The sequence below is a fragment of the Lipomyces doorenjongii genome, assembly GCF_038497915.1.
Source record: "Lipomyces doorenjongii strain NRRL Y-27504 unplaced genomic scaffold V1508scaffold_51, whole genome shotgun sequence".
In the NCBI taxonomy this organism is placed as follows: Eukaryota; Fungi; Ascomycota; class Lipomycetes; order Lipomycetales; family Lipomycetaceae; genus Lipomyces; species Lipomyces doorenjongii.
In genome coordinates, this window is record NW_027118118.1 from 1 (window position 1) to 115,995 (window position 115,995).

Below are 115,995 nucleotides of genomic sequence, written 5' to 3' on the forward strand. Positions count from 1 at the left end.
CGCTCTGGAAGAGCGCCCTTGAGTATTTTGCAAATCAGAATTGGAATCCATCGTATTCGTACCTTAGTAGTGTAACGATGACGGACGGAATCGGCTAGGCTGGACAGCTGGAAGGAAGCAACACTTGTTATTGTAAGAAAAGATCTCCTAGCAACCTTAACCGGCCGGATCTCTCTCTCCGGTAAGATCCGGTTAAGTTGTGGACAGACCGCTCAATTTATGTGCTGCCGGCCAGATCCACTACACGAATACGAAAGCAAAACATGCAACAAAAATTCGACAATTACGGGCAAATGCAAAACCCGAGAAGAACCCGAAAAAAAGGAAATGAACGAAATGAAATTAGCATGACCGGATTTGGTTGAGCAAAACCAGATCAGGCATTTCCTCAGGGGTAGGATGGTACAGCACCTCGGATACGATGCGAAAGCCACCACCTGATGCCCAGCTGGCGTTACAAAATGACCGGATTTGGTTGAGCAGAACAGATTAGGCATATTCTCCGTAGTAGGACGGGCCGCTCGGGCATGGTGCGAATGCCAGGACACCTCAGTGCCTCCCGTGTGTCATTACAATATGACCGGATTTTGTTGGTTGAGCAAAAGTGCAAATGTGAAAAACCCCACTAGTCCTATACTCCGAACAGGAAAGATCTGAGTCGCCTCGGATAAAGTGCGATAGTTACCACCTCGGTGCCCAGTCAGGGTCCATTGCAAAAGCTCATGAATTAATGGATACTATAGATAGTCGTCAGGATTGTGGCCAATCTTCAATAATAACTATTTCTTCACTTGTCACATCTCATGTGGAGATAGTCTGCTCGATATTGTACCGTCCTACAGACTATTCGTCTTACGAGAAGATAATCCACTCAATCTGGACGGTTGGCATTACGAATTATTATTCTTACGTAGCCGACGCGGCGAAGACAACGGTGGAGCATTAATACTGGTACGAGGCCCTCAGGAGCCGGGGTGATTGCTATTAGGCACTAGTATCCGTGGATATCCGTGGATATCCGTGGATATATCCGTGGATATGACTAATCAGAATTGGCTTATCCATATCCATATCCATATCCACATATCTCTATCCATATCCATATCCACGACGGATATCCATGGATATATCCATATCCGTGTATCCGTGCCGATCTCTATATTGACTGTCTTTCGTCCTCGCTCGCCGTCAGATAAGAAGATTCTATTTTGCTCGCCCTCAACTCCTTTAGTGGTCGCACCGGACACATTCTTTGCCTCACGAGGGCGCCAATAGTAAGTTGAAAGCTATGGTGGATATCCATCCACGCGTTCAATGGAAGTCTGTGCATCCAACTACCAAAATCTTGCCTGTGTTTTTCCTTACTCGTCCTTCCAAAAGTCAATTGATAATTTGATGTTCATCGATTAACTCAGTGATTACCCACTGGTCATCAAGCTGTGTCTTGAAGCGTACTCTCCAAGGACAATGAGAAAGAATACTTCGGGCCTCTTGGTGACGCGTCATACCATTATCTCCGCGTGTCCCTACAACCGCTGGAATTACGTGTGTTGCGTATCTTATTGCTGCATTTGAACAAGTAAAAATGTATTTTCGTTGTTTTTACCCAACCATTTTTCAATGCGAACTTATTGGATATAGCATATTGCTGCACATAACTTCTGGCTTTACAATCGTTTTGTAAAACACCGGCCGATGGCTAACACGTTGACATTGGATTCTGCAACTCTCAATTGCTCCATAATGATAGTGTCGTTTGTGTGGTAGAATTCACTAGTAGTTATTTATCACAAAGGGCTTGGTTCTTGACGCGTAAATAACGAGTTGTAGCGCGTCATCCTCGCGTTTATCGCAACGGGAGGCATAGCTGGGTACCGCCCACAAAAAATGGTACCGACGAATACTTAAGCTAGTCCCAAAGAGGAATAGCGGTTAGAGTTCCAATGTTTCTCACTTATTGTTAATTTCATAAGGGTTAGGGTAGCCATTAGGCCGGATCTTTCGTTATGAAATGCAACAACTCAGGATGCTAAATCCCTCCAGCCACTGATAGCTGAAGAGCACTGAGGCACTTATGCACAGCAACATTAGAATCCTGCCTGACGTGCGAGCTGCAGGAGTGCTCTTGAAAGCATTAGAAAACATCACCTTTTTATACCCAAACACCAATACTCTATCTAGAAAATTCAAGCTAGTAACGCTACTCTATGTGAACAACTCAACGTGGAACTCCTCCAGCAATTAAACTTCGACACCCGAGAAACAACTACATCACTGAAAAAGCTAACACCACCATGTCTAACATGTATAATAACCACTAATCAATGCTGTACATCAGGACTCTAATCTCTAATCCGAACGTAACGGGCGACAAAAGTGTGACAATTTTGTTACCATGCGCTTGACCCCAAGCATCGATTCTCAAGCGACTTGCGTGATTTGCGTATCAAGAGAATCCGCTTTCTCATTCAAAGCGTCATCTCGGCTGTCGATGCTGACCTTGTCCAGATCGTTCAATCGAATGCGAAGTTCGTGGTTCTCCTCTTCCAAATGCTTGAGGCGCGTCAGACAAGTATTGATAAAAAACCGACAATAAAAGAAAACTGAAGCTTACCTCAATCTTTTCCTTGGTCTCACTATAAGACTCCTCCGCAACCTTGCCTATCCGCCAGAACCGCAGGACTACAATCAGTTCTACAGCTTCCGCCAAGGGTCCATGCGCCATAATCTCAACAATGAAACTTCCAAGGATGACAACCGCATCCAGGATACGCAGCCAGCGCCCTTTACCCGTGAAGTAGGCAAACCCATACACATACAAAGCAGACGACAACTCAACCACAAAAAGAGTGGCTATCGCCAGAGACATGCCGCCAATGACGGGTAACGCATCTCGCAGTTTCTCCAATGTCTCGTGGTGTTCGCAGGCATACAGCTCAAGGTAAAGCTCTGTTAGAGTGAGCAGCGCTTCAGCAATGACAAGGCCGATGACGAAGACGTGCGACATCCGGGACTCATGGAAGTAGCGGATACTCTTATTAAGCCATCGTCCAAACCGAACAATAACGTTCCCTGACCGCGATTCCGCGCGCTTACTTTCCAGTAACGGCGACAACGAATTAACCATAGTGACAATTGTGTGAGTGGCGAGATATTCTTTGCAAATGGAACTGCTGCAGCAGGGGGTGGAATGGAAGACTTTCGATGTGTGCACTTTTGCCATGCAAGCGCAAATGATAGGGTAAGCCGGAAGTTACCCTGCTGATTGATAAGACAAGTTCTGGACGCGACATTTCCATTTTAAGTTCAAGATACGAGCATCCTCGAAGCGTATTAGGTAAGACTAACCAGTCTAGCTCATCAGCCATTGGCGTTTACGCTAAAGTTAAGCAACCCACTGTGGTTTCCAAATGCTACGGTTCTGGCCACAAATCCAGGCATTTCCGGAATGCATATTTAGCCTTTTTGTCCAATACATACATCCAATAATGAAGAAACATCCGTGACAAAATAAGGACTGATTGCATTTACATATTATGGGGAATAAAAAGTGATGCGCAATACAGAGAAATAAAAGAACTCCCAAATCTACTGTTACAGAAATAAGTTTCTAGTATAAATTCTGGTCCTACCAACATTAACCGTGTGTCCCAACAAATATCGCATTGAGAAACAAGTGTGGATTAAATACTTCGCTAAACAAATCACTGCTAGTGGATATGACGACGTATTCCGTGCCCAGTATAATGGTTTGCTTGAGCTGGGAATCTAGGCTGCACAAATTAGACAAATAGACGAGTTGCTAATGCATTAATGATCAAATACGAAATATTTTGTTGGTATATGATCCGCACATTACTATTGGCTGGATAAAGTTACACGCAATGGAGACAGAGGGATAACCGGTCATTTGCGCCGTACAATCCCATAGGTGGTTAGGGTTCTAACACTGCTTAACTGCTTAATAATGAGACGTGGGTGACTTTTTATCACCGCTATCCGTAGGTATACCCAAGGAAAGCTAGGCCGACTTTACCGACGAGTCTCCTCGCGGACCCTACAATTTTGACTTATCAAGAATAAGCATCGGAGGCAGAACTAATGCCAATTCCAAGTATTTCGATAAACGAGAATTTGGCAGCCGCAGGGAAGACTGGAAGCTTAAGACTAGGTCTGCCACTTCGCCGCATGAGAATTTTCTAGCTCCGTGGCTTACCTTCATAACCTTTGAATAGGGTCCCAATCACAAATTCGGTGATAAAATGAATTCAAGTCAGTCTTTGCCTGTTGGAAATGGCGATGATCTTGAGCAGCGAGTTGGCAGGAGATCCGTACCATTCGCACGCCGGTGGAAAGAGGTAGTCGTCATTAATCACGCAGACCTTGTATTCATCACATGCTATTTCATAACTGGACTCGTTGATAGCAGCGCATTTAACGCATGGAGTTGTTTTGCCATCATGCAAACCGGTAAGCATGACTGATTGATCACATTCTTTTTATGACTATCTGTTTTATAACGGATGTAATTTATCATCAGATATATGATGCCCACTTACTTATAATAAGTGCATAGGTAATACTATTTTTCTTGGTTTGGGCGCATCAAACCAACCTGAAGGAAATCCTTATGGCTGGCTCAAATCGCTTATCACAGTTTGTTTCTTTCTAGCCGGAAGCTTCATTTTCTCCCAAATGTCGCTCCGTGTTGGGAGCCGCCAGCGCCGTGTTCTCAGCATTTCATTCTTTGTTCAAGGTATCTGTATCTTGATCTCTGCAGCTTTAATCCAAAGGGACATTGTCCCGCACCCTTCGACGACCGGACCAAAGTCTGATCTTGGCGGTCGGCTTTTCCTTGAATTAATTCCACTCTTCTTACTTGCCTTTCAAGGCGGTGGCCAGATGGCTGCGAGTCGGGGGATGGGATTTAACGAGCTTCCAACCACGGTTTTGACAAGTGTCTACTATGACTTGGCTTCAGATCCAAACTTAGCGGTCCGGCCTTCAGAAAATGTCAAGAGGAATCGAAGAATCGGGGGCGCTGTGGCATTATTGATTGGAGCTATTGCGGGAGGGTGGATCTTCAAGAGTAATGACGGATTGGGAATCGCACTTTGGATTGCAGCAGGTCTAAAGCTAGCTATTGCAGTTGGTTGGTGCTTTTGGAAGGCGGAAAAAGGCGAGAAGAATAATTTGAACTAGAACAAACAATTGGCAATTAGAGTAGAAGTAATTATACGATTTTCTGCATGGCAAGCAACGTCTTTGTAGGATTGGTGAACACATACTTACTATGAGTTCATCAGGTCATCCGTCTATTTGTAACTAGCAAACCCCCGTGTTCAGCAGTGGACATACATAGTTTGTATCCCGCCTGACAGGCCAACTAAACAAGTGATAATTTGCCAAAAATTGGATATTTTCGCATTCTACCTATTCCGTACAGCAGGACACGAACGACCAATTGAAATACTGAAGATTCTCTGCTTGCTACTGCAAATGCAAGTATTTTTTTGCAGCATGTCGTAAATATTGTAATGAGCGTTGTCTAGGTTATCTCTTGATTGATTGAATATTCGTAGGGAAGGCGTCGCCCCATACTCGTTCTTATTCGCTTGTTTATTGGTCTCCCCGTTTCTTCTTGACGACAAATTCCGTTAATACAAGAAGTCCCGAAAGCATGCTTATCTGATCATCGCTGACCCCCAGCTACTGCAAACCCTCACAGATATTCTTAAATATTTTATGATCCAATTCAGAATTTTAGCATCCTTATCCAGGAGAACTATTCCTCTATTAAATAGGCACCACAGAACTGGAATTGCCAACTCTTTGCTGTGGCCGCCTCTGTGTGCAGGAAGGTATGTCAATCTCCACCATTCCAGCGTCACGTTAATATGAATCAAATCAGCATTTAGGTGCTACGTAGACACGCGATTTAATTCGGGTAAGAACTCTAAGTCCTATGTTAGTCAAGTTGTCGTATCGCTGGTTCTTTTATTCACACTCTATTCGGACTTCCATTCTCGTGGGCAAACTGCTTTCGAGTCTAATTCTGCCAATTTGCGTATTTAATGAATCTAATATAGAAACCGGTAACAAGCTGAAAATGTCTCCCTGTCGAGTAATGTCAAATTAGCAGCATGTGGTTCCATTATGGATGAATTCCGGTGGGAGCAGCGATTGACAGCGATTGGTAGTGCATGCACTCCCGGCCAATTGCGCCCCAAACCCTAAGTGCAACCCATATTAATTATATAAAAGCTGCGCCGAGACTTGACGTCTGCTATATATAACGTGCTATATATAACGGCTACCATTTTACGGCAAACAAGCTGCAACCCTTCCGGGTTTCAATATATTGCTCACAAATCCAAATTCATCATGTCGTCATCTCTCTACGGAAATGTTGCGCGCGTCACAAGCAGAGCAAAGGTAGTGTGGTAGACCATGTCTCGGGTCCTCGCCGGTGAAGGAGCCAATGTGATAAACTACTCATCCGATACGTCTGCTTGGAGTGACTTGTCCAAGAAGAATGACGAAATTTGGAAGATATATATACCTTGTGCCGGGTATTGAAGGATTGGAAATAATACGGAGCAAGATTTGTGATGGCATTGAATGTCAAAGGACCATGTTTTACGTAAGTTGATGGTCTATTGTCCTGTTGTGGAAGTTGTTTCTGGTAGACACAACAGAAAGCGTCACCTCACGTGGCTCCTGGTTCTCACCTTGTCTTTTTCTCGACTACATTATGTGCAGCCTCAACAGTCACTCCTAACTGTCTTCTCTATGATACGACGACAGGTGCAGTGGAACAGATGCCTTGAGTCATGCCTTAGGGTCTCGCGCCAAAGGGCGTCATCAATATTTGTACTTGTTGTCTGCGCACCAGACTTGCGTTGGAATACCGGGATCCCGCCGGACTGCGTGTGCTTCAAAGGCTGTATGATATATCGCCATCAGCAACAACCCTTGAGGGGCAAAGGTGAATGATGCTGGGCTGACTTTGGCTATCCGTTATATGATTGGCTATCATCACCGTACGGGAAACCTCACAAGAATGAAGAACGCAACAAGCAATGCAATTTTGCCATATCAAAAATCCGAATAGTGAGCGAGCACTGCAACGCTTATTAAAGAGGCGTTTTCAGAGTCTCAAAGAATTTTGGCTTCAAATCTGCAACTGAAGGCAATTACAGTTTGCGTCGTGCTGGTCTGAAGCACGCGCTTTCTTCATAACTTCGCTCTACTCCACGAAAAGTCTAATGGTATCAACACTTCCCAGGAGTATATTGATGAATGGGCCACCATCAATGGTGAGGTCTATCCGTTGAGCCTCTACCTATAACCCGTCGCTTTCCTTAGGAGGGCAGTTGCCTATAAACGACCTTCCTTCTCCATCGAAGTCACTTAGAATCGTACGACAGGCATGCTGTTCTTATCTCAATCGGGATATATTCGGAACATGCTCGAAGGCTATGGCATGGCGACAGCAAATCCTATAGCAGACCGCTTGACCCTACGCACAAGCTTAGCATGGATCAGAATCCTAAAGACGAAGCCGAAATCGGTATAATGAAAAAGATTCCTTACAGCCACGCCGTCGGTAGCTTAATATATGCTGCCACACATACCCTCCCTGACATCGCCACGGCGGTAAGTCTTGTCAACAGATATATGCAGAACTCGGGTTGGGCACACTGGGTTGCTGTTAAAAGGACCCTTGGGTAGCTATGACTCACGTCAGGCCATGGCTTGGTATATCAGCGTGATAGCTCTTTATTAGGCTCTAACATGCGGCTCTGCGGTTACAGTGATTCCGCCTGGGCAGGCTGTGCGGATGCCAAAAGATCAACGCTCGGATATGCCTTCTTACTTCCCACTGGACTCATTAGCTGGAATGCCGGCTCGCCAAAGGTCTGTCTCGCATTTTACCGCGGAAGCAGAATATGTCACTTTAAGCCATGCAGCTCAGGAGGGAATATATATCACGAACAAGTCAAAACATTGAACTTCGTGTTTTAAAGGGCTAATCCCCCCTTGTAGAAGATGGGAGGAAATTAACCAAGAATACTGGCTCATAACTAATTAATGCCAAAAAATTCAAACCCTTTTCGATATGCCCTTGTACGTCGCCGGAGAAAGCCGGAAAACCACGAGAGCTACGGGATATGTGACAATGCAGCAGAGCTGATACTATTAATCTTATACGGACTACTGTGGGTCTGCTCTACGCGCGTCAGATCGTACCGCCGATGTGGCATATCCAACGTTTACGACAGTGAGCTTGCAGTTTTTTGGCGCAAACCATAAGTGTAGGGGGTACCACACCCTCACTAACCCTGTCAATTAGTATACGCTGCGTATATTCATTGTGCTTCAGGGTGCGGTTACGCGCATGCTTGCACTCTCTAGCTTTGCCAAGTCAAGTTATTACATCACCCTAACGTCATTTCGCTGCTGAAACAATGGCCATGCAGGTTCTAAAACCGTCCATACGGTTCTGATGGATCTGATGGGACTCGGGCTCCTGCCAGCGTCCCACAATGTCTGTGGCTAAGTTAATTCTTGAACGATAATGACGTAATAGAAGCGGAGAAGGAGGAGGAGAAGTCACTTCTCTTTACCATTGACGTACACTCGAACGCGACATAAGATCATGAGATCAATATACAATACAGAAAAGAATTGTGTCTAGGAAATAGAGAAAATATATGCAAATTCATGTCTATACTACATTCGACAACTACTTACTGCACAGAATTGGTGATACGGCGATCTTATTAATGACCGTTTATTCATTCAATGTCACCAAACAAAAGCTTTCAAGACTGCTAGTATTGCCTGGATTGACGAAGCTTAATTCCAAGAACGAAACTCTGGTTGAGCTCGCTAACAAACTGCTGCAGAAGAGAAAGACTAAAGTACCAAACTCAGGGTTCAAACTCTAAACTTGCACGTTAAGACTATACGCCGCGGAGATGAAAGACGGAAAATTTATTTCTAATTTCCCGATCTGAGTAACCACAGACAAAAGTATCTGCTTCAGTTAATTGCTCAGTTGCTTGATTTAAACATCATAAGCGAGACAATGTTGATATTGAAAGTTGCGGTCAAGCCCTGGACTCAGCCATGCTATCCGCGCCACTAAAGGCTTGTTCATCGAAGCTGTTAGCTGGAAGTGGAAAGTCATTAAAAGACGGAACTCTGTTGGCGAAGATTTGGCTCAGGAACAGGTGCATTAATACAACCAATTTTTTCATTTGTTAGCGTGAAAGCTTCGACGGGTGCGTTCGTATGAAACAATGCGTACTGATTCTTCCGGCGGTAGGCAGTGGGAAAGCCTTCGAGCTTGGAGTTAGTCCGGTAACTCGATTAAATGCCTCATACACAGAAATGTGGGACGCTTGTCCATTCAATTAGTAAATGTTGAAGACAAGCAAGCCGGCTGAACACAACGTAGTAAGCCTCCAGCGTGATGTATTAGCCGATTGATTAGTCCAGCGGCTTGGTTGCCCAGCAAGCCATCTGGACTGTTTCGACTAAAACTTTCGGGTAGCCTAAGGATTGTAGTCATCTTTCTCTTCACGGTATAATAGCAACACCTCGGCGGGTTGGCGAACTGGCCCACATATATTGCTGCTGTACTCGGATCATTTGCCGCTTTACTCGGTCAGATATATGTTTCTTTAGCAAGTGGATTGGTATGAGACATATAAACGAGATCGATGTTTTATACTCGTTTCAGTTGCGTTAAATGAATTGATTAGGTTCCTCGACCTTGTGACTTGGCGTTACTACGTTGGTCTGCCAAGGATTGAAGTGAAGACCTCTGGCTTCAGTTACGGGTATTTAAAGCAGTGGGAAACAGCTACCGCAGGTTTTCAGGGCCAATTATAGAACGTAGAAAGTGACGTCAGACATGGTTCGTGAGGACGGAACGTGTTACTACATTGAACAAGGAATTAGCCAAACACTAACAAACAGCAGATGAACGTCGACGAATACGCCAATGACCAGTATTCAGTCGCCTGTTGTACGGCAATAAGGCAAATAGGCCGATAAAATTGGAGATGCTGAAGTGGTGAGGCTTTGTTTGTGATGTCAAGATCTGGCGAGGTACGGAGGTCACTCACTATACAGCATCGACGGCATCGTGTCCGTGCGGCTCGTGATGGAGCCCAGTGACCCCGTCTAACTTTAACAGTCAGCCCCAGCTCCAATAAGCGAGCGACACCTTCAACGGTGATCTGCCCGCTGAGATGATTACGTCTCTATCAAACACAATATGGTGCCCTTTCGAACTTGCAGTTTTAATATATCAGTTGGTACACTCATTATCGACTGCGAAATGAACAATTGAGCTATCCGCTGTCGGAATGGAAAGTCGATGATTAAACCACCCTGATGGCGATGGCGTGTTCTTGTAGGAGAACCAACATTCTTAGAGTTCAGGATGCTAAGCAAGACAATAAATTGTCTCTCGCAATTAAATCTGACAAGAATTCCGAGGAACCAGAATAATATTCGTGGAGTTGCATCCTTTGGTCAGGTGGCAACCAAGCTTGAGTCCTCTCTAATACTATCACCGGATAAAATTTTTTTTGTTTGACGTCATGAGTCATGAGCATAGCATCCTGAAAGACGTATGCACTCTCGTCATCTGCTTTTGAAAACCTGGCAGGCGCCGGCGTGCAGCAATCCACCTAAGCGGTTCTCTGAATTACGGAATCGTCATCGTCACAGACCCGCGTATGACTCCACCTTCCGCAGAATTATTCAACAAAAGTTCCAATTAACTGGATATGTTTGAGTTTTGAAGAACGTATTTTGATGACAATGACTTATTGGGACAAGATCGGCAACGACCGTACCACAACTATAGGTCACCAGACTTACGAAAGAGCTCGTTGAGCATTTCATACGCTGTCATTCAATGATATAAATCCTGGGCGAACTGCTCATGGAAGCCGGGATTTGTTTCTGTGTAATAAGGATAGCAATCCGACTGCCATCTGCTTCATCCTCTTTTTCGGACCATCAACTATACGTGGAATATTTTATTACGGTTAGCATACTATGTATAACAAATGAATTAGCAGCAAATATGCTAACCTCATTTTAGAGTCGCTCCAATGAAGACAGTATTCTGGTTCATTCTGACTATCGTCCTCGCGACGGCCAGCGCATATGATATTCTTTATTACTCAGATGATTTCTGCCAAGTTCCGCTATATGATTGCTGGGCCATCGATCCAAACTCATGCTGCGGACCTGCAGAAGCCGGCTCAGTATATTTTAACTGCAATCCCGATGACGAGTGGTGGGTCTATTATGGAGGAAGTTGTGCCTATGATTATGGATACGGAATAGGACCAGCATGCTTTTCCGGCTCAGCTGGCGTGACTGGAGCCAAGTATTCTCTATCGCCGTACAAGTTGCGCACCCGGGATTCCGCAACAGTTAATGGTACGACATCCCCAATCCCCAGGAAGAAGGGTGTGATCACTGAGGCTGACCTTCAAAAATCCAAATCTGCGCACTGAGGAATAGGAGAGCTGGGAAAGTGTAGGAGCTGAGTTTCTAATTGAAGATAAAACCTTCGTATATGAAGTAAAATTTGTTTCAGGCTTGTGATCCTTAAGATAAAATGAAACATAAGTATAGGAAGTGAATTGTATGGGCCTTTAGGTAGTCAACGCAACATTGATATATGACGAGACCAGGATATAATGTGCACAACGGCCAGTACCATAGTAATACAGCAGTATTATTCGTAATAGGTGGCTCTTTTTAAAAAAGAATTTCCAATATACCAACTTTTAAGTTAGCCGTAATTAACACTTCATTGCCTTATCGATGTAGAGGGAACTTTCAAACTTCCTATGGGTCGCCTATCGCTATCCAATCTCGTAACACTCGCTTCAAGCTATCGGCTTGTCCGGGAATGAACGCATGCTCTTGCGTGGGAACAACGGGCCAGAGATCGAGCGGTAGTAGATTAAACTATCTATACATTAAACACAAAAACCTTGACCTAAACAAATTTGATACAAATACAGAAGGACGTCTAAAACTTCTCGCCTTCGACGTCGACTCGCTTCTTCTCGAGGCTAGTGTCCACACTTCCATCCCCGCTAACATCGTCTATAAGTTCACTCTCAGCATCGACAGTCCCAACACAGACATCGCCAGAGATCAGTTCTGCCACGAAAGTCTCCTTGGGTGGGAAAAGCAGGCTGAGCGACACGTACACAAAGACTGCGACGAAGAGACCGTACAGGTAGTTGACGTCCCAGAGGTGCACGATACCACCAGTCAGTCCCACCGAGCGATGGTTGACACTGTTTGCAAGACCGGGCAGATTCGGCCCGAGCGAGACCGCGAATGTGACGACCGCGCGCCAGTTCACACCGTGCCAGTACTTGTACCTGCCGTGTGGATCGTAGAGACCGGGCACGTCGATCTTGCGGCGCTTGACCAGCCAGTAGTCTGACGCGAGTACGGCAGCAACGGGCGCGAGGAAGATGGCGAGGCCGGACATGAACGTCAGCAACGAGGAAGCAGATCTGATAATCTTCCACGGCTGCATGACCCAGCCGCCGATGATGGTGACTATAATGGCACCGCGGCGGATGTTGAAGTATTTCGGGCAGAGTGAGGTTAAATCGTTAGCAGCGGTGACAACATTCGCACCGACGTTTCTGTGAGGGACTTTAGTCACAAGTCAACGTTTGACTTTTGATATTGACGACTTACGTTCCAATCTGGGCGACTGCCCACGAGAAGCCTACAAAGAAGCGAGCAGTACGGCCCTTAGGACCAGTCCACTTCGACGCGAGAACAGTTGGATCCCAGATATATTGGCCGTAGACGACCTTGCCCGCGGACGTGGCAATGATAGACATGACGGCGAGGAAAGTGCAGATGACAGGAAGGAAGAGTGCCTGCCAATACTGACCCTTGGTTCCTTTCATGTATCGTGTGAAATCAGGAATGTTCGTAGCCATGGTAGCCCAGCCGCCGGCCGACGACATCATAGCCGTCATGATCAGCCACGCTCGCTGGGAACCGTGAACAGTCGGCTCCTGGTCCCAGATGTCGCCGCTCGAGGATGCGTACTTGACCATGCCAGCCGCGACACCAATGGAACTCGCAATGACGATAATTGCCTTGAAGACGAATAACCAGCGGAGCTTGTGAGGCGGGATCATAAGTATGGGGAATTGGATGCTCCAAAACAGCAAGTGAGACACCATCTGTTGGGTAGTAATGCCGATACCTTTGGGAATGTGGTTCGGAATGTCAAGGTACGACGGCCAGATTGCGGAGATGCAGTTTGTGAGCGCGAATGAGCCCGAGTAACTCTGGATCGAATGCCAGAAGAGCGCAGTCACTAAGCGGACAATGACGGCGAACTTTGCAAAATGGAAGCCAAAGCTTGAGCGTGCGGCCACTGGGTACGGCACGTGGAGGTTGGCGCCAATGGCGCCGTTGAAGACCATTGGGATGGAAACAATTATCATCCCTAGAGTCTGGGAGAGAATAGCCTCCCGCCACGTCAGACCCAAAATGATGACAGAGGCAGGGGCTTCCCATCGCTGCATATTGAGTGCGTCCGAGAACCAGTAGCCTAGGATGGTGAATGCGGTCCAAGTTCGTCGCTCGGGAGGCGTAACGTCATTGTCTTTGTTAGTCCAAGTGTCAGGCGGAGCGAAGGACGAGGACTCTTTGGGGAGAACCCAGGCGGCGCGGGAAGTCGCTTTTGCCTTGATGTCGGCGCCCATGCGGTCGAACCTGTTGCGCAGTGTCATTTTGTCGAGAGGAGGACACCAAAACAGAAGCCAAGGCGAGCGCGTGATTTATAACGGTAACCACAGACGAGGGTGTTTACGGCGCTCCGTCGGCGGAAATTAAGCATATCAGCAGTGGATAGCGCGCTCTGTCACAAGGCACTAGTTACCATGCTTAGCGCGACTCGCAGCCGATAAGACGGACAGCAGATAGCGGGCATGACTCAGAAATCGGAGATGGTGCTCGGGGTTTAGTTCCGCGGATAGACCTTGTTAACGCCGCCTGCATAGGCAAATTATCACCACTCGCAGTATAAGGCAAATAATAGCGGCCGCATATGATGCACGGTTTGTATAAAGTAAATATTCTGATACTCACGAATATAACCTCCAGTCGGAGATAGCAAGTACGGCTGATTTGGTTACGGTGGCGAACAATTCAGTTGCTTGTTTCTTGTGTCACTAAAGCCTAAATGCTGATGGCGCCGGCAGGCCCGCAGGCTGCACAACGACTGAAAGCTTATTAAGGTGGCGCTTCGTTTGTTTAATGTGCGCCTAAGTCGTGTAATTTGTACTGTACTTGCGTTCAATATCATCACTCTAACTTCACTGCTGCCGGATATGAACTGTTGCAGGGTTCCTCATTGGAATTGGGTTGCCCCTGCATAGCGGCTATGATAAGAAGTATCCGATGTCTCACCGTGACAAGAAGAATAAGGTTTATATATGGCGGTGCAAATGTGGCGAATGATCAATAAGTGGGCCACTAGCGCCGGCGGATTTCCTAATCAGAACAGTCGTTCCCTAGTTGCGGCTGCCGTGTTCTTGGCTCCGGTCAGTTCGCGTTTGCCGCCGAGTGAACTGGTCTGGCTGGATCTGTAGTTACTGAAACGATATTAGAGATTGGTCCCTGTTGGACTATTCCTGTAGGGTTCAGTTTCACTGTCGAACATGCTCAAATTTATATCTAAGCAATGATGTGGAAAGAATCGGCTAATGCGAGACTGTTGTCCTGCATTATCGAACTGCAACGTTCTAGAACAGCGTGTCTTGTTAGTCTTCCGCCAATTGTTCGCCAATGATACTTCGAACGATCATAAGCACGGGCCAGCATAGTCATATTTCATGTGCTGTTAGCGGCGCCACGGCTGGGCGATGGCGCGCGCCGGGGCGCCGCCAATCTGCCATCTGTCTCTAAACAGTCCAAGATTACATTACTAAAAAGCATTATTACTGGTTGACTTGACTTGCCGTCCACATGTCAACCGACGCCTTGAAACCCTTAAGAGCCTGCAACAACCCAGAATCATCCTGTTTCCGACAATATCTGTAGTCTGACCGGAAATTCGTCTCTCTGTCTGCTGGAAATAAGAGGTACAGGGAACTCGAATTTGTAATCCTTCTTGTGTAGATCGACTGCTCTTGGGCAAATAGAGGAGGGGTAGTCGAGAGTCGCGGATATAGCGTAGGCGAGCGTTCAGATGGTAGAAATTTATGGCTTTCAAATGTTGCAATACTTGATCGAGATGGGAAGTCGGGGAGGGGCGACCAACCGGCTTTTTCATCTCTGCAACAAAAAAATCCGTCTTGCTTCTTCTGGACTTCATACGCATGGTCAGGTGCAGAAATTGATTTCCTGATGTGTGATCGCAGTTCGCTACGGTCAGCATCTGATCCTATGGACCTTGCAGAATTCAAGGATATCCATCGACGCGTACGCGCCTCTGTGCAACGGCTTCCTTTCGAAATATGCGGGTGCAGAAGAATTTGTGGTTGCAACACACTGCAGCAGAGTGGTCAATTGGCTAGGGAAGGACTTCGAATGCGAGGCTCGGAGTAGGATGACGTCGGAGCGTATTGTTGTTGCGTGGGACTCTCAGGGTCCGACGGTGTTTAGCGTTTGTCTTTGTAGACGAGTCAACGCCACCTTGGCCCGTGCCCCTACGAACAGGGTTCAGGGTTTGTGTTTTCTGGTGGTTGGAGGGAGTCAGTCGGTGAAGCCTTGGTGACGTGCAGTGGGCTGACACAGTGAATCAGATCCGCTCCCAGTGCTGTTAGACAGCTTGCTGGCGGCATTGCAATCAGATTGTGTCATAGTTAGGACTACTCTTCTGAGATTTGCTCCGTAATGCAACTTAACGCCTCTGGCTACGGTAAGAATTCCAACGGCCCACTCTAATACAGAATTGCGGGCAAGTAAGCACAAAAAATCCCCTCTAAGTTAAATTTGTATTCAGTTTATTTCGTCATTTTTGTCATGTCGTTCGGCGCAATCGTCGTCGGCGGGTTAAAAAGTTGTAGCCAAAAATAGGGTGCAGATTGGACTGAACTTTGGGAACGAAGAAAAGACTTAGGCTACGAAGACAATCTATCACATTGCTAACTAATGCCTTAAATTCAACAAATCGGCAATACCTCTCACATTCGACTGAGATTAGAGATTAAGGCACAACCCTACCAAATCTTAAGCAAGATCACGGCGCTAGTTTTAAGGTCGCTGCCACCCATCTTTCGGCATCATTTCATAGCCGACGCCAGTGTCCATTGCTTCTTCGCGGGACTTTTCTACCAACAACCTCGTTATCTCACCCGGATGCGCTAGAAGAAACAGAATCATCACGCTCCACATCAGAACTGCATCGAAAACATAGAGAAAATATTCATGCTGCAATAGAAATCCATCATTCCCCTGGGCGTACTCTATCACCCGGAAGACGGATCTGACGAGAACAAAAATGCTGGCGGCATATAGTGTGTACTGATGTTTGCGCCACGGTACAGAGACGGATCGCTGCGTGGGATGCCGGTGGATGCGTCCGTGGAAGACGAGAGAGGTAAGGATGAAGAAACCGAAAAAGAGGACTTGGATGACTAGGCCACCGATGATGATGTTTTCGCCAGTCTTCATTGATGAACTATTAGAGGCCATGATGCCGCCACCTGACAAAGTAATTAGAAGTCGCAAAAAAACAGTAGTACCTTCGACGGCCGTTATACTTACCGGTGGACTGCATAAGGAACGAAAGAACATCTCCGACCACAAATATCTTAGTCAACCATCTTCGCTGTATCAGGGAACAAGACTCGCCGTCAACCACCAAGATAATCCGACCAAGTTCCATGTAAATACTCGCGGCGAATAAGGCCGGGGCAACAAGGAGGAAGAGCGTCTGGATCAGATACGGCCCCAAAGTCCAATTGGGCGTCTGTCGGCTACTCAATATTCTGCCAATATACCCAATTGTTTCGACTGTGGAATTTGTATCAGCGCCAGAGAAGAGGCCACGAGAAAGTCAAGGGCTGCAACATACAACTTCCTCCAACTAGTAGGGGGATAAAGTACCATGTCTTCGTTCGTACGAGCCGGTAGGTATGAATGACTGTTGCTAACGAGAAAAGTGCAACAAATATAATTGCCGCAACAAGGGATGGATTATAACGATAGTATTCCCATGATGTGGATTGTCTGTTTTCTAAGACCATTGCAGTCGATCTTACAATGAGCGCGATAGTTAATTCGAAGGACTAAATCGGCTTGTAAATTATTCCCTGTGGAAGAATCCAAAGAATAGTCGTAATGTAGAAAAGAGTTGACGAGCAGATTTCTCGGTCGATTGGAACAGCTCCTACGAGGTGATCAGGCATCCTTTATACTTAGTCACTGTTGACGTACCTGCTGCTCACCAGCAGTTTTACGCGTAAGCCTTCATTCTAATTATGGGCTTGAAGCATCATTTCATTAAGCTATGTAGGAGATTGTGTGGTGCTTGCGTACAAATCTGCTAATAAGAGATCTATAGAACTTAAAATTAGCGCGCGGTGATTGTCATCAATCGTATTGCTCGTACACTAATCCAATTTCGCAATAGCTTTAAACGTTAATTAAAGTTATTTTGTCGTACATAAATGTTGCGCAACCACCAACATTCCGCGTTTTAGAAAGCGGAGAAAATTGTTTTACCTGTCCGGACTGCCCAAGTAACTAGGAAAGGTTCGATTGGTATGTGAGATGATTTCGACGCGTATACCCCAGCCATCCATTGAAATTACTTGACCAAGGTGTCTTCGTATTTATGGGATCACGGGAATTGAAAGCGCCATTTTCGAACAATAACAAACTTTGGAGAATCTTTTCTGAAAGCTGCCAATGAAATGTTGAATTTTCTTAAATCTGCGACAATAGGCCCACCGTCGGGAAAATAGAAAACGTTGTCACGCCTTCCCCGTGGGTGAAACAGGGTGCATATCTGAGGTTTTGACTATTTAAATCAAATCGATACAGATGTAGTCTCCCATCAACATCACGTCTAATGCACAGCACAAGCTGAAACGGACTCTGTACTGAACTGCTTCTTGCTGTGTGTTCTTGCTGCGCTTTGACTTTGTTATTGTGGAGCTTTTTGTCCGTGTCTTTCGTTTGCGGCTTGTTCGAGCCTGTGGATAGTTCCGCAGGTACATCATGATGGCGCCTGCCGAGAGCATATAATGGGGCATAGATCCCCAAGTTGTAAATCATGAAAAAAGGTTTTGAAACATATTCAGAGTAAATACGACTATGTCCGGTACGGTTCGGTTACTGCTAGCCCGCCATCGGCTGGCAGAAGACTACAGCATCATGCACAATATTTACGGGGCCTCATCCCCTAAAATAATATAAATGAACGCTGTTTTGGAATAGCTACCTGGCGCAATGTCCGACACGCAATATCTTCTAAGAAGAGCTACTCGACTATTCGGACCGCTGCAAGTATGGGCGAGGAGGACCACAATGACGAGGAAATGGAGCAGCAGCAAGAAGAGGAGGCGGGGGAGGACATAGTCTATCCGGGCAATCGATCCGTACTAAGCAAGAATCCCAAAAATATACACTCGATCACATCCTCGGATGGTGGATGGCAAATAGGATGTAAAAGTCTGAATTTGCCGTGTTTGATGAGACCTCTAGGCCGGGCTCACTTATCACTGATGTGGTAAGTAACATGGCCGACTGCAACCTTGACCTAACCCTGAAAATCAGATATATTGTCGGCGGTACTGCACAATCTGAACTAGACGGCAATGGGTTTTTCCCCTTGTGGTTTCCGGCTTCGACGTTCCATTTTCCGAATCTCAGGGTTAGGACTATTAGTGCAACACTCGTGCGGCTTCGACGTAAGGCCATCCTCCTCTCCTCCTGTACAGCGAGCAATATCCGCTTCGAAAGGACAGACAGAGAATCGAATCTAAGTAGCGAAATTATGCCCAGGAGCACGACGATATGAACAAAAGAGAATGGTCTTATTTACGGCGGGACGATGGAGTCTTTGGATAATATAGTAAAGGGCCGTGTTTTACCCCATTACTCATGGATGTAATCTAAGAACAGTGATTCGCGTTACGGTATCTATTTTGTTCACTCGTTTATTGTGGCCGGAAGAAAGCAATTGTGAATGTTATTATTGGTCATGTGTTCGTAGAACGAGGAGATTTGTCCTCGCCGTCCGTTTTATTGAAATTATTCTAGAATCTTTACAGTAAATTTTCAAGCACCTGTGGAAGAGTGTTGACATTTGATATTACCTTGACTTTGCGTGATGGCCACGTCTGTCCATTGCAGCATATATAACATGTAACGAGAGAAATAAGCGAACGCAAACCAGCGAATTTAGCAGTAAAAATATGTTTCACATACTCTTTTGATGTCTTCTCAACTCTATGCGATATAGCTACACCAGCTTACGGAATGTTATTCCCTCCACGAGAGCCCATGGGACTCAAAGGCTTTCGTGCTGAGACTGCGACATATCTGCCGAGATGTCTTCCTCGATAACTCTCGACCGCAGCTACAGCGTTCACGAACCAAGCCTCAAGTCCGAAAAGCCTAATAAAAAAATAAGGAATAATTGCCATAACAAAAAAGAGCCGCAACATAGGTATGACATTGATCGACAGATCGTTTATCACGACTTCTTCAAACCCAGCCTCCTCCATTATGCGCTGTAAAACCCCTGGGCCAAACCCATTGAGCGCTGGCATAGCTGCAATTAAGTTGACTTCCTCCATAGAAACCTTAATGTTGGGTGTGGCTGTAAGGTCCGCGTGGTCGTACTCGTGTAGAACAATTGACCCTCCCGGCTTTAGGACACGAAAGAATTCTTTTGCTACACCTTCAGGATCCGTGGCATGGACGAAAGTTTCCATTGTGTATACGCCGTCGAACGATTCGTCGGCGAGGCCATCCAGGTGGTGGTAATCCATTTTGCGGACTGTGACCCTGTCTTCGAGACCTTGCGCCTTGATATTGCGCTGTGCCTGGTGAAGGTGGCGGTTGACAACATCAATGCCTTGAACGCGGAGGCCTTTACGCGCCATATAAATGGCAACATGACCTACACCACATCCAGCGTCAAGCACTTTGGCGCCACTTTCTAGTCGGAGCGAGTCGAAGAGGCGCTCTTCCATCGCTCTGAGCGCTCGCGTGATAGGAAACGGCCAATAAGTATCCTTGTCGTAATAGCCAAAGTGCCGTGTACCTCCTAACACAAACCTGTAGCCAATCCTAGATTCGAGAGAACCATAGTAATCCTGTAGGAATCGGTTGGAGTTGATGCGAGGTTCTTGATCAAACGAAGACATCATGCTATAGATGGAAAAGAATTCGTTTTCAGGTTCGCGTTGCAAGAACCGGCCACGGTGGCCGTATATGAAGGCTGCCTGTCATTACGATCTTATGTGTACGCGCGCGTGTTTTGTGCGACCGTCGGCCAGAGGTAAACACACCCGCAACTGAGCCAATGATTCTTCGTCATTGCAATTTAGGGCTGACTCAAACAGTTCGAAATAGTGCACGCCAAGTTGATTGAGTCAAGCTAAGTACCTCTTCTAACCTTTGTCGGACAAATTACGCGCGAAACTTGGACTAAATCCCGTTTGGAGACGAAGTAAACATCATTTGTGCTTTGCATGCTGCACACTCCTCAGGGGACGGGACTCAATTGTTGGCGTTGAGCACGGGCTCGTATATTAACTCTGAGTCAAACTCGGTTAGGTAGGTACACGACGTAGTTCACATCACGATTCTACAAGCCCTATGTCGCCTCCGATTTAATTTACTCTGGACAGCGTACAGTTTCAACTCCGCCTCCGCCTATTGAAATTGCTGGTAAATTGTGAATATGACATGGGTGTGGGCGCGACCGAAATGGCAAGGTCGTATACTTAAGCTCAGGGCCTGTAGTGGGTGGATGGGGAATGAAAAGAACTTCGAAGCAACTGAAGAACGGTTCTTTTTGTCCATATTTTGCGGCTGTGTAGGTGTCCGTCCTCATTTGCGATTTAGGCCGCTAATTTTCGGGCCTCGCACCTCGTCGCTTAACGTCGACCGACTACGTGAACTTACATGCATAGCTTGTTATCGTAGCTAGCGCGGAAGTGCTTAAAGCAAACCCTGAACCCACCTAGGATCGAGATGTACAGACGCTTAATTTGTATATGACGAAAGCTTCGCATCCTTTCGGATCGAGACCTTTCTACATTCTGGGCCAAGGACACGATACAAAAAGCAATACATGAGCTGAAAACAAACAATGCACAACGTCGTATCCATCGCTCAGACTCAGTGCATGTCGTATATTTCAAACTCTTCTCAACTTCTGGATAAAAGTTCAAATGCTTTAAAGTAATGTTGATTGCGGACTGGCTTAGATGCATTTCGACCAATTAAAGAAGCTCCTCCTCATCTAGAATATGACGTTGATCTTCACCGGCACACGCCTCGGAGCGGAATCGAGCAGCCTGATAGATTATGCCGAGCCTCTTCATAATTCTAACATTAAGAGATTGCATATGGATTTCTAACTTGGATGCACTCTACGGCCTACGGTGATCGATATATGTTCGTTTACGCGTTGTATTGCGCGTAAGGCAGGCACCATGCCGCACGAGGACTGCATTTACACACTCTTCCGGTTTAGGTAAGTCGACTTCCTAATGTGGAATTTATGACTGCAATTGCGGAGATGCTGTTTTGCAGTTGTGTTGTAAGGTACACTTGTCGGCATTCACCTGCATGCACCATATATAAGGTTTGCTTACGGTAAAAACGGTCACGAATACTATTACGTTGCCCGATTTCTTTGCCATCGTCATTAGTTGTGTTATTCTGCAACATCTTTTCTATCGGCGACGAAGGATCAGCCAACCTTCTGTCAAAGGCCCACTCCATCTTTGGGGCTAGGCGCTCCTACTATAAGGAACCGTCGAGCTATATTACACTGTCTGTCGGACAATTTGGTTGAGTTTTCTATTTATATTGGCGGGTGACTTAATCTTCGGCATCGCACAAGAATTCAACAAGGATGTCTCGGCTTCTTCCGTTTTCAAATGAAGTCCTGCCAAACACTTAAGTTCGTTCAATGAAACACAGTTCAGCCCGCTGGACATCCGCTGCTGACTTTCACTTCTATTGAGCGTTCATCACGTCTACGCCTTCTAGACCCGTTTCCCCGGCAACTGTAGGACTTTTGGAATTCAAAACACATTGGTAACACTGCGGGCGCAATGTCGGTTAGATTACCGTGAACTGGAGTGAATCTCAACATGCAATCTCCAAATGTACAACAATGGTTAAGAAAGAACATGCAACATATAACCAAATAGAACATACGATATGTACACAGTTCATATTTCCCCTGATATGGGGTCCACATCGGCATTGCCTGTGTCAGGAATCTCATAAACTGACATATTTGCGCCAATCATGATCTTGTTCGAATCCAAGCACCTCTCTAATCTTTCTGTTCGACAATGGCGCCTCCCATTCACCCATCTCCCTAGTAATTGGCACATTGGGACATTGTGTTCTCAGAAGCTCCACTGTTGGAACTTTCGTAGTAATCGTATCGTTCGTCGCATTGAATACTTGAAATCCTAGCCCATCTTTCTTGACGCACAAGTCGCAGATCTTGCCTAGGTCCCTGGCATCAATGTACGACCATGCATTTCGCTTCCTCGAGGCCGGATTGTTGACAAAATTCGGGAATTTGGAAGCATATTCATGGGGTTCAATCACGTTCCCAATTCTTAGGGCATAGATATCCACCTGAAACCTCCTCGCGAAGGCTCTGGCAGTCTGCTCGCCGCAAATCTTCGATAGCGCATATGAATCCATTGGATCAACATCATAATCCTCTTCAAGAGGAAAAGAATGAAAATCAGTGTCTCCCTGAGCGCAACAGACTCCGTAGGTCGTTTCCGAGCTCGCAATGATAATTTTCTTCACACCCAGCTTGCATGCAGCCTCGATGACATTGTACGTGCTTAATACGTTTGTCCTAAACGTCTCGTTGTCCGGCACGATCATGTTGCGCGGGTACGCTGCAAAGTGGATGACAGCGTCTGGAGGTCCTGGAATAGAGGGTCCATCGTACCCATTCGCGGTAAAATGCGTAGTTAGGGCATTCAAGACTTGGCCGGCGTCGGTGACATCCGTCTTGAGGGTGTAGACAGATGGATTTTCCAGGGGAAGGAGGTCGACGTTCAACACTGAATGTCCAGCGGAGAGTAGGTACTGGATTGCATGACGACCAGCTTTACCAGAACCTCCGGTGAACACGATACGTTTTCCCATCGCGCCTGCAGTTGTGTTCTGAATGAATGATTACCAAGTTAGAAGACTGACAACGGACAAAGGGGCCGGATTTTATTTTGGCCAAGCCATACGCCTGCGGCTCCGGGTGATTGGTAATCTCACTAGGTGCAAGGTATTGATTTTAGTAGACAAAGACGGAAGATGGCAGCACCGGAGGCGATCGACAATTTCAAGACCACTCAAAACTTATCCCTGCCACCTTCGGTCTGGTCTTTTCTCCATCGAGTGCCGCTAATTTATCCGACAAAGCTCTACTTGAAATATTTCTGTGACTCATTGCTAGCGTCGTCGCACACATCTGCTGCTGAAAGATTTACGGAACTCCATTCAAGGGAGTGGCTTGCATTGGTGGCTCCCTGCGTGAATTTGTGCTCGGTGCTGCCGAACTTAAAGGCTTAGTTGCTATTAGGTCCGCGCTAAGCGCGGGCTCCCCATCAAGCGCAAACCGGAGATAACTGCCCTCAGTCTGGCTTGGCAACGTCTCGACTTCGTGAAGTATTGTCCTGCACTGCATGGCGGTCATTGATTTTCTCAACCCTAGCGCAGAGTAATAATCAATAATCAGCAAAATGATTTTGTCATTGAAAACAATCTTGAAACCCAAACGAGAGATCCCATGACTGCCTCGCTAGATCATTCGCCGGGTCTAAATTTAACGTGTCGTCTCGGTGTATCTACAGACGTTGGTCCCAAGTCCAAACCACCTGAACGCAAGGCAAAACAGCGGCTGCCAAGCCAGTTCCTATCTGTTGTTTGTAATAGAGTTTCTCGGAATCGGGAAATATTGGGGAGTTATAGGAAACAATGGAAACAAGAAATATATATCGGAATTAAGGGAAAGAGAAGGTGAAGAACTACAATGATAGGAGATAATCGGAGATAACGGATTACGGATATAGTTATAATCTAAAAATGGCCACCATTGACAAGGGTCGTTGGGCGGTGCACACAATCATTTAGTCCTCTCGTTTACTGCCAATTATAACATTCCAGTTTTCGTCGATGACATTATTAACTCAGGTACAGGTTTAAGACACAATCGGGTAAAACTCAAATAATAAGTGATTGACTCTTAATGCCTCTTAGAACTTAAACAAATGTGTATCTGCGGAGCAAAAGAGCGAAGCGATCTGCCACGTCTTGTGGACGAATATATAGGGATTACATTTGGCAGGCACTCCATGGGAACACTTGAGTTTGCTCAAATTGAACTTCAAGTCAAGTCGAGTGAAATTGACCAACACAAACTCCACAAACTCGAAGTCACTTGCTCTTGCTCCTGAAGTCCAATCTCAGGAGCGAAGTCCACTTTACACTCACTGTAGGGATCGGCACAGATAGATGGATCACGTATATAGCCGTGGATATCTGTCGCGTTCGGATTGATAATCGGCGGATATGGAATACAGATACGGATAAGGCAATATTGATAAGTCATGTCCATGGATATATCCACGGATAGAAATAACCAATGTAAATACGTAAAGCAATAATACTGAGATTGTTTATATTAGGGCTTTTGCCGTTTTGCCGATATTGGCGATATTGTCGACGATACGATATCGCAATCCTAATGTTTGACAAATACGGTCGAACGGCGCAGATCTAACAGCATCTAGCGCGATATATTCGGCTTCGGCGGTGGACAGAATCATTGACGCTTGTCTTTTTGATTTCCAGGCCACTGCTCCATCACCTATAATGAACAAGTACCCGCTTGTAGATCGGTGAGTTTGTTTATCCGCCGCCCAGTCGGCGTCGCAATATTCGAAGCAATGGTCTACAGTTCCTTTCAAATATCGCTTTCGTGTGGCACTAATAAGTTTGAGCGCGGGCTTGTACCGGGGCACCGTCAGCCCCGTAAATCATAGCTTATATGTTTAGGCAGTTCTTAAATTCGAAGACCTTAGATGTATTATCCCAGTTGAGGTTGCCATAATTCGCGTGAAGTCGGCCTAATAATCCGTGCAGGGTCGATTGTCTTGGGAGAAGCGACTAAGATCGCGTTCAGCGGCAAGACGCAGGGTTCTTAGAGATTGCCGACGTTAGTTACTGTCCCTAAGCCCTCTCCTCTACAAACAGTTTGGTAGTGTGCGGCACACTAAGAACAATCTGGGTATAGACTAGAAAATGCCTCAACGATTCTGTCCTCCATCTCCGCTCAGATCAACCATCTAATTTTCGGTGTCGAGCTTTCAAAGCATTGTGCCCAAGAAAAGAGTCCTCCAAGTTATCCTCCTCGTCGTTAGTGGTAAAGACTGATTCCTCAGAATACGCTGAGAGAGTTTTGGTAAATTTTTGTCAAGGACGACTACGTCGCGAGCCAACGTCAGCTGCGTCGACCATTCGTGGAAGGCTTTCTTCAACGGAAGCTGCATTAATGTACAGCACATTTTAAAGGGCTGAAAGGTAGAGTTCTTGTACTCCCTTTCGACTATCACTTTCACAACCTTCAACCGCTGCACCGTAGCCTCATCATTGTCATAGATGAAAGAACTTTGTTTTCTAAACCGAAACTGACTACAGTGTCCATGATGAGCTCCCGATGACGCTGCGCTGTGTGAGGGGAAAGTATCTCAAATTCAACAGATGACCATTTAGTTCCAATCTGAGTCGATACGATGAAGCGTGATGCTCGCGTACGGCAAATTCGCTTTCGAAGTCCACACGTCATAGGTAGAGCTGACTTTGGCATCAAGTGAGTTCAATCGGCATGTCATGTCATCCGAGAGCAACGAATAGGTAGAAATTTTCTTCGAGTAATGGTCTCACCTACCCTCTCGGAGCCATCGGGAGAGTCAGACTTAAAAGTTGGCTCGCATTCCCTTTAGAACTGCCTGTCGAAAGTGCCATTATAAAACCTGATCCGTAACCCCATCCTCGTTCCCTGGGTCTCTGGAAATAGGGTCCAGCGTCCCTCTTTGCAACCCGTCAATGTCTTCGTAGAATTTCGTTATCTTTTACAATCGTCAGGATCGGTAGCAATATTATAGCAGTCGAATTTGCTTATTGCTTGTGACCCCCACTAGACCGCATGAGAATCCCATTTGGACAAGAGATTTATTCCTGTACCTGTATTTTCGTGTCCGTTTGTACGATGGTGAAAATAGGTGAAACATACGAAGTACTCTGCTTGAGAGAAGCAAAAATCAGCAACTTCGAAGTTATTCACACATGCCTGCAGGCAGCAGGATTCACAATTCTTGTATATCACAAAGTTTCGATCCTTATTTCGCATCTTGACTCGAAGAATGGATCGCTTTTGCTAATTGTACCTGAAAATGATCCTATAATGTATTGCTCAGCAGTCATCCTTATCATACCTAACGCGACATTAATCGATTTATCGCAATCGTCGAAAATAAAATGTCTCCGTACATACTATATCATAATGGCCTGATTGAAGAGACTGGTCAGTGGCTGTGGGCGTACGTCAGGTCCCCGAATCGAGCCACTGTTTGGGACCGTTCGCAAGACCACAGGCAGCATATGAAGAAATATTTTCCTTCTCACAGATGGATTTAAATACAATTCCCCAAGAGACTCATTTGATCGTGAAGGATTGTAAAAGTGTGCATTGCGAATGAAAGACCTGCTCGCTTGCTTTATGATGGTAAGTGAATAAATAAATATAACTTGCTTGTGAAACTAATTATTACGTACACGTGGATTATGTAGACGCTTAGTGGTTATTTTAGTAGAAGTTTATTTTGGTTCTTTTGATGCGTTGTGCGTTCAGGGGCAGACCCCCATTTATATAAATGGTTCTTCTCTCCTCTCTGTTTTAGGGGGGATATAGGCAATAATATATATGTCCGTTGTTGATACTAATACCAGTAAACGTCACCCTGAAACTCACCCAACCCAGTGCGGCTTCGCTCTTGGAGACAGCATTAAAATACTATTGTATTTTCTCCGCGTGAGTCTGATCCCTGCACGCGTATTTCGCAGCCTCGTCGGCAGTTGAATCAACATTAATCGACATATTGCTCCAATGCTGACGCACACTTTATCGTGTTGCATCCTACCCGTTTCCTACTATAAGTGTACACAAGCGGCATCGAACAGCTAAATAGAGAAGTTCTTGTTCAATTCATGGAGACAATCTGTTGACGTCTCTGGAAGCAGTAAATGCTTCCTTCTGCGGTTAATGTCGTGTCCAGAAACAGTCTTCCCCAATGGTGATAATGACGCTGAGAAAACCAAATCATGCCGCGCTACATTTATTCGAAAACGCAACGAGCAATATGTTCTGCTAGAAAGTCGGAAATTTCAAAACAGTCTTCTCATGAGTGTTGCCCTGCTCGAGCTGGGGAATGCAAGCGATTTCGCAGCAAATGTGTGGAATCGTATACCAGTCCCTATCTATGCAAAGGTCCTTATGGCTATTGGCGGTACTGTCGCGCTTTCCATGACATGTTTTGCAATTTGGGATGCCAGATTGAGCTGGCGCAACATACAACTTCTGCATGAGGAACGACGGTACCTTTGTGGCAAGCGCGCAGACTGTGATGCGAGCGTCCAGGTGTTATTTGACTCCTTGCTGGAAGTCAATCGCTGGGAACTTGGTACGGAGATTATAGAACGCATATCAATGGATGTTTTAATGGGATCGGGATGTGTGATAGTCGGAATTGGGACATTAATGGCAATAGGTGGAGCAAATCCGGTTGTGTTCCACGCAAGCAATCTGCTGTCCGGATACATAGGAAACTCGCCTGCTGCCTTTTCCGGAGTTCTTATTGCGGTTTGGTGCGCTTACATGTGGGTGCGGTCCTACAAGCATGGCATTGCGCAAGCCGACGCAGTTTCGAAGCCCCTGTTGAAACGGCGCATGTACTTAGTGCAGATGCAATCCTCTATTAGCGCTACGACCGGTATTGTGGCAGGCGTAGGATCGATGCTTACTGCTGTAAGATGGTATGGCTACGTTATTTTGATCCCATGCATCTTATCATTTATCTTTTGCAACTACGCCTGGCGGAAGTGGATCGCATATAGCCGCAGATCGATTATGGAGTTTGATCTAATTGATCAATCCTATCTGGTTGGAGAACTGAAGTTTGTAACTCATATGCAGCGACTGTTGACGAGCCACTCTCCTGTGCATAACTTGATCCCGGAGACGTCAGCAGTTGAGGCGCTGGACCTTATCTCGAGGAGCAGACTATTCGAAGAATTTTGCTCGCGATTGTTGCAGAAGGCTGGTGCAGCAGCTGTACTTGGTCGGTCAAATGAAGAAACTCAAGATGTGGTCACCGTCGAACTGTCAGATATAAGTGCTTTAGCAGGCCAAGGTCTTTCAGCCACTATACTAGAAACTGCACATGAGTGCATTGTGAAGGATGGACTGGCTCATTTTCAGGATCGACAGCGACATATTTTAGAAGTACTTGGCTCGTATTATGAACTTCTGATGACACCAAAGAAGCAATAGAATCCAAGGGACAGTAGCATATTTCGCAGTAATTGAATTGAAATTCGAACCAGTCATAACTTTGGCGGTATTTTTCTCCCAATCGACATGGTCGCGTGGAATGGAAGATGCTCCTGTATGGCAGAAAATGCGACTTTTGCCCACCATATACATCGCATACAGCCTCGCTCACCTCGGCGAGCTACTGCAAGGCGCCATACCTCTCCACCTACGGACTCGGCTGCAGTTCAAGCGTGACATATTACCTAATGTTGGTTGACGTATAGAGGCTACAGGATGTCGTAACAGCGCTGCGAGGGTCCGTTCCAGATCGGCTCAGGCTCGTCGGCAACAGCATGTTGGGTTATGAGATACGCGATCTTGTTCAACCCGGACCTGAGTGGGCTCGAAATCGAAGGTCGAGGACAATAATGCTCACTTTCAGATCCTCATGTCGATGAGCTCTATGGTATCGTACCCTGTCAAGAGTTACCGCGACTTGAATTCCAGGGAACTTTTGGAAAGGAATGATGGAAGTCTTTGAACGTAAATAGTCGAAATTAGAGTCTTTGTATCAACTAAGTGCAAAATGTTACTTTATTAATTATTGTATATAAATCGCTCATGAAGCGTCTGTCCTTACTTCTGTATCTATAAATTTTCAGTCTATCCTGTTACAATCTTCAACATCTGCCACCACCACCACGCATAGGTTAAGTCATGATCGCGTCCTTGGGTGGAATTGAACCCTTACTAAAAACCCTACTCTCATGGCTCGCGTCTACCGAAGTGTGCTCAGAACACACTCTTTCCAGTACCTTGCAAGCGATGTCGATATTAATGTTAGTAGCTGAAGCACCTCAGATTGCTCTACATTTCCTTGCAGTTGAAATCTTAGCTGAACCAACAAGTTCTTTCAGAGGGAGTGGGAGAAACATTTCTGAGAAACGCTGCATCAGCTGACACGACATTTGAAGATTCTCTTGGGTTAGGGTCAATATTCTAATCTGTACGTAAATAGCTCCTGTAACTTACATTGCTCCGGAATTGAGTTTAGCAATAAAAATGAGCTCGAGCATTTATTCAGTTGCCGACAAGGCTCGGCAATCTCGCCCAATCGACCCGTCTGAACCTTTCGATATATCGTGGGTCAAAGGCAAGACCATCCTCATCACTGGCGGTGCATCGGGTTTCGGTGCGTCGTTCTTCCGGCAGTGGGCTGCTGCTGGAGCAAATGTCGTTATCGGCGATGTCGACGACAACAAAGGTGAATCTATCGTCCGCGCTGTCCGTATAGCCACAGATAACCACAATCTTCACTTCATACATTGTGACGTTACAAATTGGCAGTCCCAGGTCAACTTTTTCAAGGAGGCCGCCAAGCTCAGTCCACACGGCGGAATCGACGCCATTGTTGCCAATGCCGGTGTCGCGGAATTGAACCCCACATTCAACAAACCAGGACAACTTGATGTGGGAGACCCCCCCAAACCCGATATCAGGGTGATTGACGTGAACCTTGTGGGTGTCCTCTATACTACCCATCTGGCACTGTTCTATCTCCCTCGCAACCCGGGCTCGCAGCCTCCAGACCCGAACAAAAACCAACGCAAGATGCATGAATCACCGCGAGACAGACACCTTTTGCTGATTGGTTCTATGGCGTCATTATACCCTATTCCGCAACAGACGTTGTATGGAACGTCGAAACACGGAGTGCTGGGGCTGTTCCGTTCGCTGCGAAGTACGGCGTTTACGAATGGAGTACGGGTCAACTTGATCTGTCCATATTTTGTCGATACAGCGATTATCACCCCTCTTGGGCGGGCAGTATTAGCAGGAGCGAGTCTAGCCAAGATAGAGGATGTGGTGGAGGCGGCCTCGAGACTGATGGCGGACTCTAGGATCAATGGAAGGAATTTGGTGGTGGGGCCTCGCATTAAAATAGTCCAAACAGAAGAAGGAGAATGGCAGTATTCCGGACAAGAGGGGAATGAAAAAAGTACAGAGGTTAGCCTATGGGAGGCCAATACTGATGACCTTGAGAATACCGATGTCTTTATGAGACGCATTGTTGGTATTATGAACGCGGCGCATGAAATGAATGGATGGATCAAGTGGGCTAAAGACATGGTTAGAGCATTGCTGCTCATGGTTAAGGAAGGTCCGATGATAACATCTATTTGGAGGCGGCAGAATTGAGCAGAGTGGCGAGAATAAACCCCAGTATTTCCACGGCGATGGACCTGGTATGTTGAAAACACGATTGAATACTCGGTGATTAGACGGCTAAGCAAAATACATGTACTTGAGGCTTTTATTTTGTACAATTCAGCTAATGTTGACAAACTATAAATGGAGAATTTGCCGCAACCGGCACGAAGAGGCACACACTAAATGCATTAATTTTGGGCAGCGATGGGTAAGCGGGGTACGAATAAACGCGATCTATGGGCGCAGGACATGTACAATGTCTTCTTAGTTGTGATGATGATATCACGACATTAAAGCAGTACACCATGCTGATGATTCGTAGGATCCATGAATGCCTTCGTTTGTGAGAAATTAGCCTTAGAAAGTTTTATGTAGTCTCCAGACAGCAGGTGGGAAAATGACTTAAGATGACTTGACAGGCATCAACCACCGAGCCAACTATAAGCGCGCGATTTATTTGAATTTTACCTCTAAATCAAATTCTTACTGACTGGTTATAAATGCGGGGAAGACTGCTGCCAGCGCATAAATTCATTACCGAGCATATATTGCCATTACCGAGCATGAATTCCCATTCTTTTCTCTCCAGCTTCGCTGATATCTTCTCCTGCTGAACGTCATCGCAGACAAGTTGACCTTGTATACGATTGGCATGCCGAACGGCTATAAGACTTCCATTACGCTTGAGGGACTTGACCTCGCCCACAGAACCGAAGAAATCCCGACAAAAATTCAGTTCTCCAAGTTTAACGCCATTGGAAGGATCTCAGCCATAAAGGATGGCAACCTCAAGACAGAGAAGTTGTTTGTGTGAATTGTTTCCTCCGCGCCGGTAGGAATTACATTGTTGGTGCGTTGCGAACTCGCAGTCAGTGGCACCAATACAACGCTAGTTGCATCTCCATTTATAGCAGTAAACCCGCCGGACTTATATAGGCTTCGATGAGAGCGGAATATAAGGTACCGCAAGTGACTAGATATTACCTCCATTTCCCTGGTGCAGGAGGAAATGTTACGGTCAGCACTGGCGTGTTTGCCGATTTGTTGGGCTAAGGAAGGTACAAAAAGGTGCTCATTGACATACGTTGGATATCTCATGCTGGTGACGACAGCTCTCAGCTTGGTTATTACGTATGCGTTCAGTCCAGGCGGATTTGCTCTTTGGTATGAAATGCCATTCTGGATCGATACAGTGGCAATTTTGTCAAGGGGTCTAAAGGCTCTTGTGAAACGTTTTTGGCCACGAATTTGCTGGGTGTAATTGCCGTATTCTCGAGACGTTTTAGCACAATAAGTATCATGACACTAACATGCTTAACATCTGTAGCACTTAAACAACGCAATAACAAGCAGGGCAAAACTCTTGATCGTGTGGCATCCTTCTACCCCCTACGTTGCCGGTAACGGTGATTGCTCACCCATGGATGTAAGCATATGTATACTGTATTATTCTATATTTTCCCTGCAAAACGCCGATAACCGTGTACAATAATATATTGCCGAACGATCAAATCTCGTCAGTCCCTTGGTTCTAATGTCGTCTAGCGGCTTAACAAACGCGACCTACTGCTCAACTCCACGCCTTCACTCGCTTGCCGCACCCAGAACATCTGTCAAGCGAATCAAATAATTTCCACTCATCCTCCATCAAGTCCACATTCTGTGTCGTGTCGCCCATGCTGATGCGCACGCCCATATCGTGCATCATCCTAAGCTTTTTATACCCACCCAACGCTCGAATTTGTCAAAGACGGCGATCTGCGCAATCTTGAGCGGGAATACCAATTGAACATGGCAGCGCTGGTAGGGTTTATGAAGACGTATGGCGCAGAGCGACATATGAGAGCAGACGAGGACGCAAGAAACGCGATTTTCTGGTCGTGGAAGGCCACGACTTCAGGATGCTGGATTACTGTAGCGAGGTAAGCTGGGTAGTCGACCTTGTCGAAGACGATTGTGAGTTTGAGGAGGCAGGTGAGCATCATGCGTGTAGCGTAGTAGACTGTCACAAGTTATGCGTCGTGGAGAGTTACGAATTTGACATCTGGCTTCAAAAAATGCGTCGCCTGCCATTCGATATCAGACTTAGTAGTAGCACATCGATGTGCCGGTACATAGGCGTCCCTGTCGCCGGGTCGAACGACAATGTGGCCGGGTCCTGGATGACGACGAGGACGAGTGTATTCTCTAGCGTTGCGGCTGTATTCATTAAACCATCTGTCGAATCGGCTGTCAAGGTCAATAAGAACAGCGTGCATGGCCCGTAACTCCGCGCAGATTTCTGGTGTTCGGTATTCGTCGTCTAGGAGAGGTAAACTCCCCATCGCGAGTTCGTCGCGCCTGAGATTGTCGGAGGATGTGAATCTAATCCAACGAAATAGTTGCTCGAGACGATGCTCGAACGAAGGGTCTCCAGCACGAGGTCGAATAGGTAGTTGTAAATCCGCTTTCCTGTGCGTGATAGCTCCCATGGTATGGTCTTCCATTCATGGCTGTTGAGTAATGTCTCGCGTCTAGTGACAAGGACCTGGATAGCGCGCCGCGCATGGTCAGAAAACAAGTGTTGTTGAAACCCTCGCGATAGATTTTGGACCACGGACTTGCATCAGATATATACTTCCAGAGAGCGTGTCAATCCAGGACGCCTCAGTTTCTGAGTTGAGGTCCTCGTATGTTGAAATGAGCATGCCTGAAATGACGCTGTCATCTTCGAGAGATATAATGTTATCGCGCATCATCCTTACAGACGTCCCAGGTAAATTAAGGTGCTGAGTGGTATCGAAGAGTTCTCAGGTAGCATCACAGAGTACCGACGGGGTTTCTGAGCCGATGTGGTTGCGCTTGCAGACCATTCGAGTATCACGTGCCGAAGATGCCTTCGACCGTGTCTTTGATACTTCAGCTGCATTTGCTACTTCTTCTGGTCCCATCCGAGTCACATCTAATGACATGGATGTAGGCTCGGACTCAAAGAAACTAGAGTCGCTCGCCATAAGCCCGACAACTTCCTTCTGGTATCTCAAGGCCATGACATACCAGTTGGCTGCGATGAGTGATACATCACTGTCGTGGCATATTGACGCGTAGTACGCGATTACCAATGATCGCGCAGCGAAAATTGTCGACGACGGGGCATTTGCAAGCACAAACTGAGGAATCGCCTACGCCGAGTTCGTTGCTTGATAGTCTCCAAACCGATTTGCTGGGCTAGTGATGAAGAACTTCTCAAGAAATCGTCACAAATAGTTGTAGAGGTCGTGTGCAAGGTCGCGCGGGATGTTCTGCAACCGTCGGAATAAGTTGACGTGGTATTGGATGGTGTCATTATAGGGCCGATGCAGCGCTGTTAGTGGCTCATTCGACGCAGGATATGGCGACTCTACCGTGACAATGTTATCGACCCGCTCTTCCCTGCTTGGGGACAAATGTTCACCCTTTTTGTCGGTACTGGTGTTTCCCGTCCCGCACAATCCTCGTCGTTGCTTCCTGACCACAGGCCCCACTTTTGGCCTTCACAGTTGAGATTTGATCTGACGCATCGCAAACATTTCGGGAAGGTCTCGTCACACTGAAACCCGTTAGCATTGGCAATGGCAGGTTTTAGATCTGAGCACCTTTATCTTCCTCCGCTGGCAATTTGTGCATGCTCTGCTTCCGCCAGCAAGGCCGACCATAATAGCGTAAGATTATATCCACCACACCAAGGTGAATACGATAGCGATAGATATCCTAAGTCGAAATGTTTCTGAAAGAAAAATGGTTGTGTACATAACCCTTTCCTGTTACTTTCAAGGTCGCGTTGGACGTCACGGACTTCTGTTTCGAGGTTTCGAAGGTTCAGTTAGTCTCGAGGGACTAGCTTCGACTGATCAACCTCGTGACACTTTTTCTCAAGGCCAAGACTAATGCTGTAGCCTAAAGCCAAGGTGTCGCCGAGATCGAGGACATTAACTTCAGGAAGCTTTTATGCAAGAAAGATATATCTGGCAATGAAGGCACTATTGTCTCTGAGCTGTTCACATCTGTGGCTGTACATCGTCTGAGGGTCAACAAGCATACTCACCCTAACCGCATAACTACTGTTTGTCGAGGCACAGCCGCAGTGTCATCAAGTATGGTACAAACACCTTAGATTACCTGAGTATAAGCACAAACCTGGGCCGTTGAGACCATTGGGACATTACTTTCGGTCCTTTCAGATAATACTACAGTATCTCGAGAACCTATATGGAAAGTCTTGCCGCTGTATACTAATATAACTACTTCGCATGGCGTGCATGCCCCAATTTATCGTATCCTGTGTTTGGCACCACAGTTGTACGTGCTTGGCTAGTCTGTGGCTACTCAGTCTATATCATCCATCTAGGTAACATCTAGGGCACCTAAGTAAGTGTTAACCCCCGCTATCTATCTCTGGGCGCTGTCACATACTACTACACGATCAATGCAATGAAAATGCGACTGTTAAGGCGCAGCCTATCATGTTTACAAGGTCGAAAAAAATAGCACGATTAACGATATTTCCAACTTGCATGGATTTATTCCTTCGACAAGCGTTCGAGAAAGCTATTCATAACCTTTTTTATTTCTCACATGCGCCGGCTCATGCGCGTAAGGAGGCTCCATATCAGTCGTCTCTTTCTTAGCTGAATATATATGCAGTAAGTATCATGTCGCGGAGAGCACAGTTACAACGACGAACTCCATAATAACGTCCATAGCCAAGTATATTATCCAACTACCAGTCAAACTATTGAAATTATTCGCAGTTGAAGACGCGAACGCATTGAGAAGGGAGTACATAATTCTGACCAGCAAGAAAGGTAGGGCAACCGTGATCCCTAGTGTAGAATGCGACTATGACTGCGTAGTTGAGCAAAGCCGAGGAAATACAATGCGAATAACGTCAAGATGGCAAATACGACGATGATGAGGACGATAGAGACACGCCGGAGTGTAGATGCCGTCTGCGGGGGATTATTCTGCGAGAGCTCAACACCTCCGACGATTCCAAGCACGATTGCCGAAAGCAATGCGAGTCGGCAAAAATGGAGGGGTTTGGTGAGAATATTGGGCAAATTGTTGCCTAGAGCGAGTCGTGCACTAGTTGTGATAAATTCCAGTAGGCTGAGATGGAGGGGAGTAAGCGCAATATTGCTCACAATCATTGCTGTGACAGAAAATGGACAGATAGATCCATCCTGCTTGCCGCTTGAAGCCATAACGCAGACAGCTCACAGTGGAAGTCACCAGTGCTATAGTGCAGATGATAAGCTCAACGATTGCAATATATCCGTGAGCAGTTAATCTAGGCATATTTGACTTTAGTACGCCAATCGTAAGTTTCGTTGCCGCTGGAATAAATTTAGGTTAGGTCTTGACGGGCCAAGTCTATGTCCGCTTAGACGAAAGTGAAGGGGGGGATTAAGCGTCTGCATGGCAGTATTTATATTGATTTCCTGCGAAGGGAGATTCGGTCCGGTACCAGAGTTCTTCTTTCTAATCACGTTTATGGCCGCAAAATCTCAGCATTTCCGAGGGCGTCGGCTGCGCGGCGCTTTCAAGCCAATACGTTGGATTTATGCTAAACATTGCCCACTTGTGATACCGACGCCTTCGCAACACCATAAACGCAAGCCCGTACCGTGGCGATATTGCAATCCAGCAGGACTAATCTGTGTGGCTGGAGCAGTTCGGCCGTGTAGTGAAGGATTCGAGCAATCTTAAAATTAGGGTCCGTGGCTTTAATGGCGAAAATGCCCTAAACCGCAGATGCGAAAGAACTCACGCAGCTGCAGTTTAAACTTCAACGAATGCCTCACAATTATGCTGCATGCACCCAAGAACCGAAGAAATTGCTAGCGTAATTATGTGCATGCGTCATAGTATGGCGGCGCGAAGGCAAGAAATTAAAATTCTCTAGTTTAGATTCTCCCATCTCGTCCAAAGTAGGACTCGAGGCCATAAATCACGAGAAATCTTTGGAAAATGAGTCATTATAATTATTTTGTCGTGGGAAGGAGAGGAAATCAATAATACAGATCCAGAGGTACCAGTACGACATTAAGATCACTGTCCCACATGAGCCCTAAGGCGGCACAGATTACATGGCCCTTTTCATGGCGCAAATGCGCAAGCTACTCTGACTTACCTGGTCTTACCTGGTCAAAACCAAGAAAAAGAATTGCAATGACAGACAAAACATTAATCAGCCAGAATAGCCCTGAAACCTTTGTCGGCGATGGTCCCCGACACAGTTTTTCTCCGCGACCAGAAATCTTTCCACCGCGAGTCACATGCGTCCTCCACCCTATAATCATTTGGTAAACACAACAGAAATTAATTCAGTTCAAATTTAACTTACCAGCAGCCTGCAAAATGGACGACCAAATCTCCTGTTTTCCAGCCCATGTGCTCGCCTCCTACGGAAAATGCGTTGATAACTCTCTGCGCAACAATAGCAATATGCTGCCTTATCTCTTCGTTATTCACTATCATGTGATTCTGATGACGTTAGTACTTCTCGGGTAATCCGCAATGAAGACTCACCAAAGCATCTTGCTCGTTAGCATGCTTCCTGACATTGTAGGGATCGACCCACTTTTGCAACAACGACATGGTCCAATCGCTCCTTCGGAATAGAACAGACCCCGCATTGACCCCGATTTCATCCTGGGCAATAATAATGTCAACTTTGTTGACATCTATACCCCGGGACACTGTCAGTCCTGACGGTTTTCCGTCAGTCAGAGTGATAGGTGCGTCATAGGCAATCCTGGTCTCCAGTGCTTGAGGGTCCAAGAGATGGTTGGCCAAGTCGATTTGTGGTGTCATGATTATTGAGTCCGTGTCGAGTAACCAGACCCATTCTGCACCTACGTTATTTTCGAAGGCCTCCTGGATTGCGGGAATCTTGGCCCACACCGGAGCCCGTCCTTCAATATGATATTTAGATATGTTGATGAACTGATACGTATAGTCTAGACGGAAATGCGCGTCAGTTACTCGGATCTATATGTCGTACGAAATTAGCAACATACCATGATATGCGCAATACTCCTCCCGATTTTCAGTGACCATCTCTATGAGATTTTGGATAGCACCATTATTTCCCTTCCCATCCGTCGCAGTAAGCAGCACTATCTTTTTTCCCTTCGGTTCAAGTGAGTCATCGGCCATATTTCGGATCTCGTCCAACGTGAGATGCAAGGGCGGTACTGCCTGGCCGGATGGTTGGGCTGTCGACTGTTCCTTCGGGTCGTCGACCTGATTTGAGCTGTCTGTCGTGAGAGAACTCACCTGGCCAGAGAAATCTAATACAAACTTAGGAGACTTTGATGCTGACTGTTGTAGTTCTCGAACATCCTGCGATAGTAACGCGCCCCTACCGTATAAGGTCAGCGAGATATATATCATTGCCATACTGGCGATGATGGCCAGCACGACCATGGACCGTGTTCTTCTCAGCATGCGGCCCGGTCGTCAGTGAAATAAACTCGAGTACTAAATGTAAATCGTGCCAGCTATAGAAGCAATATCAGGCGAGGAACGAAGGTAACAGCTCAGTTTACTGACACGTACACTCGTAGCGACAGTAAGAAACAAGCATCCGCGCGAGATTTTAGTACCCCTTCGATGCTGAATTCTGAGGAGGATCCGGTTACTCTTATAGATCTGGTACAGGTACTCGTTATACACAAAGGAAAGAACAAGGAAATAGGCATATACATATGCACAAGGAAAATCAAAACAACGATTCTAGTCAAAACAAAGAAATGATAGTACGCCGAGCACCTTGCAGGACCCTAACCCATTGCCGAAGTCGCTGGGGCCACCCCTCCACGAGGTGAGGTGCGGCGTACTATCTATATATAGAGCTCGCAGCATGAGTTCTGCTCTGATTTGAGCAGTCCAAGGGTGGTCTATTACGTCATATCATAATCGAGTGCACTAGCACGGCATAAGAGTTGATTTTTGGATGGCCCTTAACCGCGGTGTTTTAGTAGGAGAAGGGAATCGGAGGAGATAAAAGACAATTATCTGTCAGGTGCCATTAATGCTAAGCCTTGCAAAATTGTTATGGTGGCGTTTCAAAAAACCCTAAGTTATATGAATCCTTTATTAGGTGTAGTGTTCATGAATGATTTCAGTTAGTGCATAATCGTCCCAAAGGCAGCTTGGCGAGAAATATCCCGCACGTGTTCCGCGTTATCATAAAGGAATATGATACACAGGGTAGCAGGTTTCGTAGCCGCTTTCGCAACCAACCGAGATGCGCGTTCATTCGCACCCACTTATGTGTCAGGGAAGGGGTTGTGTGCAGTACGCTGCTCTCAAATTAGGCGCTAAGCCATTTTCGTTATCGGTACAGGCGCAACAGTTTAATTTTGCATGGTCGTTACTGAAGATATAAGCCGGGGCGGGATATCAAGCTGGGTCATGGGGCTTCAGACCCAGCTCCCAGGATATACAGCATATTACAAGCTTCACACTCCAATTGTGTTGCTAAGGGCTCATAGCTCCTGACAAGCTAATAGACATTCGCAGCATCTATACAACCCTGATCCGAAACTTATTCGAACTGTGTCAACCCAGCATGGCTACATGCGGACGAGCAGTCCGACCACGACGACGAACAGCCCGTTCGGTCCTCTCGTCGACGACCACTCTCACTAAAGTTACGGCGTATATATGGTGCGGACAGCGCAATCTAATTTTCGGAACTCGTGGGCAAGGGTTTCAGTCACGTAATTTGACGGGTAAAATTTATTCCGGAACCTCCCTAATGACCCATGAGCAACGCCTCAATTCCTTGCTAGCCCCGCTTGCATATTCTAAATTGCGTACAACCACCGTGGAGATTCAATTACCTTACTAGTAACTGGTCATTTCTCGTCCCAATTTCATTGTGAGTCTCTTTGTCTCTGTTACTTCCTTTTATTTTGTTTGCTGAAAACACGCGTTTTTCATTTAGCTGCGAAATACGTATATGCTGAGGTTTTGTCCTTCTTTGCGGCCCAAAATACAAATAGATAAAGGAGTAGTGTGGTGTCGTTGTCGAAATTATTCTTGACAAACCAACAATTACCCTCCGCGCGCAGAGTCATGGTCCAATCTTGTTTCAATGAGGAGTATCGTCCACAGTTCCACTTTACACCTCAGAATAATTGGATGAATGATCCCAACGGTCTTGTATACCACGACGGAGTCTATCATATATTCTACCAGTATAATCCCAATGGTAACACGTGGGGCTACATGTCGTGGGGGCATGCAATCTCGACCGACCTTGTACACTGGCAACACTTACAGATTGCGCTCGAGTGCGAGGTAGATTCGAACGGAAATGTCATAGAAATGTTCTTCTCTGGTTCTGCCGTGGTTGACGTTAACAACACATCTGGCTTTGCCGTTTCAATTGGCAAGGACGGGACAGGCAAGGACGTTTTTTCCCAACCTATGGTGGCCATTTATACAAGTTGCTATCCTACTGCCCACACAACCTCCAACGGTCAGGTCATTCGACAAGGGCAGCAGTCACAATCGATTGCATTCTCAAACGACAACGGATTAACTTGGATTAAATACAATGGTAATCCTATCATTCCATCGCCACCAGCCGAGTACGCCGACCAGTACAAGCAGTTCCGCGACCCCTTCGTGTTCTGGCACACGCCATCGCTGAAGTGGATCATGGTCGCATCCTTGGCAATTAAGCAAATCCTTCTTATATATTCATCGAACAATTTGAAGGATTGGACATTGGAGTCCCAGTTCGGACCACACAATGCAAGGTTCGGTGAATGGGAGTGTCCGTCGTTGTTTCCGCTCTATCTGGACGATAACACTGCCGCCGAAAAGTGGGTCATATTGATCGGAATTAATCCAGGTGGCGTCATTGTTGGATCTGGCACTCAGTCGATCATCGGATCTTTCGACGGAAAATCTTTTGTTGCCGATCCTTCAGATGTGTACGACCCCGCGGAACTCCCGTTCGGCTCTACGGTATTCCAGGACTTTGAGTCCACATCTTCGACGTTTGAAGAGCTGGGTTGGACCGCTACCGGTGACTTTGCCGGTACTGGGCCACAGAAGGGGTCTATCGTTAATGCCGGAAAGGTCCAGGGCTATCTCGGGAACGGCATCATGACAACCTGTCTCTTTGGCAATGGCGGGACGGGCACGATTATGTCTCCAAAGTTCATTATCAGGAAAGATTATATCAGTTTTCTAATTGCAGGAGGCTATTATCCGTACAATCCTGCCACTGCTGGAACTTCTGAAGATAATCAGGTCTCCATCAACCTCGTTGTGGAGGGGGAGATCGTACATTCGCAGACCGGCACCAACACTGAGAGCCTGGTGTGGCGAAGTTGGAATGTAGCAGGATGGGTCGGCCAAGAAGCGTACCTCGCTATCAATGATTTCAACACTGGCCAATCTGCCCATCTTCATATCGACGAAATTGTGTTTTCAGACTGCCCCAAGGACGAGGCTAACTGGAATGATTTTGGCCCTGACTACTATGCTGCCGCAACGTACAACGGGCTGCCTACATCTGAACGAACCGTGATTGGATGGATGAACAACTGGGCGTATGCCAATAATATCCCGACCAGTACGTGGCGCAGTGCGATGAGCATCCCACGTACCTTGGCGCTTAAGACTATCAACAACAAAATCCGACTTGTGCAGCAGCCTGTGTCGTCTTTGTCAACTCTCTATACCTCGACATTGTACAGTCACAATTTCTCATCCCTAGAGTGTGGCGAGACGAAAGTCAGTGTGCCAGCCCCGTTTAATTCGAGCATGAAAGTTGCGCTCAAATTCACGCGAGGAGGCGGTACCAAGTTCGGTGTCATCCTGTGCTCGAACGAGACCAACACGCAGAAGACCGTGATCGGCTACGATTTCCTAGGTCAGAACATATTCGTCGACAGGTTCAAGTCTGGTAACAGCTCGTTCGTAGAATCGGAACGCAATACCTTTCCGGGTTACTTCATTGCAACCATGCCAACCAAGCCAACCGACGTGATCGAGATCAATATCCTACTGGACTGGTCATCAGTCGAGGTCTTTGGTGGTCAGGGGCAGGTCGCGCTTACTTCCCAGATCTTCCCACTGGAACACAGCGCCACCCAAGTCAAGTTGTTTTCTGAAGGTGGATCAACGAGATCTGTATCTGTGTCCATCAATGGCATCAAGTCGGTCTGGAAGTAAGTAACGGGGCGGCAGATTGCTCAAAAGATTGACTACGAAGAGAATAGCAAGTAGTTCGTTTTCTTTTCGAGAACGAGAAGCATATTATAGATGAAGATTGACGTTTTGGACGTTGTGGATTTAGTGATGAAGTTGTTACGTTACTATCGAAAAACCGTTTAGAGCTCAAGAGTAGTTTGGGACAGTATCTGGCAAACTGTAGGATTTTATATACTGAGTCGTATCATAGACGCTGCAACGTTGTGTTCGGCCACCTTTTGGTGCAATATGGTACAGAAATGCGGCCACTTCAGCCTGGTGTAATGATTTAGTAACTAAAGGAGGCACTCGTACTTGTTGCCAGGCTAACAAAGGATCCCGTATTCAGTTGAATTCCCTGTTTTTGTGTCGGATCTGAGCCCATGGAAGGAACGTCTTCCACTTGATGGGTAGTTTGAGATAGGGCTCCCTGGTTCAGTGCATGGACTTATCCATCATCCAGCCCATTTTCCAGCCGCTACTTGGAAATGCATCTGCTTGAAGGAGAGGACCGCGAAGCTAAGAAAGCTTACGGGAAAACTACAACCGCACATCGGCCGATAGTTACTACACTCAGACTCTCTTTCCTCACGAGACCGTTCTCTTGGATACAGCTTTTCTGCCAACTATTTACCCATGAGGAGTGGGAAGGGTTCGGGTATATCAATGACATCGGACGGGTCCTTTCCTCAGTCCAGCTGGGTACGGGATGTCCTGGGTTGAAGAATAGAGAGTCATCTGCTCAACGTCCCTCCGAATACAACAGGGCGAATATGACGTTGAATACGGACCCTGCACCTTCCCTGTCAAAGTGTCAATCAGTTTGTATCTGGAGTTCGGTCACGATGCGGATATTAAGTTCAGTGGAATAGACAAACTTGGTGACTTCTATCACGCAACACTGCCTTGATCTGGTTGCGAACAGCTAGAGTCGATTAAGTTACTTTCAGGGTGGCGGCTCTTGATGCCTTGACGTTTGATGAGACAAAGTATGCGCCAAAATAGCCCAATATTATATGATTTATTAAGTAGTTCAATTTACTGACGAATGTCCAGAGTTGCGTGAATCAATAGATCAGCCACTGGACAGTCAGTTAGAGATGACCGGTCTCCTGGTACAAAATATGGTCACCGGAAGGACTGCCGTGCTGTAATAATGCGTCTGGCAGTCCATATTATTTATATTCTCTGCGTTCTGTGCGTTGTGGTTTGTGTATTGCTTTGCCTTGCTTTGTGGAGTGCGTTGTCTTTGCCTGTGTATATTTTTGTTTTACTTCGTAGAATGCCAAAATTAGCAGTCTCGTAATGCATGCTGCAAGGTCGCATTCGATCAAATACGAATAGCCATTCACCTTCTCCTTGACCTACTTCTGCAATGCACGATACATGTACAACAGCAAAAGAGAGCCTTCGTCACTGGCCGTACATACTCAATGCCATGTGCGACGACCGATATCAGTTTTCTAAATGCAGGATGTTATTATCCATACAGTCCTGCCACTGCTGGAACTCCTGAAAATGATCAGCTCTCCATCAATCTTGTTGTGGTAAGGAAGATAGTACCGCACAGATTCGTATCGTGTCCAGCCCTAGACCGGCAGAAAACATTGAGAATCTGGTGTGGCTACGTTGGAATATGGTAGGCTCGGCCGGAGGCGTACCTCATAAATTTCAACACTGGCCAATCGCCCATCTTCATATCGACGAACTCGTGTTTTCAGACTGCCCCAAGTACCAGGCTAACTGGAACGACATCATCGAGTCCTAGGCTTGCACGCATGGAGAATAACTTGGAGGTTTGATATACTTGTCGACCCCAGTGCAGTTAACAGCAGTTTTATATGCCTTGAATTTTAGAAATCATTTACCCAAACAGTGCCTATTCAAAATTTCCGTGCACATTCACCTGGGGCCGATCTCCTTGTTCCTACCTATAACATCAACACCAACTTCATCATGGGCAGACATGATAATTCCAATATACGTCTCCTTAGTCATACTTTCCGCAACTTTGTGGCATGCGATTGCAAACGCCGATGGACGTGCCTACACTGTGGTAGCGCACTGGCAACCAGATGTTTAAGGGTCGGACTATTTAAGTCCGTTGAATGCAGATCATAGTGCATGATACTAACAAATCGTCCCACCAAACAGGCTTCAGCCTATCCCTCTGCTTCGATTGGGCTCTGCGCCGGTTTGCACAACTGCAGCATGGCCCAACTGGGTCGGCAAACAGTCACCGATTACCCACAGAGCCTTGCGTGTGGCTCTGCGCTGAACTCGTCGCCGCCCGCTTATATGCCGGTCCGTCAAAGGCTCTGACGTGACGCGAGATGCATCCACGACTCGCTGCCGGAGAAAAGTGCATTGGAATCGCGAAGACACTCGCAGAATAGTTAAAAGGATGATCTTGCTCTCGTTGTTGATCTGTATCAACCCTAAAAACATTCCTTGACGACTCTAGTCCTCGTCGACCACCAACAGTTACAATTGGCGTCATACGACAGATAGCATGGTGCCGAAGGCTTGGTTTAGAAAGTATAAATGAGCGGTACTTGCTTAAGTTATTTGCTCCAGTTATGAAATTGCCGGGAAAAGTTCGACGCCATCGAAAAGATGAAACTGTTTATTTTGGCCGGAAAGCTCCATCGATCTGCCCAACGCCTTATAATTCCAGCCAGTTTCCGCTTCCGTCATCGAACATTATTTGGTGCGGTGCTAGAGCAGCAATTGTACTCAGATTCTCACTGTGGAGGGTTGTCAACGTGGTCATCGGTTAGCATACTTTGGATTACTGTGAGGAACTGCTTAACGATGTTGGCAGAAAAACATCTCAAAACTTGCACAAAGTAGTGGCGGTCACGATTCTTGTCAATGCACATTGCCGTTATGTTTTGCTGCGCGATACAGCCAAAGGTGCGGTAGTTGTCAAATCCGATCAACAAATGCGAAACAAGAATGGTCAGGAGAGTTTTTTGCAATGTTTACATCTAATTGTCGAATTTCGGATACAAAGAGATCGACGAACATACAGGTGCGTCTTGTTACAGGGCCGCGCTTTCAAAATATTCATTCCGGTCAAGATCTGATAGAAGTGATGGCTGTACTGGTTGCCAACCCAAGAGCTCGCGCGTCAAAGCACTAGAAGTTGGATTGTCGAGTGGAATAAACATTGCCATCCAACCAAAATGATCACCTGCCTCCTCAAGAGATTTAGAGACCAACGGCACATTCAGTTGCCTGCTAATGACGGTTGCGATGTCCCGAATAGTGACGGCCTCGTCGGCAACCCCGTGAAGAAATGACCCTGATGGCGCCCGTTCGAGCGCCAGCCGATAAAGGAGTGCAGCATCGAGTCTATGCACTGCCGCCCAGCGATTAGTGCCATCGCCTATATAAGCTGAAATGCCTTTGGTCCGGGCGATGTTGATCAGAGCAGGAACGAATCCATGATCGCCGTCTCCATGGACGGACGGCGGAAGCCGCACGACTGATACGCGTACTCCACGCGAACTAAATGACATGGCTACCTCTTCTGACGCCGCACGGGGCGAAAGCGATCCGGGATCATGTGGGCTATCCTGTGTCGCAAGGCGACCTAATGGGAGCATAAACGTCCCGCAAGTGACGACAAATGGCCGGTTGGGACGGTCGGACTCTGCGATTGCTTCGCCTATCGTCTCGAGAGCCCGGCGGTCTGTCTCGCATGCGGCGACATATTGGTCAAAGTCGTGAATAAAAGCAGCGTGAATTACGCCCGTCTGATGCCGCTACTCCAAGCCGCAGGCTACCAAGATCACTCAGAGAACCGCGATGCACCGAAGCTCCCGCGGCAATGAGCGCCTCAGCTCCCGCATCCGAGCGCGCGAGCCCGAGAACCTCGTGTCCCGCACCAATTCGACGGCGGCGGAGGAATGCAAGAAGTACATTCAACAGTTCAACACTCGCGCAGCCGTTTCATTCATAGAGGCAGCTTTGCCCGAACACGGCGCTTGTCAGCCTGATCTCGGATCTCGGACTCTAAGGCTACGTTCCTTCCGGTCGGATGCTCGGATGTTTGCACACTAAGCAGAACGTCGAATCCGATCCGATTGTGAGCCGGTGCATAAATTTATATGTATTATCATTGCTGAATCTACACAGCTTGACTTGTACTGTACACAAAAAAATTATGCTATAATAAGGGTAAAAACTCCACGAAAAGGTACAATCTCCGCGAAAAATACGCGCAAGATTTGATAGTAAATGACTCGTTTGGAGAGAGTTAGGTATTACGTGAAACTGTGCAAATGCGCAAGGGACATACGCTAGGTCGGCAATGCTTCACCCAATCCTTCTACAATAAACAGTGTGCTACGACAAGTCTTGACGCTACAGATGGCAACAGTAGGTCGGAACAAAAGAAGTGACGTATGTTCGCGAAGGCTTGCCTGAAAGGCTGTACTTAGACACCAGAAGAGCAGCAGACCAGCAATAAGATCCTAGATATGAGGAGGTACTATGGTGCGTCACCATTTAATGGTCCTCCCGACTGCTAGTAGGACAGTTGGACACTCAGTAACCATGGTACCAATATCCTACTGATAATATAATGTAGGGGCATAAAGGCAAAGATGCGATCCTCTGCCACCTCCAGTCTGCGCCTTTTCACAGGTCAACAGCAAAATGTGTGGGAAGATCTTCCAGAGATGCAGCTCGCGGCTGGCCAAGCTAAGGTGCGAAGAAGAACGCAAAACGTCAAGAACTCCGAGATCCGAGTCACTGCGGACAGAGGAACCCCGATTACGCGCAAATCAAAACTGAAATTGGACACTTAAATCTTATTTCCCATTATTTATCACATATGTTCCCGTCTCTTTCGATCTTGCTAAACGCACTAGCAAAATACCAACCGCCTCCTCCTAACAATGCCACCATGCTCAAGTGTGCAAGCCCTGTCTAATTATAGTATACGGTTGAGCCTGGTTTCCAGAACAGACTCGTCTCATTACAATTGAATTAAGGCCGGTGAGCAGGTGGAATGTAGTCGGTGCTATAACCGCCGCATTCAGTTGGCCGTGATGGTGGGTCTCGCCAACAGCATTGTTGTGACTTAGTCCGTTATTTGGATCTTTTTCGCTAGCCACAGTCGCAGACTTTCTATGCTGACATATGGCGTGTATCAAGATTGAAAAACACATTTCCACGGATTAAGGTCAGTCAAACACGTTAATCAACGAGCGAACTCGTAATTGCGCCAATGCCACCTGTACAAGCGATTCCTACACTCGCTCTCCTCTTGCAAAAAACATCTTCAGAGCTATCTTCATCCCTCGCGGTCGGATCACGATCGGCTCCTCCAGCAGAACGTGGTCAAAGTTACCATCCACTCCCGCTGCCGCAAACATCTGATTCACGGTCTCTTTCGTAAACCCGGCATGCCTAACTGTCTTCATTGCATCCGCTCCCGCAAGTTTATGATAGTCCTCATCATAACCCGAATGGCCAGAGTCTTCGTCGTGGGGATGGTGACGCGACTGATTATCGATCACAAAGAGGACACCACGGTTTTTTAATCTCGCGCCCAATCGTGTGAGCGCGTAGGTAGGGTCATCCATATGATGCAACGCCATGCCTACAACGATCAGATCGAAGTTGAAATACCGGGGGTCGGCGAATTGGTCCGCGGGAGGGTTATCCCTGTCAGTCAAGTTTCCTAGTAGCGCGGACATTTTTGCGCCGCCGGGACCCAGAGCGTCAGCGTTGGCATTGTATTTGGCAACCATCTCCTCGGAGATGTCGACGCCTATTAGCTCTGTTACGTGAGGGGCCAGAGCCTGAGTCGTCAGCTCTGTAAGAGAGAAAGATAGGACGATTGAAGAGCAGAGCATAATTACCCGTGATATCACTCCCGTGCCACATGCATAGTCCAGAACTTTGACAGGGCGGTTCCAATCAACTCCGATCCAGTCGATCCGGGCTTGGACAGCTTCTGTGAGTGACTTTAGACCCTCGTCCAGGTCTTTGTCGTATGTGGCGGCGATTTGGCTGAGACGGAGAGTCAGCGCAGTTCAATAATTTGGCCATAAATAACGTGAAATTGATGCGAGGACTTACTTGAAATGTGCCCTGTTTTGAGCTGCGAGATCTGATGCCATTGTTGCAGAGTTGTCCAGTACTATGTCAATAGATCATGCAGGGCATAGGAGATCGAGACCTATCTTTCACTTACGCCCGCAAGGGTTATGACGCGCGGACAAATGACGAGAGTAAAGTTTTATTAGTAACTTACTTTATGCGTACCCCCGCTTCGTATGACGAAGATAATAGAATTATCAACTAGCTGACATTATTATAGATTTTATATGATAATCGGTCTAAATTTTTAATTAGTTAACGTGTAGTTCACGTACAACCACTTGCGGTGGATCGACTCTGCGTGATCTTACAGAATGCATCAAGTACTACAAGGTTTTTGGATTTGACAATGACGCAAAGGCGCTGCCGTCACTCAGTACTGAGCCGCAAGCTAGCGAAATCTTAATTGGCTCCTACGCAAGATATCAGGTTTTTGGTTATTGGTATCTAAAGCGATTGCCGCTGTATATGGTCGATAGTGATGTCGCCCTCACGACGCGTCTACAACTCGGGACTAGAACGCATCGTGCGGGGCTGCTATATTTTATAATGCAATAAAATTACGTTGATATTCGTTGTTCGTTCGAATTCGAATAACTAATATATTCATGCGGTACCCTAACCCTACAGCTCCTTTCAGGGAACGACAGACAGCAGCGAGGAACAAAGTTATCGACTATCGGAAGAGTACTCAGTATTTTTTTATATACTCGGCATGCTGTGGGATCAATCGGCAGCGTGAAGGTGTAAAGGGAGTGTTCCCGGGTTACTCATCCGCAAAGCTGCCGGATCCGAAGCGTTATGCGATTGCATCTCCTAATCCGCCATTCTTCATATGATGTTAGAATTTAATACCGTCCGGCATATTTGAATTGGTTAAGAATTATCATATTCTGAAACTTTCAAGGAAATTCAACGTACGCCCTTGCTGAGCGTGAATGGCCATGGGGGTTGTTGTGACGTGTTGCACTGTTGCATAATGACGCCAATGATAATGATAGAGACTTAGAGGCACTTTCAAGCTTAACAATGGCCGGATGATTCCAGCACTCGGGACGGGAACATGGCAATCGCCAGACAAAAAAGTCTATGAAGCTAATTTAATATAATTTGCATTGCATTAAGTTTAGCCTAACTGCTCCTCGACTGCAAAACAGGATACAAGCAGCATCCATCTGTGGAATAATCAGGAGAATCCATGCGACCACTTTAGGTAAATTACAGCGACGTGTGCAGACGTTCAAGGAGCAATCAATTGGAGGCAGCAAACACTTTGCCATATTCTTCGATGCTTACACACGATGTGCCAAAAACTAAATTATTTGAAAAAATTCAAGAGGTAGGTAGCTGCAAGACCATTAAAGCTATGCACGGCCAAGCTCTGGAAGAACTTCAAGAAGAATTTATTTACCGTGCGTCTTAGGCAACCGCAGCATTGCTTAGACAGCCTAAACCTGCATGCTGCCAAGTGCCAAGTGCAGCCGCGACAAACAATCGAACGTGCGGCATTATGCCAAACCCCTTACCCATTTGCCGTTTATTAGGTAGTCTTAGCTATTTTCGTTACGGTCTTGGATCATCATCTCAATATGCTCTTTTGCGCAGCTCAATGGAAGCTTTATGTTAGAAAATGTCCTCTTTCGGTTCTGGTCTACACCTATCCTGTGCTGAGCCTCGGGTCGAATGAGTGAGACCAATGTGACAAGCCACTGCCAGCATTTGCTCCCGTTTAGCAACTGCCCGACTCCTTCACAAAGACTAATAGTGATGATGAGACCCTCTGTCAATTGATCGTACTTGCAAGTGCATTGTAACCTGACACTGAGAGATCCTCAATAAATACCAGGCATCTCCACTCAACGACTTGGCTGGCTTACCTTACGACCACGATCTATTATGATGCTCAGCAGTCTCGAACTCATTGCGACTTGCATAGTCATCCCATTCAGCTTCGTTATCTTACCTCACCTTCTGTTGTCCGCGACCAAGGATGAGCCACCTTTTGTCAAAGGCCCAGTTCCATTTCTCGGCTCCGCTCTCGCATATTTACGGAACCCACAACAATTCTTACACGGTCTACAAAAGAAATATGGACCGATCTTCATCACCGTTTACATCGCGGGTGAGCGAATGACTTTTATCACGGACCCCAAGATTGGGAACCGACAAGTCCTCAACAACAGAAACTCCCTCTCATTCTTGCATTTTCAGCAAAAGTATTCGCAGTCGTTCTTTGGATATACCAAAGCCGTAGCTATGGATTTGGACTTTCACCTAATTGAAACAAGCCATAAGCGCATCGGATAATCTGAAGATATGTGTTCAGGGTTTCATGGCTAAACACCAACGCTCTCGTCCACTTCGGGCAGCAGCTATGGCCAATTAGAGACCATTCTAAAGCTAAAATTTGTCCGATATACTCAACAAGCAAGTAGCTCCATATAGTATCATATAGATTATTTAGACCAGAAGAGTCCATACTGTATTTGAAATTACCAATGGCAACTGGAAAAGTACAGGACTGACACGGTCACGTTGCTGCCTTAGGGGAGATGTTGAGGAAGCGCAAGCGCAAGCGGAAGCGGGGATTCTGACGTAGGTGGCTTGCTACCGTGCAATTCTTAGGAAGGCGGGTATTAAGGTGCGGCTCAGGGTCCATTGAAATAGCAGCATTTCTTGGGATTTAATTTCTATGTTGCTGAATATAAACTATCCACAGTTGCGCATGCCCCGCTTCCCCCACTTGCCCCCGCCGGCTCATGCAGATTGACGGTTAGTGCAGAGGCATCTAATAGCACCAACTAGATAGATCAAGTGCCGGGAAAGAGTGCTCAAATGCGCTTAATTGATTTCTCTCATCTTGGTGCGCGAGTGGGACCCCGCAATTTCACATAACGGCTGGTCCTAACCTCGCATGGATCAAAGCTGAGAATTTCTACGCATGCGGAGAAATAAAGTGTCCGGGCGTTGCCCTTTATCGACAGCACTCACGTGTTGGCCTGTGCGCGTCTAGAACGGAACCATGGGAAGCCATTGCAATTACACTAAGTAGATGATTGCTATTAGATACTCCGCTATATTAAAATATAAGCGTGTGCTGGCCTACAAGAGCTGGTTCGATATTCTGGAGATCTAGGCAACCTGCGTGCTGTTTCTGACCAGAGTAGGACAGCGCTAATCTCGTGCTAATCTTTGATCGCCTTTCTGGCTCTCGGGACTACTTCGGAAGCAAATCAGTGGGGAGTGGGTGGCGATGGACGCGCATTTTTACCGGCATCTCGATTATCCCACGGGGGAGATGCCACGAGGAACTTCGCAGCTCGCGAGCCGCAGACTATCATCGGGCGATCGTCTAGTCTAGCCGCACTCGAGACTCGACGACTGCGCTCTTGCCACTCTCCCTACCCTAATCAATTCTCCACCCGTACTGTAACGAACGCAGATCATAATGCGGAGTAGATCTCACGAGTCAGATAACCCCTTTCTAATACCTTTGGTACCATATCAGTAAGACGATGTCCAAAGAGTGACGCGAGGATATATTTCGGGCCACCTGCCCGCCCGTCAAGTCTCTGTTTCGCTACGTATCTACATGCTCGCGCACAATGGCAATCAAAGCCCATATCGCTGACACTGAGTTTGGCTCTAACCCAACCGTCCTCGTGCCTACAGTCACTGATGGCCTCAGTGGAGACTTTCACAACGAACGGTTGACTAAGAATGCAAAAACTGGGGCCGAGGTAGAACAGAGTCTGCCCCCTCTCCAAGCTATCAAGGCTTATCCTAAAGCAATATTCTGGTCCTTGCTCGTTTCCATGTGCGTTGTCATGGAAGGCTACGACACTATTCTGATCGGAAACTTCTATGCTTACCCTAGCTTTGCTAAAAAGTACGGCACATACTTCCCAGGCGTTGGCTACCAGTTGACGGCTGCTTGGCAAGCTGGCCTGGGAAATGCATCTGGCGTCGGCGCCTTCTTCGGTGTCCTTGCGAACGGCTATCTAGTCGACTCCTTCGGACACAAGCACGTGCTACTCGGTTCGCTCCTCACGTTGACGTGCTTCATCTTCATGACATTCTTTGCGCCGAACGTCGAGGTCTTATGCGCCGGCGAGATCTTATGCGGTCTCCCATGGGGCGTGTTCGCATCCACTGCGCCGGCTTATGCATCGGAGGTCTTATCACTTTCCCTTCGTGTCTATCTCACAAGCTACACTAACATGTGCTTTATCATCGGTCAACTGATTGCCGCTGGCGTACTTGAGGGCCTGGTACATCTCAGTTCAGAGTGGTCTTATCGCATACCATTTGCATTACAATGGCTCTGGCCGGCATTCTTGTTCCCTGTTCTACTGTTCGCGCCTGAATCTCCATGGCACTTGGTCCGCAAAGGCAGATTAGAAGAAGCGGCAAAATCTCTGGCCAGACTCCAAAGCAAAACGGCCAACATTAACCCTAAGCAGACTCTCGCGACGATTGTGCACACGAACAAGCTCGAAGAAGAGTTCGCAATCGGAACCTCCTATTGGGATTGTTTCCAAGGCTTCGAACTACGTCGCACAGAAATCGCCTGCATCACATTCGCAGGACAAGTCCTCTGCGGGCTGAATTTCGCGTACAACTCGACCTACTTCTTCCAGCAAGTTGGCATCTCGACTGCTCAAACCTACAAGCTCAACGTCGGCGGTACTGGTCTTGCCCTCTTTGCCACTCTCATCTCGTGGTTCCTGCTGATGCCTAACTTCGGACGCCGGACCATCTATGTCTGGGGTATGGCCACCATGGCCGCGATCCTCTTCGTTATCGGTATTCTCAATGTTCGTACGTCATCCAGCCACGTCGCCATGACCCAAGCCGTGATGACTCTCGTCTGGACATTTGTCTTTCAGCTCTCAGCCGGACAGCTTGGCTGGGCACTCCCCGCTGAGATGGGCTCAACCCGCTTGCGACAAAAGACCGTCTGTCTGGCCCGCAACGCATACTACATTGTCAGCGTCGTGGCCGGCGTGCTCGAAGCGTACTTGTTAAATCCAACCCAGTGGAATCTCAAGGGTTACACGGCCCTCGTGTGGGGTGGAACAGCCCTGCTGACGTTCATATGGGCATACTTCCGGCTGCCGGAAACCAGGGGACGTTCATACGAAGAGATCGACATGCTTTTCGCTAAGAATGTTCCGGCCCGGAAATTTAGCATGTATCAAGTCGACGCTTACGACGTGCAGCAGACAGCGCAGTTGTCGGGACGTCACCCGGTCATGATGACGGTCAGTGTTGAGGAGAAAGAAATGGCGGATTATGTTGAAAACATTTAGCAACAGCTTGGTGCGCGAAGATGCTGTCATCGCTCTATTGGCGGTCGGCGGTTTTGTGAATATGACCCTCTTGTCCATTCATTGTCAGTCGATAAGACATTGAACTAAAACAAGGCAAATTGCGAACTCTCTTTAGTCCACGCACACTAGTCGTAGAGCCGTTTCCTTCGTAACGCTCGGAAAAGTTAACCGAATTGAGCTGAGGTGCGGCTCAGTTGGAGGAGCAAACGTTGAGTGGTTCGATTCTCAATAGGCTGCTGCTGTAATTTTTACTTGGCGGTTAGTCGTATTTCATGTCGGGCGATACTTGAACTCGTGTATCAGACGCAAGACGCGCGGGGTGGCGATCCGGAAATTGTCCGAACTGATCCATACTAATCCATAGAAATTCTAATATGCACAAGCCATCTTTTATTCACTATTGGAGTCCAGAGCCTGGTATCCGCGCTAGACTAGTATTTGGGAGTGCAAGGAATATTTGCCGCGCCTAATATTACGGCGGTACAGACTTGTGATAGACTGATTCCCAAGGTATCTGTAATTTCGTGAAGGTATGATTACATCTGCCCCTAACCCGAAATGCTCGGTTGAACCACGTGTTGTGCGGTTCGGGCCTCGGCAATTAATGGAGCGAGGTGGCTGCCAAACATGGACGATTTGATTTCATGAGAAACGGTGCAGTCCGAATTCAATAACCAAACGTCTACCCATCGTCGTATTTTCAGCATTGTCGTCCTTATAAATCCGTAGCGATTCTGAAGTAGACCATTTAGCCACTTGATACCTTCAGTTTGATACCTTCAGTCGTCATCCATCGCTTTCCGAAAACACGTCTTCGTTATTGACAAGATAAATTATACCGCCGTTGGAGCCTTAGTAACCTCCAGTCATATTCCCGAAAATCGGCTTGGCAGATGATTTTCAGCCTCTGTCCAAGGTCTGTCTTTTGTGGCGCAGAAGTTCGACAACTCTGGTGTGCATTAGATAGTGAGAAAGTGGTCGAAATTCTTGTTGAATGGACTTGACTACTACAATGATGTTCTGAGAACAAAACTTGCTGTTCCGTATGCCACATTGATACCTGATATCTTGAAGGGATAGGGTATTGAGAGCCGTATACAGTGGGTGCCTCTGACCTCGCGGTTTTCGATTTCACGCCGCATCCAAATCATTATTAAATATCAGACATTGTCGCATGAACCAGAGTGGGCTTGCTCATCTACAAACATATCTCCACACATTACTAATCTCGTTTGAACTGTTCTTCAAGTACCAAGTATGTTACTACGGGTGAAGACATGTCCAGATCACGCGCGCGCCTCTTGTTACGGCTGCGATCTGCATGACGCGTGGTCCGAACAAGACCAAACTTGGCTACACAATCTGCCGACAGAGAACATAAAGGACGAATAGAATCATGGCTACGCAAAAGAGCTCCTCATGCTTCGGAGCGAGATTCTTATGACCGTGCACTGCCTTTCCTCAAAGCCAACAAACCAGAAATAAGGCTAGGTATACATCTCTCATTCGAATCTTTTCGAGCCCTTGAGAAACAGGCACAGGCGCTATATGGCAAAGCGAAGTATAAAGCGATGATCGCTTGAGCTGCTGTGGTGGATTGGAACCATGAGTAGATATCCACGTGTTGAATATTCTGCAGCTGACTCAAGAGTTACTATTCATACAGCTCCTCAGCACTCAGAGTTCAGCAGTGGTAAATTTACAAGATTACATAAGGGATTGCATACAAGATGTCCTTGTCAAGCACGGCAGACAAAGCTTACTCAGACTCCTTATGAGTGTCGGCCATACCGCCTGTGAGTTTACAGACGACCAAGGTACTGGGACAAGCAAATCTCCGGATAACAGATTCAAGTACGTGAGGCTCGGAGGGCTCGCTTGGTTTTTGTCATTGAGGTAAGTGTCTCAGAAGGGACCAGGTGCTGAAAGCAGATATAATGCTCTGGCTGAATCAGTTCCACTGCCGGACTGCTATCCTGATATAGTTCAAGGGGCGGCAAAGATCTCGATATCCCAGGAGTTCCGATGCATGCAGTCAGCAATCGGCCAGCGTTTGAGTCCGCCATGAAGCAGGCACAGCTTGCCCATCCATTTGGTCCGTATTGCTGCAGAGACCATGCATGCTTCGGAACCATGCATACGGCAATTATTGAGGTGTTCAAAAGATCCCTTGACATGGCACAGTCGGTGCGTTGACAACTTCAGGAGCATCATCAGTGGTCCCGTTACGCCTGGGAACGCGAGACTCGGCCGGCCAGGGTTAACAGCGGTCGCTCAGGCGGTGTAACGACTTGGACCTAGGAAACTACTCGGCTCTTCTCTGAATGGACTAGAACGAACTCGAAACTACAATACAAGACATTCTGACATACGGCATCACATGCTGCTTGCGTGCAGTGTCGCGCATGACCGTGGACTATCGACAGCCACGCCGACAAAGACTCCGATGTTGAGGCGGTTATTTATGTGGCCAGTCTTCCGAAAGCCTGTCCATAGAATGCCCAACTGACAACATATATCTGCAACCGTACTATCTCTAGTCTGCAACGAAAAGGAATGTCATCGGATTCTATAAAACGGGTTACCGCATCTTAATCGCAGTCCCCTTGCAAGTTTCACTCCCGCTAAAGCTGTGCAGAAGTGATTATTCTCAACAGAAACACGCCCCTGTGTATGAGCCGTGTGTTGCTTTATTGCCCTGATCTCAATTTCATCACCCCGTTCTAGCTGTCTAAATTCTTTACATAGCTCGACACTTCGAACTATTCATGCTGAGGTAACTTGTCCAAATCGATGAATATATAGCTCGCCTCCCACCCCACAACCCCTCCCAAACTCTCACAAAGCCTTCTACTAGCCATGTTGCTGCGACTAACATCGGCATGTCCATACTGAACAGGGTTCTTCCCGACTTCGCGGAGTAGTTGTCCCGCCACATATTTCGCCAGACCGCGGCCACGATAAGGCTCCACGACATAAAGTGTCATGAGGGAGTAATCGGGCCCGAGAAAGCACCACGCCACGAGCTTTGGCGGAGAGTCTGGAGATACATGGTATAAAGTCCTGTGTGGTAGGGCACGCAGCGTGGACGGCTGGCGCGGAATGAGCGATGTCGAGAGTATGAGAGATATGTCGCCTTCGGTTTTAATGTCTTCGTGGAGCGTTAGGTTTGATGGAATGCTGAATTCTGATTCTGATAATTTTGCGGTATCGAGAGGAGGTGATGCAGAGAAGATGTACTTTAGCCAGTCAGTCTTGCGATCGAAGGGGACTATTTCGGAGAGTGCAGAGCTGATGATGTGGTGGATGCAAGCGAGTCGGACGAGAGGGTCGAAAGGCCAGCCTGGCGCAGAGGGAATGCGATGCGTGTGCAGAAATTGGAGGAGTGATGTGAGATGCTTTCTAAGAACTGCTCTCTCGGAGGTTGAGAGAGGGTTTTGAAATGCGAAGCCATCGTCTGTTGCAGATTGAATCGAGGATGTTGTTGCCGGAAATGGCTCAGGCAGCGGGAAGGGGACTCGTTGACATAGAGAGTTGTAGATCCACACTTGAGACTCGCTTTTGCGAGATCTGTCAGAAAAAACGACTGTAAAAATCTGATCTCGATCGCCTAATGACGGAGGCGATGATGACGGGAAAGACGCAGCGCAAAGCACATGACGATCAGACGAGTTGAGCCCGCTCTGAAGCCGGTGACACAGCGGCGCGGACTGCGGCAGGTATGGCTTAAGAACACGAAGCAGATCGTCAATCGTAGAATGCTCGTAGAAAGTGACCTCGGAAACCATAATGTGGCATGTAAAAGATATAACCTCTAGCGGTTTGGCTGCGATTGAACATTTCGTTTCGCTGGAAACAACGATATCGCCCACCAAGACCTTGAGCCAAGCTAATTGAAATTTCTGCGCGTCGATTGAAACTTATTGACTGCACCGAGAACCATCGATTGAATAAAAACCGGAGACAAGTTTGATAACGGGAAAAATTCAAAACCTTCGGCGAAGCGATAGACTGGTGGCGCGTCGTCGAGGGTTAGGTTCTACTGGATCACTCGCTAAGCCCATCTCCTCTCTATATACTGCGTCTGTTCCTCAACACCAATCTTCTAAGCTGTATATATCAGATTATGCTAGTAGATTGCGCTCGCTGTCACAAAGCTAGTCCAATATTTTTCGTCTTTTCGTCAATGGCCAAATTGTCGGATTTGGACTCTGTTCAGTCTGATCTAACATCCTAGTCTGGTCAGCATGACGAAGGTGACGAGATTGAACTGGTCCGAAACGCGCACGCCTAACTACCAGTGTTATCACAACTGTCTAATCGATTGTCTGACCTGCTTTGAGAGCAAGGCCTCTAGACGATTTGTGTTATTACATGTCTCTGCTCGCCCAAGCTACATGAATCTCTTAATTCACGAAGCAACTGTCACTAGTAGTAGGATATCTGCACACTAGAGGACTCGCACACGGAGGTATGTCATATGCTAGATTGAACTTGCACTGATGCGGCATTTAGATTGAATATTCTGATCCAACTTGTACATTTCGACTAGTGGTCGGATCAAGATGTTTATGAGCTACTCGGTTACCCGGTAACTTACAAAATTCAACATTGGTCAGGAGAATTAGACATGGTGTGTGCACCCGAGTATCTGGTAGAGCCTGAGAATCCTTCCAAATCTTGCATCGAAATGGTTTACCGAGAATGTTCTACGTTCATGTTAATTCATCTCCTCCATAGAGCCAAGTAGGACATACTACGTTCTACTGCGCACCAGAGCTTTATATCGACGGCACGCAAGAGTTCGACAGATCGATAGGGAACCTCCCAGAGCCGTGGTGGAGTTACTGGGGAAGCACATCGTTCCATGAGGATGGGAGAAAAATTATGGGCCAGGTAATACTAATGCTGACCCTTCATGCGCCTATTGAACAGATCAAGGATATAGGGACGGTAGACAATGGTTGGATCATGGAACTTGCGGTTGAGACGAACATCGTGAGTATCAACAATGTTTATTTTATTATGTCTTTGTCAAACTCTGTCTGACATTCGATACGTAAAATCGACGGCCAGGTGTTAAAGATATTGTAAAGTATTGAACTGTCTCTAACAGGTTTGGATGAGAGAAATGAGACCACAACTCAAACATTGGCGTAAACTTTACTATATACCACCCCATTCACATGTCACATACATACTCATTTAGGCAATTTTCTAAGCGCCAATCCGGTAGAATGACGCCGAGCGTAACGACAATTGACGCCTTGTCTCAGGCTTTTTATGACCCTGCACTCTTCTAGCGCGAAACGCGTGGGGACAGCGCATTCTTCTCGTTCGAAATGACGGGAGATAGCGTTGATTCCGCAACGCCAGGTTTCCTTCGTCCTGTGGTTGGCTGCCGCCTCACTATATCTTGCGACTCCACTGAGGCTCTTTCTGTAATGCTGTCTCGAGGACCGTGGGACAGCCGCGCGGAGTTTGTTAATTCAACGCCAGTCGACTTCCCCGATTCCGCGCTCACATTGATTTCTGCTGCAATGGCATCAGCAGGCTGGGGCTTGAACTTTATATCGTCCTTGTCCTTCATTGCCTTCGCAAACCGTTGCTGGGCCTCTTGGTCGGATATCATGACCGAGTAGGTTGGCTGACCAAAGCTTCCCAAGACAGGGTCACCGACATTAGGTGGATATAAAGGTACTTTCTTACAGGCGGCGATCAGTTCGCACATAAATTTGTTTTGGCGCTGAGCCCGCAAAGTCTCGTTCGCCATGTTTGACTTGTGCCGGACAGAAAATCGCAGTTCCATTCGGTCGAGGGCCGGAATGTCGGAAACCGTGATGTTGACTTCCGGATAAAAGTCGCGGCTGTTGCATTTGACAAAGTTCACGAGCTCCTCATGCAGCAATTCGATGTCGTCCATTGTTGTGTCGAAATGCACTGGAATGGTAATAACTTGCTGCATCGCAAGCGAGCGGGAAACGTTTTCGACCCAGATGGTGTTAAGCACGCTGTTGGGGACCTGGACGTTCTTGTTGTTGTCAACTTGTCGAAAAACCGTATACAATAGGGAAATGTGGTCCACGATATATCTGTTGCCATTTATGTCCACCCGATCGCCGACATCATATGGATGCTTCACGAATAGAAAGATGCAACTGCTCAAAAGCTCCGCGGCAGTCGTGGCAAATACGAATGACACAGAAAGTAGAACCGTTCCAGCAGTGGCCAACATCGTACCAAAGTTCTGGTTCATAAAGGCGATGAGGATGAAAATTGCCGCAAAGATTACCACAGTCGTCAACACATTGTTCAGGACGTTAATGGCATTGTCGACATCATGCATGCTCCTCGACACAGATTTCTTCTCCCTGCCCAATTCGAGAAAGACAAAACCGATCTCATCCAGACTCACATCGCCATTGCCGTCCCTGTCGAGCATTGCCATGCACTCCTCTGCAAACTCATTTGATTCATTCGCGTCACCATGCTCGTCAAGGTGTGCCGAGACGACCTCCCGCAAGTCGTCAAGATCAAGCTCGGCCTTGTCCTCAGGGACCAAACTCATCCAGATGCGTTTTGCCATTGCCTCGGAAGCTCCTCTGCGTTCCAGAGCCGCCGTGACTATTGCTTTGGAGCTCTGAGGAGACAAAATTCTATTGTTGCCGGTAAGTTCGTGTGCAACATTTCCGATGGCGGCGGTGAACCTGTCGCCGACGCGGCCGATGTTTCCGATGATCTTCATAGTAGTAGATTGACCTCCACCTGGAGTTACAAGCTCTGAGGCAATACCGGCCAACATCAAGTAGTCCTCTTCAACAAATTCCGGACAATACAATGGAAACAAGGCACGGGAAATGTCAAAAAGCTTCGTGATGAGATAAATATTTCGCTTGTACTGCTTGATGCGGATTGCGAATTGCTTCCTATGGTAATTGACAGATATAAGCTGAATGAGGAAACGCTCGACGATTAATAGGATTGACCCGACGAGTAGTGCAGCTAGAACCCGATCCAATCTAGTCTCCCAAGACTTTGTGGCCCTGTCATTAAGTCGCCGTTGATCCGGATTTCCAGTCATAATCTTCAAGCCGTTAGTACAACTCTCGTCATCATATGCAAAGTCAGACGCACTTACAGGAATGAAGGTGATCCAGCTGACAAAGGCCCATGAAACCAGTGTTATCGGCATTTCCAGGGCCACCAAAATCAAAGCATATCTGGTTACGCTATTATTAATCACTCCGACAACTGTTTCAAAGATTATTGGCATTATCTTGGCAAACAGCTTTGCAATCCACATGCTGACCCAGACGATCTCCACCCAGACAAAAATCCAGACAATACGCACGCCACCAAGCGACGCGTCTGTCGCAGCAAACGCGCCAACAAATATCGGGATTGACAAAATGAGACCGAGAGGAAAAATATAGATCATATATCTTGTCACGAGTGAAAAACTCCAGACCACCTCGTAGACGCGTCCCAACCATGTCAGTGAGCCTCCCCCACTGTACAATCCCGACTCTCCGGCCAAGTCATTTCGCAGGCGTCGACGGCCTTTCTGCCGAATAGACTGAGGACGATGGATTCCAAAATAATCATCTTCCTCGTCAGAGTCGTCGGACGAAGTCCTCGTGACCCTGCTCGATGCGGCGCGTGATCGTTGCCGAGTCAGCTCAGATATTCGAGAGCCGGAATGTGACCTCACAGGACTTGGGGGAATGTAGACAATGTGCTCGTCAAGCTGTATTGACCTATTCGTAATGCTGCTGCTTCGCACGCGAGGCGCGCGGTCGTTCTCAGAAACGCTCATCCTGTCGTGAGAGATTGTGGAATTCTAGGCTAGGACGCGTAACAAGCCAGGAAAGAAAGACAGCTTTGAAGGCGGCAACTTCTTTGAGCGATCCAGGCTCGATAATATGAGAGATGCAATCTATAGACTGCGTCATTCAAAATTTGAATCAATGTAGCTACAGAGAGCGTAGCCCGGCGACCTGGAAAAACAACGCCGCTTCAACTAAAATCGTATTTCTTCTATTTTTAAAAATAAGGAAATTACTTGCATAGGACCATGTGGCTTGGACGGAAATGAAACATGCAAGTATAACTTTACTCTCGTTGTTGCTCGTTCACAGGGAAATGATTAACGCGACGTTATGGGGCTAGTATAATAGGGCTTGGAATGACAACATCTGGCAACCACGGCAACTGTGGCAACAAATGCGCAAATCTTCACAGTAATTGTACAACATTCTGCTATCTGCCGTTTCTATTTTATTCGAAACTTAGAGTTATTTGCATAGGAACGTCCAGATGCCAGCATTGGATCGTAAGGACTGTCTGTATTTGCATTGCAGATCGCGACAAAACCGGAAATTTGCGTTTCTACGCTCGCCACTTCCAGGTTTATGTTCGCTCTTAGGATTGGCAAAATAGTCGAAATTTTGTTCCATTTCGAGAAATCACATAAGGTATCCTTGATATCATCGTTGGCGAGGCTTTTGAAACACTTCTCATCTCTCGAACAGTACCCCTGGTTCCTGGGATTGATCCGCGCGTGGCTTTCCCGCAACCCATTTACCCGGCTCTACCATCCTTGTCCTGGCGATCGAAGATGATCCAGCTTGACTTCGACGCGCCTTGAATTATAATTATTTCACGGACGATATTGAGTTCGAGTTTAATAGATAATAGCTATCGAATCACATCTATATGTTAAGTTAAGTTATAACATAATGCATTTCATAATATAAGGTCAGCCACAGCCCAGTCGATTGGCAGAGTGGGCACCATCGTTGAAAGCCAGCAATGCTTGGAATGTACCGTTCTGTATTTGAGTTAACCCTTCTGTTTATCGCGAGGCGCTCGGAACCCACCAGAACAGGGGTTTTTCAGCTGCCTTGTGCAATATATTTGCAACTGGAGGATGTCTTATGTAGCCTAAAATCTGCAGCATTCAATTCAGGGGATCAGAGGTACGTCTTTATCACCATTTTCAGAAAATAACTACTGTATTCGATATCATATGTAACCATCCTTGGCATGCAACAGTCTAACTCAGACAGTGACTGTAGGGGCCAGTTTGCCTCAGAAGTGTTCTGCAAGACTTTAGATTTCCCACCCCTCCTTCTCTACATCATCGCATTTCACAAGATTGGGTGCCTTCCCGTAAACTAACAAATGCACAGAATTTTCGATTACGAAAGCAACCAGCCCAGAATATACAGGGGATGACCAGACTTACAGATCTGGCATAGGCAAGAGCTTATACCTGTCATTGATCCTTTTCAGGTAGCGCAAAATTAAATCCTGGAAGTTATCTTCTCAAGGAGGCAAACCCTGCATATTACTCGTCTTTCCAACAGTGGTTGTAAAGATGTGGTCACGCTATCGTTGTAAAAGCAAATTCCCGAAGAACGCTCGAAATTGAGCTTTCCTATATTACAAAAATAGGTCTCTCGTTATTTCTATATTGAGACACGCCAACCACCCTTAATTTGGTAATGAAACGTAAATCCTAGCACAGACTTGCTCACTTGGCGCAAAAGGTTTTATCATGTGTCCATCCACTTCCTTCTCATAAGTCTTGGCATCGAACTGGCTGACCACGCTTGCTTTGAAGGGACTGGGCGGGTTTAACCAAGCCTTGATGACTGAATCATGGGCACACGGGATCTCGATGCCTATATACCCTCTTCCAGCCGCTTCGTGCATCAACCACTTGGCCAATTTCTTCATCAGTCCCTGGGCCCCATAGTCCGCTCGTGTGGAAGTGCCATTGCGCTGCAGCACTTTCTGTGGGCCTTCGACTTTGCGTGTCGCGCTATCGCGTGCATCTCTAGCTTCTAGTTCGCCAAAAAATAAGCCGAACAGCGGACTAGCGTCCATAAAATCCGCCATTTTTGTCATATCAGGCGGGTCGTATGCGTCATAACTCATGGCAATTGAGACTAACGGGAAGTCCATTTGCGCCAACAATTGGTCATTGGTTGCAGCCAAGTCACTCTCATCCCAGTACAGTTTCCCTCCCAATTCCACCGACTCCGGATGCTTGTACTTGTACGTCGTGTCAAAAATTCCGAAGGACATGCCTGAGTTGATTTGGTGCCGTATGAGATAATCGGCGCCGCGGAAGAGCTTGTAGCAGAACGCTGCTTGGTTCTCCGGGTTGGTGGATGACCATTTTATGGAGGCGTAGAATGTGTTGCTATGCGAGAATATTGCGTTGGCCCAGGTGGTGTGTACGGGATCGAGTTTGCGAATTTCAAAATGCGGCGGAAGGTATGTATGGTCATTGAGAATGGCGGCGGACAACATCGTACGTGCTTCGCGATAACTAAGCACTCGTATGAATCAAGGGAGCCTTATCAGTCCGACGAGAAATATATGGTGTCAATATCAAGGGGCTGAAGTGACGAGGAAGCAATCCCCATAGTAATGAGCCGCAGGAGCTAAGGTACAGAGCTATGTCGGAGAGCCGCGAGATTGATGTGATGGGTTAGGGCCACGTTAGACCTAACCATGGTCTCCATAGTATGTTGTTTACCAACATTAACGTCTTAAATATCATTGCCAAATAAATATCATTGCCAACGTCAAATCTACACGTAATTGACAGGAACAATGCGACTATATAACGCACGTGCTTGTCGTGAGATTGCGAGTAGATCGATGAAGACTGAACAAAGAAACTGGACCGACAGATTTTCTTGCTGACACTTCACAGGAGACATCGTTCATGTCGAGAACAATGCATAACTTCTTACATAAGACGAACCTGCTCCTCGTCATAGACACATCAAAGAGCTGAGCATCCCGCGCGTAGGGCTGCTCAGTCTGCATCGAGGACGTGATATCGAGAGGCGCAGAATGTTGTCCCTGATGTGTGGTCTCAGTTATGGCACTCACTCCGGCGTTGGTTTCTTCAATATATGGAGTTGGACGACAAAAGGGCACGTGTAGCTGTGAATTGGGTGTTGCAGGTGGACGACGGAGCGAAGTCGAGAAATAACAATAGCGAGGATAGGAGAAAGCCTAGGAAGGCAAGAGCAATGCCACCAGCTCCCGATGTCTTGTATTCTTTGGATGTAGTGGTACAATGTTAGTCCCGTTAAGCCGGTCCCTAGGTTACGTCTATAAGCTGTTTCGGAGTGAATGATCTCATACACTATGTTTCAGGGCAGAATCTCAAACTTATGGCAGCACTGGGTCAGCGAGGTTAAGCCTATTCGATGCTAGAAAATCCACTTGGAATCTTATAGCCCCAATACCTCAAAGAGGAATCCTTGGAACCTGTCCTTCGAAGCTGTAATGATGCCAAACCTGAGATTCTCCAGAAGTCCGGCACTTCGAAAGGAATAATGCAATCCTCGACGTTTGCAGCTTCCCACTCATCCCGCGGATAAAGGTCCCTCATCCTGAGTCCAAAGGTAACGGGAAGATCATCCACCGGAAGGCGCAATCCGTCTTGGATCAGGTACTAGAAGTACGTGAGTATATTATGCTCCACAGAATCCCTGTCAACAAACTAATCACAAATTTGTCCCGCGAATCAGGTCGCCAAACTTCGATGAATACTTCGTGAGAATGATAGAAAAGTGTCTCTACCCGAACAACGAACCGTCAAGGCCCGACGTCTCACATCTCAGAATATGGGGATACAAAGCTTGGGCACTGATACCTAGTGAACGAAGAGCGAGGAGTGAAAAGTTTAAGCCAAGGAGCAAACCAGGTTATTTTGTGGGAACAGAAGCCCATAATATTTTTCGAATATGGATGCCTGACACGGGAAAGGTAATCCGAGCACGGGACGTCACGTTCGTCGAAACCACCTCACCAGCCCACGTGTGACCCTTGTACGCGAGTAGACCATAGTAGCCTTGCTGGATGTTCGATTGTGAGATTCCCCTACGGTACGTGACATTGCTGCCATTTCGGCTCGCCAATCTGTGATATCCCGATATGGAGCAGTAGCAGGAGATTAAACCGTGGCCTTTCCTTCAAGCATACCAGTATAACAACATCAGCTCCCTTTCCATCTATCCACATATCTTTATCATCTAGAAGCTTGCCATAGACTTCGCTATACCCAACCTCAAGAGCGATCAGTAGTTTATCTTCGCCATCCATGCCGCACATAAAGAAATCCGCCATCTGGCTCTTTTCTGCTCCTCATGTACCCACCAGTGAAGTGCTTGGTGGTAGACCCAACTTGTCTAATATATTGTAGAGTATGGGGACTGCGTGTAGACAGATATGCCTTGGCGAACTCTTTGATCTCGGAATTGATCCAGAGTCCTGCGCCTTCGTGGATGCTGCTGGGCCAGTCACCACCGTCACTGTCTCGGTGTGGCTATTGTATGCCAAGGATGGATATCTATAATGTCGAATATTGTTAGTCATTTGTTGGAAACAACGATAAACACTCACCTCTGACCCTCTGAAATACCTGCTGCCGACTTTAGTTCAGAAAACGCTTCGTCCAGTTGCAAAAACTTTTCATAAGGTAATTGGACATCTAGTCGCTGCTCTAGTGGATTTTCCTTGAGAAGCGTGAATGCCCTATCGTAGTTAGAAAGCGCCTGCGAGCCCATAACAGTGACAGTTTTTGATGTGTTAGCCAAAGCAGACAATTCCGTCTCAGCGTTCAATTTAACCCGTTTGCTGTGCGCATCTGCCTGTTCGCTGACGGAAGTTCTTGGGCATGGTGTTGATCTCCCGCCGCTTTCTCTTCGTCGTGTGTCCCGTGGCGTCTCCTACGGGCTTTCTCTCACTCTGCTGGCTGGAATAGGGTGCCCCAGAAGGAGTCGCGATCTGCACCACGCTGTGCATCTGCCTGGTCGCTACGGTAGTACTCTCGGTTATGGTGTTGATCTCACGCATAACACGTGCTGCCGGATCATTGCCACCGCTTTTCTATTCGCTGTAAGCCCCGTGGCATCTCCTACAGTCTTTCTCTCGTGCCGCTGGTTGGAATCGGGGCCCACAACGACCGACGGACTTGCGACCTGCGCCACGCTGCGTGAGGCTCCGCGGCGTGGATAGTGCTTTGCGGAAACGGCTAGCACCACGTTTCTTCTAGTACTTTTACCGAGTGTGTCTACTACCGATACCCGGCAACTCGCTGTACGATTATACATCATAGTGCTGGCAGGCTGATATTGTCATTCATGCTTAATCCCCAGCGCACAATGATATTGACGACTAAGGTAGCGCAAAATCAAGGGTGCGATGTACTCTTCACTAGTCTCAAAGAGGAATGGTTGGTAAGGGCCTCATGAATCTCCATAAAAACATACCAGAAGGGAGTCGTCCAGACTTATAATTTGTAGATGCAGCAACAACACAATTTGCAAAAGCGGGAACGGTGCGGCTCTCGGCTTTAGATCGTGTTCCGGAATATCGCGTAGTTCGGGAGTTAGGAGTTCGGTAGTGGAAATCACAAAAACGCTGGCGGATCATAGTTTCTACTGCGATATCCAACAATCACCGCTGCTTTTACAAGAGCGCCGGAGCGGCTCCTAAGAAATTCACAGAACAAAATAGAGAATATGCCAACGAACACGAAAGGCCGACGAAACCACGCACACAAAAGAACAGAAACAGCCTGAGACAATCCCAATACGCAAAATTCCGAGGGAGAGGCGTGGTTTGCCTCTTGGTAACCTGACTTGGACTAGTTAATAGCTTCTACTTTTCGCCGCAGCATCCTCAATGTGAACGTCACAAGTTATGTGTTCACTGGTAAGAACCAAGGGTCAGGGCTTTTTCATATTAGGAACGGATGCGGCTTCCGAAGCTCAGCGATGGGTGGAATTGCCTTAGACGCCGATAGTTAAATACAGATCAAAATACTGTTGGAAGCATCCAGTTGACATGAAATGATTTATATCTTTATTCCGAATTCCTGCCATTCTTAGGCTATTTGCTGATATTGACATGTCGCGTAACACAAAATTCCAGTCACTCCGTCACCAACCACACCAAGGACTTCGTTCTCTTCAACTGCTGCACTCTCACGTCCATGGCCCTGTGCCATGCCTCAATCCTACCAGGGCGCGCTTCGCATATGATGCGTCGGAAGTGTCTCCAATGGTTTCCAGCACACGACCAGACCATCCTGAAACTCCAGCCATTACCGACGTCATAAAATACAAGAAGACTCTGGAAGCGCAGCAGCAGAGCAGACGCGCGCGCAATATATCTTTCGAATGGCGGTCTCGTAACAACCGCAAGGGCCGCAGCCTCCTCATCGTGCATCTTCCTCGACAAGAAGCTGAGGACGAAGATTTCCGTTTTGTCGTTCCTCAATCCACTGCTTCTCTGCATCATTTTCTTATAAACGTCCGTCTCATGTTCACTTGCTTCCCGTACTCGGACATCTCATACCTCGTCGCTTTCCTCTTCACGTTTGGTTCCGTGGTGTGGGTTATAAACGGATTTTTCGCATGGTTACCTCTGCAAGATCCTGGGTCGGATTTTAAGTATGAGCGTCTTTTGGGAGTTGGCGTTACGGCATTTATAGGCGCTACCGTGTTCGAATTGGGTTCGGTGCTACTACTTCTGGAGGCTGTGAATGTGAACCAGGAAGGATGTTTTGGGTGGGCTGTTGAGGCCGCTCTGGAAGGGAATGGGGAAATGCGAAAGAGCAATGGGCAACTGAAAGTTATTCCAAAAAGAGACGAGCGCGATCATCACTATAAGAGAAACCGTTTACCTGAAGAATTAAAACGGTCAACGCCTCCGTCCGTCTTACCATCATACTTTCCCACAAAGACACTAGACAGCCCCGCACCTCAATCCTGGCAATGGCTCCCGTCCTTCCATGATCTACGTACACACTTACTACACGAACTCGGCTTTCTCGCTTCCCTTTCACAACTTATTGGCGCCACCATCTTCTGGATCTCGGGATTCACAGCTTTACCTGGAATAAACAACAAAATGAGCCAAGGGGTATTAGACTCCATATACTGGACACCCCAGATTGTTGGTGGAACGGGGTTCATTGTCAGTTCGTATGCTCTCCTTTCACTAGCCAATGTTAAGACACTTAACTGACATACATTATGATCTAGAGCACTATTCATGCTCGAAACTCAACAGAATTGGTATACCCCTGCTCCTCGCTCCCTTGGTTGGCATATCGGCCTCTGGAACCTCGTTGGCGCTTTTGGGTTCACTGTACGTTGTAGTTAAGCTTCCGTCCTGACGTTTTTTCTTCACAATTTCTTACTCGATTTCTAATGCATTCTAGATATGTGGTGCCCTCGGCCTAGCGTATGGTAACTCAGGATCACAGTATCAGGCCACGCTAGCGACGTTCTGGGGCTCATGGGCATTCTTGATTGCCAGTGTCATCCAGTGGTATGAGAGTCTTGGGAAGTGCGTTGTTGAGCATGTTACAGAATGACTGAACGACTGTCTGAATATAGACGAAGCAGAGTTGATGCCTTCACTGGGAAGGAGGCTCTATGGAAATACTCATACCATCTACCTGATAGTTACATTGGATGCCGCCGTTAACAGCAAGGTCTGGGCTGCTACGATACCAAGGATCAGCGGCAACCAATGCAGAATAGCTCTAAAGTGACTTGGTGATGCAATCTGTTGCAATCTGATGGAATATTCGTCACCTAGTCCCCTGTGACACATTGCATATGATTTACCCATTACGGTCACGACAAAAACGAAAGCTGCTTAGCTACCAACGTGCAAAAAGTTGTATAGAGAACTTCCTCCCACGATTCTGTATGGCTACTGCGATGAAATAATGCCCATCGGAGATATTGGACTACCGCCGGTTCGTACCCCACCGTGTCGAGCTCCGGCCCAGAATGCATATTCAGCCGATATTATTGAGTTATGGAGAATTACGACAGGATCTGTTCGCTTAAGGGTAGAGTAGCAAGGTCCTTATGGGATTTTGTGTCATCGTATTTTATTAAAAGTTAACTTAGAATACCACAAAAACCTCGAACACCAAAATGCACACAGAAACAACCCCAAAAACTGTAATAAAAAATATGCACAACATAAAAATGCCCACAGGAAAAGTAAGAACCACCTACAGAGCAAGCACAAAATCAGAGATAGAGGCGTTCCCGACTCCTATTTCGACAGACTTAATCCTTACTCCATTCGTACTCGGTCTCGATCGAAGTCGAACCAGACTCAGCACAAGACCCCCCCTACTCACCCATTTTCATCACTGCATTGTCAGACTTTCTTTGTCAATCGCAATTTCCATCGCCGCCAGCGCTTCGGAGTGGGCTCTAGTAAAACTTCAACATTCATGACTGCCCCATCACAGTTCTTTGTCACATCCGTACGGTCCTTGTGCGTGTGCAGATGCGCTGAGAGCTCCTCCGCGATGTTGAAAGCCCTACGGCAGTTCCACACCGGGCAGATGTGCGGTCCAACATACCTGGATGCAATGGACGCACGTAGAGCTGGGTCATGGGAGACACTATCAGCGGAGAAGTATTGCACGTAATCGCCGTAGCGGACAGTGGAGTTTTGGGCGGCTAATGAGCGGTCATATACATTGCGGAGGTACCGGAGTTGTCTAGACTCTTCGGCAGTTTGGAGCGATGGGGATTGGATTAGCTCGAAATAGTGCAGCCCTATGCGGATATAGTGCTGGGACTTCCACTTGGAAGAACCTGAAAGAATGATGTTCGCTTGTGCCTCACCTTCACCGACCGCGGATACTCTCGGTGAGCGATCGACTGACGGGGGCGAAACGCTATCATTCCAGCTCGACTCCGTGATCTTGTTAAATTTGACTAGAGTGCTAGGAATACCAAGAACCGCAGTAAAGAAGCTCGCTATTGACTGAGAATCATATGAACTTGCCAAAAGGTCATTCGAATGCAGATTGGGCTGCATCGTCTGTGATGGACTATCCCATAAGGAGATTGTGACCTCTTCATCGCATTCAGATTTCGAAGGATTATTCGAGGCAGCAGAAGCATTTAATGGAGCGATGAGCTTGAGTATACCTTTCTCAATATCGATATGAGGTCTAATATTCTTCATGGAAGGATGATCCAGTGGAGTGGTCCCTCCTTTGAGAACAACGCACCATTCTCGATCGTACTGTAGGCCTGTCTTTTTAATCGACCAGCTGATATTCCGCGGAACCTGCCAGCCTGAACATCCAAGGATAGGGAAGATCTGAACCTTTTCGACAACTGACTCGGCCATATCCAATGTGATTGGAAGAAGTATTTGAGCCGGCACCATTGTCTCCCCAGCTTCTACGAAGGTTTCCTCCACAAAATTGACGAATCTGTTCACGTCTTCTTGACTGCTCATTGCACCAAGACTGACACGGACTATGCCAGTCGGCTTCCCGCCAACCAGATCAAGGTTATCTCCGCAGCGCATGCCTTCAGTGAAATTTCGCCTCAGCTCCCAGTAGTCGAGGTGGCAGAAAGTTGCAATACCGCCAGGGTTGCACACACCGCCAGTCCTAAGATGGATATTGCGGACAATTGCCAAACGTTCGACCTCAGATTTTCCAATCCATCCTCCTTGAGCGGTTCGAACGTTGCAAGCGATCGTTGGCCCTTGCGTCTTGGCATTTCCATACTGAGAGTTTGGATCCTTGTATATCTCACAGACAGCTTGACCGTTCGCATGCCGCAATGATGCAAGTTTGTTGTAGAGATCCGAGGTTAACGTGCATGTATGTCGAGATATATTATTCATGGAGCCATAAAGCTGCTCATGAACGTTGAAAGCCGAATCCAAAGCAATGATGGAGTGGAATGGCAACGTGCCATCTTCCAATTGCTCGTGTATAGTGACCGATTTCTTCGCATGCCACGACTCTTTTAACGTAGTGACCATTTCTACAGTTCCTCCACCGAAGTAACGTCGATGTCGAAGTATATCACCTGCCGGCTTGCGAACAATCAACGCCCCAAGATCTGGGAAGCCAAATATCTTGTAGAAGCTAAGCGCAATGAAATCAGGAGCAGTTTGAACATCGCTCAGATCAAGTTGACGCGTCGTCACATACGCGGCCGCGTCCAGGAGACAGTACATTTTTTGACAGTCTGCGCGTGAAGATGTCCGTAGCCGGCCTGGCCAATCTAGAGGTAATCGGTGGCCGTTCATATTGGATTGTGCCGGATAGGCAAAGAGTCCGACGGCAGTGGAAGGCGCATCCTTCTGCCCCTCTGTAGTTTCTTTTAACCAGTCCTCAACTGCTTGGTCCGATTCAAAGCACCTCGATTGAGCTGCGAGCTGCCGTAATCCCACGAGGCTAGTGTGCGAATCCCTGTGGTATCCGTACCAGAATCCTGGATCTTCGACATCACGGAAGGCTTCTAGTACCAACTTGATAGCAGCGGTAGCATTCGCGACGAAGATGACGTCAAATTGTTCGGGATCTGCCTTGAAAAACCTCAAGACCCTCAATCGCACATTCTCGACGCGTTGAGTGGATAGCATTGATGAGGGGGACGCTGAATGCGGATTGCCGAAAACTCCACTTGTCATGTCCTTGTAGAATTGATGCATAAGGGATTTGGCATACAGAGTGGTGCCGGCGTGATCCAGGTAAGTCATGTCTAAGAAGTAAGTAGAAGAACTAATAACTGATGACCGAATGTAATCTTACCATTGAGGGCAGGATACTCTCGACTACGTATGTCGATAATACTATGGCGATATACTTGAGTCATACCGCTGTATCCATAAATATGCAAGAGTTGCGTTGTGCGCTTTTTGACAATAAGATGTTGGCCGTATAGATAGATGCACGCCTATAACTCCCTGCCCAATTTGCTTCAGGTGGCTACAGATTTCCTCTGAAAATTTGTGCGGACAGTACTATTTCCGCATGCATTCCATTTTACAAGTAGTGTAGAACTGCACAATACTTGGGTACAGCCGGACCGAATTGCTTGTAGAGATGATAAAAGAAAACGTGGCTGCATATTATTATGGGGTAAGGCACATGACTAAACTTTGGTGCTAGCATTTAAGTCCGGCATGCGGCTCAACACCGCTTCTATATCCGTTATGGAAGGACGGGAGCCAAGATTGAGGTTCCGGGCTGTCTAGTGTCCTTTTTGTAGGAGAGTATGCTAGTAAGGGGAACTATTGTGTCGACCGGTTTCGTTCTTCGGATAAACAGTTCTGTTATAGTGATGATCGCGCTCGTCGCTTGTTCGGGTTAATGTCAATTGCCCATCGCTCTTGCCCTTTTCCCTTCCAGAGCGGTCTCAATAGCCCACCCAGAATATCCTTCCTGGTTCACATTCGCCTCCTCCAGAAGTAGTAAACACGTATAGTTGTAGTACGGTTAAGGAGAATAACGTGCAAGGTGGATGGATCACCCGACTATTAGAGTTCGCTAGTGGCAGTTATTATTAGCGTCTCATGACATAAGGTAGAACCAAAGAGGAATAGTTATGCCCCAACAGACGTATGGAGAAATGACGTCCGCCTCAGAGGCCACGCACGACGCAAATTGAGATCCTTGCAAATATTCGATTCACACGACGTAGCTAATAATGTTACAGATTCACTTGAATTAGACGGCCACCAAACACCCGGATTTTGTACATTACGAACAAAATGCCGAGATCTGGTGGTCCGGCCCTGTAGGCAAGACCAGATGGCAAGGAGGCAAGCCTCACCGAAGGGCGAGTAGCTGTGCTCGCATATATATTCTCTAACGAGCATCTATAGAAAAGGGACATCCATTTGGACAAGAGTGTAGAAAATCCTCTGAACAACAGGGAAAACAAAGAATCCCGGAGGGTTAGCCGGGGTTAGCGATCTCGCCGGAGGAGACCGCTTAGTCTTTATCGCTAGCTAGGGTTAGGGCCTGCTTGGAGTTGACTCTTGAGATTAGGTTGTAACTTTTCAACTTGGTCGGTATACAAGAAATTTTTTGCCGGTTGATGTCATCTAAGTTGAACGGATTCATACAAATTGAAGTAAGTGGGGGAATTGATTTGAATCCTGCTTTGTGTTAACCCAAGAGTAGCCATAAACTGTCGGCGGCTTAAATATGGCGTTAACGAAATCGATGAATGGTCTGAACAGCCTGCGAGATTTGCAGAAGGTGGGCTTCATCGTCCCTTCTTCTAATACAGCTCTTGAACCAATAACAGTCTCCATGGCTAGTCAAGTTGCTGACCGTGTTTCATTCCATTTCAGCAGAGTTACAGTCCAGACACTTGATACTGATGAAATGAGTGTTGGGCAATTCAATACGGATAAAATGGTTGCAAGCGCAGTCCTATTGAACGATGCCGATCTGGATGCGATCCTCTGGAATGGCACGTCGGGTAGCTGGAGTGGTAGGGGACTACAGGCCGACGTTACTCTGTCGGCGGAAATGGAGGCGGCGACAGGTTTGCCTTCGTCGACTTCCACGCTCGCCCAAATCGAAGTGCTTGAGCAATATGGTGTCAAGCGCTTCTCGTTAGCGGGCCCGTACGTTGATGGCCCTACACAAGGCCTAGTGAATTTTTACAAAGGGCTAGGATATGATGTGGTGAAAACTTCGCAAATGAATGAGCGGGCGAACGTCGCTTTTGCGAATACACCGTTATCACGAATCAAAGAACTCATTCGTGAAGCTGATTCTCCGGAAGCAGAGTGTATCGTTGTGGCGTGTACGAACTGGCCAGTAGCACTAATTATAGATGAGATGGAGGCAGAAATCGGAAAGCCAATATATGATAGCATTTGTGTGACATTCTGGAAAGCTTTGAGGATGGTTAATGTGAAAGTCCCAATTCACGGGTGGGGCAGACTACTTCGGGACGACCCTACACTTGAAAAAATCAACGTGGCATTGTCGAGTTTGCTGGAATCTTGTCATGCTAGTCGGACTACGTTTCGGCTTGACTTGCCAGAGAGAAATTGTCATGTCGATACGGTTTGTGCAGAAGCATGTGCACCAGGGATAAAGCAACTAAAGCTAGATTCTTCTCTCAATCAGATGGCTTTAGGGACAGTTCAATGGATAGACACTAGTCGTCGAGTTCTGGTGCAGGGTGATTGTGCAAATGCAGAGGTTCCGCCGCCGAAAGCGCTAATGGGTGTCTACGGCGTCAAAGCGCAGATGTTAGCGCCGCTGCATCAAGGCGACCATTTGACTGCGTGGATTTCAGTGCACTACGTTCCTAGTACGAGAGAATGGACGGAACGAGAAATTCAAGCGTTGGAAAGCACCATGGAGGAGGTCAAGAAGTTACTGATAGAGGACAATTGGATTTCATAGCGGGATTGTTGCCTATACGTGTTGTGAGCGATTTGTATAAAATGGAGATTCCAGTTGGAATATGAGCGTCATATGTTTCAGCAGTTATAAAAATATATTACGGGGAAATCTCGTCGAAAATACTTCGACTTGGAGATGGACGATGGTATCATTGAACTGTAGAGAATCAAACCCGTGAACCCGGATGTTAGTGATCCGATACCACCCGGCTGAGCATTAAATTGTAAGCATGTTTCCTCCATAGCATCTTTACTGGGACTGCAGGCGACCGTTTACTAAACTTGTGATCGAATTGGTTTTGGGACTTAGTAGGTGAAGCCTTCAAAACCTTCAATCAGACAGTCATTTTAAGGTTACGTAAGTTAGCATAATGGCCAGTTGGTGACATTGGAAAATCTAGAAAACATGAATTGCACCACCAAGCATCATATATTCATCGAATACTCGAAAATTACTAAACGGTCACTTTGAATCGGTCCAGTTTTGAAGTTGAACAACCAATCCGGTTCGGTTTCAGTCCTGGAACCGGTTTTCGCCAACGAGCCCTATATGGACATAACCGGATTTACTGCCGACCCTAACCAGCGATCATATTCGACTGCTATCGGTGACTGTCGGAGTCCGATTTACCGCGCGGTTTAGTAATAATTGTAACACTTTGACGTAAACAAAATTGCTATCCTGGATTTGATATATATCAGTACTATTGGCAGCATGTTGACCGACTGCGCTCTGCTATCAATCTACCAAAAATTCAAATTTCCAGCCCACTGACGCCTCCACTATGGCACTTCCAAGCGCTCTTCCCTCCCTCGGTGTCCGCGAGGCCATTACCGATGCACTCTACCGCTGTGTCATTGGACTGGACACAGCCGACGTCGCTCTCTTTGATTCAGGTTTCACTCAGGACGCTAGCTTCGATCTTAACGGCGATGTCATGGAGGGCTTGAGCGCTATTCACACGAGATGTTACGACTTTATTGCAACGCTAGACACCACCCACTTTATTACCAATGTTCGCGTGGACGTCAAGGACGGGGAATCCAAGGCATCCATGACCGCCTCTGCACTAGCTCAGCATTACCGTCATAAACAAGGAAGAGAGCCAGGCGCGACACGTTTTATGACAGGCAGTTTGTACTTCGTTGACTGCGTTAAGGATGGTGAGGACGGACTGTGGAAGATCAAGCATTTGAAGCTTCAGTCTATCTGGACTGAGGGTGACCCGGGGGTTATGACCGGGAAATAAGGGCTACGAGCTCCTTGTGATGCATGGTGGTCCATTTTGAGTAGGTTGACGATACTAGAAATGAGACATGCACTGTCGCTTATTGAAGCCTGTATTCTCAGGACACTATCGAGAGGCAACATTCCAGCATCAAGCCGTGCGAGAAAAGAGAGCACAGGACGATGATATGTCTTGTCTTGTTTATACGTGTGATCAGCACACTGCCAACACGGCATCTCCTAGAAATGAGAGCAAACCATGTCTCTTCAGTCCACTCGGCGTCTCTCTCGACTCCGCGTCGCCCCTGAATGTAGGGATACTTTAATAACTCCGTCCAAAGTCGCACTATATCAGGAACCCCTTAGGAGGAAATGCAATTGTCTGTGCCGTATTCCGTCAACGCATCAGTCAACTCGCCATCCAAACCCGAATACACTTACGCTATCTCTGCGCCCGAAAATGCTATGGAGCCCTCACTGCACACCTTACCCACACACGTCAAACGCGGAACTGGGGAGCCGAACTGAACTGGACCGGCCATTTTACAGTGGGTAGCTCTTTTCAATGAGCGCTAGTGATTGGCCGCGTCCGGTAGGTTCGTTGGGTTGTACATCTCGATTCTCGACGGTTAACTATGGTTGAGAGCCATGAACATGAACGCTCAGCTAAGTACGGCAGTGCCTGAGCTGGCCAGTCAGTGGATAGCCGGTTCAGGGTTTGGCACGCCTCGCTCTTAGCCTCGACAATTTGCGTAACCCAACCCCCCTTCATTCGTAGAGCCTTTGTAGATCTTGACAATGCCTATATCCGTACGTTGAACTGTCAACAGCGGGCTCTAGGTCGAGAAACTCGAGACCTGGTTTGATCCGCTTGCCATGTTCAAACAAGAAAGACGATGAACTTATCATTGACGAGGACAGGCGCCTAGAAAGCAAGGATGTCATAGAGTAGTTTGTTCGCGCAGTTCTTTATACATATACGGATAGCCAATTTTGTGAACCTGCGAAGGATAAGCTGTGCGTTCAATGGACCGTAAATCCGCCAATGTCTCCGCCTCCCGGAAGGACATACACCGCTAATCACATTCTCCCGTCGTCCAACATACAATTTGGACATTATTTGGTGGGAGATTACGATTATTGGGCTACTAGATAGAAACAGCTTAATAAAAGGGCGAGCACATACTCCAAATATAGCAGTGGGAATTGGATGGATTATCTCGAATCCATTCTCAGTGTTTGGGAGGGGCCACTGCGAAGGTTGAATGATGTTGCAACAGAAGATGAACAATGGATGGGACTGTTGAGATTCTAGTTGCCTCATAGTCAGTCTCAAGAATTGTATATCTACTAATATACTTGAGAGTACACGTCTCCAGTGACCAAAGTTATACTTGAGGAGACATCGCAGAATATCCCTACGTAATCAGGCTAGTCGAGTTTGCTGCTTGTTCTCAACTGCCAGGCTTTTTGTGCCACAGTGTGTCTCAGTCCACCAGGACCACTAGTGGATTGACACTTATTTTTGGGCTCGTGGCAACCTAACAATTTGCGTTGGCTGTCACGTACCCTATGCCTTGCATTTGACATAACCTTTGGTACAGCTCGCTTGGGCGAGTATGACGATGATGCGAATCGGCTCTGACTAAATATATACAGCTATGTTCTAAAGCGAGACTGCAGAAGACAACTTTCAACAGGGTTGTTATGATTCCCATGATTTCTATTAAAACTGCAAAGTGCACTTATTACACACAACTAAGAAATGACACGCAATTAATGGATGAGCTTTAGGTCGTACATGACAACGATCATATATAAACTGAAATAGCTAATACCCCGTCCGCCTGGCCTTAAACTTAAGCCAAACGTACGCCAGCAACCTCATTGCGATCGCAATAGCGATGACCAGTCCTACCCATAATCCTGTCCAATTGCCGCCATACCCCCTCGCATCCAGTACCGTCTTTCCCGAAATCTTGCATACCCCGTCCTCAACTTCAGTGGCAGCATACATGCATCCCGAACATCCTCCTTCTGATGTCCAAGGACAGGAATACGAACGTTGCTCCACTTCATTGAAAATCATGCCTTCAAACACGTATCGCTGATAGTCTATCCAGTAAAATGTGTAATACCAAAATTTGTTAAGCACATTCGGCTGCACGAGAAACCCACCGACCGCCATCCACAGGCCATTCGCGAACGCTGTAATTGCGAGCGCGGCAACAAAGATTGGCGCAATAGTGGATACCAGCACGACGAGAGACTCAGCCGCGATAAGGTCGAGAAAGAGCCACATCACGAAACGGAAAAATGCTGTCGCGCTACTACGAAAGCCTGTCATCCAGTACTCGACGACTGCAAATAAGATTGTTATCAAGAAGAGGAAAGGAAGGCCGACAATAACATTGGCCAACAAAAATGCCGCTGGACCGTACAAGTTCTCGTGGGATTCCTTCTTGTACGTTGCGAGGTCTTCTAGGAACGCAGGAATATAAGCGACGGTCATGAAACTCATGAAGGCCGAGCCGAAGAAAATCGCATTGAAAAAAGACTGGATTGTATTTTCATTTGCACTAAGACGAAGCCATACAGTGCCCATGAGAACGGCGAGACCGACTATAAAGACATCAGTATGAAAACGCGACTCATAAGCGACAAATAACACTTACGGTACATTATAACTCGAACGCCATACGCGAGAATATCTCGATAGCCTTTGATAATCGCTCGTTGGACCAAGATCATAGTATTCCTGAATGTGATAGTAATGCCAGAGAATCCTCCCAGTCTGGAGATATCAGAGCGAAGATTTCTGTCCAAATGCTCCTCAGAGACTGCCTTACGGAGTACAGCTTCCAACAATTTTGCTTCCTCTGACACATTCCATGCACGACAGAGTTGATCGATCTGGTCACCGTCTCCGATAATTTCCTTAGTCAGCTGCAAATGGGAAGACCGTTCCTTCGTCGCAATGAAGTCTGTGTTCGTAATCTCAAGCAGGAATTCCGCTGGATTGTAATTGCTTGGTACAATGAGACCTTGTTTGGCAAAGTAATCTGTGACTTGATTGACGGGTCCAAAATACACTTGATTCCCTTTGGACATAAGCAATACAGAATCAAAGAGCATAAAGGTCGCTGTAGATGGCTGATGAATAGACGCAACTACAATCATCTACTCGAAGTTAGACTTAGTTTATAATTCCGACAACATAAAATAGTGACATACACCTGTTGCCTCGGCAAATTCTTTAACTCGGCTAACTACTTCATACGCAGCGACGGCATCCAAGCCGCTCGTAATTTCATCCAAAACCAGAACGACACAAGAGTTGTCGTCACTACCGCCTATATTCGCAACAAGTTTCTCACCAACACTAACCCTCCTCTTCTGACCGCCACTGAGGCCTCTCTGGATAGGGGTACCGATTTTAGTATGGGCCTGCTCGGACAGGCCCAGTCGCGAGATAACGCTGTCGACATATTGATACAGAGCACGCTTTCCGCCGTCGGTTCCACGCGAAGCTGAGGTGCGGCCGAGTCTGGCGGCGAATAAGAGTGTCTCCCGAACTGTTAAAGCACCAATCAATGCATCTTCTTGCTGTACATAACGGACGCGATTTCGGATTTGTTTGTCATCCCGCGGTGTTGTCCCATCTAGCCAAATTCTACCGTCGACGGAAATAGTGCTTCTATTAGCGAGTATGTCGAGAAGACTGGTCTTACCGCTGCCAGAGGGACCTAGCACGGCAAGCATGTTCCCGCGAGGTACACAGCCGGAAATATCCGAGAGAATTATGCGACCTGAAGCAGTCCGAGCCGAGACATGGGCAAAACAAAGAGAACAAGAGGATCCATCTGCAATAGGGGTTGACTGGCCGAACTCGAGGTCAAGATCGTTCTCCGACATGATACTGCTTGCAGGCCCACAAATCGTAGCATTGAAAGCTTAGAGAGACTTTTACTGGGGATTGGCAGATATATCACCAAAGGAGCTCGCGCGTGATACGTTTTCTGTGTCGAAGCGAACATGCATATGTTGTTTTACCTTTTGGGACTGTAGTCGCCGTTCAGGGGCAATGTGGTCGCCGATACCCTCAAACACGTCTTAAACGGCTGACAAAATTTCATTTTCGCATTTTCAGATTTGAAGTTCGGCTCGACCAACTTTCTTTTCGTTTTTGGTGTAGCCTTTCTCGTCTCGACCACATTATTACCTTAAGCCCGGAGCAAATATGCGGCTCAGATTGTCCCAAAACCTAAGAACTTGCCGTACATTGGTACCAAAACACGACTGCAAACGCGCATTCCAATGATTAAAATACTACTGCAGTCGAACGCGTCAACGTTCGCTATTATTGGTAACACATCCACATTCGTTTGCTACAGTATTAATATATTAGTGCTCAAGCTCGGCGTGCTCTAACACTTAAAGAGATATCTTGAAAGGCGACGGAGTCGCTACTCCGAGCTTGAGGAGGGTATTGATCCTGGGCAGCGAGAAACACGATGAATCTGGCTTAGACCTTTGCAGAGAGCGTCGTGAGAGACGAGAAGCAGGCGGTGAATAGTAGATTGAGAGTAGATTGCATGTTAGAGCAATAAGAAGCCGATGGTGTTGACTCTGGCGAAGTGTATTATGGTAGCAAAATAAACAACCCAGCTAGACTATCACATATCCACATAAACAAGCAGGTGGCCGAGCGGTGGTTAGGGCCGCTAATAGGGGAACTCAAAACCAAAATCTGTTTTCTTTGGACCTGCAAAGATTTGATTTTCGCTTTCAGCTACACACGAATTTTGTCGGCCGTTTAAGATGTGCCAAACCGAACGGGACGAGACTTACCGGATTGGTTTTCTCGGCGACCGAGAGCAATGGCCTCCAGCTCCCCAATTACGAAGCTGTAAAAATTTTGGTCCCCTTAAGCCAGTCCATAGGTTATATCTATAAGCTGCTACGGAGTGAATTATCTCATACACTATGTTTCAGGGCAGAATCTCAAACTTATGGCGGCACTGGGTCAGCGAGGTTAAGCCTATTAGATGCTAGAAAATCCACTTGGAATCTTATAGCCCCAATACCTCAAAGAGGAATCCCTGGAACCTGTCCTTCGAAGCTGTAATGATGCCAAACCTGAGATTCTCTAGAAATCCCGCACTGTCGAAAGGAATAATGCAATCCTCGACGTTTGCAGCTTCCCACTCATCCCGGGGATAAAGGTCCCTCATCCTGAGTCCAAGGGTAACGGGAAGATCATCCACCGGAAGGCGCAATCCGTCTTGGATCAGGTACTAGAAGTACGTGAGTATATTATGCTCCACAGAACCCATGTCAATAAACTACTCACAAATTTGTCCCGCGAATCAGGTCGCCAAACTTCGATGAATACTTCATTCAGCTCACCAGCCCACGTATGACCATTGTACCCGAGTAGACCATAGTAGCCTTGCTGGATGTTCGATTGAGAGGTTTCCCCTATGGTACGTGACATTGCTGCCATTTCGGCTCGCCAATCTGTGATATCCCGATATGGAGCAGTAGCAGGAGATTTATACCGTGGCCTTTCCTTCAAGCATACCAGTATAACAGCATTAGCTCCCTTTCCATCTATCCACATATCCTTGTCATCTAGAAGCTTGTCATAGACTTCGCTATACCCAACCTCAAGCGCGATCAACAGTTTATCTTCGCCATCCATGCGTACATAAATAAATCCGCCATCTGGCTCTTTTCTGCTCCTCATGTACCCACCAGTGAAGTGCTTGGTGGTAGATCCAACTTGTCTAATATATTGTAGAGTATGCTGACTGCGTGTAGAGAGGTATTCTTCGATGAATGCAAATATTTTGGAGTCGATCCAGCGTGCTGCCCCTTCGTTGATGCTGCTGGGGGCCGTCACCACCGTCACTGTCTCTGTGTAGCTATTGTATGCCAAGGATGGATATCTATAATGTCGAATACTGTTAGTCATTTTGGAAACCATGATAAACGACTCACCTCTGATCCTCTGAAATACCTGCTGCCGACTTTAGTTCAGAAAACGCTTCGTCCAGTTGCAAAAACTTTTCATAAGGTAATTGGACATCTAGTCGCTGCTCTAGTGGATTTTCCTTGAGAAGCGTGAATGCCCTATCGTAGTTAGAAAGCGCCTGCGAGCCCATAACAGTGATAGTTTTTGATGTGTCAGCCAAGCAGACAATTCCGTCTCAGCGTTCAATTTAACCCGTTTGCTGTGCACATCTGCCTGGTCGCTTACGGGAGTGCTCTCGGGCATTGTGTTGATCTCACGCATAACACGTGTTGCCGGATCGTCGTCCACCGCTTTTCTCTTCGTAGTGTGCCCCGTGGCATCTCCTATGGGATTTCTCTCACACTGCTGGCTGGAATAGGGGCCCTTGAAGGAGTCGCGATCTGCGCCACGCTGCGTGAGGCTCGGCTGCGGTTATTGTACTCTCCGGAAACGGCGTCCATGACGTAATTATTTTGACCTTTGCAGTTGGTGATGATTGCGAGACGAAAGTCAGCGAGGGAGGAGCTAAAAGTATGGGAAACTCTTCTGATGCCGCCTGGCTTTGTTTGTTGACCGGTCATTTCGATTTGGACTGACCAGAGTGTCTCAATTGTCACAGCGCAACAACTGTTCCGTGCGTAGCCGTGACTAATATTTTGTGCTTATATCTCAAATTATTTCTTCCGTTTCCTTCTATTGAGGTAATTTAGCATTTAGTATCCACAAATCATGGTAGTCCAACCTCTTAGATGTGTAAAGAACGCGCCCTTGAGGGTATCGTACCGACTACCTTTTGTCAGTTAGAATAAACCTGGAAACTATCACCTCGTTCACAGATCGAGTTTTGCTGCGATCCAACGTGTAACTACAAAATAATGATGCCAGATATGTTAATTTAGCTTTCTAACCCGGCCCAAACGCCAGAATATCCAAAAACCAAGATTTAATGTGACATACACATGAAATGAAATAATAAATTGTAAATGCAGCTCTTTAAAAATAATCTCACAGCGACCTTGCAGCTGCCGCCACAGACTGGAAAGCCACAAATCCTTTCTAGCCCAACTTCTATTCAGCATTTGGCTAAATACAAGTCAATGAAAATAATTACGTAGACGCCAATACAGATGCACCGAGAGGATCACTGCTAGCAACATCCTGGATAGACTCTAGCGATGCCTGATTTGTTTCAAGAGAGGTGGTAGCAGAGGACGGTGCAGATCCGATATTGATTTCGTCGATGATAGGAGGTGTATGCGAAGATGAGGATCCAATGCCGTATGGATTTGGATCGCTATACCTGGAGGATGACGAATCCATGACAATTAGGTCAGATGCTTCTGACGTTCGTGTGCTTGATCCGGCGACTGAAGGCCGCAGTGTAAGGTCAATCTCGTCAGTCGCAACCTTTTGGTATTTCGTAATGATGGGGAAATATCCAGGGTTTTCCCTGTAGAGCATAACACAAACAGTGATAATAACCGCTATCCAGTAAAAGTTGTACATCAGAACTGATCCATACGTTGCCGAATTTTGCCACCCTAGTTTTTGTTAGTGAAGTGCATCGACCATGAAGAATGGACGTACCAAATAGGGCATTGAAAATCATCCAGCCACCGTCAAAGAGTGGATTACAGCAGTTGACATGCCAAACGCTCTTGCGGATATCATAAGAACCAGGTCCTGAGCCGACTTCGGCAATGTCACCTCCGACTAGCTGCGACCACTCATAGTTCTCGAAATACCAAACTCCTCTAGACATGAGGCTAGCGGCAACGAGATACAGAAAGCATGTGGAGAAGATCAGGAAGAGCTGAATGCGCATGTGGTAGCCACCTTGGTAGATAAAGTATCCAAGGGCACTACCACATAGTATTCCGGCAACGACGGATAGTGGCACCGACCTAGGTGACGCGGAAAGTGTCACACCGCCGATGAACACGATCGCTTCGATGCTCTCGCGTAACACAGTGACAAAAGGAAGGATAGCCATAGCGTATTTGCTGGAGAAAGAGCCGATGGTATTCCTACCGTCGGTCTCGGCCAAAGCGTCTGCGATCTTGTGTCGCCATTTCCCTTTCATCTTGTTGAGGCGGAGCATAGCAAGACCCATGTAAGATATAATAAAACCTGCGATGATGCAGAACACTCCTTCCCATATATCTTCAGATGCGGACCAGACGTCCTTTCCGAGGCGGTACCACGCAGCGACGCAGATGCCGCCGAGCACGAGGCAAATCGAAAAGCCGAGCAAGGCACCGAACCAGACCTGGCGTACTAGCTTGCGGTAGACGGTCAAGTCCTCATCTGCGTTGCCGATGCCTTGCTTCAGAAAAGCGAGTAATACGGAAATAATGATCGAGGCTTCCAGCGTTTCTCGGAAAAGGCTGTGTATTGTTATTAGCTGGGTGCACACGACCAGGGACGAATGAAATTCCTCACATGAAGAACACGGAAACATCAAAAAGTTCATTGACCGTCATGATCCACGAATTTTTTGACTGATTTGCCACACTATCTAATATCCACTGTAATCGGAGAGTCGTGCGCGATTACACGATGGCAATAGCTCTGCAAGTGAGGACAGGGGCGGCCTCTATAATCCCAACCAATGGGATAAAGTTAGAAGAGCCAAAGTTAGTTTTGAAGCTAACTCCCATGTGGCGTCTAGAATCAACGCCAGATCGATCTGATAACATATAGCTGACGTTATCAGATGAATGTCGCCGTACCATGACACTACTCGACTGCCGATTGTACCATTCAGCTTGAACTTTGCCCGCGTGTATTTTCGTTGTAACGCATACGCTGCAATGTGGAAACACAGAGATTACTTGCGACACTACATGGGCAGGCCAGATATAACAATAATCTGTGCGAAAATAATAACTGATGGCGTTATGATTCATTAATTCTTCTCCAGGAATCCCGCAGAAACGAGAATAAGAATGCGGTACACCTGTACAGTGAGGGCAGCGAAAATGCCATGTAGCAATGTGATTATTTATTCCTGTCGATTTTCCGCACTAACTCATTTGGCTTGAAGGTTCAGGCTACAGCTCTGACGTCAGGGACGGTAATTATCGTCTACAACAGCGTCTGATTCCCTTTGTCATCTCGAATCGCTAACTTTGCGACTTCCTCGTATCAAGAGTCCTGGTTCTTTTCGGCCAGGACGCAACAGAACTTCCATTCACGTTCTCGGCATGTCCTCCCGTTGCAATCTTTGCGCCAAGTTAAAACAAGGAAAGTAAAACTTAATGCCTAGGCGACTTATCTCTTTATCGCCAAATATGTTCGACTTGGAACATCTCGCGCACGCTGAAAAATTTGTCGCGAGTTAACGTGAGCCAGTGTAACCTTTAAGGATTTTTTGACGCGGGTTCAATATGCGGGTCTTCTCCAGGAAAGGGGATGCGATTGGTGGAGTCTCATATACAAGTTCGGCCATTGCCCTCCTTGTCTGCCTTCTCTGCCCGTCCACCCGCCTTTAGTTCGTTACCTGACATTGCATTCGAGTAATTCCGCAGTTGAATATAATAGGAACTTGCAGGTATATATTTATCGATCACAATAGCCACTGTGAGCTTATTATGGTTTAGAGATGTTTAGACACTGAAAGCATTGTAGTGACGGCACGTGTTTGCGCGTCAGTATCTCTCGGACGACGTTGACGCGTCCCTGTATTCGGTAAATACTCCATAATTCATGAAGCATTATTATAATCTAAAGAGTCCACAGTGGTCCAGCTGATATTCATGTCTGGAGACAGCGTCGTTCAGTTGTCTAGAGAGTTTGCCAATAGGCGTAATCTGATAATTTCGGCTGCAACGCGTCTCTTTACGCTGATTCTCAGCGTAACACGATCGCGCCCAGACGGGGTTTGCCAAGGCTCGTATTCGTGCTGGCTAATCTGCTGCTGGCAGAGCGCGTCGCGACGCGGGAGCCGTGGGCAAGCGTTGGGCAATGAACTTCGTCAAACGGCAACCCATGCTTAAGACACGCTTTAATCGCGCACGCGACTACCAGAGAGCGCTCTGCGAAGATCCTAAGAAGATCGAGGAGTGGTTTGATCTTGTTGAAAAGAATACGACCGTCAAATACGGGATCGCTGACGCAGATATTTATAACTTCGACGAGACCGGTTTATGATTGGCATTATCTCGTCGTCCATGATAGTTACAGGCGCAGAACGAGTTGGGCGAGCGAAGACGGTCCAGCCAGGTAATCGCGAATGGGCCACAGTGATCCAGGGAGTTAATGCGGAAGGGTGGTCTATCCCGCCGTTCATCGTAGTTCAAGGGCCAACACCTCCCAAACTGGTACTCGGAGAGCAACCTTCCGCCAGATTGGGTCATCAACCCTGCAGATAATGGCTGGACAAACAACGGGACAGGCCTTGAATGGATTCGACATTTGATAGACATACCAACCATCACAGAAAGGGCGGATATCGATTGTTAGTGATTGACGGCCGTGAGAGTCACCGTTCGGCGGAGTTCGACCAGTTCTGCAAGGAAAGGGATATTATCACCACCTGCATGCCACCTCATTCATCCCACCTTCTTCAACCGCTAGACCTTGGATGCTACAGTCCACTGAAACAGGCGTACGGTCGCGAAATCGAGGAGCTCATCAAGTGACAAAGGTCGAATTTCTCGTCGCATTTTCCGTCGCATTTTTCGCGTGTATGAACGAAAGAATATCAAGGCGGGATTCAGAGGGTCAGGTTTAGTACCAATGGAGTACCTATGGACCCTGAAGTTGTCCTATCCAAATTGGATATTAGGATACGGACTCCAACACCTCCGCGTCATCCATCCCCCACCGACAACCCTTGGATCTCTCAGACGCCGCACAACCCGATAGAGGCTGTCTCACAGTCTGAATTCAACAGATGTCGCATTGCCAGCCATCAAAATAGCTCACTGATTTATAATGCCGTCGATCGGCTTGCAAAAGCGGGCAGGGCCTGATCGCACACAAAGACGTTGTTGAGCAGCTGGAGCGCGAAACGTGTGAGAGTGGTGGTCGGAAGAAGAGGACAAAGCCAGCTCCACGGCGCTGCGGTAAGTGCGGTAAGCCCGGACGTAACGCGCGGACTTGCGATGGAAATAAAGAACCTCCATTAACTATACATTAGTTTTAATCGATTGGCACTTTGGTATTGTGTCGTAATTGGGTTCAGACATTAGAAATGTGGTAGAATGTGCGCTGCTCGCTTATCACCCACGTTAAAGCTTTACACATTAAAATTGAGAGTCTCTTCCATTGCTGGTTCTGAGCACCAATGCTGTTATCACCTAGAGTACTACAGCGGATCAACAAATTGGAGTGTGAGTGAAGACTTGCGCTAACATGACTGGTTTGATAAATGCTGGGTTTTAGTTGACGGTTACGGTTACTTGTTCAGTTGAAAAGTAGTTGGATGCCTATTTGAATCAACGTCCGCATCTCGCTCCAAATCGCTTAAATGGGAAACTAGGAAACTGAAGACTGTATTCGATTTACCACTATCATATGAGTAATTTTGGTGCTATCTAGTTTAATGAGTGCTTCACAGACAAACCGCCAGCATGATATTCACTTGCGTGATAGTAGATATCTTATCGCCATTCGATGGGTTCATGGTGTGCTCGTGCTACTTATAATTACATTTGCGATATTGGCATTAAATAATGGACCATACATCCGCAGTCTCACGTTGTAAAATACCAAGGAGCGTCAGCAGTGTCAGTCCAACTTCAAGAGGTCAATGGCTGCGGTGTGGATGGGATTGACGGCAGTGGCATTGTGTCCGCGGTACTAACCCAGTATGAATATTGGATTGGTCCAGTCCACAGTATTTTCATATATTGGAGTATTCACTGCAGGTGAGAATGCTCACACATTATGGAATGCATGAGTTGAATTGCAAGTAAAAGAAGAATAGTAATCAACGATGTGCGAGGTAGAGGTTAGGGTTAGTTTAAGGGGGGAGGTTATAAGAGAAACCTTATTACAACCCCCGACGTCATCCATCGGGTCACAGTTATCACAACCCACAAGACCCTCGCGGAGTAGAGCTGCATTTACGGGCGGACTCCCTGTCAGCAATCACAACACAGTGCAGAGAACTATTTTCCCAACACTCTGTTGTCACGGATCGATTGGCTATTGCAACTTTAATAACCAGCTGTTTTATAGTTAATTGACAAAAAGAGATGGTACTTCCTACTACGCAATTAGGCAAGGATGGTCCCCAGGTGACCGCCATCGGCTTTGGAGCTATGGTATGTTATCATAGGAACTTCAAGACCCAAGCTGACAAGTGACAACTAGGGCATTTCCGCGTTCTATGAACCCAAACTAGACGACGAAGCCGCTTTCACTATTCTCGACAAAGCTCTCGAGCTCGGTTGCACGTTCTGGGACACCGCGCGGATTTATAACAACAACGAGGAAGTCATCGGTCGCTGGTTCGCCAAGACTGGCAAACGGTCTGAGATCTTCTTGTGTACTAAGTTTGGTATCACACCTGATTTCTCAACGGATGGTTCCCCTGAGTATGTGAAGCGTTCGTGCGAGGAATCTTTGCAAAGATTGGGTATCCAGACGATCGATCTGTTTTATCAACATCGTATGGATGGAACACTGCCAATCGAAATTACTGTCGGCGCAATGGCAGACCTTGTCAAGGAGGGAAAAGTCAGGTATCTTGGCCTGTCCGAGTGTTCTGCTGCGACGCTTCGTCGTGCGTACGCAGTTCATCCCATCTCGGCCGTGCAGATTGAGTACTCGCCCTTCGCGATCGAGGCCGAGCGGAACGGACTTCTCGAAGCCTGCGAGGAACTTGGCGTCGCAGTGATTGCTTACTCCCCGCTTAGTAGAGGCTTCCTTACCGGTGCATACACTAAACCAGAGGACTTCTCCGAGAATGATTGGCGTCGTACTGTGCCGCGATTCCAGAAGGAGAACTTTGACGCCAACTTGAAATTGCTAGACGAATTCAAGAAAATTGCTGTCAAGAAGGACGCCACGCCAGGTCAGGTTGCGCTTGCTTGGTTGATTGCCAAAGGCGCGATCCCAATTCCAGGTACTACCAAGATTACCCGATTGGAGGAGAACGTCAAGGCGGCATATATCACGCTGACGAACGAGGAGATTGGTGCGATTACTGAGTTTGTTCAGAAGGCTGATGTTGCAGGAGATCGTTATGCTAGCATGTGAGTACCATTACGTGAATGCCATGTGAAATAGTGCTAATTGATGTAGGGATGGTCTTTACGCTGACACGCCCGAGTTGAAGTGAAGGATTTTTAGAAACATAAAAGAGAAGACTTTTTGTATTACTTGACGACTAATGTCTGTTGGTGAGCAAAAGCCATTTGTGAACTATCGACGGTGCTGTAGTATTTATTTAACTTGATTTAAATATTTTCTAGCAAGATCAAGGTAGAGTCTAACAAGGGGCCATGCCATGGTTGTCTTGCTCGCCCTTAAGGTACAACTCTACAGTGATGAGTTGCCTTACCAGCTTGCATCTCACTTGCAAGCTCATGTAGATCGTCTATCATCTAAGTTTAGCTCCTATTTCGACTTATTCTGTCGAACAAGACCACGAAATGATATCGGATCACTAACCTGATGGTCATATCGTGATCACAAGCTAGATGAATGTTACAATTTGCATTACGCAGCTAGCAGTGTGCTCTCAACTTCTGAGTTTATCGTGAAGTTAATCTAAAAATGAAGCTTTAATCGTGAAGTAATCGTATACCTCATGAGGAAGGCAGGATTTTAATTCTTGTACAGGACCTCTGTCCTCTGAAGTATCAAGACCTGTTTGTCCAAATGGGTGTTCGCGCTTTTTTAGTATATATTCATGCGAGCATGGCTGATTGTCCTTGAAAGCCATTTGGGGCCGTTGCTAGTTCTTAGTGCGCACAGGAGAGCATCAAGGTAGTTAGTTGGTCATGCGCCGAGGCTTGCATCGTCCCTTAGTGGTGCAGGGGCCATCAGATTTCCCCGGGAATGGGGTCTGGTACGCCGTCTAAAGCAAGCGCAGTGTGATCGGTCACATTACAAAGCCCGACAGCTTGCTCCGCTCTCTTGCCGCAATGTCTGCGGCTTGCCACACCAACATTGCCATCATCCTTGATGATTACAATAAACTTTTTTGATTATTCATATATTTCCCAAAACTCTGTACAGCACTCTCCTCGTCATCGCTTATTAATTTGGCCTTGCGGAAGCCAATGTAAACCTTGTGCTGGAGCGCGGGTTCCTGTTCTTCCGCTGATTCTATAACAGTGATGGGCGTTGATTATAATTCGGATTTAATCGTCCCTTGCTAGTGCTTACTCAGAATTCCGGCTTCAGATTGCCTTTAAGCAATAATGTGACAAACAGTGTAGGTGCGGCTGTGCGTTACAGATAAATAGTCGCGTTCCGTGCGCTTCAGGTAGCAATCATCAATCAATTTACCCAGTGATTTCAACATCGTCATTAAGTCTTATTGTCATAACTATGTCTCCTAAAGTCATCGTTGTTACCGGAGCCAACAGAGGTTTGTTCCTCACCGTACAAGGATTCATTCATTACTAATTATAATCAGGCATCGGTCTTGCGCTCGTGGAACAGTTCAGCAGTCGTGGTGACACTGTCATTGCGACCGTGCGTTCCAAGGCGAAAGCAGTCGGCACACCACTTATCACGCTCCCGAATGTAACGCTGGTTGAATTGGATGCTGACGATCTCGCTACCATTGATCCTGCTGTTGCCGAGATCGAGAAGATTGCTCTTGATGGTATTGACGAGCTTTGGAATGTACGTACTACTATCTCGAAGTTATGCAACATGAGTTAATGGAAGTAGAACCTTGCAGTGTACAACCTCGGTCAGAACGTGTCCTCAGTCCGTGAGGTCGTTACGGATGACGTACAGAAAGTGCTCCAAGTCAACGTCATCGCGCCCGCGTACTTTACTTCCAAGCTCCTTCCTCTGCTTGAGAAGCGCACGACCAAGAAGATTGTGTTCGTGTCGACTGTAGCCGCGTCGTTCGAATTTACTAAGAGCTTCAGTCATTTACTGGCTGAACTGGATGCTCCATTTGTCTACGGTGCATCGAAGTCAGCACTGAACATGACCGCTTTGGTAAGCGTTTTCTTAGGATAATCGGTCGAGAATATGCTAACGAAATAGTACTTCCACCTTCAACTCAAGTCAGCCGGCTTCACCATTGTGCCGATTCATCCTGGCATCGTCCTAACCGGGATGAACCCGAAAGGTATGATCTCGACTGAGGAAAGCGCGACGAAGACGATAGATGTCGTTGACAGCGTGTCTGCTAAGGAAGATTTTGTGCTTAGAAGTTATGATGGCTCCATTGTTGCTTGGTAACTTTGCGGCAGCATGAATATATGGGCCATAGCTAGTCTGTTGATTGTGTTGCTAATATGATAGTTGTGATATTACATATGTTTGGTAACTGTATGGTGTTGCTTATGGTTTAGCTAGGGGTACCTGTTCTGTCAATGGACTATAATATAGCTACATCCTCAAACCCATGCAGGAAGATTGCAAGTCATGTCATGTTGCCTCTCGCAGAATTCCAAGATGTAGCCACCGATTTACGAGATTACGTCGTTGATAACGCCGTTTTGCTGAACATTTGTGAGTGTGATACATCACATTTGAGAATGTTGTGTTGTGCCTTAGCAACCCCTCATCCTTGCATTTTTTTTTTCTATCTAATCCTGTAAACGTATTTTACTCCCCTAGCTTCGCTGTTCTTGAGCTTGTTCAGTCCTTCCTCGACGCCCGCCAAGCCGCCCGGAATCACCTCGAATGGATGGCCGCAAAAGTCGCCTCGCGCAAGTAACCGTGATAAGTAGCGATAAAATACATATGCAAATTCCACGTCAAACTTGACGCTGTCCTTATCAGCTGGTTGCTTTGGCATGGACGGCTTGTATGAACCATAATGTCCACTGCCAACATAAGTATAGAGTAATTCGACCGAGGATGGTATACCTTCGTCATCGTAACGGTTGGATCCCGCAACGACTGAAACCTGAAATGGACCAGAAGTGGCGGAACCGTGCAACATTTGAGCAAGCGGAACCCACGTCCCCTTTGAGCTAATTGCGTCAAGCGCGTGCCTCGCTTCAAGACCAGCGAGTGCATCCTTTACTGCTGTTTTCATGGCCTCGACACCCTGCCGATAGTCTATTATCCGATCACCTCGAGAAAAGTCAAGTAAGCCGTCCACAACATCGTGACTGGCGCCACAGATAGCAATAATAGGATGGATATTGGACAGTCTTGCTAGTTTTATTGCAAACGTACCCAGTGCAGAAGATGCCCCATACACAACGAGCGGGAGAGGGCCTGCGCTTGCCGGTAGAGGGCTCCAGGGTGGAGGGAGACACTGTCGACGGAAAAGGGAAATTGCTGCCGTAAGAGCGACAAGTGGTATCGTTGCGGCTTCTGACAATACAGTGAGTAAGAGATGCCGACTAAGGAAAGCAATGTCATCCTCACCCTCGAAACTTATGTTATCAGGAATTATAAACGTTGTGTGAGCAGGCGCGACAGCGTACTCGGCGTAAGCACCTCCAGGTGTGAGCATACGATGGAACGCTGCGACGCGATCTCCAACGCGGAACTCGCCAGTATTCTGAACAAAGGACCCCAATGAATACACGACTCCTGCGATATCATCCCCGCTGTTGACTGCTATGTTTAGTGCGGTGATATGTGACCAGTCTGGTAGGCTCCGTTAGTGAACTGGTATGAATCTGTGAAGGAGAGTGACCTGCCTTTGACATTGCTTCCGGCCACAACAACTTTGATGACGATCTCGTCGTCTGCAGGGACAGGAATAGGTACGTCGCGAATTTCAGCCCTAAGTCTCGGTAAAGGGTGCACAATGACTTCTTTCATAGTCGGCACAGAAGTTGTTGTCAATGAAGAATAGTCAAGTGGTTAGATTAATGGCTCCCGGCTATACCTAAGATGACATCACCCCAGCTGCATTAGAGTTTTGTTACTGACTTTTTAAATTTTGAGTGCTATCATAAGACTTTGTGACTGGCGGTACCCCTGAAAGCAGCTGGTTCAAGATCAATTAGCATCCTAGACGTCGCATGCTGAGTGATACAGAAGTCTTAGTTCCGACAAATCTCCGGAAATGTTAGGATCTATTTCTGGTTATGCAGTGAAATTTGTTTGCACTTTTGGTGGCTTTTCTGCAGGCACCGCAGGCACCAAATTGTATGTGGGAAGTTAAACAAATTGTTGTTAAGGGCATCACAGCTAATACACAGAGCAGTCTCCTCGACCTCTGTGAAGAGTCACCTCAGAATGAAGCACCTGTTTGCGCCATTGACCAAGGCGGTGTATCGACAGTATAAAGCCCATTGCCGATCCGCGGTCATTAAAGATTACGTGTCTGTGCTACGGGAAGAGTACTTCGTAATCAGATCTATTCATTTACCACGCTCTCACTGAACAACGAAGAGGTGAAGGTGATCGAGATCACTCATACTCTACCTGCTGTCTTCAGGCACGGTAAAAATGCACGCGTGAGATTGCTGACACCAATCACCGCTCTCAATATAACAATGGCATTCAGTGGGACGATAAATCCTTTGAGGTCAAAAGGCGCTACAGACCACCAAAGCCAGCGATTGATGTAATGCGTTGTAGTCATCAGTCATTGACCTTTCGGCTGGCACACTGAGGTAAACTACTACTGTAGAACATATTAAAGCATAACAAGATAAATATTCTTACAAGCTAACTCTTCTCACGTTTGACTTCAACAACCGATTCACCAAGTGCAGCCTCAATGCCCTCGTCCATCAACGCCGCATTCTGCCCCTGCAACACATCCGAATCTGGCAAAACTGCTCTATCCAGCATCGTCTCATTGGCCGGCCAAAATCTGCATAGTAAATAATACGACAACATAGCAGAGCCACCTCCGTAGAAGTAACCTAAATCATACAAATGTGAAACACCAGCCGGCACTTTGATTGACGAATTCACGGTCGGAATGAATCCCGGCAGGAGGGGTACCCAGCCGACGAAGAACGCGACGAACGCACGCCAGTTTGTGCCCCATTTGTTGTAGCGGTAAATGCCATTTCTGTTGTAGAGTTCCCAGACATCGTACTTTTGCTTGTGGACGAAGTAGAAGTCGGAGAGGAGGATGCCAGCAATGGGGCCGAGCCAGATAGCGTAGCCCGCCATAAAGCTGATGAATGAAGGCGCACTCTGCAGGATATTCCAGGGCGTGAGCGCCCAGGAGCCGAGAACGGCGACGATGAGCTGGCCGCGACGAATGTTGACATACCGTGGGAACAAGCAGTTCAAATCGTTGGCAGCGGAGACCGAGTTTGCCGCGATGTTGACGCCGATCTGGGAAATCAAGAAGAAGAATGCGCAGAAGAAGGCTGCAGCCCGACCGCCGCGAGAAGTCCATTGATCGATGAGCAGGAGCGGGTCCCAGAAAATCGACCCGTAAAGGATGTCAGAACCTGCGGCGACGACGACACCAAAGAATGTGACGAGCGCGCCTGTGGCCGGCAGCACAAACACAGTGACGAATGCGGCCTTGTCATTGGCTGCGTACCGTGTAAAGTCTGGTACGTTGACCGCAAGGGTCGACCAGGATCCGATGTTCGCGTACAACCCGTTTAAGAACGTCCAGGCGAGAGTCGACCCATGCAGAGTCGTCTTCTGAGTCCAGAGAGAAGTATGGGAGAGACCGACAGTGTGGATAACCCAACCCATAATCGCGAACCCCACGATTGGCGTCGTAATAGACTTGATCACGAACAGCCACTTTAGCCTGTGCATGGGAATCCAATGTACTGGCAGGACTATGAGGAAGTAGATGACATACGCAGTCATGAACTGTGTGTCGATGTGCGCTGACGCAGGCAGTGTGTTTTTCACGTTGCGGAACGAGGGCCAAATGGCGTATATAATCGACCGGACGCACTCGCCACCAGTGTACGCATTTATGCCGTACCAAAAGATACCGACAACCATGCGCATTGTGATCATGAGGTAACTGAAATAGTAACCAAAAGACGCTCGGGCTTGGACCGAGAAGTTGATATGATAGCGCGAACCTACTACACCATTGAGCACGATGACGACGCCAGTGATAAACTGCCCTATGATTACGCAAATGAGCGAGTCGCGCCACGAAAGACCGACTTCCATCAAAGACGCCGCGTTACGGAAGCCACTGGGAGAGAAGTTGTCGGAGATCCAGTACATCACGTAGTTGTATGTGCGCCATGTCCGGCGATGGGGAGGCACGGGATCGAGATCTACTGTGTCAGCCTAGATATCCATAATCATATGGCGACAGACATCGAGGACGTACCAGCATTGGACCGGCGGACGGCATCGGCAGAACTGAGCTGGAGTCGTTGCTGGACTTGTGACCAGAAACTGGGGTGAGTACCCAGCTCGGCACTCGACTCGTGCAACGAATTCGATTCGGCGCCCATGTCGTGAACAGTGAGCAACAGAGAAGTCGAAGACGGGAGCCATCGAGAGCGGATATTGGGTTTATATGGACGCAAGTCATAGCGGGAGCCGAGGACTGAGGCGTGCAGCCGACCGGCGTGAGTGAAAAAAAAACGAGTCGTGATCTCGTTCAAAGATTCGGTGGGGGAGAGATACGCGGAGAGTCAAGGTTGAGTGACAGATAAGCGAAGGTTTCAAAGTTGGCGACTCGCGGGCGATGTCGCCCGCACGAGATTGTGCGAGCCACAGAGTACGAGATCCGAGACTAGACTACGCCGCATTCAACGCCGGCTTTAAAGTGGTGCGCATTCTGCGGAGATTGTCTGCGGCAAATGTGAAGTAGAATCCGTGCAAATATCATACTTTTAACTGTCAATGCTTCCGGGGAAGTAAGCACTGACGACCCACCCACATGCAGCTATCGACGCGAAGCGACTATAGTATGCCACACAGAGTGTCGATTTACTGTTATGTAGCTAGTTGCTGTAGCTATTCAGTTTGTTAGGAAGTTTTGTGGACAAGTGTCGATGCTGTGCTGCGTTGTGTGTGAAAGAAAAAAATGGAAATCCATAGTCGGCTACACAATGCAGACTCCAAATGGCATCACAAAAGCTTCGGCAAGATCACACTCACATCTGCAGACAGTGAGTGCTGTCGACAAGCTCATATCACACTCACTCAGAGGGTTCAAGTCCCGGCCGCTACGGTAATGAATAAGTAAAGCATCGGATTGCACATATGGTGACTAATTAGCCTTGACAATCATCCTTGCAGTTATTAGGCTAATATTAAATAATGTCAATCAGGTTCTCCAAGGCGATAGCAGCATTGTTTTGTTCCCAGCTCGAAAGTTAATAAAATTGTACTTCAGTGAAATCGACGCTAACTACGGGAACGCATGAACTCCTCCGTCTGCAAACATTTACCCTACCTTCATAAATCAGTTTAAGTATATGACGTGACTAAGGAGTAAACAATGTCTCGCGCGTCGTGGCCGCAAACCCGACCAGAGTGTGGGCATTTGTTGGCCATATGTTCTAATTCATTGTAAATGCAAAATCTATCGAGGGGGTCTGGGCAGAAATTTCTCCAGAATCCCAGGGTTGTGGGTTAGGGTTAAACTACTCGGCATGCATACGTCAAACTGTCAGGGTTTTAAGTAACGTTACTCATTCCAAGCCAAATCGTGTTCGAAATCATATATTTCTAACGGATATGTACATAAGAAATCATCACCAAAAGAGTCAATTACTCCTCTCCTTGCCCACACCATACTCCTCGCCAAGCGCTGCCTCGATCCCCTCCTCCATATACTCTCCATCATGTCCCTGAATGACGTCCATGTCAGGCAAGACGGCGCGCTCGATCATAGTCTCCTGGGCCGGCCAGAACCGACACAACAAATAATACGACAAGGCGGCGGCTCCGGTTCCATAGAAGTACCCCAAATAGTAAAGATGGGTGGCGCCGGCCGAGACGGTGACGGCCGAGTTGACGGTGGGAATAAAGCCAGGAAGGAGCGGGACCCACCCAGCGAAGAACGCGACGAACGCACGCCAGTTCGTGCCGAACTTGTTGTAGCGGTAGATACCGTGCTTGTTGTACAGTTCCCAAACATCGTACTTTTGCTTATGCACGAGATAGAAATCAGACAGAAGAATACCTGCGATCGGACCCAACCAGACAGAGTAGCCCGACATGAAACTGATGAAGGCTGGTGCGCCGGTGAGAATGTTCCAGGGTGTTAGTGCCCAGGAGCCGATGAACGCGACGATGATCTGGCCCCGACGGATGTTGATATACCGCGGGAAGAGACAGTTCAGGTCATTTGCGGCAGAGATCGAGTTGGCTGCGATGTTGACGCCGATCTGCGAGATAAGGAAGAAGAATGCGCAGAAGAACGCGGCGGCACGGCCACCGGGCGAAGTCCAGTTGTCGATGAGCAACAACGGATCCCAAAGGACCTGGCCATACAAAATGTTGGAACCGGCAGCAGCAACGACACCGAAGAACGTGATCAAGCAGCCCGTGGCCGGAAGCACAAATGCGGTGATGAAAGCGGACTTGTTGTCGACCGCGTATCGAGTGAAGTCAGGCACATTCACTGCCAAGGTTGACCATGTTCCGATGTTGGCGTACAATCCAGACAAGAATGTCCACGCTAGCTTTGATCCATGAAGCGTAGTCTTCTGGGTCCACAGAGAGGTGTTGGAAACGCCGACCTTGTGTATAACCCATCCCATGATTGCGAAGCCAACGATAGGAGTGGTGATAGATTTGATGGTGAAGAGCCACTTGAGATGGCGCATCGGAATGAAATGCACAGGCAGGATGATTATGAAGTAGACAGTATACGCCGTCATCATCTGTGTGTCGATATTTGCCGACGCGGGAAGCGTATTAGCAACTTTATGGAACGACGGCCAGATAGCGTAAATAATGGATCGCACGCACTCGGCACCGGTGTAGGCCTGAATGCCGTACCAGAAAATGCCGACAATCATGCGCATGATAATCATCAAGTAACTAAAATAGTAGCCAAAGGAGGCACGAGACTGGACCGAGAAATTGATGTGATATGTCGACCCAACGACACCATTGAGAACAATGACGCAGCCAATGATAAACTGAGCGATGGTGATGCACACCAGCGAGTCTTTCCATGATAAGCCAATTAACATCAGCGAGGCGGCGTTACGGAAACCGGAGGGAGAAAAGTTGTCGGAAATCCAGTACATGACGAAGTTGTGCGTTCGCCATGTTCGACGATGAGGCGGCACGGGATCCAGATCTGAGCAGTTAGAAGACGGCTGATGCCAAAGATCGGAAAGGAACTCACCAGCATTAGACCTACGGCCAGCGTCCAGCGAAGATAATTCAAGTCTCTTGTTGATGCGAGACAAGAGGCTAGGGCGGCCCAGCTCGGCGGATTCTGCCGGAGATGAGGTTTTCTCGGATGCCATTCTCGCACTGTCGGTCGACAACTCAGATTCGAGATTTGGTCCAGCACAACAAGAGATTGGTTATACAATATATATCTGGACGCAGAGATGCGGCGTATGGCAGACGAGTCATCTCGTCATTCCATATTCCGCCTCTGTACCTGAATATCCGCCGAGCGATAAGAGAGGCTCAGTAATTTTCTTCCAAACCTCAACAGAAAGAACCGAACTGCAAGGTTCCTGGAAACAAGAAGGGCCAACGCAGTGGCGAGACGGGCCGCCCTTCGCGCAAGTGCTTATCGCAGTAAGCGCGATTCAGTAGTCTCGAAGTACCGGGCCGTTGAAACACTGAAGTCAGGTGCATTATGTTATCATGGGTCCCCGAGCGCTTAGCAGAGCACGTTGCCATTGTAATAAACGCCCGTGTAGCTAACTAGCATTGGGTAGAGGCCCACGGGCTGTTCGGGGGCGCGGGCGGGGATACGATAAGGTACTTTCGCGCCGCCGCAAGGCAACTCAGGCCATCTCGGCCACGTCCGATGCACCGTTGCCGCGAGCCACCATGCCTAACTAACTTTGATGATGCGCATCTCCTGACGCCATCATGACAGCTACATATTCAATATGTATTACAGTAACGATGCAAAATACAAGTATGAATTGCTTGGCGACCCAATGGCGTTCCGGACGAATGACGAATGCGCCTCTAGGGTGAATACATAACGTTGGATGACATTTGTGGCTTGAATATTAATCCTATGTACGCTGTGAATTGCTGTTCTGATCGCGAGCATAGAAAATTTTTTGCAAGTGCTGTCAAGGCATGCCCGAATTTTTTAGCGCAGGACTTAATGAATCAGACTGAATCTTAAATCTAACAAATAAATTTCTATAGCACCCTGTGTACCCCAATCTATCCAAATATCCAAACTAATATACAATTTAAGTTTAGTGCTTTTCCTCGTTGTCAACAACTATTGCGTCTCCAAACCCGGCGTCGACACCCTCCTCCATGTACTGACCGTTATGACCTTGGATCACGTCCGCGTCAGGGTACACTGGCCGGTCAATCATGGTCTCCATCGCGGGCCAAAATCGGCAGAGCACATAGTAAGACAAGGCAGCGGCTCCCACACCGTAGAAGTAGCCGAGATAGTACAAGTGGGTGGCGCCGGCCGAGACGGTGATGGCCGAGTTGACGGTGGGAATAAAGCCAGGAAGGAGCGGGACCCAGCCAATGAAGAAAGCGCTGAACGCGCGCCAGTTCGTTCCGATCTTGTTGTAGCGATAGATACCGTCCTTGTTGTACAGTTCCCAAACATCGTACTTTTGCTTATGCACGAGATAGAAATCAGACAGAAGAATACCTGCGATCGGACCCAACCAGACAGAGTAGCCCGACATGAAACTGATGAAGGCTGGTGCGCCGGTGAGAATGTTCCAGGGTGTTAGTGCCCAGGAGCCGATGAACGCGACGATGATCTGGCCCCGACGGATGTTGATATACCGCGGGAAAAGACAGTTCAGGTCATTTGCGGCAGAGATCGAGTTGGCTGCGATGTTTACGCCGATCTGCGAGATAAGGAAGAAGAATGCGCAGAAGAACGCGGCGGCACGGCCACCGGGCGACGTCCAGTTGTCGATGAGCAACAACGGATCCCACAGGATCTGGCCATACAAAATGTTGGAACCGGCAGCAGCAACGACACCGAAGAACGTGATCAAGCAGCCCGTGGCCGGAAGCACAAATGCGGTGATGAAAGCGGACTTATCGTTGACCGCGTATCGAGTGAAGTCAGGCACATTCACTGCCAAGGTTGACCATGTTCCGATGTTGGCGTACAATCCAGACAAGAATGTCCACGCTAGCTTTGATCCATGAAGCGTAGTCTTCTGGGTCCACAGCGAGGTGTTGGAAACGCCGACCTTGTGAATAACCCATCCCATGATTGCGAAGCCAACGATAGGAGTGGTGATAGATTTGATGGTGAAGAGCCACTTGAGATGGCGCATGGGAATGTAATGCATCGGCAGGATGATTATGAAGTAGACTATATACGCCGTCATCATCTGTGTGTCGATGTTCGCCGACGCGGGGAGCGTATTAGCAACGTTGTGGAACGACGGCCAGATAGCGTAAATAATGGATCGCACGCACTCGGCACCGGTGTAGGCCTGAATGCCGTACCAGAAAATGCCGACAATCATACGCATGATAATCATCAAGTAACTAAAATAATAACCGAACGAAGCACGAGATTGGATCGAGAAGTTGACGTGATATCGTGAGCCGACGACGCCGTTTAGAACAATGACGCAGCCAATGATGAATTGAGCGATGGTGATGCACACCAGCGAGTCTCTCCATGACAGACCAATTTCCATCAGCGAGGCGGCGTTACGGAAACCGGAGGGAGAAAAGTTATCGGAAATCCAGTACATTACGAAGTTGTGCGTTCGCCAAGTTCGACGATGAGGCGGAACGGGGTCCAGGTCTGGCACTCTTTTAGCCTCCGTCTAATAAAACGAAGTAACAACCTGCTTACCAGCATTTGATCGTCGAATGGCGTCGACGGAAGACAACTCTATTCTGCTGTTAATCTTTGACCAGATGCTAGGCCGGGCAAGCTCTGCGGACGAGTCCGACTGCGAATTCTTCTCGGAAGACATTTTGATTGAGAGTAGACCGGATACAGGCAGAATAGAGCGCAGAGTGAAGCGGACATGACGAGACTAAATACTCAGCAGCAACGGCGCTCGAGCCGCGTGTGGACTTGGCAGGAGAGTCATACGAGTGGCTGCAATCAGTGAATCATGATAAGTTTCTCGGCGGACCGGACTGAGGGAGGATAGACCCTGTATCATGCGTATCTAGCTTGTACCGTCGGTGGGTCCGCTTGAAGGGTGCTAGACTGGTGAGCTGACTACAGAAAATATCGCAAAATTATGCAGGCGTGCTCCGTGCACGGTGCCCATAGCTTGAATCGGCTTCGCAGATTGGTCGGGCATACTCTTGAGTTACCGTTGTGGGCTCAGTGGACGTTATCCACGGACCGGGTATCACTTTCAGTGTTTGCGCGAGCGCGATAGCCGGATAGTGAGCTACGCTACACTTGCTCACGAGCCATATTCGCAGTTCGACAATCACTCGTGTCAACTGCTCCGGTTCTGAGCTGGATCCAAGGAAGGTCCACGACCCTGGCGTGCGGCGCGAACGAAGAGGCAGCAAGAGACAAGACAAGACAGGCCATCCCCGAAATTCTATTGGCTGGCGGCGTGGCGTTCTACTAAAGGCGTTTTGGCGTTTTGGCGTTCTGGCGCTCTTGACGTCCGGCGCCACCTATTGTGCAGGGGTCTGGTAAGCGGTCTAAAGCAAGCGATTGTGCAGGTTTTGGTGGCGTTGTTGTGTGCCAACGGTCAATATTTGCTGCTTTTGCTGGCGGTGATGATAGACATAGTGCAGGGTGAATACATTAAGACTGCTCAAGTTTATGCATGCAATGAATTATAGAATATACGATTGAGGTGATCGCTAGCTTATTAATATACAAGCATTGTAACAAGAAAACGTTTGTTCCAGACTCAAGGTGATAGGTGTTATCAGTATCATCGAAAGAGGCGAAAAAACCAATAATTTGGTGTTTTGGAAAAGAACAAGTAATACAGCAAGAAAAAATTTAAGACCTCAATTTGACAGCACGCTGAAATCGTTTTACAGCTGTTTCAATCATTGTGCACCTGATAATATCCATAAAATCAACAGCGTCAAAGAAGTCTACAATTAAATTGCCACTGTTATGCGACAGATTGGGTATCAGTTCAGCGAGTCTCACATCTTCTATTGATCGAAGGACATTTAGAGCTTCTGTTTATACCCTCCTCTACTAAGACCTATGAAAATGTTCATGCTTAGTGTGATCATAGATTAGAACAGAGTCAGACTTAACATATTTGCATCTCATGAGATCGTCGCTTCCATCTGAACATTCGCACTACCTCAATGAACGACTCGAAGTGTTCGCCAAACCATATATGCCCTAGAAACTCTAATGTGCAGAACTTTGGATAACATGGCCAAATCTGTCGCATTTGTATAATTTCAGCTTTAATTTGGTCAGTTGTTAAAAATGCGCTTGACTGGTGCAGAATAGTGGCTCTTCTCGTTAAACGCAAGCAAAATAACAATCTCGCATTTCTGCTCGATAATCCACTTCCGGTCCTTCTGCAGCAAACTGTCATATGGCTGGGAGACGCCAACTTCTATAACATTGTAGTCCTTGTCACCCCAGGTTTGAAGTAACATGGCTATGTCTGGCTCCATGTCGTATTGTGAGTCATCGGTCTGTATCAAAATCGTGGGACTATGGGTGATCCGCAGTTTCTCATTAGGGCCAATCTGAATCTGTTCCTGTTGCAAATTGATTTCACGCGGTTGTAGATACTGGAAAGAATAGCAGTCGAAGTGTCTTCACATGAGGTCCGCTGGAATTGTCACAATAGTAATTACTTGGCGGGTCCAGTCATATAATAGTTTGGGATAGCTATACACCATCGTCAGTCATTCTGATTTCCACAATTACAACTCAATGCATTCGCATTAGGATGCTCATCCATCACGCACTCAGTCCTCAGTAGATTATAACTCCTCACTGAGACTGAACTCATGCTCATTGTCCGGCTCGTTCGCTAAAAAAAATATTGCGTACCTGGCGAACGCGAATTTCCTCGTCAGTATCCATTGCAGCGTCAGTGCGCGACTGGGCATAGATTTAACCCGTGCAATCTGCACTCCATAGCTGGCGTTGCGAGGCACCTTATTTGACACGGCAGCAGAGGTGGCGGGACGTTGCACGCTCTTGTAAGATCGACGGGTTCTCGCCGACATAGGTAGAATTGACTGCAATACTAGAGACTCTGTCCCTACCATCATCTATGAGAACCTATGCTTCACTCGCATTAGCATTGTAATGTTATAGATAAGAACAATGTTGGCCGTTGGTATTGGTTTGTTTGTGGTCGAGGGTCAGGGTTGTTGCCGCTGGCGAAGTACTGATCCTACCAGCAAAGTGTTGCTCGAGTTTTCACTGTTAGGGTGACACTCATTTTCGGGCTATCTGGCACCTAACAAATATCTATCCGGCGGTGAAATGTATGTAATGTACGCATTCCATTTTTGGCACGAATAACCCTTTCGTGTGTTCTAACCTCCCAGTTGTCTGCTTATCTGTGGCTGTTGTGGCCGTGCCGCATACGGCATGCGGCGGTGCTAGATATTTTTGTAAGCGTAGATAGAAAGACTTAATTAGCGCGTTGTTGGAGGATCCAGAGCACTTAGCGTTCTCCGATACGCATGTAGTCCCCACCGCCCCACTAGAATAGCTAGCGTGTTTATCAATGATTATGATACTAAGTACTGTAGATGCCCCGTATCGATGCCGCCTTTGTAGAGGGGGATAGCTGCGAGCATGTATTATTTCGTCAGCCGACATATGCCACCGCCCATCTCCGGCTGACGGACAACGCCGTTCCTCGGTTCTTTGCAAACATTTTTTAAGATACGAACTTAAACGCCTCGCTCTTTATTTCGCTAATCGTAGTACCGGAGTTTCGTATAATTCTAAGCCAGAGTAATGACTATCTAGCTTTTCATGTTATCTTGGCAGCAAAGTATGGGTAGTTGATAGTATCTGTATGCACCCGTCTCATCGATGCACAACAGTCAATTCATACTCGTGTTCACTACGACTAATTTAGTTCGCTATTCTACCATGCAGTACAAACACCATCGCCTCGACTCTATTGATCATTCAAAAAAAAAATCTATTGTGAAACACGGCTATGATACCATTCAACACATCATCCATCAAATATCTATCTACTTTTTCTCCTCCAAAAACTTCTTTATGCCCTTGGTCACCAACTCGTGATCCATCTCGTGCGGCAACCCGCTAACAGCAACAACGCCAACCGGATACGCAACCCCCTTCACTCGCAACGGGAACCCGCCCCCTACACCGACATACTCCGTTTGAGGCAACAAAAACTTCTCGTTAAAGTCCTTGCCGCCGGCAAGGCACGACGACCCCATGTAAATACTCGCATGCCCGAACCGCGTGACCGTGTTGACTTTGCGCTGGATCCAGCCGAAGTTGTCCCCGTTCGTGCCGTCCTGCCCGCAGTAGAACTGGAGGTTGCCGTTGATAGAGACGTGCACGACGACCGCTCGCACGCCTGGCGCGTCCGGGGTCTTGGACTTGGGTGATTCGGCGAGAATCGCGAGACCGAGCGCGAGCGCGTCCTCGGCGTTGAACGACGGGAATTCGAGCTCCGCTTCTTGCTGGAGCAGAGTAGCCAGCAGTGGCTTCGAGACCGCCGGGTCGGTCGGTGTTTTGTCGAATGGATAAAACACGTCCAAAAATTCGGTCATTGCGATTATCCGATTTGCTGCAATCAGGTTGCAATATTGAATATTAAGGCAATCGAGGAGTCGATGGAAGATTGTCAATATGGGGGATTTATCCCGATTTGCTCAATGTGTGCGGCCAGCAGCCTCGCTTTGCGTCCCGACAAGTCCCAAGCCCCCCACGTTGCTGCCCCGCTGCAGGGACGGCTTGCTTACCCTCTTTAGAATAAAGTTTAACAAGTAACCCGTTATTATTTAACTCGACAAATCCGAACTGAAACTGCACTCTCACTTAAAACTGAAAATCAATCATGGATACGGCTATGGCCAGAGCGTCTACCAGGCGCATCGTCAGCGTCAGACGTCGCCATCGTCAAAATCAGCTCATAACCCGAATGCCGGATTGCATGCCATACGTACGATGTGGCCGCCATTCTCAGGCATCCAGACTCCAACTATGAATCAATTGTTACTTATAACCCGAAGTTCCGATGATTTATTTAATTACTAAAAGGAACTCTTTTCTCAGTGGGTTGAAGATGAACTGCAGTCACTTCCACAAATTGTGATACAACGTGTCATTTAATACGCTGGCATCACGAAAGCTCCACCTCTTATCTAATTAGAAATGTAGTCAGAGTGGGAAGTTGGGGAGTGAGATGAAAAAAAAGACGTCGTTGGCGTATCGAGTGACTTATTGGCGTCAGCGGATACAACATGAAGGTCGACTTTTACGTGTTGCCGCAGAGTTAATCCTCGGTCTTTCATGGCTAATGCTTGACTTCCTGCAGGCTTTCATAAAGCGAACGCAGATAAACTATCACCCCACATTATCGATCTGACGGCTGACTATAAGCTGTCCAAGCCAGGATACAACGAAGGAGCCGACGAATCAAGTTTCAGCTTGACTTGCTCGCACTGAATTGAACGTAAAACTGAGCGAGTCATTTCAGGCGGCATACAAGTACGTGGTTTCACGTTCCCACAATTGTATTCTCCCGTGGTGATTAAAACGAATGCTAAAGAATCGGCCTTTTTCCTTTTAAAACCTCGATAAATAGGCCATCCCCAGATGCCATTCCTCAGCCTATCCAATTTTCAATCTAAATAGAGGTGGATGCGATTTGCGATTAATAGTAGCTCGTAATCTTATAGTCCAATACGATTACTATACGATTGGTGCAAAATTTTACGATTAACTAACTATACGAGCAATGAAGTTCTGGTTGCTCGCAAAAAATCGTAGTTACATGCACATTTAGGTCTCTAAACCCTAACCATTGATACACACAATCTTGATTATACATCAGAGGACAAAAGTTTCCTATCCAAAGCGTAATATTAACCCTACGTTCCTAATAAGGAATACGATTACTATACGATTACTTTATTCTTTTATACTTCACTATGCGATTACATTACAATTAGAGGTTCATCTTTGCGATTAAAAAGTTGACGGTACCGTAATCGTATCCACCCCTAATTATCATCAACGAAATTGTCTAGCCGCGAAAGGACGACTTCCCAGCTTTTCAGCACTTGTCCCGAGCGCGGTGCACGCCGCACTGACCGCACCATAAGCAGCCTCACCGTATATGGCTAGTTGCTGGAACTGTACTAAATGCTCATCTGCTCTGGCTGCGCGATTATAGTTTCAATGGGTCCAGCAAGCTTATCGATAACACATGGTACGCGGCCCTAGAACGCGGACTACTTTGTCCGGCCATTCCCGACGCGAGTAGTCGGACTGAGAAGACAAGATAATGAGCTATCTACCCGGCCTTGTGAGCAATTGTTATCGCAAGATATACGTCGCTCTGCTCCGCAAACCCAGCACTCTCTCTACCGCTCTGCAGAATGATTATGGCGGAGATCACGGAGAAGCCGACGTGCGTAGTCGAGGGGCCCCGTATCAATCCGGCAATGGTCTACAAGGAGACGGATAATTCAAAAAATTCGAAATGGATTAGGATACTCAGTTTGATATGGGATACGGCGGCGAAGCCCCCTGAGGAAAAAAAGTTCTTGAACAAGATTGATGGTACTATTTTGTATGTGGATATACATATATCGCTTGCTCTTAACAGTGATGAATCTAACAAAGACTAGAGTCTATATCATGTTGTCGTATTTGATTAAGACTCTTGACGCGGGCAACGTCCAGACGGCGTTTGTTAGCGGCATGAAGGAGGATGTATGCGCAATAACAATTCGTCGAAGAAGCGACTAATGAAAGGGTAGTTGAAACTGTACGGCCAAGAACTCAATCTGTTTACGACACATTACAATATCGGCTTCCTAGTTGCTTCGTATCCAGCAATGCTGATGATGACTTGGTTCCGGCCATCAATCGTCGTTCCCACCATGGAAATTCTGTGGACCGTGCTCGTCATGCTCATCGCTGTCGCGAAAGATGCGAAGACGGTTAGTGGTAACTTCGCGAGTTCTCTTCCAAACTCTAATGTAAATGTAGATCTACGCGCTTCGGTTTTTTGTTGGCGTAGGCGAGTCTATTTGCTTCCCAGGCTTTGGCAGAATCATAGGCTCATGGTACAAACCCGAGGAACTCGCGAAGCGTACTTCACTGTTCGACATCTCTGGGGCTCTGGCGAACATGATCTCAGGCTACATTCAGGCGGGTGTCTACAGCTCACTAAACGGACGAGGAGGTTTGGCGGGTTGGCGGTGGCTCTTTATTATTGATGGTGTTGTCTCCCTTCCTGTGGCATTCTTTGGTTTCTGGGCACTACCAGACTATCCTACTACGACTCGCGCCCGCTGGCTTAACGAGCAGGAACGAGCACTTGGAGTTGCACGCATGGAAGCAATCGGTCGTCGGGCACCGCGGAAGCTGACATCCAAGCGCATGATCACAATGTGGTGGCAGTTCAAGCCATGGGCCTACATGTTCCCGTTCATTTTGTCTGGCTTGATCGCCTCTGTAAATTACATGAACTTATGGCTCAAGTCTCTGGGAAAGTACACAGTCCAGGAGATAAACACATTACCAACCATCGGTTATGCGATGGGCATGGTTTCAGCATTTCTCCTTGCCGTAGTCAACGATGCTTTGCATTGGCGAGTACCGTGTCTACTCATCACGCTCTCCTTCTATTTCCTCGGCAATCTTCTACTCGGGATTTGGAATATCAACTTCCACGCAAAATTCTTCGCATATCTTGTCCCTCGGATGGGACAACCGCTTGGCAGCTTCTTGCTCGTCTGGCAAACTGAACTTTTCCAAGAAGACGCCGAAATGCGCGGGCTGCTGCCAGGTCTTGGTAACGCTATCTTGTTCGCAATGGGTGCCTGGGTGCCACTCCTTATTTACCCCACACCAAAGGCGCCGCGTTTCCCCATCGGATACTGGGTCACTATGACATTTGCAATCGGTGCCGCGCTGGGTATAGTTTTCGTACATTATTACCATAGATGGGATACCAAGAGGCGTGGAATGACAGTAAATAAGTACGGACTGATTATCGACAAGAAGTATCTTACCGCTGAAGAGACGAGCACGAGAGGTGACCTTGAGGCTCTTGGTTTTGTTGAGGAGATGGATGGAGACGGGCCAGAGAAAGGTGCTGCTATCATCAGAGCAAATAAAGTCTAGTCTCTGAATGAGAAATTAATCGATGGTATACTAGTCACTGACGACTTTAGTAATATAATCAGCTATTTATGGAACTATTAGTCCTATCGAAGTCGGTGAGCGCCTGCGTTTTCGAACTTCGCCCCTCGAGGAATTCCGCGCTCGTCGCAGTCGAAAAATATGCGACGACGTATTACGGACATCCGGCCTTTACTGCTGTTGAGTGAGCACGTATTTCCATCGGTTAACAAGACCGAGGATCCTTCCGTTTTCATGGGCAGTTAGGTCAGTCTATATCAATACTTTGACAGCGCCGTATCCGAAGTTGGATATAATACCTATGGCATCTATCACTTATGGTCACCAACTGCTGCTCCTACTCTTCAAACCCTATGCCCATATTTTAGTCGTAATGCCGAGACCCGTTTTCTCTTTAGCATATTTCTCCTCCGCACGCAACAATAAACAAGCCGGCTAGGTGACTAAAAACCAGGGAGATGGTTAGGCCGTGCAATCGTGTCCTCAAGAGCCTTGAATCTGTCTCCAAAGTCTTGGGCAGTTGCTCTGCAGCAGCCATATTCGATGGCGAGAAGATAGATCAATAAAAACCAAACTTAGAATTCCATTTCTTCTTCAACACACTGAGGCTCTGAGTTTGAGCCATTTTCGACCTGAACTTCAAAGTAAATGGCTAGCCCCTATGGGGTCAAGAGACTCCCAAACACTCTGCTTAATTTCGCATTTTTGCGGGTTTTGCGAGTTTTTGTGGGTTTTTTGCTAGGAGTAAATGAGTCGTTCTGAGTCATGAGCGTCGGGTTTAGGGACCAATTAAGTCACAACAGTCAGTCACCCTAAATATCTAATCAAACGGATATCTAATATAGCAGAAGTACTGTCGCTTTTCACAATGTTTCGCCAACTTGTTATTCTATTGACTGATTTATCTGCTGTCTCATGATTTATGAAGATATACACAGGATCTGGAATATGCATCACATCTTGACAAATTGAATCCTCGCCTAGCAACTCGCAAGAGATTATGTGAACCAGACGCGTATCTGTTCGAATCTCGGGAATGATAAAAAAACAAATGGGTAGTGCCTTGTGTTTTGCCAGATGAGGTACCTGCTGCACCAATGGACACATGGGGTCTCATGACTCACAATCGATGCGGTTCACAGACGACAGCTGGGTTAATGGTCGCCTGCAAGGCGAGACTACTTATGAATATCTCTTTGCATATGGACACAATTATAAGGATGCGATCCAAGGTTTTATTCTCTTTGGGAGTCAACTAGGTCTTCCTGCGATGGGCCGTGGGAATTCGGTGGACTCGGTATTACAAGTTACAGCGGAAAAGTATCTTGCTTTAATGAATAGGAGACTCCACTGTCGATCGCAGTGCTGCACATGGATTGGCACTGGGTTGAGAACCAGATGGCAAGAAAAAGCGGATTCAGCGGACGGACAGGTTACAACTGGAATGCGGTGTGTTTCCAGATTCATGTGCCTTCCTGGTGGAGATACGCGAGAGAGACTTGAAAATTACATCAAATCATCACCCAGAAGAATTGTGTCGCGAGTTACGAGGATTTGTATGAGGAGATGTGTGAAGTGCTTGGAAAAGATGCCTCGCTTCAAGGGTTCGACATAACGAATAAGGCAATTTCTAATGCCCATTTCGATAGTTTGCCTCGCATTCTTGAAGTCCAAGGCAATTCAGTGGGTCGACTGGCAGCAGAATAGTTACTCTGCAATCGCAGCTGTTAAACCACCTTGACTTCCTCACCTATTCAAGAGGAAACAAGCCTTCTATAATATTCTGTCAGCTTGCCGGTACTGGAAGCCATAGTTATCCCATCAGCTGTCTGATACGCTAGTGAGCTGAGAGTCCTTAAGCTTTCAACCTGAGATTTTGACAACAAATCGAATATCGGGAGTGCCAGCCAAGCCCTAAGAGATACCAAGCCCTTCTTGCTATCACAATGATGACTGGGCATTAATTCTTGTTTCGATACTTGCTCCTTTGGACAGTATCAGCTTATATGAGCCATGCCACGAATGGACTATCTATCAGTTTACAGAATATCAAGATAGTTTTGTGGTCCGGCTGTGGCATACCTTGTCAGCACAAACGTTTTCGAAACCGCAGGATATTGTACCGCAGCGTCTAGCAGGCCGGCACATGACCAGGCGCACGACCAGGCCTGATTTTGACCCATCTGTTTTCCGTGTATTCTCTTCGGGATTGCTCGAAAATTATATTATCGAGGATTACATTTGCATGCTCTCCACTTGCATGTAATGGAATAAGGGAAGACATTTGGGCACAGGCAGGTAAGGGTTAGATCCCTCTCGGAAGTGGGTTGGTTGATAGCGATGGCGCGCGATTGGGGCACTACTTTATTTCCACCAAGGATTGAGCCGTGCGTGAACTTTGCAGGTCCGCCTCTTTGTTTCCCCATAACTGCGATAAGGTTGTGTCTATCTGCTCTGAGCCTGCTCAAACTGCGAATACGATTATGCCACTGTTCTATTGCGGTTCTAGAATTGCTGTTCAATCTCAATCTCAATCAGATGGATTTGAAGGTATTCACGCAGAAAATCTTTATCTTTGATACCTGGAGTGACTAGTAAGTTAGCCCTCTGCCAAGGCCTTTTCACTTCGGCTTAATGACCGACGGTGCAGAATTATCTCACTGGGCCGACGCTGCGAATACAGGGTGTCGGCGTTTTCTCCTACTGTCCTTGCACACTTGCATATCTTACTCCTAAATTGATTAGCGTCTTGGCAAGTAGTCAATCAGTGTAGCATCTCTATCTGTCCTGCATTTTTGTTGACATAAATACGCGCTTTATTCCCTGCACTGATGGCCGTAATTGATGCTAATCCTGTCGAACCACTTTCTGTATTGGTTTATTCCTTACGATGACTTTGTCTGAGAAGCTCAACAAATGGGTTGGCTACAATCGCGAGCACGAGGCTCTGCGATTAGCAGAGATAACCTCTATCACGCCAGAGGAGAGGCTGGTGCGCTTTGCAGAATTTATCGACACTGACGCGGACTTCCAGCCGAACAAGATTGGGCTATTCTTTGGGCAGTTCTGGGATACGTTCAAGAAGCCACCCAAAGAGAGAAAATATGTACAGAAGCTGGACTTGTTTATCTTGTAAATTACTTGGTATATATCTCGATTGCTATACGTGTCTAATCTATATGTCAGAATTTACTCTCTCTTGTCATTCCTCGTGAAGACACTGGACAACTCGAATGTGAGCAATGCATATGTGTCTGGCATGAAAGAAGACCTGCATCTTTACGGCCAGGAGCGTAACTTGTTCACAACTTTTTTCAATGTCGGCTCTATCATAGGCGCTGTTCCGTCTCAGGTGATTTTGAACAGAGTGCGTCCGTCGATTTGGATTCCGTCCTGTGAAGTGTCATGGTCTGTTATGGTGATGATCATTGCATCGACCAAAGGCGCTAAATTGGTATGTGTTAGTCTTGTAATGTAATTTCGGTCAGGCGACTAATCGAGGAATACATATAGATTTATGGTATGCGGTTTCTTATGGGAATTACAGAATCTGTTGCGTATCCCGGATTTGCATTAGTCTTGGGGTCGTGGTATAGGCCCGACGAGTTGGCCAAGCGTATGACAATCTATGATGGCGCCTGGGCTATTGCGAACATGTTCTCAGGATATATCCAGGCCGGAGTTTACACGTCCATGAATGGCCTTGGGGGCCTTGCTGGATGGCGATGGCTGTTTATTATTGACGGGCTGATTGGTTTACCAGTTGCCCTTTTGGGATATTTCGCGATTCCAGACTTTCCTATTAATAGCCGAGTCAAGTGGATGAGCCAGGCGCAGAAGGACTATAGTGTTCTTCGAATGCTGGAGGTTGGGCGGAAACCACCCCGGAAGCTTACACTCAGTCGGCTGGGCCAGATGATGAAGCAATGGAGACCATATGGCTTCATGTGGCCGTACATGTGCGTGCATAACTTCATTGTTGCCATCTATATGACAGAGTAACACGGACTAACGTATAAGCAGTCTCTTCAACATCTGCGATACGTCGTCATATTGGAATTTATGGCTGAAATCTCTTGGCATTTACTCTATCCAGCAGATCAATTTGATTCCAACAGGTGGCTACGCGTGTGGTCTTGTTTCCGGATACCTGATTGCAAATATGTCCGATCGCGCCGGCAAGCGATTTCCCTTCTTAATGCTTGCCGTATTTTTTAATTTCCTCGGTAATCTCCTGCTTGCGATCTGGAACATTCCGTTCGGCGTGAAGATGTTTGCATTTTTTCTTCCAGAAATCGGATACCCTCTCTGGGGTTTGATGCTGACCTGGTCGGCCGAAACTTTCCAGGACGACACGGAACTGCGCGGGTTAGTTGTGGCAATGGGTAACACCATGTCAAGTGCCATGGGTGCATGGTTTCCTCTCGTCGCGTTTCCGACACCACAAGCACCCATGTACAAACTTGGTTATAAGCTCGTGACGGGATTAACCGTGCTGGAAGCGATGGGTATCGTATTTTTCTTGATCATGAGCAAGCGGGAGTTGAAGACCCGTGGAAAGAAGTTGAATAAGTTCGGATTGGCTGTCGATATTGAGGATTATAGAGATAATGGCACAGACGAGCTTAGTCTTGAGATGGGCGACGAGAACGCGGGAAAAGTTGATTATCAGGCGAAGAGCGGTGTCGTTGAAATTACTGTTGCTGAGAAGCTTTAATATGCGTGGTCGAGTAGAATATTGAAGTAGTTATATATAAATAGAGAGAGACGAATTTATAAATGAAGTTTTGCCCTGAACATGTTCTTAGTATCGTTGGCTGATAGCATCGGAAATGAAAAGCAAGATACCGGTTGGCTGACCCAGGATCGTACCCTGTCTAAGTCTCGGCGCGCCCTCCGCCTCCTCGCGCTGCCCTATCGGAGGATGGTCTTTACTCGCCACAAAAACCTACAAGCAAGAAAAGGCCAAGATTCTGGAGATTGCTTATTCGCAACGTTTTCCACAAAATGATAAGGCTATCACTCAACACTACGTGACTTTCTTAGGCAAGAACAGACCGAGATATACATTATATTATTATGAGCGTCACGTGTGTCAGTACTTAGATTAGATTACTTACTCCCGCAGCGTGCCGTTACGACAGGATTAAGACTGAGTCGAAGCCCATGGGGATGCAAACCTCGACGATATGCGGGGAACTGTGGTGACAGCTCAAACATTGGGTGACTTTCCGTAGCAAGATTTTTCACTAGCAGATTCGTCGCATTCTCAAACTCGCACAGTCGCACCCTAAACCGTTTAAATATGTGGATCCTGCGGTACGGCAAGGAGCAAATTCTATTTAGCATTGCTAGGCTCGTGCTACTATGTGAGCATTTGGAATTCACGAATAGCTGATCCCGCTAGTGACGGCTCGTAATCCTCGACTTTGCCATTCAGTGTCTCGGGAGAACTGTCGAGCTGACAATTCCTCCCGAATACGGATATTTCCTTAAATGGACAATCCGTGGTTTAAACTTTAAGCAGCGTATAAACTTTCGGCGTTTAGCAAGCCACTGATTTTAGTGTCAGCTTCGCACCTTTAAAGGACCAAAATAAAATACGCAGATGCCCGAAGACTTGAGAAGTGCAGTTATGTTTAGATACATGACCTCCCTTGAGCGTTTTACAATTAACAGCAACGCTCTCCTGGGCTTTCCGGCACGCGGATGAGCATGCGGCGAGACCTGAGCTATTGCCCCGTCCTCGGCCGACCATATGGGCAACCTGAGATAGCCCACCGACGATATGTCCACAATACCCGCAGATATACTCGCTGCGGTGTAGCCAGCACGAATTCCTGGATATTATTCGACCAGACAAATAGGGCTGGCTTTAAGTTATAAGTTCATGGAAGAGTGAAGTGAAATTTCATTATTGGAATAATTTGTGTAAGGGGGTTTCGTTATGCTTTGGACCTATGCGAGAATCGGGTAGGGCCTAGCTAAAAATTCGAGTTGCGCAAGAGCAACTTGTCAATATGGTTAGAACATCATTAGATTCTTGTTCGGGAGGCAGTGGAGGCGATAAGGGTACGTTATCGGGTACCGTCCCCAAGGAGGTACCTTTCTCGACCGTATCTATGTATATTCGCACCAGCCTTGATGCCGTACTGCCACATCTTCACACCCGCGGTCTACACATTCTCTATAATTCAACAGCAACTGGCCATACAACATTTGGAGCTACAGCATTTGGAGGTCAGTGTGCCTCTGACAGCACTGTTATTAAGGACATGGAAACTAGCTAAGGATAGATTTGGTCCGGGCCGACCTTTTTCTGCTCAGTAAAGTACTTCAACATGATGTTTTTGCATGCGTTGAAGTCGCGGTCAAAGATCGAAGTGCACCTCTTGCACTCAAAGTAAATGGCTTCTTAGAGTTCTTATATTTTGCCATGTTACTCTTATAATTCTTCATGAAGTCCCTAATCGCCTCATCCTTCAAATCGTACGCATATTCGTCCAACCACTTCTCTGTTTCATTCAATGTATTCGTTTTGCTGTTCAGTAGAACGGCACGCAGTTCTTTCTGCGACGGTTTCATGCCGCCTCGTATCTGCATTACACATTTGTTATATATGTAGCGCTGGGCCCCGAACCACTGCCTCAGAGTTTCCTTCTGTGCCGTGGTCGGAAAGACGCGTATTTTGCGGACGCGCATTTTGTTGGCATCGTCGTCGCCGTCTGCAAGCTGCTGGTCTTCGGATGTATTCAGCGACGGCAAGAAGGACTTCCCAGAACTTGGAGTTGGCGTACTGGTCTGTGGATGGACCTGGATTGAGAACCATGAGTCCGAATCCACGCTCCTGGAAGCTCCACTGTCGGAAATTTCGGAGACCAATGGCCACTCTTGGGACAGCTCCCGCGTAACTTCTGTCCAAAACTGCTTGCGCTGGCCAGCTGAGTTGCTCTCTGATGCCTGAGATAGTTTCCGCTTGCAGGACCCGGAGCTAGAGGTCTGGCCACTGCCTGTCGAGGGTGTGGTTTGTTTCGGAGATTGCTTGTTGTAGAACCATTGTAGCTGGTGCACGCTGAAGAAAGAACGAGGTATAGAGAACACGACGCTGGATGGGGAGATGAAGAAGCAAAATATCAGCAACATCGGCGCCTGGCGAGGACGTGAATTCATTTGATTACCTGTCCGTGCGCGCCTCTGCGCTCGGTCGCGTCAGTACGCCGAAATCAAACCTCAACTTCATGCAATCTC

At 47.2% G+C, this 115,995-nt stretch overlaps 40 protein-coding genes across 40 annotated transcripts; 15 read left to right on the plus strand and 25 right to left on the minus strand.

Moving 5' to 3' along the window:
* Positions 1 to 2,132: 2,132 nt before the first annotated feature.
* Positions 2,133 to 3,294, minus strand: V1508DRAFT_422557 (uncharacterized protein). Its single transcript, XM_066941038.1, has 2 exons — positions 2,615 to 3,294; positions 2,133 to 2,553 (listed from the first exon to the last, which is right to left on the minus strand). The coding sequence occupies exons 1-2, from the start codon at positions 3,221 to 3,223 to the stop codon at positions 2,422 to 2,424; spliced, it is 741 nt and encodes a 246-aa protein (XP_066794102.1). The 5' UTR covers positions 3,224 to 3,294; the 3' UTR covers positions 2,133 to 2,421.
* A 617-nt stretch (positions 3,295 to 3,911) lies between these two features.
* Positions 3,912 to 5,644, plus strand: V1508DRAFT_422563 (uncharacterized protein). Its single transcript, XM_066941039.1, has 2 exons — positions 3,912 to 4,470; positions 4,577 to 5,644. Exons 1-2 carry the CDS (start codon positions 4,263 to 4,265, stop codon positions 5,200 to 5,202), a joined length of 834 nt encoding a protein of 277 aa, XP_066794103.1. The 5' UTR covers positions 3,912 to 4,262; the 3' UTR covers positions 5,203 to 5,644.
* Positions 5,645 to 7,539: 1,895 nt separating this feature from the next.
* On the plus strand, positions 7,540 to 8,036 carry V1508DRAFT_434173 (uncharacterized protein; the record flags this gene model as incomplete). Its single annotated transcript, XM_066942014.1, has 3 exons — positions 7,540 to 7,659; positions 7,771 to 7,920; positions 7,974 to 8,036. The coding sequence occupies 3 exons, from the start codon at positions 7,540 to 7,542 to the stop codon at positions 8,034 to 8,036; spliced, it is 333 nt and encodes a 110-aa protein (XP_066794104.1).
* Positions 8,037 to 10,980: 2,944 nt separating this feature from the next.
* V1508DRAFT_422572 (uncharacterized protein) lies at positions 10,981 to 11,766 on the plus strand. Its single transcript, XM_066941040.1, has 2 exons — positions 10,981 to 11,071; positions 11,129 to 11,766. The coding sequence occupies exon 2, from the start codon at positions 11,139 to 11,141 to the stop codon at positions 11,547 to 11,549; it is 411 nt and encodes a 136-aa protein (XP_066794105.1). The 5' UTR covers positions 10,981 to 11,071; positions 11,129 to 11,138; the 3' UTR covers positions 11,550 to 11,766.
* Positions 11,767 to 11,828: 62 nt separating this feature from the next.
* V1508DRAFT_225903 (permease for cytosine/purines, uracil, thiamine, allantoin-domain-containing protein) lies at positions 11,829 to 14,017 on the minus strand. The gene is made up of 3 exons (XM_066936286.1): positions 12,763 to 14,017; positions 12,064 to 12,707; positions 11,829 to 12,009 (listed from the first exon to the last, which is right to left on the minus strand). Exons 1-2 carry the CDS (start codon positions 13,815 to 13,817, stop codon positions 12,074 to 12,076), a joined length of 1,689 nt encoding a protein of 562 aa, XP_066794106.1. The 5' UTR covers positions 13,818 to 14,017; the 3' UTR covers positions 11,829 to 12,009; positions 12,064 to 12,073.
* Positions 14,018 to 16,284: 2,267 nt separating this feature from the next.
* On the minus strand, positions 16,285 to 17,279 carry V1508DRAFT_358496 (RTA1 like protein-domain-containing protein; the record flags this gene model as incomplete). The annotated part of the gene is made up of 3 exons (XM_066937066.1): positions 16,285 to 16,736; positions 16,798 to 17,046; positions 17,108 to 17,279. 3 exons carry the CDS (start codon positions 17,277 to 17,279, stop codon positions 16,285 to 16,287), a joined length of 873 nt encoding a protein of 290 aa, XP_066794107.1.
* Positions 17,280 to 19,274: 1,995 nt separating this feature from the next.
* On the minus strand, positions 19,275 to 20,743 carry V1508DRAFT_422584 (S-adenosyl-L-methionine-dependent methyltransferase). The gene has a single exon (XM_066941041.1). The coding sequence runs from the start codon at positions 20,412 to 20,414 to the stop codon at positions 19,512 to 19,514; it is 903 nt and encodes a 300-aa protein (XP_066794108.1). The 5' UTR covers positions 20,415 to 20,743; the 3' UTR covers positions 19,275 to 19,511.
* Positions 20,744 to 22,109: 1,366 nt separating this feature from the next.
* Positions 22,110 to 23,727, minus strand: V1508DRAFT_422586 (uncharacterized protein). Its single transcript, XM_066941042.1, has one exon. The coding sequence runs from the start codon at positions 23,401 to 23,403 to the stop codon at positions 22,507 to 22,509; it is 897 nt and encodes a 298-aa protein (XP_066794109.1). The 5' UTR covers positions 23,404 to 23,727; the 3' UTR covers positions 22,110 to 22,506.
* Positions 23,728 to 27,460: 3,733 nt separating this feature from the next.
* On the plus strand, positions 27,461 to 29,324 carry V1508DRAFT_226070 (uncharacterized protein). Its single transcript, XM_066936288.1, has one exon. It carries the CDS (start codon positions 27,575 to 27,577, stop codon positions 28,859 to 28,861), a length of 1,287 nt encoding a protein of 428 aa, XP_066794110.1. The 5' UTR covers positions 27,461 to 27,574; the 3' UTR covers positions 28,862 to 29,324.
* A 572-nt stretch (positions 29,325 to 29,896) lies between these two features.
* On the plus strand, positions 29,897 to 31,501 carry V1508DRAFT_422597 (uncharacterized protein). The gene has a single exon (XM_066941043.1). The coding sequence runs from the start codon at positions 29,906 to 29,908 to the stop codon at positions 31,040 to 31,042; it is 1,137 nt and encodes a 378-aa protein (XP_066794111.1). The 5' UTR covers positions 29,897 to 29,905; the 3' UTR covers positions 31,043 to 31,501.
* Positions 31,502 to 33,066: 1,565 nt separating this feature from the next.
* V1508DRAFT_399150 (uncharacterized protein) lies at positions 33,067 to 33,525 on the minus strand (the record flags this gene model as incomplete). Its single annotated transcript, XM_066938248.1, has 1 exon — positions 33,067 to 33,525. One exon carries the CDS (start codon positions 33,523 to 33,525, stop codon positions 33,067 to 33,069), a length of 459 nt encoding a protein of 152 aa, XP_066794112.1.
* A 2,197-nt stretch (positions 33,526 to 35,722) lies between these two features.
* V1508DRAFT_405750 (uncharacterized protein) lies at positions 35,723 to 36,370 on the minus strand (the record flags this gene model as incomplete). The annotated part of the gene is made up of 3 exons (XM_066938717.1): positions 35,723 to 35,895; positions 35,919 to 36,211; positions 36,243 to 36,370. 3 exons carry the CDS (start codon positions 36,368 to 36,370, stop codon positions 35,723 to 35,725), a joined length of 594 nt encoding a protein of 197 aa, XP_066794113.1.
* An 888-nt stretch (positions 36,371 to 37,258) lies between these two features.
* V1508DRAFT_358517 (galactosyl transferase GMA12/MNN10 family-domain-containing protein) lies at positions 37,259 to 38,476 on the minus strand (the record flags this gene model as incomplete). Its single annotated transcript, XM_066937067.1, has 4 exons — positions 37,259 to 37,364; positions 37,419 to 37,558; positions 37,604 to 38,034; positions 38,095 to 38,476. The coding sequence occupies 4 exons, from the start codon at positions 38,474 to 38,476 to the stop codon at positions 37,259 to 37,261; spliced, it is 1,059 nt and encodes a 352-aa protein (XP_066794114.1).
* Positions 38,477 to 40,045: 1,569 nt separating this feature from the next.
* Positions 40,046 to 42,527, plus strand: V1508DRAFT_226160 (glycosyl hydrolase). Its single transcript, XM_066936289.1, has one exon. The coding sequence runs from the start codon at positions 40,160 to 40,162 to the stop codon at positions 42,272 to 42,274; it is 2,115 nt and encodes a 704-aa protein (XP_066794115.1). The 5' UTR covers positions 40,046 to 40,159; the 3' UTR covers positions 42,275 to 42,527.
* A 2,809-nt stretch (positions 42,528 to 45,336) lies between these two features.
* Positions 45,337 to 46,419, minus strand: V1508DRAFT_405753 (NAD dependent epimerase/dehydratase family protein; the record flags this gene model as incomplete). The annotated part of the gene is made up of 3 exons (XM_066938718.1): positions 45,337 to 46,053; positions 46,112 to 46,235; positions 46,358 to 46,419. The coding sequence occupies 3 exons, from the start codon at positions 46,417 to 46,419 to the stop codon at positions 45,337 to 45,339; spliced, it is 903 nt and encodes a 300-aa protein (XP_066794116.1).
* Positions 46,420 to 47,553: 1,134 nt separating this feature from the next.
* On the minus strand, positions 47,554 to 48,429 carry V1508DRAFT_399154 (S-adenosyl-L-methionine-dependent methyltransferase; the record flags this gene model as incomplete). The annotated part of the gene is made up of 2 exons (XM_066938249.1): positions 47,554 to 48,319; positions 48,389 to 48,429. 2 exons carry the CDS (start codon positions 48,427 to 48,429, stop codon positions 47,554 to 47,556), a joined length of 807 nt encoding a protein of 268 aa, XP_066794117.1.
* A 1,548-nt stretch (positions 48,430 to 49,977) lies between these two features.
* On the plus strand, positions 49,978 to 50,881 carry V1508DRAFT_422623 (uncharacterized protein). The gene has a single exon (XM_066941044.1). The coding sequence runs from the start codon at positions 50,306 to 50,308 to the stop codon at positions 50,714 to 50,716; it is 411 nt and encodes a 136-aa protein (XP_066794118.1). The 5' UTR covers positions 49,978 to 50,305; the 3' UTR covers positions 50,717 to 50,881.
* A 1,133-nt stretch (positions 50,882 to 52,014) lies between these two features.
* V1508DRAFT_434185 (uncharacterized protein) lies at positions 52,015 to 53,721 on the plus strand (the record flags this gene model as incomplete). Its single annotated transcript, XM_066942015.1, has 1 exon — positions 52,015 to 53,721. The coding sequence occupies one exon, from the start codon at positions 52,015 to 52,017 to the stop codon at positions 53,719 to 53,721; it is 1,707 nt and encodes a 568-aa protein (XP_066794119.1).
* A 2,490-nt stretch (positions 53,722 to 56,211) lies between these two features.
* V1508DRAFT_226539 (uncharacterized protein) lies at positions 56,212 to 57,812 on the minus strand. The gene has a single exon (XM_066936292.1). The coding sequence runs from the start codon at positions 57,528 to 57,530 to the stop codon at positions 56,505 to 56,507; it is 1,026 nt and encodes a 341-aa protein (XP_066794120.1). The 5' UTR covers positions 57,531 to 57,812; the 3' UTR covers positions 56,212 to 56,504.
* An 806-nt stretch (positions 57,813 to 58,618) lies between these two features.
* Positions 58,619 to 61,742, minus strand: V1508DRAFT_226537 (Mechanosensitive ion channel-domain-containing protein). The gene is made up of 2 exons (XM_066936291.1): positions 60,881 to 61,742; positions 58,619 to 60,826 (listed from the first exon to the last, which is right to left on the minus strand). Exons 1-2 carry the CDS (start codon positions 61,556 to 61,558, stop codon positions 59,042 to 59,044), a joined length of 2,463 nt encoding a protein of 820 aa, XP_066794121.1. The 5' UTR covers positions 61,559 to 61,742; the 3' UTR covers positions 58,619 to 59,041.
* A 1,119-nt stretch (positions 61,743 to 62,861) lies between these two features.
* Positions 62,862 to 64,148, minus strand: V1508DRAFT_422636 (uncharacterized protein). The gene has a single exon (XM_066941045.1). It carries the CDS (start codon positions 64,060 to 64,062, stop codon positions 63,238 to 63,240), a length of 825 nt encoding a protein of 274 aa, XP_066794122.1. The 5' UTR covers positions 64,063 to 64,148; the 3' UTR covers positions 62,862 to 63,237.
* Positions 64,149 to 64,969: 821 nt separating this feature from the next.
* Positions 64,970 to 66,338, minus strand: V1508DRAFT_399160 (uncharacterized protein; the record flags this gene model as incomplete). The annotated part of the gene is made up of 4 exons (XM_066938250.1): positions 64,970 to 65,224; positions 65,755 to 65,909; positions 66,015 to 66,121; positions 66,175 to 66,338. 4 exons carry the CDS (start codon positions 66,336 to 66,338, stop codon positions 64,970 to 64,972), a joined length of 681 nt encoding a protein of 226 aa, XP_066794123.1.
* Positions 66,339 to 67,285: 947 nt separating this feature from the next.
* Positions 67,286 to 69,301, plus strand: V1508DRAFT_226414 (uncharacterized protein). The gene is made up of 4 exons (XM_066936290.1): positions 67,286 to 68,762; positions 68,823 to 68,928; positions 69,002 to 69,111; positions 69,180 to 69,301. Coding segments are annotated over exons 1-4 (1,296 nt in total). The 5' UTR covers positions 67,286 to 67,683; the 3' UTR covers positions 69,181 to 69,301.
* A 662-nt stretch (positions 69,302 to 69,963) lies between these two features.
* On the minus strand, positions 69,964 to 72,440 carry V1508DRAFT_358537 (pyridoxal phosphate-dependent transferase; the record flags this gene model as incomplete). Its single annotated transcript, XM_066937069.1, has 2 exons — positions 69,964 to 72,326; positions 72,377 to 72,440. 2 exons carry the CDS (start codon positions 72,438 to 72,440, stop codon positions 69,964 to 69,966), a joined length of 2,427 nt encoding a protein of 808 aa, XP_066794125.1.
* A 1,227-nt stretch (positions 72,441 to 73,667) lies between these two features.
* V1508DRAFT_405761 (Asp/Glu/Hydantoin racemase-domain-containing protein) lies at positions 73,668 to 74,998 on the plus strand (the record flags this gene model as incomplete). The annotated part of the gene is made up of 2 exons (XM_066938719.1): positions 73,668 to 73,703; positions 73,829 to 74,998. 2 exons carry the CDS (start codon positions 73,668 to 73,670, stop codon positions 74,996 to 74,998), a joined length of 1,206 nt encoding a protein of 401 aa, XP_066794126.1.
* Positions 74,999 to 75,426: 428 nt separating this feature from the next.
* On the plus strand, positions 75,427 to 76,366 carry V1508DRAFT_226766 (uncharacterized protein). Its single transcript, XM_066936293.1, has one exon. The coding sequence runs from the start codon at positions 75,783 to 75,785 to the stop codon at positions 76,245 to 76,247; it is 465 nt and encodes a 154-aa protein (XP_066794127.1). The 5' UTR covers positions 75,427 to 75,782; the 3' UTR covers positions 76,248 to 76,366.
* A 1,671-nt stretch (positions 76,367 to 78,037) lies between these two features.
* Positions 78,038 to 80,324, minus strand: V1508DRAFT_226802 (P-loop containing nucleoside triphosphate hydrolase protein). The gene is made up of 3 exons (XM_066936294.1): positions 79,460 to 80,324; positions 78,901 to 79,405; positions 78,038 to 78,847 (listed from the first exon to the last, which is right to left on the minus strand). Exons 1-3 carry the CDS (start codon positions 80,138 to 80,140, stop codon positions 78,057 to 78,059), a joined length of 1,977 nt encoding a protein of 658 aa, XP_066794128.1. The 5' UTR covers positions 80,141 to 80,324; the 3' UTR covers positions 78,038 to 78,056.
* Positions 80,325 to 81,297: 973 nt separating this feature from the next.
* V1508DRAFT_405764 (uncharacterized protein) lies at positions 81,298 to 82,702 on the minus strand (the record flags this gene model as incomplete). The annotated part of the gene is made up of 5 exons (XM_066938720.1): positions 81,298 to 81,522; positions 81,579 to 82,176; positions 82,229 to 82,360; positions 82,429 to 82,585; positions 82,606 to 82,702. 5 exons carry the CDS (start codon positions 82,700 to 82,702, stop codon positions 81,298 to 81,300), a joined length of 1,209 nt encoding a protein of 402 aa, XP_066794129.1.
* Positions 82,703 to 83,348: 646 nt separating this feature from the next.
* Positions 83,349 to 84,724, minus strand: V1508DRAFT_434196 (iron permease FTR1 family-domain-containing protein; the record flags this gene model as incomplete). Its single annotated transcript, XM_066942016.1, has 3 exons — positions 83,349 to 83,782; positions 83,829 to 84,628; positions 84,684 to 84,724. 3 exons carry the CDS (start codon positions 84,722 to 84,724, stop codon positions 83,349 to 83,351), a joined length of 1,275 nt encoding a protein of 424 aa, XP_066794130.1.
* Positions 84,725 to 88,278: 3,554 nt separating this feature from the next.
* V1508DRAFT_390188 (NADP-dependent oxidoreductase domain-containing protein) lies at positions 88,279 to 89,636 on the plus strand. The gene is made up of 3 exons (XM_066937913.1): positions 88,279 to 88,513; positions 88,563 to 89,446; positions 89,496 to 89,636. The coding sequence occupies exons 1-3, from the start codon at positions 88,445 to 88,447 to the stop codon at positions 89,530 to 89,532; spliced, it is 990 nt and encodes a 329-aa protein (XP_066794131.1). The 5' UTR covers positions 88,279 to 88,444; the 3' UTR covers positions 89,533 to 89,636.
* Positions 89,637 to 90,408: 772 nt separating this feature from the next.
* V1508DRAFT_374466 (uncharacterized protein) lies at positions 90,409 to 91,813 on the plus strand. Its single transcript, XM_066937553.1, has 4 exons — positions 90,409 to 90,789; positions 90,838 to 91,049; positions 91,098 to 91,376; positions 91,425 to 91,813. Exons 1-4 carry the CDS (start codon positions 90,750 to 90,752, stop codon positions 91,620 to 91,622), a joined length of 729 nt encoding a protein of 242 aa, XP_066794132.1. The 5' UTR covers positions 90,409 to 90,749; the 3' UTR covers positions 91,623 to 91,813.
* A 155-nt stretch (positions 91,814 to 91,968) lies between these two features.
* Positions 91,969 to 93,167, minus strand: V1508DRAFT_358494 (chaperonin 10-like protein; the record flags this gene model as incomplete). The annotated part of the gene is made up of 3 exons (XM_066937065.1): positions 91,969 to 92,711; positions 92,766 to 92,998; positions 93,040 to 93,167. 3 exons carry the CDS (start codon positions 93,165 to 93,167, stop codon positions 91,969 to 91,971), a joined length of 1,104 nt encoding a protein of 367 aa, XP_066794133.1.
* Positions 93,168 to 93,781: 614 nt separating this feature from the next.
* On the minus strand, positions 93,782 to 95,977 carry V1508DRAFT_422676 (permease for cytosine/purines, uracil, thiamine, allantoin-domain-containing protein). Its single transcript, XM_066941046.1, has 2 exons — positions 95,626 to 95,977; positions 93,782 to 95,569 (listed from the first exon to the last, which is right to left on the minus strand). The coding sequence occupies exons 1-2, from the start codon at positions 95,750 to 95,752 to the stop codon at positions 94,023 to 94,025; spliced, it is 1,674 nt and encodes a 557-aa protein (XP_066794134.1). The 5' UTR covers positions 95,753 to 95,977; the 3' UTR covers positions 93,782 to 94,022.
* A 978-nt stretch (positions 95,978 to 96,955) lies between these two features.
* On the minus strand, positions 96,956 to 99,230 carry V1508DRAFT_422678 (permease for cytosine/purines, uracil, thiamine, allantoin-domain-containing protein; the record flags this gene model as incomplete). The annotated part of the gene is made up of 2 exons (XM_066941047.1): positions 98,611 to 99,230; positions 96,956 to 98,562 (listed from the first exon to the last, which is right to left on the minus strand). Coding segments are annotated over exons 1-2 (1,667 nt in total), but the record flags the coding sequence as incomplete, so codon positions are not given.
* Positions 99,231 to 99,568: 338 nt separating this feature from the next.
* Positions 99,569 to 101,863, minus strand: V1508DRAFT_422681 (permease for cytosine/purines, uracil, thiamine, allantoin-domain-containing protein). Its single transcript, XM_066941048.1, has 2 exons — positions 101,260 to 101,863; positions 99,569 to 101,208 (listed from the first exon to the last, which is right to left on the minus strand). The coding sequence occupies exons 1-2, from the start codon at positions 101,381 to 101,383 to the stop codon at positions 99,662 to 99,664; spliced, it is 1,671 nt and encodes a 556-aa protein (XP_066794136.1). The 5' UTR covers positions 101,384 to 101,863; the 3' UTR covers positions 99,569 to 99,661.
* Positions 101,864 to 102,390: 527 nt separating this feature from the next.
* Positions 102,391 to 103,452, minus strand: V1508DRAFT_405772 (uncharacterized protein; the record flags this gene model as incomplete). The annotated part of the gene is made up of 4 exons (XM_066938721.1): positions 102,391 to 102,541; positions 102,699 to 102,793; positions 102,852 to 103,121; positions 103,420 to 103,452. The coding sequence occupies 4 exons, from the start codon at positions 103,450 to 103,452 to the stop codon at positions 102,391 to 102,393; spliced, it is 549 nt and encodes a 182-aa protein (XP_066794137.1).
* Positions 103,453 to 104,368: 916 nt separating this feature from the next.
* On the minus strand, positions 104,369 to 105,275 carry V1508DRAFT_422684 (uncharacterized protein). Its single transcript, XM_066941049.1, has one exon. The coding sequence runs from the start codon at positions 105,138 to 105,140 to the stop codon at positions 104,589 to 104,591; it is 552 nt and encodes a 183-aa protein (XP_066794138.1). The 5' UTR covers positions 105,141 to 105,275; the 3' UTR covers positions 104,369 to 104,588.
* A 1,704-nt stretch (positions 105,276 to 106,979) lies between these two features.
* V1508DRAFT_358472 (major facilitator superfamily domain-containing protein) lies at positions 106,980 to 108,729 on the plus strand (the record flags this gene model as incomplete). The annotated part of the gene is made up of 4 exons (XM_066937064.1): positions 106,980 to 107,167; positions 107,226 to 107,310; positions 107,358 to 107,540; positions 107,590 to 108,729. The coding sequence occupies 4 exons, from the start codon at positions 106,980 to 106,982 to the stop codon at positions 108,727 to 108,729; spliced, it is 1,596 nt and encodes a 531-aa protein (XP_066794139.1).
* Positions 108,730 to 111,637: 2,908 nt separating this feature from the next.
* On the plus strand, positions 111,638 to 113,464 carry V1508DRAFT_358520 (major facilitator superfamily domain-containing protein; the record flags this gene model as incomplete). Its single annotated transcript, XM_066937068.1, has 4 exons — positions 111,638 to 111,879; positions 111,934 to 112,201; positions 112,261 to 112,706; positions 112,771 to 113,464. 4 exons carry the CDS (start codon positions 111,638 to 111,640, stop codon positions 113,462 to 113,464), a joined length of 1,650 nt encoding a protein of 549 aa, XP_066794140.1.
* A 1,739-nt stretch (positions 113,465 to 115,203) lies between these two features.
* On the minus strand, positions 115,204 to 115,683 carry V1508DRAFT_328554 (uncharacterized protein; the record flags this gene model as incomplete). Its single annotated transcript, XM_066936630.1, has 1 exon — positions 115,204 to 115,683. A coding segment is annotated over one exon (480 nt), but the record flags the coding sequence as incomplete, so codon positions are not given.
* Between the last annotated feature and the right edge of the window lie 312 nt (positions 115,684 to 115,995).

Coding starts and splice junctions, on each gene's coding strand:
- V1508DRAFT_226539 (XM_066936292.1), bottom strand. CDS start 57,530: ATGGTTTCCGAGGTCACTTTCTACGAGCATTCTACGATTGACGATCTG.
- V1508DRAFT_226414 (XM_066936290.1), top strand. CDS start 67,684: ATGTCGCGTAACACAAAATTCCAGTCACTCCGTCACCAACCACACCAA. Junction 68,763..68,822: donor ACGGGGTTCATTGTCAGTTC/GTATGCTCTCCT, acceptor ATTATGATCTAG/AGCACTATTCATGCTCGAAA. Junction 68,929..69,001: donor TTGGCGCTTTTGGGTTCACT/GTACGTTGTAGT, acceptor AATGCATTCTAG/ATATGTGGTGCCCTCGGCCT.
- V1508DRAFT_390188 (XM_066937913.1), top strand. CDS start 88,445: ATGGTACTTCCTACTACGCAATTAGGCAAGGATGGTCCCCAGGTGACC. Junction 88,514..88,562: donor CCATCGGCTTTGGAGCTATG/GTATGTTATCAT, acceptor AGTGACAACTAG/GGCATTTCCGCGTTCTATGA. Junction 89,447..89,495: donor GGAGATCGTTATGCTAGCAT/GTGAGTACCATT, acceptor TAATTGATGTAG/GGATGGTCTTTACGCTGACA.
- V1508DRAFT_226537 (XM_066936291.1), bottom strand. CDS start 61,558: ATGAGCGTTTCTGAGAACGACCGCGCGCCTCGCGTGCGAAGCAGCAGC. Junction 60,827..60,880: donor GCTGGATCACCTTCATTCCT/GTAAGTGCGTCT, acceptor AACGGCTTGAAG/ATTATGACTGGAAATCCGGA.
- V1508DRAFT_422676 (XM_066941046.1), bottom strand. CDS start 95,752: ATGGGCGCCGAATCGAATTCGTTGCACGAGTCGAGTGCCGAGCTGGGT. Junction 95,570..95,625: donor CGTCCGCCGGTCCAATGCTG/GTACGTCCTCGA, acceptor CTGACACAGTAG/ATCTCGATCCCGTGCCTCCC.
- V1508DRAFT_422557 (XM_066941038.1), bottom strand. CDS start 3,223: ATGGCAAAAGTGCACACATCGAAAGTCTTCCATTCCACCCCCTGCTGC. Junction 2,554..2,614: donor AGACCAAGGAAAAGATTGAG/GTAAGCTTCAGT, acceptor ACGCGCCTCAAG/CATTTGGAAGAGGAGAACCA.
- V1508DRAFT_422636 (XM_066941045.1), bottom strand. CDS start 64,062: ATGTTGTCCGCCGCCATTCTCAATGACCATACATACCTTCCGCCGCAT.
- V1508DRAFT_422597 (XM_066941043.1), top strand. CDS start 29,906: ATGAGCTCGAGCATTTATTCAGTTGCCGACAAGGCTCGGCAATCTCGC.
- V1508DRAFT_226070 (XM_066936288.1), top strand. CDS start 27,575: ATGTCGTGTCCAGAAACAGTCTTCCCCAATGGTGATAATGACGCTGAG.
- V1508DRAFT_226766 (XM_066936293.1), top strand. CDS start 75,783: ATGGCACTTCCAAGCGCTCTTCCCTCCCTCGGTGTCCGCGAGGCCATT.
- V1508DRAFT_422681 (XM_066941048.1), bottom strand. CDS start 101,383: ATGTCTTCCGAGAAGAATTCGCAGTCGGACTCGTCCGCAGAGCTTGCC. Junction 101,209..101,259: donor CATTCGACGATCAAATGCTG/GTAAGCAGGTTG, acceptor AAAGAGTGCCAG/ACCTGGACCCCGTTCCGCCT.
- V1508DRAFT_422684 (XM_066941049.1), bottom strand. CDS start 105,140: ATGACCGAATTTTTGGACGTGTTTTATCCATTCGACAAAACACCGACC.
- V1508DRAFT_422572 (XM_066941040.1), top strand. CDS start 11,139: ATGAAGACAGTATTCTGGTTCATTCTGACTATCGTCCTCGCGACGGCC.
- V1508DRAFT_374466 (XM_066937553.1), top strand. CDS start 90,750: ATGTCTCCTAAAGTCATCGTTGTTACCGGAGCCAACAGAG. Junction 91,050..91,097: donor GTATTGACGAGCTTTGGAAT/GTACGTACTACT, acceptor TAATGGAAGTAG/AACCTTGCAGTGTACAACCT. Junction 91,377..91,424: donor CACTGAACATGACCGCTTTG/GTAAGCGTTTTC, acceptor CTAACGAAATAG/TACTTCCACCTTCAACTCAA.
- V1508DRAFT_422563 (XM_066941039.1), top strand. CDS start 4,263: ATGAATTCAAGTCAGTCTTTGCCTGTTGGAAATGGCGATGATCTTGAG. Junction 4,471..4,576: donor TTTTGCCATCATGCAAACCG/GTAAGCATGACT, acceptor ATAAGTGCATAG/GTAATACTATTTTTCTTGGT.
- V1508DRAFT_422623 (XM_066941044.1), top strand. CDS start 50,306: ATGATGCTCAGCAGTCTCGAACTCATTGCGACTTGCATAGTCATCCCA.
- V1508DRAFT_226160 (XM_066936289.1), top strand. CDS start 40,160: ATGGTCCAATCTTGTTTCAATGAGGAGTATCGTCCACAGTTCCACTTT.
- V1508DRAFT_226802 (XM_066936294.1), bottom strand. CDS start 80,140: ATGTCGGAGAACGATCTTGACCTCGAGTTCGGCCAGTCAACCCCTATT. Junction 79,406..79,459: donor AATTTGCCGAGGCAACAGGT/GTATGTCACTAT, acceptor AACTTCGAGTAG/ATGATTGTAGTTGCGTCTAT. Junction 78,848..78,900: donor CGTTCGAGTTATAATGTACC/GTAAGTGTTATT, acceptor ATGTCTTTATAG/TCGGTCTCGCCGTTCTCATG.
- V1508DRAFT_422586 (XM_066941042.1), bottom strand. CDS start 23,403: ATGGGAAAACGTATCGTGTTCACCGGAGGTTCTGGTAAAGCTGGTCGT.
- V1508DRAFT_225903 (XM_066936286.1), bottom strand. CDS start 13,817: ATGACACTGCGCAACAGGTTCGACCGCATGGGCGCCGACATCAAGGCA. Junction 12,708..12,762: donor GCAGTCGCCCAGATTGGAAC/GTAAGTCGTCAA, acceptor AGTCCCTCACAG/AAACGTCGGTGCGAATGTTG.
- V1508DRAFT_422584 (XM_066941041.1), bottom strand. CDS start 20,414: ATGATGTCTTCGTTTGATCAAGAACCTCGCATCAACTCCAACCGATTC.